At 49.9% G+C, this 121098-nt stretch overlaps 1 long non-coding RNA gene across 14 annotated transcripts; it reads left to right on the forward strand.

The window, feature by feature from the left end:
* Positions 1-57426: 57426 nt before the first annotated feature.
* On the forward strand, positions 57427-120320 carry LOC307113046. Of its 14 annotated transcripts, XR_013814784.1 has the most exons (10): positions 61231-61702; positions 72141-73361; positions 75581-75632; positions 77073-77234; positions 78255-78443; positions 86286-91244; positions 97852-98029; positions 103127-103333; positions 119638-119758; positions 119916-120320. It is a non-coding gene; the product is annotated as an uncharacterized lncRNA (long non-coding RNA). The 14 variants fall into 14 exon arrangements; XR_013814785.1 differs by lacking the exon at positions 119638-119758; XR_013814786.1 differs by lacking the exons at positions 119638-119758; positions 119916-120320 and adding an exon at positions 111527-115891.
* Positions 120321-121098: the final 778 nt, after the last annotated feature.

Genomic DNA, 121098 nt, shown 5'->3' on the forward strand with positions numbered 1-121098 from the left:
GGGGCTGGGGCCTGGATCCAGGACCCTCAGCATGGTCCTGGGTGGGGGCCGCCAACCTCCCTCCACCTCTCCAGATACCTCAGTGATGAAAACAACTAGTTTTCATTTTTAAATTCTTTAGACTCCATTGAAAGGATTCTGATGCCAACATTTTTCCAAAAAACTGAACAAAAGGATCTTATAGGTTCCACTCTCACCTCCTCCTGCGTTTCTACTCTTGGGTCGTGGTACTTTCCCACCTCTGTCGATATTAACCAGGTCCCTGAGAGACAGTCTCGGGTCCTCCCCCCCTCCTCCCCCTCCTCTCCACTACATTCTATCCAGCCACTTCCTCAGTTTCCCTTTTAGCCCCCTGCCCCCATCCTGACCCTGCACAGTGCCCCGCCTCCTCCTTGGCCTCCCAGCCTTTACCCTCACGCCCTGCACGCTCCACGCCGTGTGCTCAGTGGTTCCCGCTGCCGGGGAGGAGAAAGCCCACGGTGTGAGGGAGGCAGCCCAGGCCGTGGGTCCCGCCCTTCTTGGTCTCCTTTTCCTTCCTCTCCTCCATGGCTCACCCAAGGGACAGTTTCGCCTCTTGTCATCTTGGAGCCATAGGGCTCATCCTGCAAGACTCGGGTCCAATGTCATGTCCTCAGCGATGCCTCCTGCTAGCCCCCGCCCAGCAGATGAGTCACTTCTGTGTCCCCGAGGCTGCTGCGAAGCTCGGTTACATCACCCTTCCCAGGCCCGGGTTGCCCGCTGGAGCCGGGCTTCTCAGGGCCTGGGATTTTACAATTCACCCCAAATCACAGCCTCTCGGCGTCTCTAACAGGTCTGGGGTCAGCAGATGCTTGTTGAGGGAACAAATGTCTTCCCCTAAGCCAGGTACAGGGGGTGGCCCTCGCCATTGTGACACTGTGGACAGGTAGGCCCTCCCATGCTGACCCTTAGAACTCTGTGACTGCAGCTGGAAGAGCACTAGCTCTTTAAAAAAAAAAAAATGTGACTTATACAGAGGCAGAGGCATTTACACCGAGAGATTAGAGCAAACCCCTTCAGGCCAATTTAATGGATTGCTTTTCTATAGAGCATGGTTCAGCAGGTCCTGATTTTCTTCCATTTTCATCAATATCGATTCCTTCCAAGGCAGATTTTACAGTGAAGATTTGCTTCATGGATCAATTCTTTGGCCCCTTTTAACCTTTTGCAACTCGGATGTCGAGTGTGACTCGACACGGTTAGCATCGGTAGCAGCTCGTAGGTCGAATTGTATTGAATGTATCAATAATTTGAAATATAAAAAAAATCCAAATAAATAAGTTTGTATGAAAAGAAACTCCAGTTTTTTATTCTACTGCCGCGCTTCGTAAAATCTGGGGTATTTAAAAAATTAAATCCCGAGTAGAATAAAGGAATCGAGAAAAAAAGCAAGCGAGTGCAAAGGGTTAAAAGTTTTATACGTTTCTGTTGGAGCTTTCTGTTATGGATGTTCTTTCTACCCCATCCAGGTTTTCTGGGACAAATTTAATAAAATTCACTTTTTAGAGCAATTGTAGGTGTATAAGAACAATTGAATGGAAAATAGAGTCTCATACCCCCTCAGCCCCCTTCATGACCTCCCCCACTATGGACATCTCCCACACAGAGGTGCCTTGGTTACAATCGATGAACCTGCGTTGACATGTCATCACCCAAAGTCCATAGTCTACATCAGGGTTCACTCTGCTGCTTGTATTCTATGGGTTTGGACAAATGCTCCTAGGAACATTGACTTCCATGAACTTCTGGCCTGTTCGAGGCCCCCGCCAACAGAGAGCCCTCTGGGGCAGACATGTTGGGTGCTTGCCTTGGGGCACTGCAGGTGTGTGTGGAAAGGCAAGTGCTGAGACTGAGGAAAGGGTGGCCCGAGGCCTCAGGGCATTTGCACTTACGGTCCGATTGCAGCAGCCTTCTCCCCCGCTCTTGGAAGACCCGGCACCCATTCTTCAACTGCCAGCCCAGAATCCCTTCTTCTGACAGCGTTGTATCGTAAATCAGCAAATGCGATACAAGACACCCTAGTAAGCCAATGAATTAGGAGTCGTTTATTGTGCGCAGCCCAGAGGGGGGTGTCTTTTCCAAATCTCTGAGCAACACATGCAGGAAGTTTCCCCGTATTTATACTTTTCGAGCCTCTTTGTTTGCAGATATTACAAAGGGCTCTGTGTGAGTTATTGTTACAGACAGTTGTAACCTTGAATACATAATGAGTTAGTACTTGGCATAAATGGGAATCATTATCAGTATTTGTCTATTACATTGGGTGGCTAGCTTGCAAGGTCAGACAGTTAAGTTTATCTTTTTCTATTATTGGAACTAAGAACAAAGTCATTTTATAGAAAAAGAGACTGTCTTAAAGTGACAGAGTTTATAATGACAGAGTTTACAGGACTAGGGGCTATCTAACAATAGCAGAGAGTTTCAAACAGCAGTTTTTTTTAATACAAGATGGAGGCTACTATGCTTCCACAGACATCTCTAAATTAACCCCCCTCCTCCCCAAAATACTCTCCATCAGCTCATCTTGTTTATTTCTTTCCCAGTGCAGGTTCCAATCAGAAGTTAGCTTATGTATTGGTTTGTTCGCAGGCACTGCGTAGCTCTAGGTCCTCGGAGAAGCACCTGGCTCATAGTTGCACCTCCGTAGCTATTTTCTGTACACACAGGTGCCTTGCCATCTACACCCCGGCTACATGCCCCCCACTATTACCCCCTGCATTCCGGCAGTGCCAGACAGGGGCAGCACAGACTGAGTTTGAATTATGGGAACACGAAGATGCGGCTCAGGCTTCATGTGCACTGGCCGGACGTTGACTCATCAGAAGAGTCTGACATCTGTAGCGGCCTTGTGCTTTGGGGGAAAGGGTTTTGACATCACAGCAGAGTGACTGACATCAATATCGGCTGACATCACTGCCCAATATCGATGGCAAGTTCCCCGGATGATTAGACATGTGTACCTCTGACGTAAAGTGCACCCCCCTCCGGACAGCCCACTTGTAGGTTTTAAGTGGACAAGAGCCCGGTGAATGTCCTTTAAGATTAATTTCATGTCATGTTCTCTGTGAAAAGAGGTTTATTCCATCCCTTCAAAGATCTGTATGGGACCCTGCTTCTTTTTAAAAACTATATTTAGTTTGCTTTGAAGCCGAGCAAAACTGAGATGCTGTTATGTTCCCTTCCTACTTTGCAACATCCAGAAATTCCTTTGCTATTAATACTCCAGAGAAACAGATTTCTTTGATTCTTTTTTTTTCAGTTTAGACGATCAAAAGTTGCCAGAAATTATTTCAAAAGAGAAATAAATCTCTGAGAAGTCAGATTTGAAATTCCGTGGGGCCGGGGCCCGTGTCCACTGTGTTAGGAGCCAGGTAATGAGAGAGTTGCTCTAATTGGTGGGGTTTGGCCTCCTTCCCGCCTCCCCTCCCCTCCTAGGGAAGTCCTGGCGTAGCATCTCCTATCTGCGTTCTTTTGTGAAATCTTAGAACACCAGGCCCAAAATTAAATTTATTGTAAATCTGGACAGGCGGATCATTTCCTGAAGAGGGTGGTTCAAGCACATGTCTGCTGATCCCTGGAAACCTCCACTGTCTCTTGGAGATGAGCACTCAGATTGTAGGAAGTTTTGGATGAAGGATTCAGTTTCCTTTTTGGGTTTCATCATATAGTAAACATCACGCTTATAAATGTCACGTGATTCTACCGTAAAGGAAGTACCTGGACCAATGCCTTATGCTGCCTCTTCTCTCTGCTTCGGCCACCATCTCCCCACACTTTCCGGGATGCTTTGGGACATCTGTGCTCTGGGCTGCCACCAGGACTTGGGGGTCTGGGAATGCTGGTGGACGGAATATTTGGGGGGGGACAGAACATCTCAGAAACTCCATGGAGAGAGGTTGGCCACCTGGTCGGAAGTGGAAATCAAACAAGGGGAGAGGTCTAACATCACCTGAGGGATGCTCTGGGGTAAAACAATAGAGACGGGCTTTCAGGAAGACGGCGATCACGGAATCCCCAGGACCACACCCACCGGAGCTGAATCTTCGAGACGGGTCTTCTTCCCCTGATTCCCAGTTCAGCTTCGTTCTTGGATTACACGTACACGTCAACATGGTAAAAGCTAGAGAGCACACAGTAGAATGGGTTAATGGCAGAAGAATTAGAGAATAAAAACAAAGAAAAAATAAAGGGGGAAATGACACCAGCCTCAATCCCACCCACTCTGGAAAATGAATGCTTACACTTTGGTATCATTTTATCCTTTGGGTACGATGTGAGTATATGTACATATGTAATGTATCTAAATAGGTATATAGACATATGTACATGTTTGAACCATAAATGTATATGAATACATACTTGTTTTGATACGTAGACAGCATTTTACATATGGCTATAAGGCATATATTGTACTGCCTTACCATTATACAGTATTCCTTTTTAAATCTGACAATATTCCTTGTTCCGAGGTCTACTTTGTATGATGTTAATATAGCGACTCTGGTTTATTTGGGTTGGTGTTTGCATGACGTTTTTTCACCTTTGCTCTTTTAACCTACTTATGTCTTTATATGTAAAGTGAGTTTCTTGAAAACAGCATAGAGCTGGGTCTTGCTTTGAAAAAAATGTCACCTGACAGTCTCCATCTTTTAATGTGTGTGTCTAGGCCAGTGATGGGCAACCTTTTGAGCTTGGTGTGTCAAACTTCGCCAAAAAACTGAGCATAACTCGGGTAGTATGTCACTTTGAGGAAAAAACTAACTCCAAGACTCTAGTTGCAAATGTTTCATCCTCAGGAGCAGCAAATGTTTCATCCTCGGCATGCGGCCGTGTGTCATCAGAAATGGCTACGTGTGTCAGTGCTAACACGTGTGTCATAGGTTCGCCATCACTGGTCTAGACGATGCATATTTCATGTAATTAGTGATACGTTTGGATTAAAATCTAGCATCTTGTTTGCTATTTCTACTTGCTCCACCTTAACTGAGTAGGATAAACTACTGGAAACTGGATTGTTGGGGATCCTACAAATTCTTCAGAAGGGTTGTATTAAATGCTGCCAACTTGCCTTCTAGGAAAGCCATGTCCATGAACCCACCCCCTAGCAAAGATGAGTGTGTTCATTACAGCTTTGGGACTCTGGGGAGAGCTGCCTCCATGGCACGAGTTTCTTGCCCTCAACACAGACCTGCCATGTGCTTGGAAAGGCCCGATCCTGACCCAGGATGTCCTGTTTTCCATCTCTGGCCAGCTCTCCCTGCGTGAATCCCTGCCAGCAAGGAGGGCTGAAGTGAGGCTGGAAAAATATTGAGATACCTCAGACCAGTCTGTGTCTACCACGTGCTCTTCCGACGGCTGATGAAGATATTGGAAGAGCATTTGCACATGTCCCGCCTTAGGCGTTCTGAGCCATTTCTAAGCCACCCGCGTCTATGCCACCCTAGCAGCTCCAATCGGACCTGATGGAGCCCACTTTCTGATCAAAGCAACTCCTCATGATTGTCCTGGCAAATAAAGAACGGAAACAATCTTTCAATATTTTTTGGTGGTGGGAGGATGTTGTGGTTTGGACTTTTTAATTCCAATTAAAATATTGAACACGTTATAAAGCAGCTGCTATTTCAGCTGCCAATACTGTTTAACATGAATTTACTCACCATTTCCTACCCACGTCTGTATAATTCATAACACTAAGCTCTTTCAATACTCCAAAATGCCAGATAAACTTTTCTCATTTGCTCTTAATTTGGTCACGCAGGATAATACCAACATCTGAAGGCTCTTTAAAATGCATTCCTGTGCGCACCACCCGGCCCTCTGCTCCTTGTCGTCACTCATAATTATTTCCAATCCAAAGCAGCCCTTAATGCACTTAGTAATCTGGCATTCTCCTCAGTGTGGAGCACAGTCAGCTCTATTAATTTTTTAAAAAAACCCTTTTTTTATAGGGGACTGCAGATGCTTGGCTATTACTGAAAAGCTATTAGAAGTTAACACCTTTCTCTCCCTGGAGACGGGCATCGTCCCAGGCCTCCAAATGCCACCCCGTTTTACATTATCGGCTGCTAAGACGAAGTATTAGAGACTTTTTTTTTGCTTCAGGATGGTAATGCTATTATTAGCTAATGGCAGAGTCCTGCCCGGCCTGCGGAGTGTGGGCTAATGAACACAGAGTTGTAGATTTTCAGAGAGTGTGTGCTTTCAGCTCAGGATGGCCACTCAGGTGAGGGAGACATGACTGGCCTGGAGAGAGAAGAGGGGAGGATTGGTCCTTTCTCCTCCCTTGGGTCCCTTTCCACGTGGGCGACTCCCTAGGGCCATTCCAAGAATCATGCAAACATGGGAAAATGGCTGAGGCGCTTGTGTAACAAAGAAGCAGCTTTTGTTTCCCCAGAAACCACAGCAGGGACACAAGCAATGTGACAGCTCAATGCCTCTGAGTCTCACTGATGCACCGAGGGCCCGGGCGGGGAACAGGAGAGGATGCTAGCAAATGACCTGCCGTGGCCACTTCCAGGTCACCTGCTGGGAAGCAGCAGGGACAGGGACAGGGACACGGAGCTCTCAGAAGTGGCTGCTCTTAGGAGCTGTCACCGCCTGGGAGCCCCCGTGAGGAGGGCGTTGGGGGAGGGCCATCGCAGGAATCCGTCTTCAGCTGAGGTTCCTGGGCTCTGGACTTGACCTCCAACAGACAGGTGTGGCTGCAAACCCACCAGAGTAAAGGATACTCGTGGTCTCTCTCCCTGTCCTCCTCACACTGGCATTTGGGAGGACAGAAGGCCAGGAAACAACCCTGGAGATGCTGAAGGGGAGATGAGGGTATCCCTACGGCAGCTCTCCCAGGACCGTCTCTGCTAGGTGCACCAGGCCATGGCGCCCACCCGCCGAGGCGGGACCTCCAACCAGGAGCCCCACCTCCGCTTTCCTGAAGCTTGGCCATTGGTCTCATCAATCTCCCCTGTAGCTATTTTCCTTAGAGAATGTTCCATGAAAACATTCATATCCACAGTTCTGGGGCAGACATTATTATCCCCAGTTTACAGATGAGGAAACTGAGGCTCGGAAAAGTGAAATCATTTCCCGAGGTTATATTCTGACAGGGACCGGGCTCAGCCCAGGCCTCTGTGCTGCTTCTACTCCAATACCTGCTTCAGAGGCTCTGATGGGTCAGGTGGGGTCTTCCGTCTCCACCAGCACAAATAACCAGGAGACAAACAGCCTGGCTAGTCCCAGTTGCCATTGCTGGTCACTATAAGGTCATCTCAATCATGTCTGATTTCCTAAAGAAAAAAGAAACAATAGTTTAAAAAAAATCGAAGAAGGTGTTAAGATGTGGAATAGGAGCCCAATAATAGAAAGAACTCATGCTGGACACAGACTCGGGGGCGGGGGTGGAGGGAGGAGGGCATGTGCTGGGGGGTGGGGACGGCTCAGGAGAGGTCAATGGGGGAAAAAGGAGACTTATGTAATACTTTTAACAATAAAGAACTAAAAAAAAAAAAAAGAAATGACTCATGGCAGAACTATTCTAATATAAGGCTTCTAAACAATACTATTCTTTATAACATGATAAAGACTGTTTTGCTAGAAGTTCTATTTTTTTTTAAGAGAGATGCCCCAAATAAATACAGTTTGTTTTACCTCAAATTTGTAAACAACCTACAAGATACTGCTTGTAATAAATTACATTCGACTAATTTCAAAGATTACAGATGAACGACAATGATGCTAAAAATCACAATAATATCCTTGACAGTTTCCATGCATTGTGTGCTCATGTACCACTGACGTGTACATATCATTTCCATTTTGGGGGCTCTGAGCAATTCCAGAGCGCAAGTTGGAAGGATCTAGGCCCTTTAGTTCATTTCTGATACACGTTGTATTGTTGCAAACTATTTATTTTTGAAAAAAGGAATTTGACAATAGCTATTAAAAATAGATCTGCGTATACCCTTGACCCTGCAATGCTCCTTGAGGGAATCTAATCTACAGGCAGTTTGGCCTCTGGATTTTCTGCCTCTGGGGAGACATATAAGGACGTTTTCCTCCAGTGTTATTTGTCATGGCAAAAAGAAGTAAACAAAAATAGAAGGAAAACAACCTACAAGTCTATTAACACAAGATTGGATGAATAAAATTAGGGTGTTGATGTGGAGTGGTCTATGATATATTAAATGTCAAAAGCAAACTTGAGGATAACATTTATAGAATGATCCTATTTTAGCAAAAATTCAATCAAACCAAAGGCCACATGTGTATCTGTGGTCCACCTGGCATGTATGTGCCCAGGGGAGATGCCCTCCAGGCTGTTAATATGGGTGGTCAATGAGGTTGGAGGATTATTAACATTTCCTTCTACACCTTTGGATGGATTTACCTGTTATAGCAAGCATATGCTACTCTGGTAATAAAACAAATCGAAGAAAGAAACGAAGAGGAGTGAAGTCACCAGGTGAAGTCAAGGCTGAGGATTTCAGCTCCCACGTTATAATCAGAGACGTTAAAAATTAGCTGTGCTCCTGTTATGGGAAAGGTTATTCCCACGATTACTCATTTTGAATATGTAATGAGATTTTCTCCATTTTTAAATGGTTGGCTCCCAGTGTTGTGCTCTTACACTTGACTTTAGAAAAGAATTTACATGTCAACACAGCTCATCATTAATATAATCACCAGCATGGTGAATATTCTTCAGTTTTCATAGAGTGCTTGTCTCTCAAATAGCTTGATTTTCCCCCCCTCATGATTCAAAGAGCAGATATGGATGGCGGAATAGATAATAGGTAGCAAAGCAGAGGTTTAAATGAGAAAGTTGTGGCTGAACCAGAATGTGCTATCTTTTTAATAAAAAGTAATGCTGATTTAGTGCCTGATAATGTGCTTGATTGAATAAGATTTAATAAAATGCAGCTGAATAGATTGATTTTCTAAAGGACTTTGCTCAGACTCACTCATGCCTTCATTGTCCCTCAAGGAAAGTCCTTGTGTCAAATTACTGAATAACTGAAATGGGTTTTCATGCTGAGAGTAACAGAACCATCAACCTCTGTTGAGAAGAGTGTCTGAGCTCTAGGAGCCCTGGGGTCAGGTAAGAACCATATGTGAAACCCGTGACAGTGTGCAGACTCATTCTTACTCTCCTCCTTCCAGTGACTTCGATTTGGTGGTTATCACAAGACCTGTGGCTCTCTCTCCAGTGACCGTCTTGTATTCTTCAGAGGGTGGCCTTGGACCTCTCATCTCCTAATTTATTACCTGTGTCATTTTGGGGTCTGTTTCTATGGGTTGTTTTTTCTTCTTGTTTTGGATCATATTTTCCTGCTTCTTTGCATGCCTAACAATTTTTGATTGGATGCTAGACATTGTGAATTTGACCTTGTTGGCTGCTTAATATTATTGCATTGCTTCAAGTATTCTTGAGTTTGCTCTGGACACGGATAAATTACTTAGGAACTTTTTGATCCTTTGGGGCTTATTTTTAAGCTTTTTTTTTTTTTTTTTTTGGATGGGAACAGAGCAGTCTTTAATCCAGGGTTAGTTTTTCTCTAGCTCTGAAATAATACCCTTCTAATACTCTACCTGCTGTCCACGTATTATGAGGTACCCCAGTCTGGCTGGTGGGAACACAATTTCTAGTTAAGTGTGAACTCTGGTGATTGTTCTGCTTAGTCCTTTCTGCTATCTCTCTGCCACTCCCCACTTTTCTAGAGTAGTTTTTTCACATGTGCCCACTGATCAATACTCAGTTAAAGACTCAAAGGTAGCAGATGTATGGCTCTTTTTCTGTGCAGCTCTCCTCACAGGCACTCAACCCCTCCCACCCCCCAATTCTTAACTGTGCCTTTTCAACTCAGAGAGGAAGTTGGGCTCTGTTTGAGTTTCTCCACCCTGTACTATGATCTGGAAACCCTCCACAGCAATAAGCTGAGCAAACCATAGGGCTCATCTCATTTATTTCCCTTTATTTAGGGACCCATGACTATGCTGCCTGTTGTCCAATGTCCAAAAAAATGTTTTTTTTCATATCTTCTGCATTTATTGGTTAATGTAAGAGGATAATGGTTCCTATTACTTCATCATGGTTGGAAGCGGAAGTCTTGAAACAGTGACTCTGAACCTCAAAATGCCAGCTGGGTTCCTCGGTCTCAAAGGGCTTTCTCATTATTGTCCTGTAAGCCTACAGTGAGTAGTGTCTGAGGAAGGGACAAGATGTCCTGGGAGGCCTACCCTAGTGACAAGAAGTAAGATCATGCCTGCTAGGTGGTACCCACAAGAGCTTATTTAAATCATAAATCTGTCACCTTCCTGGTCAAGTCTCTACTCATGGCTCTTAGGATGAAAACAGCATCCTGGCCCCTGTCTATATCTGCAACTCACTCCCTGCCCCTGCCCCAAACGTCCTGCCTCCAGCCAGGCTGGCTTTCTTCCAGTTCTTTGACTGTGCCAACCTGCCTCGGGGCCCACTCTTGGGCATTTGGACCCACTCCCCAGCATGTTCTCGCCTCCAGTTTCTAGTCATTTCTCAAGTCTCAGCTGTGGTGTCACTTCCCTAGACTAGCTAAGCCCCCCTAGGGGTTCTCGGAGCTCTCTGTACTCTCCTTTATAGCTTTCCCACCAGTGCGATGACAAGAGGTCTTGTCATCCACAGGTAATCATACCTGGAAAGGCCACCTTAGACCAAGTCCATTTAACATGGGAGCCAATATTTCATGGGAAATGGTGTGGGGGGCGGGGGGTATGTTAAAAAAAAGATTTGATTTAAAAAGTTCAGAAAACCAAAACTAGAAACTCTAAAAATAAATGTATTTTTATCTTATTCTTACCCAATTTTTAAAATTCTAATTACAACCACACACTGAAGTTTTAGAATAAAGAAAGAATAAATTAGGTGTTGATAATTTTGTGGGATGTAATTTTTATGGCCAAATTGAATGGTGGCATGATATACCTTCTTTTGTTTCATGTTTTTTGATATCCTTGCAACACAAACATAGAGAAAGCTATTTATTGCAAAAGGTGTCCAGGGCCTCATGGGTTGTCCCGAGGGCTTTTCTTAACAACCTGATGGTCCAATCATTTTGTTTTGACCATCAGCTCATCACCTCCGTCAACCCCCCTCTTCCTGCTGTTTCCTGATTGAACTGTCAGAGCCTCATCTGTCACTGGCTTGGCCTGGGGTTTAAGTAGTTCTCTCATTGACCTCATAAAACCCTCCAATGTTGGTAAAGTCTTCAATTTCTCTTTGCAATTTGTTTGCATGACAATGTCATCATACTGTCAGATAGATAACCCCAAATGAAGAGAGGTGGACCGAACACGATGACAGCTCTAAGGGCCATGATAGATGCTGATGTTATACAAGTTGTTTGGAAACTGATCTTCCAAGTTGTTGGTTCACTAATGAATATTTTTTAGATTAGTATGATATTTTTTGTTTCCCTATATGTGCTTAAAGTAAGAGGTCCCTGTAAGTACAGACATTCTTATACTTAGTTGTGTGATGTTTCCGCAATTGGACATCAGCTACACCAGAGCGGGACCTCCGGGCCGCAGGTGTCCAGAACAGGCCTGGTCCAGATTCAGGTCTTGCTCAAATGTTAGCTGAAAAAATAAACAAACTAACAAAGAGCCAGGAGGAAAGGGGCCTTGGGAGAGTGGTCTCGGCTCATCCAATCATCCCATCACCAGTCATCGGACCTTCTTAAGATCTGAAACCTACGCTTTGGTGGCAACCATAGTGCTGATGGGTTGAAATTCTTCCCTTGTTCTTTAGTCGTGTTTAGTAAGATGAATGCATGACCCGGGTTAGAAAGGCAAGCCAGTGGTGTTTGTCCCCCCGAGGGCAGGACTTCTACAGGGGGCTCCCACCCAGAATGTAGTATGTGAGTGAGGTGCCGAGCTGCGCTGGGGACTCAGGAGCAGGAGGAGCTCTGGGGGAAGAAAGTGCTGGAAACCCTGTTGAGAGTTCTGCTCTGCTCTCACCTGGGAGGGTGGTGAGTGTGTGTGTGTGTGTGTGTGTGTGTGTGTGTGTGGCAAGTTCCTTGCACGTTTTTTGGGAAACCTGCTTCTCTGGCCCAGGAAGGTATATATAAGCAACCAATGATTTAGCCCCCGACCATCTCTCAGAGAAAGTGCGATGCTTTTGATGATTTTCTTTGCTCGGGGATATTTTCGCCCTTGGGATTGCCTCATATTGGGCTTTCCCCAGCAGTCACATAAGTACCCCTGATGCCAGAGGAGGGTAGACACGTGCTGGGAGAAGGACATTTTATTTAAAAACGAATGTAAATTTTATATTTGATTTCAAGATGGGCCCAAGTGTACTTTTGTATAAAATAATATCTCCCACTAACCTCCCCCCAAACAAACAGCCCTTCAGATGAAAATCATATTCAGCTTGTGGGCCCTGGCTGGTGTACGCTCTGCAGTAACCTGAAGGTTTCCATCATCCAGTTTGTGAAACTCGAGTTAATGACCCTTTCCTGGAAAAGTGTCCATTCCCCTCACCCTCTCGGGCAAACTTATCCCCAGATGCCGAGCAACCTCAGGATCTGGGTCCTCCTGAGCACTGGTTCTGAGTTAGGAAAACAGCATCCCTCCTGACTCATCCCTCCCGGCTCCTCTTTACCACGTGCTCCTCCCCACTCCCCGCCAGTTCCAGGCGCACCGCTTCCTGACATAGGAGTTCTGCTCAGAGGGCATCTAGCTGTTCCTCACGGGCACTTAGGAAAACAAAGAAAACCAGTCCATGTGGCTTGTGTTTCCATTTCTTCACCTGGCAGCGTTCAAAAAGAAAATGGTTGGTCGGATTCCAGATAGGTAAAAATGCCAATTTATTTTGGAGGGGGCTCAAGCAAATACTTAAGAGTCACTAAGATTTTCCCTTCCTGTTCCAATCTGGGGTTTTCTTCCCCGGAAGGCCTCGTCCCAGTGGGTTTTGGAAGCCTTTCTGGGTCCCAGCAGGGAGCTCTTTCTGGATCTAGATGCTGGTGGTAATTTCCTTTCTCTGTAGGCCGGGATTAGTTAGTGTCTTTCTGGTCAGCCTTCCCAACGTCGTATTTCGCCTAGAATCCAACAAGCTCATAAAATGCTGGAGAGTAATTTTATTTTTATGCTCTCATGTCAAGGAACCAGATCTATTGCCTCAAGGTTAAAAAACAAAACAAAACACAAAACTCCAGAGACACAGCTAGACCTCAGTCTGGTTCAGAGAATTTTATTGCACTCGCCAGTATTTGTTAGTAAGATTTAGAATCACAGAACGAGACAGAGCTAGAATGGGGACCTGAATGCTCATTTGAATTGGATCCTTGGATTGACTTCCCCCATTTTCTGGTACAAGAAACCAGATTTAGTGACTTGCCAAAGGCCACACAGTGAATTAGAGGCAGCGTCCCCATCTTCTGCCTCCTTCTGGGTGACCACAGTGAATGGTTAACTTTATCACGCAGGTGAGACTGTAACTGATTGGAGACCCCTTTTTTCTTTGGCTGCTAGGAAGCTCAGGGATAACTGTTTTCTTAACATTTTTAAAAAAGGTAAATATTACCTTTTGGTTTTTAGAAATATAAACAAAATACTAATAATTGAAAAATTTAAATAGTACAGCCACGTACAAAAAAGAAAGTTTAAATATCACTCCAAATATTACCATTAGGTGAAAAATATCTAAAGAATTAGTCAATGTGTGTGTGTGTATACTTATTCATATGTATCAATCTCCATACATCTATGTATTTACTTATCTACTTATCTATCTCTTTCCATTCACGAGAAAGAGAGTATATCAATGATGCATATTAATTTTAACATAAAGCCTTAAAACTGATGTTCCTTTAATTGAAAAAAAAAAAAAGATCAAGAAGCTAAAAAGAAGTGGAAGGAATTGTTGAACTTAAATAAAAGTTTCCACCACAAATATTAATAAATAAATATTCTTTTCCAAAAGATTCTTCTAAGGTTAAGAAAAAATATTATGAAAAAAAAATTGAAGTTCATGTTTTTCTAACTGCAGTTTCAAATTTAGACACGACTGGTTACCTCCCTGCCATGAGAGCTGAGAATATGAGCCTATTCACGCCTCCTCCCCCCCTCCACCCATGACGTGATTGGTATCAGTTTTATCATTAGTCTTTGAGGACTTAGGAAATGCCTGCAGTTTACCCAATGGATTAGTATTAATTCTATATGTTTAAATAGATTCTATCGGTCACCTTGCCTCTTTTACCACACCCCCATGGCTCAATGATAAATGTTGATTTATCTCTGAATTTGGGGTGACTGTAGATAGAGCTTCTCTAAGTATCTGCAAGAAGTGTTTTCTGCGGGTCTTCATATCTTTGCGACATTTTGAGGAATGGCGCTTCATGTCATAGTCACATGTTTTTGTTGAGTGACTCCAATAAGGAGGCGTCTATGGTTGACTCCACCTCTGAAATTTTGCTAAATACCTCCCTTGGGCTCACCATGCCCAGTTGGGGGGAGGTGTATACCATTCCTGGGGGGGAGGGGGGAAGGAGGGTAACTCTTGTCTTTGGATTGTTTCCCCAAATCACATGGAGCCCCGGAACCCTCACTTCCGCCAGAGAGAGTCAGGGTCCTGATCAATTTCCCTATTTCTTCCCAGCAGCGTTTTCTCGTCTCCCCCAGGCCATGGAGAGGAAGCTGTGGCCAGCCCGTTGGTGGGCTTCCCTCCCGGGCTGATGGTATGATGGTATTGGGAAGGACTGCTGGGGTTGGGCTGGCTCCCTGAAGTTAGCCAGGGCTCTCCAGAGAAACAGAACCGATGGGAGACGTTTCCATGTCTACGTATATGAATATTTATTACAAGGTATTGGCTCCCAGGATCGAGGAAGCTCCAAAGTCCCACAGCCTCCAGTCCGCCAGCTGGAGACCCAGGAAGGCGGGGGGTGCAGTTCAAAGGCCCGAGAGCCGGAGAGCCTGTGGCGTCGATGCCAGTTCCAGGCTGAAGGCCCGGGCCCAGGTGCACTGGGCGGGAGAAGATGGATGTCCCGGCCCAACAGCAAGGCGGAGGGGAAGCCAAGCCTCACTGCCTCCGCCTTTTCAAATTCTATTTTAGGCCTCAGAGGACGGGTGATGCCCACCCACCTCGGGAGAGCCTTCCCCTGGACTTGGTCTGTCTCTTCAAATGCTAATTTCTTCTGGAAACACTTTCACAGACACACCCAGAAATAATGTGTAGGCCCACATCAGGGTCTCCCGTGGTCCCGCCAAGCTGACACCTGAAATTAACTGTCAGGACACCCCAAATGGCTTCTGGTGTCGAGATTGGGGCTGGACACCTCGCTGCACTGAATCGTTTTGCTCTGCTCCATAATTTTTTTATTTTTTTATTTCATTCCTTGGTTGACACGTTTGAAGTTCAAGTCTTTGGGCTGAGCCTCTTTCCTTGATCATTGTTTTTCTTTTTTTAAAATAAATTTCTTCAGCTATTAGGGGAGGTCGGTTCCATATGCTTCCATGAGCCATCCTAACTCAAACATCTCTGCTTGCATTTTCCTGTTCTAACTTTTTCTCACCCTCATCCTTCTATTCTAGTCTGGTTTTCCTCCTCTCAGATGTCTTTATCTATTTTTAAATTTTACTGAGCTATATGTGTATTTATACACTGCCTCAAATACTTTTTGCAATGTAATGGGATACAAATAAATCCAAAAGATTAAGGAAATATCGGGATCCGTCAAGGGTTACCTAAGACCCGTCGGATCCGGCAGCTGTTGGTTAGGTCAGCGTTTTGGATCTAGTGGTGACTTCGCTCAACTAACTAGTATTGCTCTCCACAAAGCCGTTTCAGGTTATGGCAGCTGAGACAGTGTTGAGCTGGAGTCACAAACTCCAAGGCCTCTGGGCCCAGGCAGGTTTTATTAATTAGTGAAATGGTGGTAGAAGGCAATAGGGAGTGATGGGGACTGTAGCAAACCGGAGAGCACCTGCCCTGGGTAAAGATGGTGGCTTCTCCTCAACTTCAATGGATAGGCAAGCCTGGGGCTGATCTTGCAAGAACTTTTAGAGGGGCCAGATAGCAGGCAACTGGCTAGGCACTAGTTTTGAACACTCACCCACTCCCTTTGGCCATGAAATCCTACCTTTCGATGAAATTGTAGTGGAAATTCAGTACCTACAAGACGAAAGGTGAGACAGCTCGGTTGGTTTGAGTGTGGCAGCCTGAAGCCATGACCGTCAGGGGCCCCGCCTTAAGGCTTCACGGCTGAGGAACAGTTTGGAAGCCTTCAGACTAGATCACTGGGAAGGTCCTTGGTCCCTGCTCTGAACTGCTCTGTGCCTTCAGTACCCCTGGGGATAGTCAGCAGAGTGTCAGGCCTGGACCAGTGGCTTTGCAAGTTGTATATTGACCCTGAATTAACTTTAGGGCACGTATAGGATTTGCAAGTTATTTTCAAAAATTGTGTTTTTGTCCAGTGGACAAAACCCCAAATCTGTGTGTGTCCGTGTGTGTGAATATGTGTGTCTGTGTGTGAGGGCTCAGGTGTTGAGAGTCCTAACAAGGCCAAGTTGATCTCATAGGGATATCTTGAGTTAGGGCTGTTCTAGGGCCGAGTTGAACCTGCAGCCTGTATTTGTACATAGAGGATGTGAACGAACAATGGTTTTTACATTTTTAAAAGGTTGTAAAAAACAAAAAGAAAGAAAGAAAATATATGCGGCAGAGACTGCATGTAGTCTACGCATAGTCTACAAAGTCTATTTCCTATCTGGCTTGTTACTGAAAAAGTGTACCAAGCCCATATTCTCATTTAGTCTGAACCAGCCAGTCCCAGGCCTCCCAGTTGTGCGTCCTGGGTCGGAGCCATACAACTGGGTGCTTTTCCTGCTCTGAGAAGCCGCTGTGGGCTTGCTCGCTGCTTCTTCCTGACCAGAGGGTCCTCTCAGAGCAGAGGAAGGCAGCCCAGGGCCGAACAGCCTGGAGAGCAGGGGCTGCGAAGCCCGGGGTCAGGTTGAGCCGTTCACAATCTCTCCAGGCCTGGCCCCCTGGGCGCTGGGTCCCCCCAGGCACTGAGCTGCTGCCATGAGCATGTTGGGGATCTGCTGGTCGCCAGCAGGCCGGGTGGCGGCCATATGATCCCTTTGCCTGAGCAGTTTTGCGGGGCTGTGAGCACTTGGCTGAACTTGTGAGCTCAGATGGTCCAGTCTTCCCTGAGCCCAGGTGGGTCTTGCAGCCGCTCTGTGGGGTGAGGAAAGGCCTGGCTGCTGCAGGGACCCCATTGCTGTTTGGTCCACTTCTCAAGCTCTGGGAGGGGCTCTCGGATGCCAGCCGTCAGCCCATGGGCCCCTCTGTGCCTGTGGGATGCTGGTGCCAGCTGTTGTTCACGGTGTCTGGAGGGCGCACCCCCCCCCCCCCCCCCTCTGCTCTAGAGGAACCATTTACACTACAGTCAGTGGCTCCAGCTAATGGCCATCCCTCTGGGATCCAGTGGGCAAAATTCCACTCTGGTCAGCTGGTCTTGTGGGCCCACTTTTTTTTTTTTAAACAAATGTTTACTGATTTCAGAGAGGAAGGGAGAGGGAGAGAGAGAGAGAAACATCAATGATGAGAGATAGTTATTGATTGGCTGCCTCCCGCATGCCCCACACTGGGGATCGAGCCTGTAACCTGGGCATGTGCCCTGACCAAGAATGGAACCTTGTTCATAGGTCGATGCTCAACCACTGAGCCACACCGGCCGGGCCGCGCGTCCACTCTTGAGCTGAAAAGGAGAACCCTACAGGGAGAGTCAGCATATATCCCACCCACATCTGGCTTCAGCCCCAGCCCTCACCGTGATCCTGACAAGTCGTGGTCCTTGGGTGAGACTCAGTTTCCCTATTTGGGAAAGGCGAAGGGGAGGCTAGATCTCTGCTTTTCAAGCTGTGATTCCAAACCAGTGGACAGATCCTCTAAGAGAAATTTTAAACTCTCCTATTTTTATTTTACCGAGAATTCAAATACTCTCAGTAAATGTGTTTATTATGTAAATACATGTAAAGATAGCACTGTTTTATTTAATATGTAAGTATTTTCGGGCTCTGCTCCCTGGGCATGGCCATAAGACTGTAGCGGCTGAGCTTTCATTGTGTGGCAGAGGCCATGAGGTCAAGCAGGGGGGCATGCTTTAATTCTCAGGGGCGAGTGGGAGAGAGCACAGATGTGGCTGAGGGTTTGTATCCACCGAAGGCCCATGACGTCACGGCTCTCTGTGTGAGGGAAAGTGTCTGCGGTAGTTAGAAGAGAAAAACTCAGCGGGAGAAGTGAGTCATCACGTCTCCCTCTTTTCATACGGGCCCTGCCAAACGCAAACAAATGTGCGCCCAGCAGCCCGGCCACGCCGTGCCCAGCGGGCTCCACAGCAAGGACAGCGGCGGGGGCATTATTCTCACGCTGTTCTGGTAACTTTACTGTTTTTGTCATTCTGTGGGTTTTTTGCCTAAGAATGTTCTTGGGTTTTCTAGTTGTGTGAGAGCTCAACACCTACCAGGTTTATGCCTCACCATGTACATGTGTGTGTGTATTGAAGTCATACTATAATAAAAAGAACTGAAGCCAAAGTCGGGGCCCTGTGGTCATTTCCCCCCCTTTTCTAAGTGACATCCATGTTACGGGACGGTCAATGATCTAACACAGGGCTGCACACTGTGTCTGTAAAGGGAGTCATGTCATCGGTGCTTCAACTATTCAGCTCGGAAGTTGTAATGCACCAGCAGCCATAGATAATAGGTAAACAAATGGGCAGGGCTGTGTTCCAATAAAACTTTATTTACACAAACAGGTAGTGGGCCTGATTTAGCCCTCAGGCCAGAGTTTGCCAAGCCCTGGTCTACAAGATGGCTGAAGGATCTTCCTTCTCAGACATCTTGGCCACATACTTAGATCCTCACTGAGAAGAGGGGTTTTCTCCTCTGCCTTCTCAAAGACCTTCCTGCTTTCTGCTGCCTAAACTCCCCGGGGCACTCAAAGGTCAGCTCCGACTGCCCGAGTGAGGGGGTGAGGTCCCCCTCAATGCTGGAAGGCTCCTTGCTCGTGCCCTGGGTTCCTGCTGCCGCTCAGGACCGCAGAGTCAGCCGAGATCCCCTTGTCTGTCCCGATGGCCGCCTCTGCACCTTTGTGGGGAGTGATCCTCACTCCCCTGGCGCACACACCTTGCCAACATTTGGAGGCTGTTATCGAAATAATCCTGCAGCCCAGCCTTATGAAGCTGGGCCCTTTTATCTTTCTTTATAAATCACCCTCTCCCTCCACTTAATCCTGCCTGGCCCGCTCCTCTGAACTCCCTCCAATTTGTCTCTGGTGAGCGGGTTCTGAGCTCTGCTGGCTGCAGGCAGCCAGGTGCGGCCTTGCTGGGGCTTCTGGGAAAGGGAGGGGTCCCCTTCCATCTGCCGGGGATGGGGCTTGGCCTGCGAAGTCCCACACCTTTTCTCTGCTCTTGCCGAACGGAGCCCGAGTAGGTTATTTATTCAGCATGCGCCTAACATTTATTTAAGGAGTTCCCCACCGAGGGCACAGCGTGAGCACAATGGCAGGGACACACCACCTTGGGGCTGACATGCGATGGACGAGCAAACGCACAAAATCCTTACAGATTTTGGACGGCAATGGAAGAAACTCACGAGAGTGGAATCGGAACAATGGGGAATAGAGATTCCAGCGACATCTGTCCAGATCGAGTGGCTGAGGAGGGCCTTGAAGGAATTGACATCTATGACGAGGCCGCCTTCCCTGAGAACAGTGTAGGGAGGAACACCCCCCACAGAGGAAGGGCATGTGCAAAGGTCCTGGGGTGGGAAGGGCCCCTGGGCTTGATGGTGTGAGGAGCAGAAAGGAGAGTGTCGGCTCAGAGACTCCTGCCTAGGGGACTTCCGGGCTGGTAAGAAAGATGGCGTGGCAGTGCCTTGGTCAGGGCAGGAAAGCACCTGCACACGTAGATGTCAATTGCATGCGCCATTATTCACACAGTTGCCTAGTAACCACATCATAAGCTTAATCATCATCATCATACTAGCTTCTACTTAATGGCAAGGACCATATGCTCAGCACTTCATTATATTTATTGCACTTAATATGCAGGGCAGCCCTTTAAAGGAGTGTGCCTTCCCTGGCATTTTACAGACGAAGAAGCTGAGGCTCAGAGAGGGTAAGTAGTTTGCCCAATATCACACAGCTCAGCAGTGATGGAGCGGGGATTCTAATCCAGAGCAGCTGGCATCAAAGCCCCCGTTTCATTGCCACTTTAATTCAGAAGTCTTCTGTTACATTTGGACATAACATAAAATCTCATGCTCATTCATTCACTTCCTATGCAACGTGCAGGTAATACAGAGATAATACATACTATTTACTCTTGAGAGCTCATACTTTAATGGAGGGGACAGATGAAGAGGCAACTGTAATGGGATGTAGTGGGTGCTATGCTGGGGTCAGCAGAGGGGTCTGGCAGAGTAGGGTTGGGAGGTCAAGGAAGACTTCCCAGAACTGAGTCCTGAAGGTGGAAAATGGGAGTAGGAAAGGTGTTTGGAGCAGAGGGAACAGCAAGCACAAAGGCTCAGAGGCATAAGAGCAACTGCTCTGTTCAGCCTTGATGTCCCTGGGCCTGGCTGGAGCCTTGATTGTGGGGAGAGTGATGAGAGCATTGACGAGGACCCAGCAGTGTCCTTGAGGTGAGAAGCAGACGTCCCAGGCTCTCACCCGGGCCTGAGTGTGGTCCCCATCCTGCTCCCTACCACTGAGAAGGGGGAGCCACAGCAGAAAGGAAGGCAATTTGGCAGCTCCCCCTCCCAGGGGCCCCTCCAAATCGCTGAGCTAGAAGGGCCATTCACAGGGAGGCGGGGAAGTGGGACTAGAACTGCAGGGACCTCAATGGGGTGGGCGAGGGAGTGAGCACCCAGGGGATTTGACTCTCTGGTTCCTTGGGCTCTGAGGGTGGTTCTTAACAGGTTGGACCTTGGAGTCTCAAGGAATCAGAGCCACCGAGTCCCAAGTCCTCCCCTTTTCCCTTGACAGGCTCCAAACGCCTCTGGAGCAGTCCAAGATCATGATGGTGGCTGAGGACAGTCAGAGGGAAGGGGATGGGGAAAGAGCAGCCATTTATTATACCTTCCATGTGCCAAGCACTGTACTCTGCGCTTTACACACACCCTCTCATTTGCTGTAAGGTAGCTGCCGTTATGGCTGCTTACATATAAAGAAACAGAAGCTCAGAGAGGTTAGGTAACTGGCCTAAGGACACACAGCTAATCCGCAGTAAGAAGGTGGCCTCTCTGACTTGCAAGCCTGTTCTTTTGCCAATGTACTCTTTTGGCTTTTCCACTTCATCCACTGCTTCCCCCAATGGCTAACTCTCCCCGCCACACCCCTGTGACGTCCAGGGCTTGCCTGCACATATATAACCCTGTCTTTTGTTTGCTGTACACACCTGTGCTTGGGATAGCGGGTGAAAACCGGGGCCTATCACACACTTTTGCCAGGTGCTTGGCTTAGTGGGTGAGACTAGAGTCTATGGATTGGGATTAGTATGAAGTTTGAACTATTTCAATGGGGCTCGACACTTTCAACATCTCCCTCTTCTGAGCCTAAAGGTGGGCAAGAGATGCTCTTCTGCGTGCAGGTTTAAGTCCACCGTGAAACGTCCTGCCGGGGGCAGCCCGGAGGGACTGGTCTGTATGTTCTGGGGGCCTTGACTGGGAGTCCTCCCTGCCCAGCCCACCACTCATTTCTCCAGCTCAGCGAGGTGCAAGGCAGCCGGAGTCCCCGGAGGGCTGGGAGCTGAGCTGCAAATGTCCGGCCGGGCCTGGCCTCTCTCAGCACGTGTGATGCATTAGGCCCCAACGGCTCCCCAGGGACTGTGCTCCCATCATCTCCTCCGCAGCAGTTCAGAGGTGGTGGGAAGATCAAAATGAGCCCGTTTGCGGATCACGTGCTGAAGGCTTGTTGGATTGGGGCCGTCCCAGCTGGGGTGCGGGGAAGGAGCGACGTTTGAGGTGCAAGTGAGGAGAGGGGCGAGCCCAGGCAGAGAGGGGTTTGCGGAGGCCAGGCGGCGGGCAGCGACCCAGGGGCAGTCAGTAGCCTGTCAGCCGCGTATCCACACTCCTGGGCCTGCGTGAGGCCTGGAGGTGGCTCTCCTCAGCTATGACCTGTTCCTTGGAGGAGGAAGGAGGGTGGGCCGGGGCAGCCAAAGCAAGCCCACTGGGGCTCAGGAACAAGCCCTGTGGCATCCCTGACATGGGGGCGATCCTGGGGTGCAGCCAGGCCTTCTCTGGGGATGGGGACCCCAGGGTCCTGGGAGACATCATGGCTGAGGGATCTCACTCATGCCTGACCCCAGGCTGGATGCTGGGCAGGGTTTTTTTGTGGATGAATAATTATTTTATTCATTCATTAAAAAATGTATGGACCATCCATTCCATGCTGTGCAGAGGAAACAGCCAAATAAATTTCAATTCCCGCCCTCGAGAGAAGATAGAAACATATCCTATATAATAAAAGGCTAATATGCAAATAGACTGAGCAGCGGAACAAGCGAACAACCGAACAACCGGTCACTATGACGTGCACTGACCACCGGGAGGCATGTACAGAACATGGAGGGTGTTGGCCATGGTGGGATGGTGGAGCAGGTGAGCAGGGATGCCAGACCAAGGAGGGCGCTGGTCGCTGTCATTGGGGTGAGCCTCTGGTGGTTACTAAAAGTTCTTTGCTCTCACGCACTGCGGTCCCGCCCAGCACTTGCACCTGCTGCCGGCACTGGCCCCGCTCATACATGCAGCTGGTGCTGGAGCAGCCACTCACACCCATTGCCAGTGCTCAGTGCCGGTCCTGATCACTTGGTGCCATCAGCAGGTGCAAGGGGCGGCTGCCAGCCCCGATGGCCCCTGAGGGCTTCTCCACCTCCCCCTGCTCCTGAGGGGTGATCGGGGCAGCAGCCGTCACTCACACCTGCTGACAGCGCCAGCCCTGCTCATACCCTCTATTGGTGCCAGCCCCAATTGCTCTGTGCCTTCAGGAGGTGGGAGCGGGGCCGGCGCTGTCAGCGTGTGGGAGTGGCTGCAGTGGGAGCACAGTGGGAGTGGGGCTGCTGGCAGACAGGGGACCGTGGCAGGAGGGGCCAGGTGGGGGCATGGAGGATGGGTTGAGACCCGCCCCTATATCTACCACAGCCTCACGGCCCATAGTTCCTTTCAAAGTGCACAAATTCATGCACTGGGCCCCTAGTATAGCTAAAAAATACTAGGGCAATTACAGCACACCTTTGTATTAGGCAACTTTTGGTCATCCCCACATTCAAGCACTCTACCCCCATAGTAGACAGTAGCCCTTCCAGAGTACCGTCGAGTCCACTGGACCCCTTCTGGTCCTTAATGAGTCTGTAAGAATGGCGCTCAATGCATCTTGAGTTATGAATCCCTTGGGTCCTGGGTTTCCTCCCGAGGACAGCACAGCATCCCCGCGGTCTCTCCAGCTCCGAGACACACCCCGTTGCACAGAACACTGATGAGGGTGCGGGGCAGCAGGCTAGGAGCACTACCTGTGAAGGCGTAGTTTTCACACTCCAGCCATGAGGCAGGTGGCCAAAGACAAGGAGCTATCTGAGCTTCCTGCTTGCTGACAGGGCCAAAGAGCTGCTGTCGGAGCCCCGGATGTTGGGCTCCATCTGAAGAGGATGGCCTGGTTTTCTGTTGCGTCTCTGCCCACGGGCCTGGGTACACGTGCCAGCTCTAGCATCCTTCTTCACCTCAAGGGCCACACCTTCTCCTGGACCAGGAGGAATGGACATGGGAGGGGAACGGTGTCCGGACAGGTGCTCCTGGGAGAGCCCTCCTCGTGGGCCTTGGCCTCCAGGCTCCTGAGCTTGAGGAGGCGGTGTCTATAGGGGTATCACTGAGTGCAGGTCCCATGATGGCCAAGGGCACGGGCTCTCTCCAAGCAACCCTGACCCTCCACTTGCCCAAGGGGAGGCAGGAGCCGGGAGGACCAGCCTGACCCCCAGAGTCAGGACATGTCCACTTCCTATCAGGTCACCAGGCCCTTCAGCGGTGGTGATCATTCCTGGGTAAACCCAGAGGGACCCCTGTCCTAAAAAAGGGCTGAAGTCATTTCCACAGACGACGAGCGTCATCACCTCCCCCACGCTGGGCCGTCCTCGGAGGAGAAAGCCAGGTCTTCTCTCTGCAGCCCAGCCCCGCACAGACCCGGGGCGCACGCCAGCAGCTGCCCTGCCTGGGACTGTGTGTGCACACCTTCTCCCCAGAGCAATCGCCAGGCTTGTTAGAAGCTCATTTCCATTTCGTTAGGAGCTGTCAGGCGGGGTGTGAAAGATCGGAGCTGTTCCGTCCATCCCGGAATCCAGGCTTTTCCGGGCAGCCCTCAGCCGTCATTCCCCAGCATCCAGCTCCGGGGAGCCCCCTCCCCTTCCCAAATCGGAGCCCAGAACCCCCTGCACCAAAAGGCAGCCTCCATGACCGCGGCCCGCCGCGTGTCCAGTTCAGCGCCAGGCTCTTCGCCCACGTTTTCGCTTATTCTCAGCACAAACCTGAAAACGAGGTCTTGTTATCTCCATTTCACACGAGAGGAAACCAAGGCCCAGAGAGGTTAGGTGACTCGGCGAGGAAATGGCAGAGCTGGTCAGCCCGCCTCCAAAGGTTATGTTTTTTCCGTTTCCCCCTCTACCCGGGGGAAGGGAGCTCAGGTGTGATACTTACCTGCACCGAAGGGTCTTAGTGTGGGCTCTTTAAAATGAAATGCAAGAGTGAGAGGGAGAGAGAGAGAGACTCGTGTGTGTGTGTGTGTGTGTGTGTGTGTGTGTGTGTGTGTGTAGAACTCCCCACAGCTTTCATCAATTTCTTTTTTTTAAATAATATTTTTTTATTGATTTCAGAGAGGAAGGGAGAGGGAGAGAGAGATAGAAACATCAATGATGACAGAGAATCATCGATTGCCTGCCTCCTGCACACCCCACACTGGGGATCGAGCCTGCAACCCTGGCATGTGCCCTGACCAGGAATCGAACCGTGACCTCCTGGTTCATCGGTCCACGCTCAACCACTGAGGCCCGCTGGTTGGGCTTCCAACAACTTCTTAATGTCCCAGAAATGACAGAGCCCAGTGTGGTGTTTCACGGTCCATTATTGAGGCACCATGGGAAATTCTCAAGGTGTCCTCAGCTGTATGCACTACTCTGCCAGAACACAGGCAAAGGCATCCTTCTGTAGGCACAGAGCCCTCGGGCACAGGTCTTCTGGAAGGAAAACGTCACAGGGCCGGTCTTCTAGCCTGGCACCTAGGCCGTGAGGAGTTTGAATCCTGTGGAGCAGACACTGCCGGAGGCTTTTTCTCAAGGACAGGGAGCCATGGGGCCGGAGAAGAGTGGGAGAATGCGTTGGTTTCTCTTTCCTCCCGGGCACACCACGGATGACGGAGCAGTGGGCTGGCCGGGAAGAACAGTGGCCTGCCTCCCCCGCCCATCCTCCAAGTCCGTTCCTCCTCAGGATCGTAACAATTTGTGTTTTATCACATTTCCACATGCCAAATGTGTTTTGGCATTTTTCATTAGATTTTTAAGGCTCAGATTGATGAGGGGGAGGTGAGAGCCAGACTCGGGGTGGGAGAGACAAAGGTTCAGTAATGAGTTCGAAATTTACAAAACACAGAAGCCAATGTGGCTTCAATACACGATGTGACCCTTTAGGAGGCTGGAAATTACTCTTCAGAACTCAGCCTGGCCTGACTTCAGAGTCGGGGGGATGCTGGGATACCACAGATTGACTTTGAGAAGTGGGTTGGTATTGCAGGAATTTTTTAATTTCCTGTAACTCACAACAATTTTCTCCCAGCGAGACTTTAGAATCACTGGGAGCGCGTTTGCCGAGCGATCCGCTGCGTGAACCAGCTCGTGCAGAAAAAAGAAACCCCGAGAAAGGAAGGACGCAAATGGGATTACCTTCGCAAAGCCACGCAACGTGGAAAAAAAAACATTTCCAGGTAAACGAAGGACCTGCCGCTGAAGCTCACGTGTGTTCGAAAACGCCAAGTAAGAATGGCCTCACTTACACTTTGGAACTGAAAAGAATTTGGGAAGCGCGGATGATTATTAATTATTTTTAATAGCGTCTTAATTAGCCCTTCAAACAAGTTTTTCAAAACCCCCAAAGGTGTCTAATTTGCATGACATGTTTTTACTTTTCGATGCATTTCATTAGCAGCACTTCCTTTTAAAAAAAAAACCACACACACACACACACACACACACACACACACAAAACAAAAAAAACAACAACTGAAGGCAAGACAGTATTACAAAGCGTTCAAAAAAAGGACTCAAATGACTCCTCCAGAAAAGTCTGGTTTCTTCGCCCAGTGCAGGGGTGCCTCGCCTGTACCTCAGGACACTCGTTAGAAATCACTAAACAAACCGCCAGAGTGAAAACCGCGCGGAGAACTTGATCCAAGGGGCCAGGGATTTATGGGGCTGATGACCCCGGCTTCTCCCCAACAGCAAATCCATTACAATAATGGGCTTCGGAGCCATCAGCGGGCGGACAGCGGGTCAGAAGGAGCCCCATGTGCGGACACTGAGCCATCCGCACGCGGCTGCGTTTTACAATGTGTGAAGCCAGGCGGAAAAGCGGCACATTCGGCCGAGAACAGAGGGGAGCGGCCCAGAGGAGCCAGCCGGCCCTTTGCTCCAGCTTCCGGGGGGACTCAGGGCTGGGGAGCCGGAGGTGACACTTGGCAGCCGAGGGCGTGGGGCTAAACGGAGGGCCTGGGAGCCGGAAAGAGAGGAAGGGGAGCTAATTGATGCTTTGCCCTGCCTGTCCTTCACTCCCCCGTCTCCCCCTACTCCGGCGGCCAACACACAGCCACCATAGAGGAAGCAGCGACTTTCTCTAGTGCTTGGCGTGTGCCAGGCCTTGTGCTGAGCGCTTTCCTGGATTTGTCTCCTCTTTGTCCTGGTAGCAAAATAAGCCCTACTATTGGCCCCAGTGAACAGATAACCATAACGTAATAGCTACCTTTTATGGAGTACTTACTATGTGGCAGGGCCTGTACCTGATGTGTTTTCACTCAGTGGACTCATCACAACACCCAATGGAATTGGTGCTGTTTTTGTGCTCATCCTGTATAATAAAAGCCTAATAGGCAATTGTCCCCTCTGGTGGTCCTTCGACCGCTCGCTATGATGTCCACTGACCACCAGGGGGCAGCGCGGAACATGGTGGGCAGCGGTGGCGCGGCACTGGCAGCAGATGGCAGTGGAGGCCCTGCTGGCCCCAATGGGCCCTGATGAAAGTGGGACCGCGGCGGGATGGTGGAGCAGGTGAACGGGCGGCGCCAGGCCAAGGCAGGTGCAAACAGAGGCCCAATTGGCTCCACTGATCACCCCACAGCCAGCGACCAGCGGTGGTGGTGGGGGGGCAGGGCCACTGCCCAGCTCCCAGGTGCTGAGGGAGCCGGGAGGGGGGCCCCAGCCCAGATCAATTGCCCTGCAGGCAAGGATGGTGGAGCAGGTGAGGGGGTGGTGCCAGGCAAAGGCGGGATGCCAGGCGAGGCTGTGGGGGGCTGTGAGGCTGGGGGTGTGAGCTGGGGCTCGATCTCTGCAGGCCACCCCGAGGGACCCCAACCGTGCATGAATTCATGCTCTGGGCCTCTAGACTATATATATAAAAGCCCAAGCTACTGTTTGACTGTTCAACTGTTCCACCGGTAGCTATGATGTGCACTGACCACCATGAGGCAGATGTTCAATGCACAGGCATGGAAAGACTGAACAGACTGATGAATCTCAGAGGGAAGGGAGAAGGGGGAGGGCGGGAAGAGATTAACCAAAGATCTTATATGCATACTAGAGGCCCGGTGTATGGATTCATGCACTAGTGGGGTCCCTCGGCCTGGCCTGCAGGGATTGGGCCAAATCCATGCACCTGGCCTCCGACATTCCCTGAGGGGTCCTGGATTGCCAGAGGGCACAGGCCAGGCCGAGGGACCCCACCGGTGCACGAATCCTTGTACCAGGCCTCTAGTTTTACATATAAGGAAAGGGAGGTGGAGAAGTTAAGTAACTTGCCTTGGTCACACGGCTGGTGAATGGCAGAGATGGGGTTTGAACCCAGCCAAGGGGACTCCATCCATTATCATTCTTCAAGGCCCAGCCTAGTTTCCTCTTTCCTCCCAGGAGCCTTCCCACAGATCTGCATTCTTCTTCTCCTTTGGCCATATTTTTATGTGCTGTCTTCTGAGATTATAAGCCCCAGGAGAGCAGGGGCCCTGTCCGTTCCCCCTACATTCTCTGCATTACCCAGCCCAATGCCTGACATGTAGTAGATGCTCAAGAAACGTTTGTTGCATGAAGCGTGTCATCAAAAAGTGGCTGAAGTTTTGAACTTGAACATTGTGTAGAACTGTAGTTCAGCACAGGGGGCCTTGTTAGGTGATAAGGGACTGTCACGGTTGATTTTATGTGTCAACTTGACTGGGCTAGCAGATGTCCAGATAGCTGGTAGAACTTTACTTTTGGATGTGTCCATGAAGGTGTTTCCAGAGAGAATAGTCTTTGAATGGGTAGACTAAGTAAAGGAGATTGCCTTCACCCATGTCGGGTGGGCATCATCTCATTGGGTGAGGATCTGATGAGAACAAAAAGGCAGAGAAAGAGAGAATTTGCTGCCTTGCTTGAGCTGGGACCCATCTTCTCCTGTCCTCCTCTTGCTCCTGAGTCTCGGGCCTTTAGACCTGAATTGGGACTTAGACCATTGGCTTCCCCTAGTTCTCAGGCCTTTGAGTTTGTACTGGATCTACCCACCAGCTTCCCTGGGCCGCCAGCTTGTAGACCACAGATCATGGACTTTTCAGTGTCTGTAATCATGTCAATTCCTAGAATAAATCTGCTACCTACAGCTCTACACATATCCTGTTGGTTCCGTTTCTCTGAAGAACCGACTAATACAGGGCCCAAGATTTCTTATTAAATTTCAAGATGATTCAGTTTTGTTTTGTTTTTTACCTACTAATGGAAAATTCTCTTCCGAAGTCACACTCATTAGCACTCAGAGGCTGTTGTGGCAAAATCTTTCCAAAATAGCCCAAGTATAGTTGTGAAAGGGAGAGAAGCTAAGCCCTGGTCAGAAGTACTAAGGCTTGGCATGCAGGGAAAGTTTGAAGTATGTGGTCTGGCAGTCCCTGGCCTCCAACCTGGGGTAAGGATGGGGAATTGCCAGATCCCAGGGCGGTGGGTGGGTTTAGTGTTTAGTGGGAGAGCAGCAAGGAAAACCAAAAGGAATATGCATGCCAAAGCCACGTGGAAATTCTGTAGTGTTGGTTTATCTTTTCGACATGCCTGGTTCCCAGCAACACGCAACTAATCAATGGTAGTAAAAGTCATCTAATTGGCATCTCTTATTACTAGACACGTAAATCAAGAGAGAGCCTCTCTCCAGTTGGAACGGGGCTCAATCAAATTGGTGCAGGGCTCTGTTAGGACAAGTCATCTGTTTTCCTCTGGGCTCCCTCTTGGTTCATTTTATTTCACTGCCTGTACTTCCTCTTCATTCTCCCACTTTACGTCTTCCAACCACCTTTGAGGTAGACCTTATTCCCATTTCACAGATGAATAAACCGAGACTTAGAAAGCCTCATTTAAGAGAACCGAAGTCCTCCATAAGCTGGGATTTGAATCCAGGACTCCCTGATGATGCAGGAACCCAAGGACCGAATGCCCTGGCTCTTGTCTTCAGCCAGCCTGTCCGACCTTTTCTTCAGGAACAGGAAGGGATTGCTGGAAGCTTTTGGGTGGATCAGAAAGATGTCACGAGGCTCCCAACTAGCCTGCCCACCTAGTACCTATCGTGGGTCTGACATTTTATTTACCGAGGAGATGCCATTGGGTTAAAACGTTGTCCAAATGAGTTTCTTGCTAAAGGACCCAACAGAAGTGTTCTGGATTCTACTGAGAGATGATAGCTGGAGGCCTGAAAAGGGGAAAATACAATCTACCTCTCAGGATTATTGTGACAGTAAGATGAAATACTGAATGTAAAACTCTCTAACACTGCCGCCATCATCATCATCATCATCATCATCATCACCACCATCATCATCACCATCATCACCACCATCATCATCATCATCACCACCATCATCATCACCACCACCACCACCATCATCATCACCATCATCATCATCATCATCACCATCATCATCATCATCATCATCACCATCATCACCACCATCATCATCATCATCACCACCATCATCATCATCATCATCACCATCATCATCATCATCATCATCATCACCATCATCACCACCATCATCATCATCATCACCACCATCATCATCACCATCATCATCATCATCACCATCATCACCACCATCATCATCATCATCGTTTATAGTTCTACAAGGTTATTGCGGAGATCAAACACCCATTTTTGTTTCCATTTCCTTTCAGCCAGGATGAGTGAGGGCTTGCTCTGTGCTGGAAGCGGCTCTCCTGCACGCTCCTTCTTCCAGTCCTCCCAGGAGAAATGGTGGAAGTCCAGGCATAGCGTAGGTGCTCCCTGGTTGTTCCCTCCTCCTGAACTTGGAAGGCCTGCATTCTGCGGACAGCCAAGGAAAGCCCAGGGGGCTGGGCTCCCAGAGCTGCTAAGGATGAGGGGTGGGAGCGCCCAGTCTAAGCGTCTCTGGGATGGCAGGCTGGCTGGGAGAAGAGCCAGTGGCCTCGATGTTTGGCTCCTGCCAGGGACGCTGATCTAGGTGTGCCCCAAACACTGTGAGGTGGCCCTTTGGGACTTGCAAGAGTGGCCCGTGCTGAGGGGAGGGGCTGCAAGCCCTCGTTGATTTAGGATGAGCAGAGACTTCGAATGTTCACCTCTGTTTGGCTCTTCTCTCCAGAGCACATGAGAGGGCTACACTTCCCAGGCCTCTGCTGGCTGATGGGCTGTCTTATAGGGTAGCCAATGGATTGTGGATGGAAGTGATGCCTGAGTGTCCTCCCAGCTGAAGCACATAAGGAAATCCTGTACTGAAGGAATTTCAGAGGTCAGCATGAAACATAGCTCTGTTCTCGCCCTGTGGCAGCAACCTCTCCGGACATCGCCAGGGGACAGTGGCCTCATAAGATGCAGAGAATGATTACGGAACATTCTGTAATGCAAAAGGACTCTCCTCCTTCCCCACTGACCGCATTGGGCTTGTAGTATGAGCAGTAAATAAGCTTTTAGTATTTTGCATCATTAAGATTTGTAAGTTGTTTTAAGTTGTTTGTTACAGCATCCTAACTTAGGCAATACTGACTCATACATTTCCTCATGTGGCAAGTCACCCCATTCTGCCCTTCCATCCCCAAGAGTCATGGCTGGCCCTTCCTCTTCCTCACGTCAGCTTAAAACGTCACCTTCCGCAGCCAGATCTCCGACCACTCCATAAACTGAGCCCCTTCCTTTTGCTCTTGATGTCACCCTGCTGGTTCCTTCCGCTTGTCTATTTGTTTACCATCTGTCTCTCAGGTCCGACTGTAAATTCCATGAGGGCAGCCGCCATGCTATCTTGCTCACTGCCTGATGCCCAGCACTTAGCGCCATGTCTGAAAGGGTGTTGGACAATGTCTGGGACATTTCTGGTTGTCACGACTCCAGGGTGAGGGTGTTACCTGCATCTAGAGGGTAGAGGCCAGGCATGCTGCTAACCATCCCACAATGCCCAGGACAGCCCCCAGGACAAAGACAATCCTATCCCAAATGTCATCAGAGCTGAAGCTGAGAAACCCTGTACTGGAGGAATTTCAGAGATCAGAGGGGGGAATTTGGGGGCCCAGGGCCAACCATTCTACTTCCAACCAAATGAGGCCACAGAATAATAACAGCAACCCCCAAGGACATCTTTTTTACAAAGGCCAAGTGCTTTCACAGCATCAGGGTACTTAAACCTCACAAGAACCACAGAAGGTAGCTGTGACTATCCCATCTTACAGATAACAAAACAGGCCCTAAGAGAAGGTGCAACCTGCCCAAGGCCACATAGAAGCCAGACCTTCTGAGGACAAGGCCCTTTCCTCCCATGACACCCCAGGTCCTCCCCATCCTAGAGCCAGGTCCCGAAGAGACAGAGCAGCTAACGTCTTGGGATGAAGGTCCCACGACCCTTTAGAAGACAGACAACTTCCCAGCTCCCTAAAGTAGACGAGGCAGTAAATTCCACTTCACTGAGTCTCGCTGATCAAAGACAAGGGTCATCAGGAAAAACAAATCCCGGGTCTTGGGAACCACTTCAGGATGAGTGTGAAATTTTAACCAAAAGTGTTCCGCTGGGGAGATGTGCAGCAGGAAGCGAGGGCATCCACACGCCACTGACACCCGCCAACGGGCCTGTGGACTCGGGGGAGACACGGTGTCTAGTTGGAATGGAGACAATATTGAGTTTCTTTTCAAGGAGTAAACAGTTTTCTTGCTTCCTGGTCCCAGGCACCTGCAGGGTGGCGTGTCACCTCCCCTCGCTGATCTGTGAGGATCTCCAGGGTGGGGACCATTTCTGTTTTGCATCCCCCGAGATACCTGGCGTTTGTTGGATAAATGAATAATATGTAGACTCTGTTGTTTCGAGTTGTCCCTCTCCCTTCTCCCTAAGAAACCATTCGATATATTCTTAGATTCCTCTTGCTCTTAACCCCCCTCAACATTCCTACAGGATGATTTATTTGAATAGCCCCAACCTTCAGATGAGGAAACCAAGGTGGGGCACTTCGGGCTGATGACAGGACGTCCCTCTAGTCCATAGGTTCTGTGCTTGGGCTGTTCATAAGAATCGCCTGAGGACCTTCGAGAAATGCTGATGTCCAGGGCACAGCCTGAGATTCGGATTCAGTTATGGGGGTGGACATCAGTATCAGCGTCATCAAAATGCTCTCAGTCCAGGCAGAGGGCACAGCTCTAGTTAGAGCCAGAGGGCTGGGCCCCACTGATGCCCATGAGGCACCAGAAGCTCAGAGAGGGACAGATCTCACTGAAGGTCACACAGCAAGTGGAAGGCTCTGTCTGGACCTGAACTCTAGAGGCACCTGAGGCTGTTTGCCTGTGCAGGGGCACCTTCCCTTGGAAACCCTCAACCCACCCACCCCATGGCTGGGTGACTTTTCAGAAAGAGGGAAGGTGGCCACGCAGGCTGAGCCTCAGAGCCCCTGAATCCAGAATGAGGAAGGGGCAGCCAGGGCTTCCCCTGGGCTCACAACAATGCCCTGTCTCCCTTCCCACCTGTGCCCCCCCTTTGCTGGAGCGGGCAGCATCACACGTGGCCCCCAACCGGGCTGGGACTGCTTGGGGACCAGAGGTGATCCCTAAGTCTGGGGCCTGTTCAGGCAGCCTCTCCAGGACCGGAGTTTCTGGAGTTTTGTGGGGGAAAGGCCACATTCTGCAGCCCGTGAAAGCCAGGAGTGGGCTGGGCGGAAGTGTGGCCTCAGTCGTCTGCCTCGCATACCCATTCCTGGCAGAGGACTGGCACGCTCCCACCCAAACGGACTCCATGATGGATGTGGAGAAGCAACCAAATGTCCCTCATTAATCACCAGCTCCGTCTGGCTCCCCGCCTGATGGTTTTCAGCTGACTTGAAAAAGACCCAATTAGATCAAAACATTTTGACAATTTATCTTGTGGCATAAGCAGGTCCAGATCGAGGCTATGATTTCATCATCCGGGAAGGAGGAAGGAATCGGGGCGTGGGTCACGCACAGAGCTCATGGAGACGTGGGGGTCTCCCCCAGGAGCCTTCCTGTGAAAGCAGAGTGCAGCCCACTTCCCGTTGGCCGCTGACCCTGTCAATCTTAGGGCGGCGGGAACTTTAGGGTGATGAGTGTCCTTTGGCTTGGGGGGAAAGGGCTTGGGGTGGGGGAGCACAGAGTGGGCCAGAGAAGATGGACAACCAGAAAGGACCAAATGTTTCGGCCAGCTTGACATGTAGGTGTTGGCCATGAACCAGAATTAGAAGTTGAGATGTGACCAAGGCCAGGTCTGTTCTAAATTGTGCACCAGCAAGATGCCTGGGGACCCAGCTCCTCAGCCCAGAAATAAGTGACCTTGAGTTTCTGGTGGTTCCAGCCCCTTGTAGACGGGCCCTGCAGATCCCAGAGATTCCCACTCTTCTTGCAGAGTTGGGCCCATGCCAGGGTCTCCGGTGTGGCCCATCCTTGCCGGGTAGAGTCGTTTCAATGAGCCCACAGCTCTTGGTTCTTAAACACCATGGATTCGGTTGCTCCCTTGAAGGTCCTCGTGGGAGGTCACCAGAGCGAGCGCCAGCAGACAGATCGCCACCCCTTAGGTTTGCTCCCCTTCCCTCACCCATGCTTCCAGAAGCTGCCTTAGGACTGGAAAAGCAAATTAGGGTGTCTTTCCCAGCAAGTTCATTTCCCCAGCCTCCAGGCCAACCATGAGGTGTGCTGGCACACTGTGGTGAGAAACCAGTCTTGCTTCTCTGGGTAGGACTTCCAAGGCAGGCAGCCTGCCAGGCTGGGGAAGGCGCGGCTGCACCAGCCTGGTTTTGTGGGTACAGGTTCTGGGAGGAGGTGGTCTGAGTTGGGGACCTGCCCACCGCCTCCTCTGGAAGGAGACCCTCACTCACACCCCCCCACCTCATAGACACACACCCCACCCACTTCACTTCCGCAGTCAAGTCGGACTCTCGTTTGCATGGCCTGTTTTGTCATGTGTAGGCCCGTGCGCACATGCGCATGCACACACAGTATTCGCACATACAATCACCACCCTTTACCCCACTTCCTTCAAGTACTTCTCACTCACATCCCCTCCTCTACCCCGTTCACAGGCACGCATGCTTACTCACCCACATGCATTCACCGTATTTATAAACGTCCTACACCCCTCCTACCTCGTCCCTGGCACAGACACAGAGTAGCAGGTCATCCAGGTACCCCCCTACCCCTTAGCTGCCCCTCGTTCCCATGCACGCATGTCTTCACATTTGCACATGCATGTGTGTGCACACATACACGTGTGCATACATGTACTCTTCATCCAGACACTTAGCTGGTGGGGGGCCGAGCCTAGCAGGTGACCAGGCACCTGGAGAGAGCCCATGTGTGTAGGGCAGGGTCCCCAATGTCTGTCCCGAAGAGATCTGGCTCCTAAATAGATCTGCCACCAGGCTCCCTGGGGGTCTGAGCTTCCTCTGCTCGACCTGTCTTCTGGGTCCCTGAGCGATGCTTCTTTCCCTTCCATTTCCATCTTGTTCTTTCCTGCCTCGTTGGCTGGAATCTGTTTCCCTCCCGAGGATTCAGCTCCTCTCCAGGCTCATGCACATCCTCAGGAACCCCAGTACGTGCTGGCCCTCAGGGAGACTCCCATCCTGCACGCCGGTGGGAGTGCAGGGCCATCGCCCAGCGCAGAGCAGGCTGGTTCTTGCTTTGGGTCGAACAAGCCTCCCATCTTTGATAAATGATGATGGTCTTTGAGGAGCACGGGCTTACACGCTCATTAAGGACCCTTCTGGAACCCCTGGTCTACGAGCTGTAGGTGTCGCTGACATGTTGCTCACGCCCACTTAAACCATACCCAGCTGCAGCACTGCCGTCTCAGATTTGGTTGATGTATTACTCAGAACTCTTTTATTTGCAAATGACAGAAACCCAACGCTAATAGGCTTAAGCAACAAATAAATCAATTGGCTTAGGTAACTGGGAGGATGAGGAGGAGTGCTTCAGGGATTTGGACAGACGCCAGGTTCTCTCTCCACCTCTCCATGGATGTTTCTGTGTTGGCCTTGTGCTCTCAGATGCCTCCGTGGCTGCCAGCAGCTCTGGGGTTTGTTATGATAGGAAGAAAAGCTATAACCCCTCTCCTCCTCGTTCAGAAAAAAAAAAAAAAGGAAAGACATCTCTGATTGGCTCGTTTTGAATCATGTGACATCCCCAGGCCTAATCACCGTTTCTGGGCGAGGCTCTCCTGTGATTGGTCCACCCCTGCTAGGATCCCACTTTCATAGCCAGGGTGGGAGGTTCCTGTCTCATGGATACCCCTGGAGGAGGAGCAGTAGGGAAGGAAGCATAGATGCTCCTTATAATTGGCCTCCACGTCCTACCCCACTAGCCTTCCCCTCCAGGATGTGGGCAGTAACAGTGGTAGTACTAGGGAAACTTTTCTCGGCACAACTGTCTCGATTTGCCAACTCCTTGGCAAGCCTCTGCCCTAGGACCCCCTGCTTCACGCCCCTAAAAGTAGCACCCCTCCTTACCCAAGGTGCCCTCCGCTGGGCTCTTCTCCGGGAACACCCAAGAGGGAGCTAAACAGAACCCAGTTTACAAAACTCAGCTCAAGGCCAACCTCAGCCTCTGAGCCTCTCATACCATTTTTTCCCTGAAATACTGTGAGATGTGGGTTTTTGTCCACCAGGACTCCCCGTAACCACGGCCACTGAGTTAGGAGCTGGGCTTGTTAAGTATCATGCATGAATCATGTCCTGCTCAGGGATTGGCTGGCCTTAGAACCCTGGTTCTCCTTACTTTTTATTTCTTTGTCACTCATGGGCTGCGTCTCCCGGGGATGCTGGCATTTTTGTGTAGGGCAGGTTGGGTGGAGGTCCCCGTTAAACGTATCATGTAAGATGAGCCTCCGCAGCCTTCCTGGGTCCTGATGTGGAGCTAGGTAAGGTCAGGAAAGTGTGTCAAGTCTTTGGATGTGAGCTACTCCATCATTTGACCCACTCTCCCTGGAGGATTGTGATGGACTTCCAGGTGAATTGGCTCAGGCAGACTGCTGGCTGATTGGGTTAATAACAATAATACCAATACAAATTCTACCCCTACAAACAATCATCATGGCATGTTATAATGATGCCCAGTAATAATAGCAATAGCAAACTCGGCCACTTTTAAACCCTTCCTATGTGCCAGGCACTGCATTCATCCCTTTTTACACACCGCCAGGGAAAACTTAAACACTGGTCCTGTGAGGTGCCCATTTGACAGATCGGAACCCAAGGCTCAGAGAGGCTGAGAAACTCCTCCGAGGTCACACAGTCCAACATCCTAATCCAGGTCCGTGTGACTCCAAAGCCTCCGCTTTTGGCCACTGCACCACCTGTTTCCATGAGTCCCAGGGAAACGACCCAAGTGTCCATCAATAGGGGGTGATGAGATCCAAACCGCGGCACGGCTTGAAAGAGGATGGGTAAGTGAGAAAAAGCAAGGTGCAGAAGATCAGCACAGAACCGCTCTCCAACCACACCACAGGACTGCGTTCAAGTGCGTGCAGACAAAAAGGCTGGGCCGCATGCACCGACTGGGGAGTGTGCATCGCTCTGGGGAGGGGAGTGGACTTGGGTGAGGGCCCAGGGTTCTCTGGCTCGATCTGTAGTGATGGGACTTTTTCGATGAACTTGGTTTCCCGCATTCCCTGCATGATCAGAGGGAACTGTGTCCTGGCGACGAGCGACTGCCTGGGTTTACCTCTTGGCCCTGCCGTTACGAGCCGTGTGACCCCAGACAAGTGTCTGCTTCCGCATCTGTAACATGCAGATGAGCACCAGCACCCTCGCCATCACAACCATGACCAACACGGCTGCCATGACAACAATGATACATGTCTCCTAGGGTGAAGGCAGGGTTTCCAAGCATGTGGCACTGTGGACATTGTATTCGGGATCATTCTTTGTTGAGTGGGCTGTTCTGTCTGTGGTTGAATGTCTAGTAGCATCCCTGGCATCTACTTCACTCTGTTCATGACAATAGGAAGTGTCCCCTGGTGGGGCGGGATCACCCTAGGGGACCCCTGGGTTAATGAGGGGACAAATGAGCTCACCCATGCAAAGGGCTAGGACAGCGCCGGGCACAGAGGAAGTCCTGGAAACATTCCCTCCAACCAATCTGGGAGCAGAAGGCGAATGGAATGACCTTCTCCCCCAGCTAAGCCCGGGTGTAGAGTTTGGTGCAGGGTGAGAATTCAGGGCAGGAAGTCGGGGTGCCCTGCCCCTCAGTGTTGGGGAACTTTGGGTTCACTTCTCAGGGCCTTCTTTTTTTATTTTATTTATTTTTTATTGATTTCAGAGAGGAAGGGAGAGGGAGAGAGAGATGGAAACATCAATGATGAGAGAGAATCATCGATCGGCTGTCTCCTGCACCCCCACACTGCGGATCAAGACTGCAACCCAGGCATGTGCCCTGACTGGGAATCGAACCATGACCTCCCGGTTCATGGGTTGACGCTCAACCACTGAGCCATGCCGGCCGGCCGGGCCTTAGTTCTCTTATCTGTGATAAATGTGGGTATCTGATCAGGACCTGCATGCCTACACTCGGGGCCCCTAGGGAGCCCTCCTCCGTCTCTTAGAGCTTCGGGGGGAGGGGGGGAGGTGGAGGGAGAACACCCCCTCCTAGCTCCCTCCCTGGCAGCCTAGGCTGCTGGCTGGCCCCGCTGGGAATCCTTCTCAGATGCGCCCACCCCCCCACAACTGGGGAGCAGATGCGGCCGTGAGGCTGTTGCCCAGACACAGGTGGTACCACCTGCCACAAGTTCCTGGATTCTTGATCATCCTACAATCACTTTTGGCCCCGAAACAATTTGCTGGGTGAAGGGAGAGGAGGGCCTGGAGGGAAAGGAGGAAGAAAGGGAGGGAGGTGGGGGGTGTTTCGGGGTTAAGAGTGGCCTTTGAAGTTTGCAACCATCTTATATAAAACATCCTCAGTCATTCCCCATTTGGATGATGTCAGGAGAGCACATTACCATCCCGAGATCAAATGCAACAGCAAGAATCACTTGTTGCTCACCAGGCTACAGTCATATATCAAGTATTCCAGGCACATGCAATTCGTAACTTTCCCCGAAACAGATTGATATTTTCCTCTTCCACTTTCTGGGAAGGAGACATCTGACTTTGCTTCCAGTGCAGTTGGGGAGGCTGCGGGGAAATTAAACCAGGGCCCATTGTCTCTGCACGGCGCTGGCCACGCAGCAGGCAGCGGGGGCCTGTTTCGCCTCCTCTTTGTGCTCACTTGGAGACAGGCGGTTTGCGATCGGCCACGCAATGAACAAAACATCCAGATTATTCTTTTAGGCTCCCCAGAATTTGGCCCAAATGATACATAGAGTGGCAGGGTGTGTGTGTGTGTGTGTGTGTGTGTGTGTGTGTAATGCTTCTTCGTAAATGTTCTTGTCTTTGTCTTTCACGTTGTGGTTATTTTGAACCCATGGTGTCTTCCTAATGGAGAGGTACGGAAGTCATTAACTCCTTCCAGAAAAAAAACAGTAAAATGGGGAGACGGGAATTTTGGCCCCCTCTCCCACGAAAACTGCAGGTTGTCAGAGCTGGAAGATCCCGGATAGATCATCAAGGTCAACGCTTCTGTTTACAGATGAGGAAATTCAAGCCCCGAGAGGGAAAGTGACCAGCTGAGGTCACACAGCCTTGACTTTGGGCGATTCGTGTAGCCTCTCTGGGCGCTGCTTTCCTTGTGTGTAAACACTCGCCAGCTGAGTGTCCGGAAGCCACAAGAGGGTAGCAGTCCTGTGAACAATGGTGATGTGAATCCAAAACCCAGTTCCTCTGGTCTCCCGGACAGTACTGTTGGGCGCTGGGACGAGGCCCTGGAATGAACAGGATTGGCCCACGTTTCGCTTCTGCTGTTTCTCTTCCTTATTTTACAAATCTGGGAAAACGGCACAGAGCCGAGCTCGGAGCAAATCTGGCAGATCTCTGAGAGCCCTTTGCGAGCTGGGTCACTTTTGACCATTTAACGAGGGTTAGGGTTAGGGTTAGGGTTAGGGTTAGGGTTAGGGTTAGGGTTAGGGAGAAAGCACAGGGTTTGCTCAAATGCATGACCTGGGAACGCACCTTTACCTGTCACCCCAAAGCCGCCCCCTACCCTCACTGTCTGGGTAAAAGAACTGCTTTGCTTTTCAAAGCCAAGAATTTCTTGGGATAGTCCGAGCACAGGACTTTTCTTCAGGATGTACACCCCACAGAACTCCCCTCCCGCCGTGGGCTCAGCGTGCTGGACTCCAGCAGATGGAAGTCTGTGTTGCTGTTGTTGTTTAAGTGGCGGCCAATGCTCTTCCCTCCTCTCCATCTTTGCTGTTGGCAGCCAGACGCCCAGGGAAGCATGCAAACACAGTTATCCACGGCTTGTCGTCAAAGACACTTATCACTCTCAGCGCTGTGCGTGGCTCCTACACGAGACACCCAAATGCACCTACATGGGCGTTTTTTGAAATGGACATTTCCAAGCAGCTCTGAAGTCAGGATAGGGGTGATTCAGATTCTCAGACATTCACGCCACATGTGCAAATCGCTAAGATGATGCTATGTGACATGTGAGACCAGTTCTGACCCTGGCAGGATGCTTGCCTTGGGGCACCACCCACGTCCTTGTGGCACAGGGGTCCCCAGGTCTCACTGAAGAGCCACCCCAGTGAGGAGCAGTGGCAGGGACCCCAACCGGAACGGGAGACCTCAGACCACCCCAGGGGTGCTGACACGCAGCTGGAAACCCCAGGCACGGCTCCTCACCTCCGCACTGCGGTCTGGTCATTTGAAAATAATCATCGGCTTTCAAACATGGAAAACAAAGAACCTTCGGTTAGACAAAATCTGCAGGGGAGCCTCAGGATAGGACGGACGGAAGCCTAGCGGGTTTGCTGGAGGCTGAGTTGGAGGCACAGATTTCCACTTGCTTTTCCCTCCCAACCACGGGAGCTCCAAAGGCCCCTTTAGGAGCCACAGTGGCCAGGGCACACAGTTTGAAAACCAACAAACTAGATGCACCTGAGGCCTTTACCACTGACGGTCTGCCGAGCGATGGTGAGATGGCTGAGCTGGGGATGTGGAGTGTTATGGGCAGAATTGTGTCTCTCCAGAATTCATATGTGGAAGTCCTGAGGGCTCCCAGTGGCTAACTGGGCAAAAAAAAAAAAAAAAAAAAAAAGGCTAGTAGCCATTTCTGCTCAGGGGCCTCTCATGCAAACTGCACTTGGTGGAGAAACCTCTGAGCTGACCTGCCTGCCTTTGTGCAGAGCTGCCTGCCTGCCCTGTGCTTCTGCCATCTGACCTTGCCCTAATAAAGGGCTTCCTGAGGTCCTATTTCAACCAATAGGACTGAGGCTTTCCCCATCCAAACACAGATAAGACCAATCAGAGTGTCTCTATTTGGACCAATCAGGGACCATGGGCGGGGGCTTCTGTCTATATAAGCCAGCTCCTCTATGGCTCGGAGAGCACACTTTTCAGCTCCTGGCTGAGTACTGTGTACCCTGGCTGGGGCTAAAACACCGGGCCAGAACCCAGAACCCAGAACCCAGAACCACGTGGCCCAGCGTTAAGTGGAGTTGCCATGCTGTGATCTTTTCACAGCCTCACTGTGGCTCTAGCGAGCTGTTCCACAGCCACGCTGTATTATCATCAAACTGTTTGCACTAAATAAAGTTTCCTTCACTGCCCCCCCACATTGGGGATTCCTGTTGGCTTTTGAGTTGGTGCCAACGACCATCAGTTGACAGTTCCTTAAAATGGGCCTGTGCTCGGGGCTCGGGTCTGAAAGAGATGACGGAGTTAAAACGAGGTCACCAGGGTGGGCTCTAATCCAATAGGACTGGTGTCCTTATAAGAAGAGGAGATCGGGACACAGACACTCACAGAGGGAAGACCCTGGAAGAAGACAGGCGCCTGTGAGCCGAAGAGAGAGGCCTCGGAAGAACTAACCCCGCTGACGCCCTGATCTTGGGCTTCTAGCCTCCTTGACTGGGAGAAAATAAGTTTCTGTTTTTTAAGCCACTTTGTCATGGCAGCCTGTGAACTAATAAAAGAGGGGGTGGGTAGCTTCCCATATAGGTCACCATTTTAAGGAATGCTATTTCTCCCACTTTAAAATAAGTAGGAAACATTGTGTGCCTCCTCTCAGAGGGTGTGAGCCCATGCTCTTTACAGGGAGGTGTACATTCCTGTCTGAGCTTGGTCGTGTCCGGTAGGGGCTGGGCTCAGAGGGCATCCGCGGGGATGGTGATGTTGGGCGTGGGGATATGTGTTGGGCATGGTGACTCGAGCCGCGGGAGGGTCTTGCTCTGGCTCTTGGTCTGTGAAAGTCTGGCCACCGGGACAGGTCAGGCCTGCTGGAAATATGACCCAGGTTTGATTTCTTTCTTGGTCACATTGTGCTCATCTAGTGCCCATCATAATAATAACCATCAGTGGTAGAGCTGTGTGAAACTAGCAATTTTCACTTCACAGGAATTTTTTCTGGGAAAATAACAGTTTTTCACCTTTGGAAACTGTCATTTGGTTTCACAAAAAAATTCAAGGTGAAAAGAAATGTAGGAGAACATTTTCACTTTTTCATGAACTGCATTTTGGCCAAGGCGGCAGCTCTGTGGTGTGGGACTGGGAAAGAAGTGGAGGTTGGTGGACGAGGAAAGGGCGTGTGGAGAGCCCAAACGGTGCCATCCGTGTCCTTCCAAGGGCTTCTCTGAGAACGGAGTGACACTGGGGTGGCACTAAGCTTTGGCAAACTAAGAGGGACATCATCGTCTTCTTGGACATCTTGTCTTGGGTAGTCTGGGAAAGGGTTAAGTTTCTTCACCACCTGGTTCATGAAGGTCCCTTCATTCAAGTCTCAGGGATTGGCCATGCGTATCTGGATCAGGTCTTCTTGGGGTTTTAAATATGTGGGGTTTGTTTGCTCAGCCACTTACCCAGTATCCTTTGTACATCACATGTGTGCTGTCACCACAGATACTGCACAGGTGTGTGTCTGTGTGTGAGTGTGTGTATCAGGGGGTAGGGAGATGGCAACACTGAGGGCAAGGCGTACAAATCATAGAATAAGATGTCACATCTTTACCTTGAGAAATTGGAACTCATAGGAGAGACAGAATTCCTGTTCAGGAAACATCTGGAAAACAGCAATGGGGCAAGCAAAAGTAGGTCAAAGTGCAGGGCCTGGCTCCAGAAAAAATTGATGTCTACTGAATTTGTCAACGTGACTCAGGAGCCTTAAAATTGTAATTCTTCTTCTTCTGAGAAACTCTCCCAAGGAAATAATCAGAAATGTAGGCAAGGACATCAGCACCAACATCTTTCTCTGCAGACTTATTTACAGTAGCTCCAAATTGGGTACCAGCCTAAGATCTAATAACAAGAGGGATTGGTTCAAAAAGTGACGATCTAGCTCAGGGGCCAGCAAACTATGGCCCTTGGTCCAACCCAGCTCTCCATCAGTTTTTGTAAATAAAGTTTTATTGGCACACTACCATGGCCATTCCTTTATGTATTGTCTAGGCTACTTTGGCACCACATGATAGTAGAACAGTTGTCACAGGGACCTTGCAGTTCACAAAGCCTAAGATATTACTATCTGGCCCTTTAATAAAAAGTTTTCTGATTCCTGGTCAGGCCATATGAAAAAAATACCAGGTAAGCATTAAAAATGATAATAAATATATTTTATTATCATGGAAGAACGCATGTAGCATAATGTTAAGTAAAAAAAGTAGTGTATGAAATTGACATAAATATGAAAAAACACTAAGGACTAACATTTGTTAAGTGCACATGAAGGTCTATTAAAATGGTGTTTATAAGGACTTCTTAATAGCAAGGGAAAATGCATATTGTGTAATACCATGCAAAAAAAGGCAGAATATAAAATTGATATTTGTAATAATAATACTTCTTAAGCACATATTAAGCTTTACACTCTGTGCTCCTCACGTTATGTATCATTCCATTGAGACTTCAAAACACTCCATGCAGAAGTTACTATTATTATCTTTCATTTACAGATCAAGAAAGGAGGCAAGACGAGGCCAATTTATTCGCTTTAGGGAACTACCTGGTTAGTGAAGGAGCCAGAATTCAAAGACAGGGCTTCTGCCTCTACCCAGAGAAAAGCCTAGAAGGAAATGGGGCAAGATATTAGCAATGGTGTGTGCGGGTGGTGGGAGGAGAGCTGTGTCCATTAGGCTTGTCATGGCTGGGAGTAACCGAGCATGTGGAAGATGTCAGCTTAAGCAAGTGAGGTGTCGATTTCTTCACATACCAAGGAGTCTGGGGGCTGGATTGGAGGCTCTTTGACCCCACAGGGGACCGTGGCTCCTTTAGAATTGTGTTCCTCCCCACAATATGTTCAAGTCTTACCCTCTCCCCCCAGTACCTACTGGGAAATAGGGTCTTTGCAGATGTGACCAAGTTGAGATGAGGTCATCCTGGATGAGTATCCTTCTGGTGTCCTTCTAAGGAGAGGGAAATGTGGACACAGACAGAAAAGACACGGGGAGGAATGCCATGGAGAGGGAGCCGGAGGGGTAGTGATTCATCTGCAAGTCAAGGGACGCCAAGGATGGCCAGCAACCTCCAGAGACAAGGAGTCGGGCTCCCTCAGAGAACCAACCGTGAGGTATCTTGAGTTTGAACTTCCGGCCTCCAGAACTCTGAAAGAACAAACTTCTGTTGTTCTCAGTCACCCAGTGTGTGGTCATTTGCCATGGCAGCCCCCGGGGCAGGTCTGGTCCTCTGCGTGTCCTGACACAGAAGGTCACCTGCAACTTGTGCCCTGCCCACTGGGCCACAAGGGAAAAGGAGGCCGCCTGGCTGGCCTCTCGGCCTCCACAGAGGCCAGCACCCAGGCCTGAGGCATGCACCCTTCTTTGCTCAGGGTTAGAGCACTTTCGTGGCCTCTCTTTCTTCAAGCTTGCTGCAGCTTCTCCGTCATCTCCATCAGCACCACCTTCAAAACCCCTCCCAAACGAAACACCATCTGCATCCAAGCAGCAAGGGAGGTCTCAAGCTTGGCTGATGCAATTTGAGGAAGGAACACAGAAATACAAATGCAAAACCAAGTCCAGGGCCTTGGAATGAATGGGATCGGTGAGGGGTCCTCCAGTGGGAGTTTCTGTATATGACTCAACTCAGAATGCTTGTTTCTCACAAGGCAGCATCTCACCCCGCTTCCTACCAGGTCTCAGCCACCTCTGCCCCAGGGACACTCCTGCCCTGGAGAGTGATGGCTGCTCTCACACCTTTTCTTGGGAGCAGGCGCTGGGTATGGGGAGGGGGAGCCCAGGGGTTGCTGGCTCTCTGAGGGGGTGAGAAGCCTGGCTCTGGCATTGGCTGGCCGTGTGGCTTAGGATTCTCATCTGCCCAATGGCGATCTGGTTAAAAAGAGACCAAGAGGAGAAAACACACAGCCTGGCACTGTAGGTGTTGAATGAGCATCCATTTTCTTCCACTTCCCTTTCCTGGAGGGAGAAGGGAGGGTCTGAACATCAAGATCAAGGCCACCAATCACAGTCAACCGAGTTCCCGAGGGTTGACTTCACCTATGTGCCCAGAGTTTCTCTTCTCCTCCGAAGCACCAGGTAATCAGGGTTCTTCGCTCACTTCGATTTGGCCCTGAGACCTTGTTTGTCAGGATCCGTGCTCAGGAGGGGGAGGGAGTTTCACATTTTCTGCTGAATTGCTGAGTAACCACTTGGAAAGCCCTGCTCTTCTCCTGTGTGACAGGCGACGGCAGGTGAGCGAGGCTCCGTGTGCTGTAAACAAAAACTCAGGATTTCTTCCCATTGGCTTAGTCTCATTCATGCAGAAAATGAGACATGATATCAAAAGCACATGGGCTCAGCAGTATTAGGCAGCCTTTATGGGCCTGTCAAGCCCGGCTCTGAGGGGCGGGACTTCCTTTACCTGATATCTTTCAGATGATTTCGGTTCCTGGGGCCCCGGCCCTGACAGCTTTTCCTGGACACAGTAACAATGCTCTCTCTGGACGGGGCTCGGAAGCTGTTCTCTTCTCTGGGGCTACTGGGTCTGGAGACCTAATAGTCTAGGCCAGTGGTCGGCAAACTCATTAGTCAACAGAGCCAAATATCAACAGTACAATGATTGAAATTTCTTTTGAGAGCCACATTTTTTAAACTTAAACTTCTTCTAACGCCACTTCTTCAAAATAGACTCGCCCAGGCCGTGGTGTTTTGTGGAAGAGCCACACTAAAGGGGCCAAAGAGCTGCATGTGGCTCATGAGCTGCAGTTTGCTGACCATGGGTCTAGGCATCTAGTCCTCACCCCATAGTAGGTCATCATCCAAGTGCATATGCAAAGCCCTCCAAAGCCTGGATACACGGAGAGTGTCCACCCTGCCTCTGAGTGGGGTCGTCCCCCTCCAGTCCTGCTTCTGGGCACAGACCCCAAATGTGCCCCCTGGAGACGGACGTGTTGATATAAACAGGCCTCGGGCTGCATTTCATGCAGCCTCTCCACGTAGCACACACGGGCCGGATGCTCCCATCCTCTGGCCTCTGGGAGTTAGAAGGCAGGGCCATGAGGGATGGTTTCCATCAGAGCCTCACTACCCTTACCCACACAGGGGCTGGACTTGGACTTGTGGCTCAGTGAATGGCCATGTTCATTTATGGGATCTGCCTGCAAGCTTCTCTGGGCTGGGCTCAGACCTGCTTTCTCCTCTTAATCACGCTTGGTTCAAAAGAGAGGACTTCACAGACCCCTAAACGGCTAACGAGGAGACGTCCGCGCCGGGGCATCAGGGCTGCCGTGCATTCACTCCCAGAGGGGGTGCATTTTCCTAATTCACAATTCACACAGGAGCGACCTCAGGGCCAGCTGTGGTCCAGGGCAGCACCCTGGGATGCGGCAGGAAGGATGCTAACAGAGGCCACCCCAGTAGATAAGTCTGAGTGGGCACTGCTCGTCGTAAAGCTGTGTCTGTCCGTGCCATGTAGAACTACAAGCCCCTACTACCTTTGCTTCCACTTGGAACTCAGCTACTGTCCGTTGCGCTTCTATCAATGTGCTATGACTATGTGTGTGTTTTTTATAAGGGGCTTTTTGGTTCTCATACAGGGGTTTTCACCCCCATTTTACAGATAAAGAAGTCGAGGCTCAGAGAGGTCGTGTAACTTGCCTAAGCTCCGGGTTTGCCATTGACGTCATCAGGATTTGAACCCATGATTTCCTGGCTCCAGGGTCAAGTTGTTGGAAGCCTTAGGCTGGCAGTTGTCCAGGGGCCCTTGAACATGAATGGCTCACCGATGATGGGTCCATATTTTTAAGCTGCGAAACATGACGCATATAGGAAAGTACACAAAGCATACATGTACACGTTAATGAGTGCTTGTAAGTCAGCAGTGATGTAACGTCCCCTTAGGTTCCATTATGAGCACCCCAGAAGCCCTCCCCGTCGCCACCGCAGCCCTCAGGTGCAGAGGTGAACCCCACTGCGAACTCTTACAGAACCCCTCCCCTGCTTCTCCTTTTTGGTTTATTACTTAAGCAGATGTACCTAATCAGCATAGTTTCATTTGGCCTGCTTTTTGAACTTTGCATAACTGGGATCGTACAGTATAGATTCAGCTGTGTCTGGTTTCTTTCATTCAACAACGCATTTTTGAAATTCATCCCGATTATCAGTAGTTTATTTTCATTGCTGTGCACTATTTTATCACATGACGATTCCACAATTTATTTATCCATTCTTCTATTGATGGACCTTTGGGCTGTTTCCAGTTTAGGGCTATTATGAATAATACTGCTGCTATCAATATTCCTATGCCTCTTCCCACATCTTAGAATGGAAACCTCAGCCCGGCTGGCGTGGCTCGGTAGTTGAGCATCGACCTAGGAACCAGGAGGTCATGGTTGGATTCCCAGTCAGGGTACATGCCTGGGCTGTGGGCTTGATCCCCAGGGTGGGGGAAGGGGAACATGCAGAAGGCAGCCAATCAATGATTCTCTCTCATCATTGATGTGTTTTTTTCTCTCTCTCTCTCCCTCTCCCTTCCTCTCTGAAATCAATAAAAATATGTTTAAAAAAAAGAATGGGAACCTCAGTCTCGTAGGACATGCATTTGTTAACTTTAGTAGACAGTAGACGCTGTCAAAATGTTTGCTGAAGTTGTACCGATTCACGCTCTCCCCAGCAGTGTGAGTTTCAGTGGCTCCGTAGCTTCACCGTGCTTTGGTGGGTGTGGAGTGAGATTACATTGCGAGTTCAGATTTTATGACTAAACTTGCTCTGGTGGAGCCCAGATTCCTTTTCTCCAAGCAGATAGGACTTCACCCTTTCGAGCGAGGCTTATACAAAAGTTACCGGTTGGCCAACATCTGGGCACTTCGTGCCATTCCCATTTACGCACAGAAGCAGACGGCTATTGCGAATTCCCCAGGCGGAGCTCTCTGCCACTTGCCAAAGGAAATGGTCTTGAGAAGCTGGCTTGTGGGGAATCCCGGTGGGTGTCTGGGCTCCAAGATCAACAAGCAGAGCGAGCCTGGGCAGAGATGGCAGCCCTGCTTCTCGGTGGCCCTCTGCCGCTCTCCACCCTCATCCCCGCCCTTCTGCTTTCTTCTTGTCCTGGTGCTGTCTTCTCGATCACCCAAGATTTCTGGGAGCTGCTAGCAGTCATAGCTGACACTTTCTGGGCATCTCTCCTGGCCTCAGTTTCTTCAATGGGAAGAGGGGCTGTTGGGAAGATTGAATGTGATGGTGCATGAAGCCCAGGGCAGGAGACCTGGCCCGGAATGGGTACTTTGTCACAGGGTTGAGACTAGGGTATGGCAAGTGAAGGGCTTAGGATGAAAGATTTAAGGAGGCACGCACTCTCAGGTGCTGACTGCACACTGGCTGAATCCCGAGTGCGAGTGCCTCCTTAAATGACACACGTTAGGCATCTCGGTTGCCTCATCCTGGTCCAGGGCCTGCTCAGCTGTGATGACGCTGCCTCGCTGCCCTCCGCCTGCCACAGAGCTCGCTGTGCAGAGTGCTTTTCAAATTACTCACTACGAAACTTCAGGGGATTCCAAAGCAGTTTGCTGGATGTTTTACACGGCACTGACAAAACATGAAATAGAATAGAAAATATGGAAGGTCAGCCTATATAATGGGCTAAGTGCTGAATGAGGAAACTAAGGTCTCAGTTATACATACATGTTGTTATATGCTTGTACATGTTGTTAGCCGTGGGTCAGAGTAAAAAGGAGTTTTGAAAACTGCTGCTCTATCAACTCTGCACCATCGACCATGCCCAGAACACCCCCTGCCACCCACTTTCCCTTTGGTCCCCTTCACCTGCCAAGTGACTCCTGGCTCTCAGGCCTCTCCGCTTGAGCAACCCCTCCCCCCTGAAGCCTGCCCTGACTTCCCCAAGCAGAAGCCATTTCCTGTTGCTTTGTGTCCCTGCCCTGCCTGTACACAGCAAGGCAGGGCAACAGTCCGACGGTGGAGTCAGACTCCCTGGGTTCAAATCCCAGCCTGATTCTTACGAGGCGGGGGACCAGGAGCAAGCCACTTGTGCTCTCCATGCCTCCGTTTCCCCATTTGTAAAATGGGGATGATATAATCATACCTACCTCCTGAGACTCATGTAAGGACCGAATGAGCTGATATACGAGGAGCACCTAGACCCACCCCGAGGGCACACTCACCAAACGCTAGCAGTGTTTCTTTATAGCTCCGACCCTGACGTGGTGATTATTTTTTTTGCCTTTTGATTTGGCTCCCTGTCTGCCTGCCTCCTGAACTGTAACTCACCTCCCGAGCAGGACATTCTCTTGAGTGTGACAGGGAGCGAGGCAAAGTGTGGACTTGTGATCCTCCTGTACAGGCAAAACCCTGGGATTCTTGCTTCTATTACATAGATAGACATTAAAGCTTAGATGAGTAAATGAGTGAATAAATACTGTTACAGAGGTCTTAGAACCCAACAGACAGGGGTTCTGTATTTGCATGAACTTGGGCAAGTCATTTACTCTTTAGGAACCTAAGTTCCTCTGTAAAATGGACATGACACTGCACTATCTAAAGATGAAACTATAGTAATAAAACAAAAGATGCCAAAACACAGTGGCTCAAAATAGATGTCTCTTTCCCTCTCATGTGTCATCCTGGGTGAACAGCTGAGGTTGATAGGCAGTTGTGTTCACGGGGTCATTCCAGGACTAGACCCCTTCCACCTTGTTGCTCTACCTCCCCTGGGCCATTGTTCTCACCCACAGGGTCAAAACCAACATGCAGAAATGGGAAAGAGAGAGAAATCATAGTAACGGACTTGCTTTGGAGTTAAAATGATCCCTAAATTGCCCACATAACTTGCAATAACATCCCACTGATCTAAATGTAGTCACATGACCAGACTAGCTGCAAAGGAGCCTGGGCAATGTAGTCTTTAGATGGACGACTACCAGTTCGGCTACAATCCTCTTTCTATGAAAGAAGGGGAGATTGCTCTTTGGTGGATTACTAGCTGTCTTATCATAAATGGCTACATCAGAGGACTGTGGTCAGAACTAAGTCAGATTGTGTGTATAACCCACAAAGCACAGGGCTTGACATACAGCCTGTACTTGAGCAATGGAGCTATTACTTAATTTCAAAGGAATTCTTTTAAGATAATGTCATAATAATGTAATCGGGGTACACATTTTCTTGGTCCTTTGGTGGGGCAGGATGGTATGGGAAAAAAAGGAGCCCAGCCTCAAATGTTAGACAGGACTCAGGAAGTGGATAGCCTAGAACCATGGTCTGCAAACTGCGGCTCGCGAGCCACATGTGGCTCTTTGGCCCCTTGAGTGTGGCTCTTCCACAAAAGACCACGGCCTGGGCGAGTCTATCTTGAAGAAGTGGCGTTAGAAGAAGTTTAAGTTTAAAAAATTTGGCTCTCAAAAGAAATTTCAATCGTTGTCCTGTTGGTATTCGGCTCTGTTGACTAAGGAGTTTGCCGACCACTGGCCTAGAAGGCCAAAGCCCCTTGTAGGGTGTGGCACCTGCTCCAGGTTTGTCTCCAGGTGAAATGTTGGAGGAGGCGTAGGCACCCTAGAGGGGTCCCTCAGGTTTAAGGATTTGGCAGGGACAGGAAGCTGTTGTGAAGAATGTCAGGCAACCTGTGACTTTGTCCTCAGGATACCCAAATCGCCCACACAACCTGCAGTAACAGCCCTGGTGAGTTCTGCTTGTCATGATCAGGGAGTACATTTTCAGGAGGGTGAGGGAAGGCATGGTGTTCATGGGGAAAGCCCCATGATGCAGTGGGATGGATACCTGCCTTCTAGTAGTCTCATCCCTGGGCCGGTCACCTCACCTTTCCAAGCTTCGTTTTCTCCCGTGCACAAAATGGGGACCCAAACAACTCTCCCCCTGAGGGGTGGGTATGAGTCTAAAGCAAGAGGATGGGTGTGCTGTGAACTCTGAAGGGCTCTCCAGATGTGAGGAATTAGGGTAATTAAAGACAAGTGGGGGAATCCATCACCAGCAGTCAGGTGTGTCCCCAGACCGGCCCGGGCTCATGTGCTGGGTGGGTGGAGCCCGCCTCCCTGTCCCAGAGCGATGCCTGCCCGTCCCGGCCCGGGAGTGGCGCAGAGCTGTCCGTCTTAATCAGAGCTTCCTTTCTGGGAGCGGCTTCCTTCGTGTCACAAACTTGGCACAGTTCGAACCTCCGCCTCAAGAGTTATTTTCTTTGGGTTTTGCAAATCTTCTTTTCCCCGGAGGAGACAGAGAGCGCCACATTTCTTTCCACCTGGAAAGCACCAGGGTTCGAAGGCTGCCCGCGCGTTCCTGCAAGAGGCGTGGTTGCGTGTCTCCACCCCGCAGTTTCCCCAGGTAACTTGCATGAAAGGTAATTGGCGTCACACGCTTAAGGCGGGCAGCAAGACACCAAGGAGTCGGTGCCAAGCAGGGCCTGGCCGGGGTGCCGGGGGAGTGGCAGGCTCCCCTGGGGACAACACCAAGGGGGGAGTCCCAGGCTCCCATCAGGGTCTTCTGCAGCAGGGGCTGTGGAGGTGCATTGTGGGCAGAGCCCCAGCCCAGGGTTCTTGTGTCAGGTTAGGACTGGAGGCGCCTTCTCCATGTTTAATCACTACGTTGTATACCTGAGACTAAGATAGAAAGGTGCTTTCACCTCTTTCTCTCCGCTGATGAAAGCTGGCGAGAGTGACTCACGTCACATCACTGGGTGTGTCCTGGGCTCATCCCTGGGTTGGGGCTGCATTTGCACTGGGCTCATTCTCACAGCAGCTCTAGGAAAGGCAGGGGTATCTGCATTCTACAGACGAGCACGCCGAGGCTCAGAGAGGGTCCCTGATTTGCCTCAACGCCTCCAAGGAGCCAGGAGAACTGGTGGTCAAGCCCTGTCGCCTTCCCGCCTTAGATGGCCCTTCGCGGATGCCGCATCGCTAGGGTGAGACCCTCCCAGGTAACATGCCTGTGGGGTGGCTGGGTGGCTGGGACCCTCCTGGGCGGGGCTGATGTTTGCAGGATCTGTGGCAGCCGGTGTGGGCAGGCCGGGAGCTCCAGGGAACGGGGGTCAGCCCCTCTGTCTTCTGCAGCGGTGGGGGTGGGGGGAGGGCTCTCCGGAGCCCACAGTCCACAGAATCCCCTGGTTCTTACCCCATTTGTGTACAAGGACCCATTTGTCATGAAAACATTCAAAGTAGTTTCAGTATTTGTTCATTGGAAGACAAATGGAGGAGGACAGCGAAAAAGGGAGCTGACCCTTCTCTGCCCCAGGTGTCTCTTTGCTTCTGAAGCCGGGATGTGCCCGACAGGAGCGATGCCAGCCGTCCTGAAGAAGGCTGGTTCCCCACACCGCTGCCCAGCTGGGGGGCTGTGCACCCCCTCACTAGTCCACCCTGCATCACACCTCGTGAGAATGGCTGTGGCACAGACAGTTGGTTTTCTCAAGGGTTTAGAACTGTCATTCATCATTAAGTCAACCAATAAATAGCACAGCTTAAGACTCTGGTTCCAGAGTCCAACAAAATGGAATGTTTAATTAATCTGTGCATAATGGAAGGACTGAACCAGAAATCAGGGAATGAATAATTATGGGATGCGCAGAAGCAATCCCTTAAAATGCCAAGGGACCCCAGATAAGCCAACTCTTCCTATATTATCAATTGATCTCAGTTTCCCTTACCAACTAATTCTTCCTAAACCCACTCCTGGTCTGTCAAATGGGTATTAGACTGATTGGGGCGATTGCTTTGTAAGTTATGTAAATGTTTAATCACTATGTTATATACCTGAGACTAATATAGTATCACTAGAGGCCTGGTGCATGAAATTCATGTACTCGAGGGGGGGCGTCCCTCAGCCCGGCCTGCCCCCTCTCACAGTCCGGGAGCCCTCAGGGGCGGGATGCGACCCGGTGATCAGGTGACAGCGATGCCCCCATCACACCTCTGGTGCTGCCACTGCTGGCAGCGCAAGCCTCAGCCGGCCCTGGCCTGAGCCTCGGGTGGCCCTGGGCAGCTGGGAAGCCGCCATCCGAGGCTTGCCTGTGCCTCGGGCCCACCCTGGGCAGCTGGGGGGCTGAGGGCATGTCCGGCCGCGCCCTGTGCCTGCCGCCCCCCTGACTGAGCTGAAAGGACTGGGGGACTCTGACGAGGCTGAGGGGACTGGGCGCTGCCATCTTGTGGCTTTGGGCGCCGCCATCTTTGTGACGGTGTGATGGTCAATTTGCATATTCCCTCTTTATTAGATAGGATATGTCAACTGCTATTAAAAAACTTGGGTTAAATTATTTTAAAAATTAAAATAAAACGAAAAAAAAACAAAACACACACACGAAGTGATAAAAAGATACTCTTCATTTAGTAATAGTTGGAAATAGGTCTGTATTTTATCCATCACGACATCTGTGTAAATGAATCATAAGGATACTAGAGACCCGATGCATGAAATTCACCCAAGGGCCTCCGCCACTCCCCACCCCTCTCCTCCCCCCTGCTGCAACCTCTGCCGCCTCGGCCTCGGCCTCGGCCTTCACCTGCCACGGCTTTGTCCGATAGGAAGGATGTCCGGTCTAATTAACATATTACACTTTTATTATTATAGATGGATATAGGCAATTCGCAGAGGAAATGCACATGGCCAATAAATATATGAAAAAATGATCAATCTTACTCGTAATCAGGGAAATGCAAATTAAAACAACAATGAGACATCATTTCACTCATCAGATAGGCAAAATGAAGTGTTTGATGTTATCTTGGCTTGGCTGGGGTGTGGGGAAATGGTTACTTTTATCACTTCTGTTCATGGGAATATAAATTGATGCAGCCAGTTTGGAGGGAAATGTGGCAGTGATTATTAAAATGTAGTGCGTGCACACACACACACAAACACACACACACACACTGGGGTTTAGCAACTTTATTTGGTGACTTTGTATACATAATGCAGTAAATATTGAAGATTGTGTGACATAGCAAACACACTGGAAATAACTTAAATGTCTGGGAATGCAGGGATGCTTACACCAACAGTAGAATATGATGCAGCCATTAAATTGAATTAGCAGATCACCCTGGCCAAGTGGATCAGTTGGCTGGAGCATCCCAGTTGGTATACACACCAAAAGGTTACTGGTTCAATTCTTGGTCAGGGCACATACCTAGGTTATGGGTTTGATCCCCAGTGGGGCGCATACAGGAAGCAACCAATCGATGTCTCTCTCTCTCTCTCTCTCTCTCTCTCTCTCTCTCTCTCTCTCTTCCTCTCTCTATCTCTCCCTTCCTCTCTCTCAAATCATTAAACACATCCTCAGGCGAGGATTAAAAAAATGAGGTAGCACAGTGGTCGGCAAACTGCGGCTCGAGAGCCACATGCAGCTCGTGAGCCGCGGTTTGTTGCTCTGTTGACTAATGAGTTTGCTGACCCAGTTGAGTTAGCAGATCAATATGTATGGAAGGGGAAAGACTTCTAAGACCTGTTGTTGAGTCAAATAAACAAGCATATTGTGTGGTGGCCACGAGAATGCGCTCCACGTGCCTCCAGGTAGCATCACCGAGTGATTGAGGAGCCTCACTGTTGCACTTTGAAGTCTATTGCTGTGTCTGAGTCAAGGCCAAGTTTCCAGGGGCTGCTCCTGTCCAATGACTGGGTGTGGTAAGACTAGTAAAACCAACCCACTCCTCGCCAACTTTGACCTCGTGAATTCCCCAATGGCAGTCTAGGCAGCTTTCCCCTAACCTCTCCCCTTCTCTTCCTCTGGGTCAGACTTGCATGGTGGTCTGATGGTTTTCCCAGAATCCCTCCTATTTCCTCTCTGTTCCCTTCCTGCATAGCTCCTGCCCTGTAACCCGTCATACAGAAAGTTCCCTTAATGAGATTCTTACACACTTAATCCTATTTGGGGGTCTATTTCTTGGCATACCATTGCACACCATTAATACAGTGGTTCTCAAACCTCCGCCTGCATTTGAATCACCCGGAAGGCCTGTTAAAACACAGATTGCTGGGCCCCGGGCCTAGAATTTCTGACCACACTTTGAGAACCATCCTGTGAATGTACAACACACTTAACTTATAAGTATTGTGTAGGTTTGCATGGGTATGTAAACATGTAGAAAAATATCCGGGGAGTATCACAGCAGAGTGACAGCAGCAGCTTTCTCTGGGGAGGCCAGTGGGATTGCAATCAGCATGTCGTGGTGTTACAACACGCTAGCTGTGTAATCTCAGGCAAGCTCTTACCTTCCCTGTACTCCAGGTTTCTTGTGTGTAAAATGTTGATAATAAAAGCATTCCCTAGGGTTGTCTGGAGGAGAATGTAAGTTAATACATATAAGGTACTTAGAACAGTGTCTGGGACATAGTAAGTACGCAATAAGCATTATTTTATTCTTTTTTAATGACATGAATGATGAGGTGTCTTTCACTCTGAACTTTTTGGAACAAGAATTAGGCGTATTACTTGTATAATTAACAATTTTAAACACAAAGAGGGAAAATAGTTGTGCATGTATCTGTGTTTGTCACATGTTCTGTATTTAATCTGCATGCAATGCTTGGTGAACAAATGAAGGCAGAGATTTCTTGCAAGATTTTTGTCCACCCCCTCCCTCTGAGGGCCCCAAACCCATAACGTATGAACCTTTAAAAAGGGCAACTACCATTGCCTTGTTGGTCAGGTTTTTAAGAATTAGTGTAACCCAAATATAAGTCAACCCCTATGTGACCCCGTCTATGTAGGGGCACATTCAAAGAAGCATGACCCATCCGCCAAAACTAATGGTAAAGGAATTCCAAGTTTGGCTTACGTCATCACAGAAACATTAGGCAGATCCACTGAGTAACCTCAGCAGCAGTTCTTCCAATGCCCTTTTCTCTGTCTCCCCCGGGAACGCCTGGAGCACATGCGTGTTAACAGTGCTGGTCCCTGTCACACTAGATTCATCAAGGAACCCGTTTAATTAAGCCTGAGTGTTAACAGGCCTCCTGTTTTTAAAGCGAGCCACTGCCACTACTAGTATAAAAGGTTCCCTTCCCCTGCACACATAATCCTATTTGAGCACTGAGCTACTGGCCACGAGGCCTTCCTGCATGAGGCAGATTACCTAGTAGGTCATGTCCCCCTCAGCCAAAGAAGGGGGCTGTCAGGGAGTGAAAAGTTAGGACATCCTTCCTTTTTGTTTGTTTGTTTTTCTAAATTTCATCATACATTTATTTAACACTTATTTTAGATATATTCTGGATCTGAAGCTAGATGACATACATATGTTATTCAATTCTTACTACTCCACCTATGAACTAAAATTCTTTCCATTTTTCAACTGAATAGCGTGAGGCTTAGGGTAGTCAAATCAAAACTCACTTAAAGTCACTCAATTTATCAGTGGCTGAGCTTTGGTGATCTTTTCACTGTAGTGTCTCTTTTGTGGACAAGCCAAGCAAAGCTCAGCAACGCCATTTCCTATCTGTGTAATACAGGGTGGGCAAAAATAGGTTTACAATTGTTCATATGGAAAATAATACAATCTACACTAATAAAAGAGTAACATGCAAATTGACCATACCTTTGCAACACCCACTAGCCAATCAGGAGTAAGTATGCAAATAAACCCAACAAAGATGGCAGGTTAATTTGCATATGCAGGCACCGAGCGGCCAGGGCCAGGACGCTTGCCCAGCCGCCCCAGCCACTCTGGGCCTCTGGGCAGCATGGGAAGGCGGAAAGGCGGCTCCGGCCAGAGAGAAGGCGGTGCCGGCAGCCAGGGTAAGGAAGGACCATTTTCGCATGAATCTTTGTGCATCGGGCCTCTAGTAATTAATAAATGATAACATAAGAATAAACTCTGTGTTTCAAGTACTACTTTTCCCCACCTTGCATTGAAAAAAGTTTTTGAATGTGTCTAAGCCTCAGTGTTCTCATCTGTAGATAAGATCACAGATATGTACTGAGGGGATTTTTGTGGAAATTACATTAGATTAGAGGTGTGAAAGTACTATCTCACCACCTACAGTGGGTAGGTATTTTGTGAGCCTCACAGTGTATGGGTTTGTTTTTCAAAAAGAAAAACCATGACCAGCATTCCTATGACTATTTTGTAGATTAGCTCACTTATTACTCATCACAACTTCCTTCTAGGGTATCTTTTTGGGAGCTAAAGAGCAAAAACAAAACTGTATTTCCCAGATTCCCTTGCAGCTAGGATTCCACATAGGATCTGAATTCTGCCCCATGCAAGTCTCGGCAAGTCTCGGCTATAAAGTGAGCAATAGAAGTTGGTAGACATGCTCAGGAAGACCAGATGTGCTGGTGAGTGGGGTGTAGCATCTGTGTTTGGTGCTGGCTACGGTGGAGTTTGTGGAGTCCATTGTTCTATGTCATAGATTCTGATCAGTGAGTTTTATGGTATAGCAGTCCCATGGTGTGGGCTGGTATTTCTTCTGGCAAAGTGGCCCCTTGGTTACAGTGTTTCTTGCAGCATCCAAGTCTGGTTCTCTAGCCCTCCCAGAGATTCTGTGAGCTATTTAATAAATCCATTTTTGCTTAAACTAATTAGAGTAGCTCCTATTGTTTAGAAATCGTGTTTAAAGACTGACATTGTATCAAACAAGAATAGGGATTTGAAAATATCAACACTGAGTGTTCAAGTAGTCCATGGGCATGTGGCCAGTGCTCTGAACTAATATATTTTAAATACACAATATGTTTCTAGGTTGCCCTATCATGGCAAAGAATACAAGACTGATGGGGAACAGAGGCAGAATTTTCTCTTGAATTATTTTAACTGTCTGTAGTAACTTCAGACTAATAGTGCTGATGAACCAGGAGGTGCTGACGGCAAAGATAACATGGTTATTTTAAAATTTGAAAACCAAGTTATAATTCTGCAAAAGAGAGAAGGAAATTTCTGTCCTCAAACAACAAACCGTCTACATGGTCAACCATGGGTGTTGTTCTAATTGCTGGTTTTATTTTTATTTATTTATTTATTTATTTATTTATTTATTTATTTATTTATTTTAAAGTATATTTTATTGATTTTTTACAGAGAGGAAGGTAGAGGGATAGAGAGTTAGAAACATCAATGAGAGAGAAACATCGATCAGCTGTCTCCTGCACACTCCCTACTGGGGATGTGTCCGCAACCAAGGGACATGCCCTTGACCGGAATCGAACCTGGGACCCTTGAGTCCGCAGGCCGATGCTCCATCCACTGAGCCAAACCGGTTCGGCTAATTGCTGGTTTTAAATGGAAAACCAAAATAAGACATTCGGATGAGATTAACAGAGACCCTGCCTGACAAATGGAGACATCTCACAGCAAGCCAGAGCAGAGAGAGAGAGAGAGAGAGAGAGAGAGAGAGAGAGAGAGAGAGAGTGGGTGACCCAGTCAGACGGCACCAGAACAACCCGGCCACACCCTGGGAGCCCCTGGGCAAGATAAGCACAGCATATCCACAGGGTCTGCTTTACCGTGTGGTGGGAGTCAAAGAAGAGAGTGTATGGGAACGGGCCCAACATAAAATAAATACCCAACTCGTGATGGGTCCCTGTCTCCTCTTCCCTTACCTATTCCAGTAAATAGGTATGACACCCCAGTTGCTACACTTCTGAAATACTGCATGTAAATTAAAGTTTGGAATAATAGAGCATCTTGGCACAAGTCAGGGAGGCTCTGTAGAGACCTACTATGTGTGTGTTTAGATATCTGTGTACGCGCACGCGCACACACGTAGTTGTGGAGTGTTTTTTTGTTTTGTTTTGTTTTTTGTTTGTTTGTTTTTGGCTTCAAGGAAGTTCGATAACTACAGCATATGATAAGCAAGGACCCTTCTGCCTCTCCTCCCTGGAACGGGTCCTTATCGCTGAGTTAGTCCCTGTCCTTAAAGCTTCAGGTCGACTCCTAACTGACACCTTCCTGGCAGCCTAAGCCAGGAGGCCACTGAGTGGATGGATTACACATGCGGAGTGACCCCTTGAATAAGATCCCCCACTTTGGGCCTGGGGTGCAGGAGGAAGGACGAGAGGACCTCGGCCCCGCTGCGGCCGGCTCAATCTTCCTCCCTCAGATAAATAGAGCTGTCTTTCCCTCCTCGTCCCTACAAGGCGTTTTCCACGGCCCCGCTGTCACGTGAACACTGGAGGGAAATAAAGGGAAGAGGAAGAAGGAGGAAAGGTCAAGGGAAAATGACGCAGATGGCCACATCTTGTCGCGTAGAGGTCGCCCAGATTTCGCAAAATGCCGTCTCCCTCGTGCAGTTAGCTGTTTCTACGCTGGAACAAACAGATCGTTTCAAAAAAATAAAAATAAAATAAAAGCTAAGTAAGAAGCTTGGCCTCACCCAAGTTTTCCATGGGTGAGGCTAGCTATAAATTAACCAGTCCACGAAATATATAAATAAGTGGATCGCTTTGTTCCCAGCTCTCTCCAGCAGGGCCTGGCCGCTCCCTCTGAAGCCTGGTGGCCGGTCCACTGCCCAGCGCTTGTGTAAATACTAATGAGTGACATATTGAGAAAAAACTGTACCTCCAAAAGCAAAGGCTTCTTCCATGCAAATCAGGCCCCGATTCCCCACAGATAAGGATCTTTTTGATGGAACTCATGCAAAATCTCCGGCTCTTAATGCTTTCATTAGTATTCCAGGCAGATGGCTGCCAAATAACGGAGAAAACTGTCTGAAACGCGGTGTCTGAAACCTAATATTGATTTGTTTAATGGTGTCAGGAAGTCAAAATTCACAAATCTCCTGCCGATTGTTTATGAGGCAGTTAGCAGAGAATTGGTTGCCCCTGCTTAATTAATAACTCATTACTGAAATTTGATTATATGCTTGAATGCCTTAAGTGGGCTCTGACACGGCGAGTGCAGAAGTGGTGCGGCGATGGGGCGGGCAGGCTCCCGCAGTGAGCATTTCCCCCACCGCCCTGCCTCCGCCTTCCCGCCCCCGGTGGGTCCACCTCCCCGGCGCTAATGGATTGGTTTAAGGGGTGTTCTGGGTCACATGGACTGGAGAGAGGGTGGGTCTGGCCTTTGGGGTGGAGTCGTTTCTAAGAAGCACACGCAATGCTGACGTGGGCCTGGCCTATTGGTCGCTGATCAGAGGGAACAAGACGTGCCATGGTCTGCGAGGGCACGTGTTCTGAAGGAGGCGCTCCGAGGGGGCGGGTTAACCGCTGGGAAGATCGAAATCGCTCTATTCCCTTAAGGTGGTTGTTTCAAAAAACAGCGTTAGCCGGTTTGGCTCAGTGGATAGAACGTCGGCCTGGGGACCGAAGAGTCCCGGTTCCATCCCAGTCAAGGGCAGGTTCCTCGGATGCAGGCTCCTCCCTGGCCCTGGTCAGGGCGTGTATCGGAGGCAACCAATCGATGTGTTTCTCTCACATCGATATTTCTCTCTGTCTTTCCCTCTCTCTTCTACTCTCTCTAAAAAAAAATCAATGGAAAAATATCCTCGGGTGAGGATTTAAAACACACACACACACACACACACACACACACACACACACACACAGAACTAGAAATTCAGGTGACATGAGACCAGCAGGATGGAGCCCAGGGGGTCCCAGCACTCTCTGACCTTGTGCTCTGAGGCTGGGGGTGTGGAGGGAAGCGCCCCTCTCCCTGGCCCCGTGCCGGGGACAGGAGGGGTGAGTCAGAGCCCAAGTTAAGGCGATGTGGGGGCACACAGTCTCTGCTGTTTCTCCTGATTCAGGTGATGCCTTTAGGAGATGCCACCTCCGAGGGCTGGGCTTGGGCGTGCGTGGCCGGGCAGCTGTCCACAGACCTGGGATGTCGGCACTGCCCATGTTCCCTAAACTTGTATCCCCAGCCCCACCCTTGTTGCCCCCATCGGCAGGCAGCTGGCCACCCGGGGTTCCCTAAGGCCTATATATATATATATATATATATATATATATATATATATATATATATTGATTTCAGAAAGGAAGGAGAGGGAGAGAGAGAAACATCAATGATGAGAATCACTGGTTGGCTACCTCCTGCATGCCACTCCCCCAACCCTGGGGATCAAGCCTGAAACCCAGGCATGTGCCCTGACCGGGAATTGAACCATGATCTCCTGGTTCATAGGTTGACCCTCAACCCCTGAGCCACACTGGCCGGGCCCCTCTTTTTTTTTAGGTGCTTCCCACCAAAGCATTTCCCTTCTGTGGGGAGGGGGTCAAGCCCCCGGGGCTGGCCCTTAAAACACCCCTGAGCTCTCAGTGGGCGGACACTGTGGAGTGGGACTGCAGTTACGTTAGGGGCGAAATAGGACTCTGCGGGCCGGCCTGTGACGTGGCCGCCACGGAGCCTCATTGCATCATCTTCGAACACCGTTGTTCTGGGAGAAATGGAAGAGCACATTCGAGACGCCGAACGGCTGACTCCCACGTGAACTTCTGGAAGCCAACCCTTTGTGACCAGGGCGGCCTGTCCGCAGACTCACACGGGGGTGAGAAAGCCCCCCCCCTCCCTGAGTCGTGGTCGGGCGTGGGTGCTGCGGGCCCCGTCCTGGGGGCTTGCAGGCTGATTGCACCGAAAGTGACGGGCGCTGGAGGGGGACCACGGCCAAGTCCCCCGTGAAGGGACCCACTCTGTGGCTGCAGGATTCGGAGGGAGGCGAGCAGTGGCGGCTGGCCCGGCAGGCAGGGAAGGCTTCTGGGAGGAGGCGGGCGCCGATGGGGCCGGGAAGGTGGTCAGGTTTCACCGCGGGTGGCGGGGCGCTGGGGCAAGTCCAGGAGCGGGCCGGTCAGAGGTAGGTTTTGGGGACGGCGACTGGCCGGGCCGGCGGGAGAGGCGGGTAATCTGACCAGCCTGTCTCCCGCCTGTGATCTTAATTGAACCAGTCAAGCTTTCAAAATGAATAGTTGATCATTTGATTAAGAAGGGCCTTTGACTCTTTCAAGACCCACGGAGACTGATTTTTATCAGAGTGGATCGGGACGGCTTGTAGGGAGGAATGCTGGCCAGCCTCGGGGCCAACCTGAAAGGCTCCTGCTCAGGGGCCCGTCCCTCGCTGGGGTGGGCGTGGGGGGCGAAGGCCGGGGACTGCCACCCTGAGCAGGGTGCCCGGGTCCCACGGGGGTCCCACAGCAACATTCAGTCCTGCCAGCGGCAGGAACTCCATCCAGCCCAGGCCTGCGGTCGAACCTGGGTTTCTCCCAACAGCCTCAGGTGGGGCCTGTCTCCCCAAGGTTCGGGGTGGCTTAACCAGCTGCAGTGCAAGCCAAGTGCCCTGGTGCCGGCCACGGAGCCGATTTGTCAAAGGGCTATTAAGGGTTTTTCGGTCATACAAAAAAAAAAAAAAAAAAAAAAAATGGAGTCAACTTTTTTTTTTTTTTAACTCTAATTTATTATGCTTGATTACGCAGCTGGAATGGGAAGGTAGCTGCTGTTTGTAGTTAAATAACTCCTCACAATTTCTTAAAGAAATGATCTTCAAAGCTTTCACGGGTCAGTGGCTCAAGTACAAAGGAAAGATTGATTTTCATCCTCCCAGCCTTTGTTCCCAGAGTTTAAAACAGACACGTTTGGGTAAATTAGTTTGTCTATGTTATTAATGGAAGGAGTTATTAAACTCCCATAAATATACGGGGTATCTCGCTTAAGATGCCAAGTGTGCTTTAAGGGGGAAAAATGCGCAAAGAGAAAATGGGGAAGAGCCCAGAAGAGTTCTTGGTGTTTTCAACTCTCGTCTCTAGACAGGAGTTTGGATCGGGGAGCTGGGGAAGGGGCCCGGCCCCAGATAGCCCCCAAGTGGTGGGACAAATGCTCCAAGAAGGGGACCCCCGCACATTAAAAAAAAAAAAATCCCGGAACTTAATGGAAAACAGTCAGAAGCTGGATTGGGGTAGGGGTGGGGGTGCGTGTGGGTCAAGGGTGCAGGAAAGATATTCTTCCCGTCACGAAGGGGATGATGTAGGACCCTCCAGCTTTTAAACCTGAGGGGCTGGTGAGCATGTGATGGGTGTGGGGAGAGGTGTGTTTCCTGCTCCAGGGCCTCAGAGGGGACTCCCCTGAGAGAGGGACGCAGCCCCCCCGGGGCCGGAGTGTGAGGGAGACGCAGCCGCGGGTCCCCCCCCCCAGGGGGACTGGCCCAAAGCGCTGCGGGTTCGAGGGTCTGTGTGGCTGTGCAGGTGATTCCCAGCGGGGTACAGCGCTTTCTGGGTGATAAGCCCCCGAGCTCACTGGCTCCCTTGGACCTCACGGTGACCCGGGGAGGTATGTTGAACAAAGCTCGTGTTTCCGATATTGCAGATAATGAAAGTCAAACGCAGAGCATTTTTTTTTTCCCTCCCTGAGTAGAAAAGTAAAATAAAGAAAAGCATTGGAAAAGTCAAGAAAATCATAAAGAAGCAAATGCAAATCACCATCAGATGACATTTAGTGTTTTGGATTTTTTCCTTCTGGACTTTTCCTCAATGGCCACACACGTGCATGCGTACACACACACACACACACGCACGCACGCACACACGCGCACATACACACACTAAATGCTCAGGGTGCCAGGTACATTATAAGTGCCTTTTACATATTAATTCACTACTCCTCACAACTGCACCAATAAGGTGGGTACTCTTATTGCCTGCATTGTACAGGCGAGGAAAGAGTCGAAGAGAGGTTATGACTTGCCCAAGGCCACACAGATAAGCCACTGTGGGAGGTCTGATTTGAACCCAGACAGAAGGGCACCTGTCCTAGGTTCCTAAGCACCCTGGTTTTGGCCTTTGTATTCATCTGTAGACCTCATTTTTTTTTTTTTAATCCTCACTTGAGGGTATTTTTCCATTGATTTCTAGAGAGCCTGGAAGAGAGAGGGAAAGAAAGATAAATATCCATGTGAGAGAAACGCATCAATTGGTTTTCTCCTGCACATGTCCCAACCAGGGCCCCGGGTCAGGGAGGAGCCTGTAACCGAGGTACTTGCCCTTGACTGGAATCGAACCTGGGACCTTTCGGTATGCAGGCCAGTCCTCTATCCACTGAGCCAAACCGGCTAGGGCTTCATCTGTAGCTTCTTTAATACAGAGGAAATCAGGCCATGTCTACAATATTGCATCCTGCCTTTTTCCCATCCAGTGTTGCTTTGGGAGCATTTCTGATGTGATTATAATTCTAAAATGATTTTGAGCCGCTGCCCCGTCCGATGAAGAAGTGATGCCAAGAGTCGTTGGTCTTGCCAGGGGTCACACAACCCGGGACTGGGATTGGTTAGCACTCTTCCTGCTGTGCACACTGCAGAACTAGTCCAATATGAAAGAGAGGACACATGGATCCCAAAGTATCCAGCTTGCACTGTCAGATTCAGAAGTGGCCCTGGGATCTGCAGGATCACTGAGGGAGGGTGTGCAGCCCTTGTCACTTAGTGACCCTATTTTAAACCTTGTGTGAGAAATTGATTTTTTAAAAAAATTCAAGACTAGAATTTTCAGCTCCTGGTCTCCTTGAGAAGCTGAAAAATGCTTTTTTAAATTTCCTCCTTCACGACAGACATGTTCCCTTTTCCCTTTTGCTACCAGGAAGCTCAGCATTAAATCTGCAGCTAAAGTAGGCCAACTATGTGATCCGTTATCACCTGCACACTCTCCTTTTGTTCTCCCTAGTCTTGATGGTCTTGTTTTCATTTTCTCTGTTTTATGTTTACATGTTGCTATGACACACGTTACAAGGTTTCCTTGGACAACACCTCCCGTGTGCTACCTCCCTCTGCTCAGGACTGGCAGCCGCACACTGTGGGGAGAGCTGGGAAAATAATCTTGAGTGATTAATTTTGGGCTGTGTCCCTGATTGTAAAGCTCACGAGTGGCCACAATCCCAATTAATTGTCCTTCCGAGTACCCTAGGACCGTGGTCGGCAAACTGAGGCTCGTGAGCCACATGTGGCTCTTTGGCCCTTTGAGTGTGGCTCTTCCACAAAATACCATGGCCTGGGCCAGTCTATTTTGAAGAATTGGCGTTAGAAGAAGTTTAAGTTTAAAAAATTTGGCTCTCAAAAGAAATTTCAATCGTTGTGCTGTTGATATTTGGCTCTGTGGACTAATGAGTTTGCCGACCACTGGCCTGGGAGGAAAGGATAACCACGCTCAGACTCACTGCAGAGCTGAAGAAACTGAGGCCATGTCCAGGCCTCCCTCCGCCCCCTGGGAGCTCTCTGCAAAGCACTGCGCAGCCTCAGTGCAAAGATGGGCATTCCTTTCCCTCCCCTCTCCCAGCCCCCCCCCCCCCTCTTCCCTTGGGTGTGTGTCTCCCACTGAGTGTCATGCTGAGCTGATTGGAGTTACTACTACGAGGAACATTTTTATAATTTGAAAGTTACCTATTGGTTTTGAGAGAAACTGGTTTTCCCTTTCCAATAGTAATGTGATGTGTTCTTTCATAATACACGTATTAAAGTTATTTTAAAAAAGGAAATCAACTGAAAGTATCATTTTGAGTAAAAAGAAAAGACCCAGGTTTGAGATGACCTTATTCTCGGCTCACGTTTGCAAAGAAGGGCACTAGTTTCACGGATGAGACGCGAGAGAACCAAGTTGTCCTCAGACCCAAAGGAATGAATGCCTAATACAAGGATTTCAGGCCAGCGAGCAAGTGAGATTCCTTAAGTCTGAACGGCAATTCACCCCTCAAAGGAAATATCCAAGGACCCGGTGAGGCCAAGGAGTCCAGGTTAGGGTCCCCTTTGCCACCATGGCAAGCCGGTTCATCTCTCTGCACCTCTATTTGTTTGTCTGAAAAGTGGGTGCTCTCTATCTGGTAGGTTAAAGTTGAGATTCCTATCCCCAAGGCTCAGACTGGCTTCACCCAACATTGCAAGGTTCCTCTCCTTCCTTCAGGCGATGCACTGTCGGGGAGCATGTGGTTGCAAACGGCCAGCAAATGTGAGCGTGAAATACTTCTTGCTCCGCAAACACGCTGCGTGCCATGGGAGGACTTCGTCTGGGCCTCAGTTTGCTCATCTCTAGGATGAAGGCGGACAGACTGAGGCAGGTCTGGCAAATTAGTAGCTGCATGGAGTGCTACGTATAGATGAATTCTGAGGCCACACCTAGGCTCTGTGAACGTGAGGGGACCAGTGAGTGGCCCTAGCATTTATTTATTTATTTATTTATTTATTTAAAGATATATTTTATTGATTTCAGAGAGGAAGGGAGATGGAGATAGAGAGAGAGAGACAGAGAGAGAGAGAGAGAGAGAGAGAGAGAGAGAGAGAGAGAGAAACATCAATGATGAGAGAGAATCATTGATCGGCTGCCTCCTGCACACCCCACACTGGGGATCGAGCCTGCAACCTGTGCATGTGCCCTGACCAGGTATCGAACTGTGACCTCCTGGTTCATAGGTCAGTGCTCAACCACTGAGCCACGCCGGCTGGGCTGACCCGAGCATTTATAGATGGCATGATTGTTGACCTAGAAATGGCCCCATGAGCCAGGGGTCCTCCGGGCCACTGAGGTCTGGGTGCCTGTGCTCAGGATCTCGAATTCTAGTTGTTTCTAGTTCCCCAAAAGGCAGCTCCCGGCGAAAGCCTGCCCACCTGTCTTCATCCCTGCCTTCCTTCCCTTTTTGTATCTTGTCTCCATGGAGATAACGTGATTCTCCATCTCTTAGGAAGCCGGCTCACGTGAGCCATGTGTGTGGGGACCATGCGATTTGTCATCCATTCTGAGATACTTTAGAGAATGAAGAGGGTACTCTCCATAATTCTCCCGGGGCCACGGTGGTAACCTGGGCCTCTCCCGGGAGCTGGCATCACTTACAGTGGTAGTCCTCAAACATTTCCGTGCCAAGGATTGCCAGAGACAGCCCCGGGCCCTGCATCCGGAGATGCTGACTCAGTAGGTCTGGGCCTGAGAATTTGCATTCTAACGAGTTTCCACGTGATGCTGATGTGGCAGGTCCCTGGACCACGCTTTGAGAAGCCAGCCTGGGAGCTAGGGGCTTAACAGTTCACGGAACTCATTCACTACCTGTTCTGATGGAACCTTCCACCAAGCCCAGGAGGCCTGGGAAATAGTTCTCAATGGTTCCATGCTAAGCTGAGAAACGGAGACTTGGGGAGGTTAAGTGATTCGCCCAGGGACACCCACTACAAAGGGTCAGATTCCGTTTTGCCAACTGCCCGCCTCAGCCTGGCTCACCAGGCACAAGCCTCGCGGCTCAGGAACATGCTCAGAGCTGGGCTGGTCTCTCTGTTCTGCAGTTCCGCCTCCTCCCCAGCAAATGCTCTGACCCAGGCTGAAACGGGCTCATTTTGCTTTATAAACACCACTTCAGGTGTTTCAGCCCCCAGGTCAGGCCTTCGGTGGAAGAAATTACTTTAGCCATGCTTTTGTCTATATTCACATTTAATATTTTAGTGTTTGAATCATTTTGACATATTAATCATTTTTAATGTTGATATAATCAGGTGTACATTCTTGAACATCGGTGCTATTTTCTGTTTCACATTCTTGAAAGGGAGTTTATTTCTAACACATCCGTCTATTATACAACATCCGTACATTTAATCCTCATGTATATTTTCAGGAATGCAGTAGAGGGCTGCCTGTATTATCCAACCTCTCTATGCCTCAGTTTTCCCACCTATAAAATGGGACAGGCTAAATAGTGCCTTCATCACATGATAGGTGTAAGGACCGAATGACTCATGCATGTCAGAGTAATAGGAAGAGTGCTTGCCAAACACGGAGTGTCCACAAATACCAGCTATTCTTTCTTTATTCGCTGCCAGACACCAACTTTTTAAATATATTTTACTAGCGTTCCCGTTGCAGGAAAAATCCTGCAATAGGGTTTCCTGCTGCACTCTACCCCGCCCCGCCTGCTCTCCTCCCTAGTCCCCTGGCCTGCCTTCTCCGCCAGCCTGCCCCGCTCTCCTTCCTTCTCCCCCGGCCCCACCTCCGCTCTTCCCTTGTCCTCCCCCTGGCTTGCTTGCTTCTTCGCAGCTTTGCTCCCTTCAGCATCTCTTGGCTTCTTTCTAAGCTGTCTTGATATGCAAATTAGCCGCCATCTTTGTTGGGGTAATTTGCATACTCGTCCTGATTGGTTGGTGGGCGTGGCTTGGCTGGTGGGCGTGGCTTGGGCATAGCAAAGGTGAGGTCAATTTGCATATTTGTCTATTATTAGGTAGGATTGTTTTTTTACAGAGAGGAAGGGAGAGAGATAGAGAATTAGAAACATCGATGAGAGAGAAACATCGATCAGCTGCCTCCTGCACACCTCCTACTGGGGATGTGTCTGCAACCCGGGTACATGCCCTTGACCGGAATCGAACCTGGGACCTCTCAGCCCGCAGGCCGACGCTCTATCCACTGAGCCAAACGGGTTAGGGCCCGGACACCAATTTTATTCTCCCCTTCAACGTCTTCCGTCATTTTGATACCTGTCCACCGGTGAGCTCTTTCCACGCCCAGGCCTCTTTTCCTCCCCTCCCTGCATCCCTTCAAGTCTTGCTTGCACACAGTAGGTGACTAAGACCTGCTTATTGAATAAATGCAGAGGGTAACATGCTCAGGAATGCTCATCTAGAGAGCAAAACCATAAGAGCCAAAGCATGAGTGATGGGACATTTCACCGAGGCTCTGGGGGTTGCTGGAACGGCCCAGCTTGGCCACGGCCCAGCTGCTAGCGTCTCACTTCCAGCTGTGTGAAACGTGGAAGGGGCTCTCCAGCGCGAGGCCTTGCAGGAGTTCCAATGTGAGCCCACTCCAGGCTTGGGGAGTCCTGGGATGCATGGAGCCAAAGGGGAAACTGAAGCTGGGTTGGGTGAGTGTCCGTCAGCCCCGCTGGCTGCCGGTGGATTTGGGAGGGCTGAGCATTTTCCTCTGGGTGCCTGGCTGGGGAAGGAAAGAAAATAAAAGCAAGCATCTCAGTGGATGTGGGAAGTTTTGTGGTTTGGTCCAAAATCAGAACCAAAAGTGGGAATGAATCTCATGTCCGATGGCCAAAAAGTTAGACTTTTTAAAATAAAAGCTCTCATTTGTCAGTTGCTTGGTGAGCAAAGAATTTCCTGGTGCTGAGGGACTGGGGAGAGGAGCGCTTTTGCATCTCGCCAGGTGGCGGGATTTCAGGGTCTCTAGCAGGAGCACTCAGGCCCTAAAGATAACCAGGCAATTAAAGAGGGAGAGGGCGCAGCGGGAGACAGCCGAGACCCTAAGAAAAACCGTCTGGCCTGGGGAGTGCGGTGCCTTTAGGGCCCGCGGCGAAACACAGGGCCCGCAAACAGTGAGCAACCACCGTTTCTTTCGGATTCTGTGGGTCAGCAAATTGAACTGGGCTCCGTGGGCAGATCTTTCCTCAGGATGGTTCTCTATGCGCATGTCTGTGGTCAGGGTCCGGTTGGCTGGAGGTTGGCTGGTGAGTAGCTGGGTAGTGGGGACAGTTGGGCATTTATTTGTCTGCATTATCTAGCAGACTAGCCTAGGATCATTCAGGTCGTGATGGGAGGATTCTGAGAGCGAGAGCGAGAGCGAGAGCGAGAGCGAGAGCGAGAGAGAGAGAGAGAGAGAGAGAGAGAGAACTGGAATACAGTTGCTTCTGCCACGTTTTACTGGCTAAAGCAACTCACACTCAGCAAAACTCATTCCACTCGTGAGGAAAGGGGCTGCCTGGTCCCACTGCGAAGGAGGCGTGGCTCTGGGGACGAGTGAAAAGTGGGGGCCCTTTTACAGACCAGCACAGAGGGGGAGGGCCGGCCCACCAGCGGCGTCGGGGAGTGAGGCAGACCAGGAACTTGCGTGCTGAGAATGAGCAGGCCCAGGCCTCCAGCGCGGGGCCTTCGTTTCCGGGCTGCTGTGGGGAGCAGAGGCAGCTCGGAGGAGGCTGGGTGGTAGGTCTGTGTGTGTGGAGTGGAGAAGGGGGTGAGGTTTGGATCCTGACCGGCTGCTGACTAGCCATGGGGCCTTGCGGGGGAGGGGCCCTCGGTGAGTCCATCTTAGCCTCAGCTTTCCCATCTGTAAAGTGGGATCCCAGTTTCTCCCTCAGAGGGTTCAAAGAGGATGGAAGAGGCAATTGGCCTGGCATGGGGGAGGCATTTTTGGAAAAGCAGCTGCAGTCCTATATAACATCCAGCAGGTAGCCAATGACAGCACCTGTGAGGAAAGGTAATGACTAATAATGAACAGTGAAAATCTCTCCCTGGCAACCGGGCCTGGACTGCCTTACCCTGGAGGCAGAGTGGCACCCCAGGCTGAGACCTGGAAAGGCTGCCACCCCCGTGACCCAAGGTGGCCAGCAGATCCGGCCACTGGCCACGCCAGGCCTCCAGCCCCCGATGTCTCCCAGGGCTCTGCGGGGTCTGGAGCTTTTGTTCCTCATCAGGCATCCCAGCGAGTGCCCACTGAGGTCTGGGCAGCACACTCGGCCCTGGGCCTGACCTTGGCCTTGCAGGCGAGGGCCAGCGAGGAGAGGTCTGGCCGAGGAAGGCAAGGCAGCCTCCTCATGGGCTCAGGGCATCCTCTCTGGCTTTGCCCTTCGACGCCCTCCCCCACCTGCCCCGTGCTCCTGGGCAGGGAAAGAGCAGGGCAGAGAGCAGAAAAATCTGTACGGTTCTAGACCAAGGACCTTGAACGTATTCCATAGCGGTGCTGTCCAACATGGCAGCCACTAGCCACGTGGGGCTACTGAGCACCTGAAAGGTAGCTAGAGTGTAACCAGGAAACGGAGACTTTTGTTGTGGTTCGTTATTTCTAGAGCTGCCTGTGGCTAGAGGTGACCCTGCTGGGCACTGAGGATGCTGAGCCACACGGCCATCGGGCCTGGGTGGGTTGGGGACATTGTCTTGGAGTTTCTGGGGGCCAGGTGAGGGTCTGCGTGTGGGTCGGCGGAGCAGCCGGGCCTTGGTAGAGCTTCCATGGTTGTGGTCTGATCTCTTCTATTTCCAGGTAGGGCTGGGAGAAGAGGAAAGCGTATGACTCTGAGAAAGTCCAGAATCCAGCAGAGATTTAGCCTCTGCCGCCTTGCTCTGTTCTCATAGCTTCAGAAAGGCCATGGCTCTGTGTACCCCCTCATCCTTTGGGGCGTCAATGAAGGCCAGGGCACCACTGTCCAGTTTGGGAGGAACGGGGGGGGGCCTCACAAGGAGGGGGGAAGGGGACTCCCCCATTTGGGTGGTTGCTTTAGAACCGAAGGGGTCACGTGGTCCAATGTGGCTTTTGAGGACACACCCACAAACACACCCATGCACACACATGAACAGATGTGTACACACATGTACACACACAGTTTTCTCGTGAAGCAGGTTACTTTTGGAAACTTGGGGCAAGATGCAGATGGCGCTCCTGTTTGAATTGGGTCCCAAAAGATGACACCCCTCTGCCTCAGGGTCTGCTCTGGGCCTCACCCTGGGGTTTATCTCAGGGCCTTCCCCAAGGCGCAGCAGAATGCTGCTTGTGGCACTGATGCTGGGTTTGGCCTAGAGATTTTTTTTCTCATTACCTTTCACCTCCGGCCACAATAAATGGCCCACACCAATCCCAGTGTTTGTATGAAAGCGGCCGAGAGAGGCTGCTCTCTGCCCACCTCCCCCGTCTCTCCATCCCCACCTATTTCCTAACGTCGGGACGACCGGAGGCAAACGTTCCTGTCCTTTAAAGCATACCCTCTTTCTGGACCCTTCGATTGATTGACCGCGGTGTATCCCGGCGGCTCCTGCACGGGCTCTCTGCAGCGGCAGGGGCGAGATTAGCTTTCCGCTCTTTGCCGTAATTTACAAGGCTCACATAACCATGTAACGACTTGGTGATTACATGGCCAATATCGTATAAATACATAGTAATTACAAGTTCATGCAGATTACTTGCTATATACATTTGAAGTTACCAAGTAGTTCAAAGATTAATTATCCTGTAACTGGCAGTATTTAAATCACTTTTTTTTTTCTCGTACAGGAATACGTCGAGGCCGACTTCAAGGCTGGAGACGACGGGGATGTGATGAGTAAGATCTGAAAAGAAAAAATGAAACCTGACAGGCATGGATTATTTAAAGCGCGCATATGTGAGCCCAGCAGCCACTGCACTTTGATGCAAATCGTAGGGGAACGAGCCGGGGGGTGGTGTGTAGGGAAAGGTGCTGAACAAAGTAAGGATTTCCTGCTGGCGACTTGAAATTTAAACAAATAATCATTTAAATGGCGGCCCGGCATTACGTTCCGAGTTGTGTGCATTAATGTCAACATCTGGTACCAACATTTTGACAATTCTATTAAAATGCCCCAGCATTCCCTATCTAACACCTGTTAGCTCTAATTTTCTTTCCTGAGAAGCACACCACTAGACAGGGTAGATTCCAAATCATTTATCACTTTTAAAGTGCTTCCATATGCCTGTTGGACCCGGCCTGGCCCTAGGCAAACGTTTTCTGAATGCATTAAAATTCAGGACTTTTTTTTTTTAAGTGTAGATACCAATGTTACATTGAATTCATGTCTGGTAATTATTAGCTTAAATTATGGCTCACACAGGACTTGACAAAGTGGACCATGAATTAAAACACACAGACACACACACACACACACACACACACACACACACACACACACCAACTCTTCAATAGATGCACCCATCTCCTCCTTATTGAGATATCAGTCAGTACTCATTAGGCAAACGCTCTTCATGGAGGCAACTGCTAAGAGGCCCAGGAGTCCCAAGAGAGGATCTAAAAATGTCAAAAATGCTACAGTATAAATGAATGACACCAACAAGAGAACATGTGTTAGAGATGCAAGCAATTAGTTAATATATTACAACCTCAACCCTGAGCAAAACAGGCAACAAAATTCTCCTCTTGACAAAAAGCAATACAGATAAGATCAGCTTCATTCCCACACAATGCCAGGGCCCTGCCTTGGAGCAGCCCTGCAGGAGCCTGGGAGGGAGGGAGGGGAAGGGAGGGAGGGTCGGGGACTCAGGGGTCTGCAGGGTGTGCGCCCCAGGGGTAGGTGACTGCTGGGCTCCGGAGTGAAGAAGTGGAGTCTGAAATGAAAGAAGCGCCCCATGGATCCTGGTCGTGAAGCTTGCTGCCTGCGCCTCGCTGGGCCTTTCTAATGAAACTGAAGGGAAAATGAAATCTCATTGCTGTTTTCCAAGGAAAGAAGGTGCCTGCAAAAGGTGACGGGGGTGGGGGTATTATATGGACAAATGCTTGCTCATTGCTTTTCAGAGGAGATTTTTAAAGCTAAATATTGTATATTGTATAGTTCTCTCTCTCTCTCTCTCTCTCTCTCTCTCTCTCTCTCTCTCTCTCTTTCTCTTTACACACACACACACACACACACACAGAAAAGATGTTTTAAGAAAAAAGAATCCTCCTACATATATATATATATATATATATATATATATATATATATATATATGTAAAATATGTTTTAAGCAAAAATACACATGATGTGCACTCGGGCTAAGGGTTTGAGTAGGTCCTTAGAAGTTACAAGGAAACACTGAGAATGGGAGAAAGAAGGAATGAAAACCCGAGTGCACCAACTCCAAGTGTATCGAAATTTGTAGACAGTTACAAATGTCCACCCCATGTACACAGGCACACCTACACTTTCACACTTCCTCTGTTTACTAAATAACATTTCAGCACAGTTTTCATCTTATAAGGAACGTGTTTGAAACTTGGAATAAGTGCACTTAATTAAAGGAAGGCTGTGAAAATGTGCACTAATCTGATATGACTAATAGCAAAGTGCATGAAATTGCTAATTAGAATTTCATTAAAGGTGCTGCTTTATCAGACTGTGAATATCACAACCTTTAAAATTCTTTCAGGAGAGCTTAATTCCTTTTCAAACAGAAATATTCTTTAAAGACATTTGATTTGTTCTGAAGGAATTCATGGCTTAGGCTGCAACTTAAAAGGTTGCGGGTATTTCGGGAAGTGACACCAGAATAGGAATATAGATCAGGGACATTGTTTCATTTGCCCGATGAGTCCCTTTCTCTATGGACTATTGTTCAAAACACCAGTCGTGAAAATAGAGTTGAGTCCTTGGTTTTGTTCCACATGGAATTGGTTTTCTGCTAAAGTTAAATGTTTATTCTCTCCCAGAAGAAAAGAGGAAAAATTTACCTAAAAAATTTAAAGTCACTGAACATAAAATGAAGCATTTTGCTTTTCACACGCATTACCAAAATTAAAAGGGAGCAGACAATACAAATTATTTTAAAGGAAAAGGCCATTTATTTAAAAAACAACAACACACCACACGAAACAGCTGGCAGCCTATGCATGCTTTCTTTAAAAAAATAAATAAACCTCTTAAAGTACTAATAACATTTCAATCATGACTGCACTTTTTAAAAATAGGAAAGTCCACTGTTCACAGCAAGAAATGAATTTTTACTTCTTCTCTGACTTGCTTTCCTGGATAACAGGGTTTTCTTATTCCACACTTAATTATTCCCTGCACTAAATCTGCATTTCAGCTTGCCTTCTACCACTCAGGTTTTTAAAATTCTACTTTTCTCCCCCACGCCCCCGCCCCATCTTTTCTATTTTCAGTCATTTCTGTTTATTGTCAGATGAACGAAGTCGCTCTAACTTGTTCCTGTCCCTACACACAGCTCTCAATGTTACCAATTGTATTTTTTTATTTGTTGTTTTTTTTCTTGTTGTTCAGGTTCTTACAATTAGTAACTTAAAAAAAAAAAATCCCAGCTTGTTTGAACAGCCCCATTTTGTTATTGAAAAACCATTCATGTTAATGGAAAGTACAGCTCACCCAAAGCAGCAGTTTGCTTTTACAGAACTTGTTAAAAAACCAGCCTGGCTTCAAACTTGCTGAGCACACGGGTGCGCGGTGAGGTAATTTTGCAGAACTGAAATTTTAAATACACTTTAAAAACCTTGGTTGAAGAGCTAATCAGTCATATTTACCTGATGACCATATCTAAAAGGGGAGAAAATGAGAACAGAAGTAACCGTATTTGAGAAACAGTGTGATTTCTTTGGTCATTTAAAGACATCCCCAGTGGCTTAATTGCAGTTTGCGCTGATTTTTGTTCCTGCCAGAGGAATTTTCATGGCATTTAGATAATTTATCAACTGGCCTAGTAACAGATAAAAGATTATGTTTTCCTTTCAAACATGGGGGGGGTGTCTATTTCTACAATAAATGCAACGATTTTAAAAGATCGGTCTAGACTTAAATGAGTGAAAATTATTCTCGTTAACCATAATGTCTGGAGCCCGAGGTGGGGTGTCAGGCTTGCCTATGGGGGGGCCCACCGCAGTCAAACAAAGCTGCTAATTCGAATGTTTTAAGTTTCAAGTGGAGAAATATTGTTCTAATGTGGCCACAATGGGGCTGTTGTCCTTTCAGGCGCGGGCGATGGCAGACTCCTCACGGTCGTTTTATGCAAAACGAATGGCAGGTAATTGTGATTTAATTCTTTTCGAGTCAATTACAGTGCGTGGGTGACACAAAGCCGCCGCGCGGACCCTCCTTTCTCTGTCAATAGCTGAATGAATGATGGCAGGAGCGAAAACAGCAATTGTGCGCAACAGCCCTCCCCGGGGTCCCCTCCGCGGCCAAGGGGGGCCCTGCCAATCAGGCCGCGCCACCAGGAGGCTGGGACCCTCGGGTCTCCGAGGTTTGGGGATGGAACGTGGGCGGGGGATGGGGGGTGGTGGAGAGGGGTGTCTCTGCTCCAAGCTCACGGAGCCCGCGCCCGCCGGGAGCCCAGGTGCCCGCAGGGGTCAGAGTCTGCGCGCTGCGGATCGGGTGGCTCCCGCGTGGTCATCGTGGGCTCGATGGGCGCCAGGGGTTTGCCTGCAGGGTTCCCGGGGCTGTTGGTGCCCGGCGATCTGATAACAGGTTAACCTGGCCGCGCTCGCCTCCCCAAGACACAGTCCCGAGGGGCCCGGAGGAGGAGGAGGCGGAGGCGCGCGCGGCGCGGCTGATGGAGCGGGAGGAGGGCTCTGTGAGTCCCTTCTGGGCGCGGCACGCCCGGGGTCCCAGGAACCCCAAGACCAGAGCCTCTTCGCGCCCAGAAAGCCAGTTCAAGCCCCGGCCGAAAGGGAGAGGCTCGGGGAGGTCCAAAGTGGTCGCCTGAGAGGGGCGCACGGCTGGTGTTCCGGACCCCAGGCTCACTCACTGCAGGCAGCCTGGCACGCAGTAAGGACTTTGGGGTGGGGCTTGGCATCTGGCACACAGTAGGTGCTCAATAACCATTGAACTGGCCGCTCACGGACCGGGGGACCTGAATACTTCCTATTGTCCTTCAACACAATCGCAACTCCTTCCACAGAGGCTGTGTCCGCCCGCTTTGGCCCTGGATCTGCTGGGCTGGGGGTTCTGGAGTTGGAATCCGGAGCTGGAATCCCGCCGGCCTTATTCTCTTTGGGGAACTTGGGGGAAGGGGAAGGGGAAGGGGGGTTATTTAACCTGTCTGGACTCAGTTTCCACAACTGTAAGTGGTATTAATAACGGAACCCTCCCTGCAAGGGACCTTACAGGTATTTAAAAATCTATTCGTCAATACAATGCTTAGAATGGAGGCGGGCACAAAGCAAAGTGCTCAGCCGTCTCTCCCTTTTCCCTTTTCCTGGACCCCCCTCCTCCACAATGAGTCCTGGCCCCAGGGCCTTTGCACTTGCAGCAAGAGCCCTCCCTCCCCCCCATGGCCTCTGCTTCAGGCCTAGCTCGGCTGTCACCGCTGAGGGATCTGCATGACCACCCGCGGTCCCACTGGTCACTATCACAACGCCCTTAGTTTCCTTCCTGATACCTATCCTGACCTGGACGTCCTTCCTTAGCATTTATTGTCTGGCTTTCATGGGAATGGGGACCTCCTCTGCCTTGCTCTCTGCAGGTCCCCAGTGCCTGGACCAGTGCCTGCCACGCAGTAGGTGCGCAGTAAATACCGTAGGATGGATGAGCGTAGGATGGATGAGCGGAGTCGCTTCCTCTGACGTGTCCATCCAAGTAGTAGAACCGGATCATCTCTAAGCGCCTGCTTCTGTGGGTCAAGATAGTAAGTGACATTGTCACTGTGGAAATAATACTTTCAAAATAAACACACACACACACAATTTTCTGAAGAGATGTAGGTTCTCAAGAAGGGTGCAGACAGTTACTAGTAAAGACTTTTGTCGGGTGCCATCTCTCTCTCCTGACCAGGAGTCCAGAGCCAACCTCTCTGAGCTTTCCCGATGGCTCCCTGGGAGCTGATGGAAGACCCCCTGGATTTTCTCCCTAATTGAGGCCTGTGCTGGCTCTGGGCCCAGGACCCCCATAGACATCCACACGGCAGCACAGCAACGCGCACCTTTATGCCCTTCCGTGTCCCCACACCCTCAGTGACTACAGCCTGTGACAGTGGCCTTTTGTCCTCAGTTTCCCAGGCCAGAGCTTTCCTGCTCCTTTGACTTCCCTTCTTGGGCATTAATCACAGGTTCGCACCTGCTTTTCATTCTCCTCAGAGCCAGCTGCTTTCCACTGGCTCCCGCTGGGCTCGCCAGACCATCCGATGGAGCCGGAGAGGCTGGGCAGGGCTGCCTCCGCGGCTCAGCTCCTTGGGGGGGGGGGGGGGGGGAGGGGAGATATGAGTCAACTGGTGAGGGGCGCGGTGTCTCCCTGCCCCCGTGGAGCCAGGGACGGGTATTTTTGGAAGGCCTGGCCTGGCTGCCCGTCGCACACTCTTTATTTACTCAGTGAGGTCACTAGCAACAATGGGTCGCAGGGACACGGTGACCATCCTTGGTGGCCCACTCCTGTTCTGGGGTCCTATCTTTAGGAGAGCGTTTGGAGAAGACCTCTGGCCACCAGGAGAACATGCAATAAAAATACGCAGGTCGTTCCTGGATCCCAAACCGGTTGCTTAGCACCCCTGGGTGAGGCACAGTGATGGGTGCCCAGGACGGCCCTACAATAAGAGCTGACATTGTTCAGTGCTTCCCGCGCGCCAGCAACCGCTCTTGGTGTTTCATGTGTATTACATCACTTCAGGACATACTCTAGGAAATAGGTTCCATCATCATGTCCTTTTATGCAGGAAATGGGCTCAGAGAAGGCACGGAGCTTGCCAAGGTTCCACAGCCAGGAAGTGACAGGGTCTGGACTTGGACCCAGAGCCTACACATTCTAACCGCCGCTCAGCACTGTTCCTCTGTCTTAGTCTCCAAGATGGAAACGATGCTGCCTCGGCCACCCGGGCGCGCAGCAGCCGAAGCCAACAGAGAAGGTAGGTGCGTGGGTGTGGGTGTGGTTCCCTGCACAAGGCATCGGTCGGTAGTGACATATAGCGGTTCTTACTGTACACCAGGCCCTGTTCTAATTGCTTTACCCATTCATTAGCTCGTTAGATCCTCACGGCCCCCTAGGAGGTCGGAAGTAATGCCATCTCCATCTAATAGATAAGACACGGGTCCAGCTGGTCCAGGGTCTCAGGGCTAGTAAGTGGCAGAGCTGGGATTGGAACCCACAGAGCTTCACTCCAGGGCCCAGGCTCGTACCCTGAGCCTGTGTAAGGCCTCTGCCTGATAGTCCTGGTGCCCATGTCCAGTCCTCAGGCACCCAAGAGTGCTGAGCCCCTTTGGTGTGACCCACACACCCTGTGCTTGGAGCCTCAGAGCTGCTGCTCATGCACTGAAACCCTGGGGGAGTCTCCATTTCCTTGTCTCTAAAATGGGCATAATGAGGCCAGCTCTCCCTGCCTCCCAGGAAGACCATGTGAACTGCTGACGTCAGAAACACTCTTTGTGGCTTTTACCGGGTGCTGGTCTGTGCTGGGCACCATGGGGGACAGGTGACTGACCCACCTTAAAGATCGGGGTGCACGGCCCATGAAAAATGAAGAGGTGATTATTTTCATTGCAAAACCAACAGCTATAAATGAAGTGTCTTATTTGATGATGCAGACGATGAGAGAATTAAGTCTTCCTTTAAGAGGATTGTATGCCAAGGCCGCTGGGCCCACACTCAGTTGGTTGCGTGCCAGGCCTGGTGCTTGGAGTCCTGTGTGCTCCACCCCAACGGGCAGCCCTGGAGGTGAGACAGACATGCACCCATTTTACAGGCTGAGAAACTGAGAGGCTAATGAATGGGGGAGTTGGGCTCCGAAGCAAGTGCAGCTGACTCTAGTCCTGGCATCTTGGCTGCGGCTCTGGAGGGGCCTGATGCACACCTGGCACGTGGGGCTGCCTCCTCTCTTCCGGTTCTGACTGCGTGGCTTTAACTGCACTTTTGTCTGAGTGTCCCCCTCCCTTGACCTTGGCACTTTTACATCCTTCACCCCGCCTCCATCTTGGGCACAGGATACTTGTGTGTTGAGTGACTGAGGGCGATTCTGCACCCCCCTCCACCCACCCACTCACCCACCAGCTTGCTGCTTTTAAGAGCTTGAACACCTTGGCCTTGTGTAAGGCGCAGGGCAAGGAGACATGCTCCCCCCTCCCCCCTCCCATTCCCTCATCCAGGTGAAGCAGCACTTACACAAGCCAGGGTGGCATGAGCACAGACCATGTGGTGTTGGTTCCCCTTAATGGCAGCTACTGGGGCCAGGCCTGCTTCTGGCCCCAGTAGCTGCGTTTATTTTGTCTTCAATGACAGAGTGGTCAGAGAGAGTAAACATCGCCTTCATGAAGCCATCAGGTCATTGAATGGGGCTCTGAAGGGGCTGTCAGATGCCATGGGCTTGTAGTGCCCAGCCTCATGGGCTGGTGGGCTCTGCCACGGTGGCCCCAGGTTACAAGTGGCTGGTGACTCTATGGTATGCCTACAAGCCTTTGGAAGGAGTCCTGCCCTCAGACCATGACTCCTGAGCAGGAGGGTCAGCTGAGGCTGCACGTGGGGGCATGAAGATGAGGGACACACGTTCCCTCTTTGCATTGAACTTGGGGTAGCTGAGGGACAGCTTCATGCTGAATGCAGGCATGCATGGGAGGGAGTGGATGCCTCTGAACTGGCACAGCCCCTGGGATGGAGTCCCTGTCCTCCACCTACTAGCTGTGGGGCCTTGGGCAGATCACGTACCTTCTCTGTGCTTCCATTCGTCATCCATAAAGCCGAGCTAATGGCCGGATGTAGCTCATGGGGCTATCAGGAGGAGTTAATTCTTCAGCACATGGAAAAGCATTTTGGATGGTGTCTGGCACAGAGTAAGCATTCAATAAACGTTCGCTGACCCCCAAAATACAAGTTCACAATGATCTTCTCCATCACATTCGCCTTCCTAATCAAAATATGTAATACGCAAAAGTTGCACTTGGAGTACCTTCAAAGCTGCCTCTGAGACAATCCTGACATGTATTCCGGGCCATTCTCTACCGTGTGATCCTCCTCCATGAACTGGATGTGAAATAAAAAAATCTATTACCCATAGTGAGGATTAAGTGAATAATGTCCATAAAGCAAGTGATAGCTAGCATTCCTCTTCGTCCTCTGCCCTTTCCCCCTCTGTAAAAGTCCTTTTTGAAAGGCTGTTAGATGTGTTCTCCAAGCCAGTTTTCTTTCTCTCCTGGGTACATGGGAAGACTTCATTTCCCAACCTTCTTTTCAGTCATGGGCCCCATGTGACTGAGTTCTGACCAGTGGAATGTGGCAGGAGTAATGTACGCTACTTGGCCTGGCCCCTAAAATTTCTTGTAAGATCTTTACTCATTTTCTCCTCCACTTGCCAACTGAATGTCAATGCTCGCAGGCGTCCTCAAACTACGGCGGGTGTTTTTGCCGTTTTGTTTTTTTACTTTAAAATAAGATATGTGCAGTGTGCATAGGAATTTGTTCATAGTTTTTTTTAAACTATAGTCCGGCCCTCCAATGGTCTGAGGGACAGTGAACTGGCCCCGTTTAAAAAGTTTGAGGACCCCTGGCTCAGGGTGTTGAAGGTGTGGAGCCCCTGCCAGCAGAACCCTGTTCTTTGTTGACTATTCCCTATTGACCTGCTTTGGGCTTATTTGTTACTGCAGCTAGTAGCTAGCCTATCAGACTAATAGAACAGCTAGTCTGCTCTGTTTCAGGCCCTTCTGTTATTTTATTAAATTCTTCTTCCTAATGCTACGAGGTAGTTTTTAGATAGCCCATGTTCCAGGTGAGGAAGTGGAAGGGTAGAGATGTCCGGCCCAGGGGGCCAGAGCCACATGAGATGGCTTGGAGAGGCCAACTGGGGGGTCAGTTCAATGGTAATAACAGCTAACTCTTCCTGAGCCCTCCGTGTGCGTTAGAGACCATGTCTCCGAAGTGTTGGGATGAATTAATTATGTCATTTAATTTTGATAATTTCCCTATTCAGTGGAGATGACTATTGTTTCCATTTTACAGATGAGAAAACTAAGGGTCAGCGAGGTGAGCTAACTCCTTTCCCCAAGGTTTCATGGGTAAAAGAGGTGGTGCCTGGATTCGTACCGAAGTCTCTTCCTTTAGACCTTGTGTTTGCAGGGCCCCCTCCCACCCCTCAGAAGGTGCAATAGGGACCAGCTAATTCCTCGTGCAGGGGCCTGGCTTTTGGTGGGCCCACTGGGTTGACAGCCTTCTTGGCTCAACACCTACTATGTGCAAAGTCTGACCCTACGCCCTGCTCTGAGGCTCAGAATATTCCAAGGCGTTGGCATGCTGGCAGAGAAGAGAGCCGTGTGGCTACCCCTGCAGCCTGAATGAGTCGGGGCTGTGGTCCCGGGGATGCTGCAAACCTCAGAGGAGATAGAGGGCAGCCAGGTAAGGGCAGGACCAGCTTTCCCCAGGAAGAGGAATTGACATGAACCTTGTCTACCTGGATTGGAATCCCAGCCAGCTGAGTGGCCTTGGGGAAGTTACCTAACCTCTCTGAACCTCAGCTTAGCCATGTGTAAAATGGAGATAGTAAAGGTACATAGCTTATAGGATTATCATGAGGATGAAATAACTTGTAAAATGCTTGGGGCATCAGAAGCTCTATATTATATACTTACTTCCTCTTTTCATTACCAAGGACGGGTGGGCTTTAGATGGAAGAGAAGGGAGACATAATGGATTGAGTGAATGCCATGAGCAAAGCTTGGGAGTTGAGAACACAGAGGGTGTTTTTCGAGGACAATAAGTAGCTCCGTGTGGCTGGTTTGTAGGCGAGCAATGGAAGATGAGGCTAGAAAGAGAGGCGGGGACCAGGTTGATGAGTAGATACTTAACAGGCAATGGGGAGCCATTGAGGGCTTTTGAGCAGGGCAGTGTCGGATTTTAGCAAGAGTGGGATTTTAGAAAGATCCCTTTGGCCACCGTGCAGGATGGACTGGAACGGGAGTTATGGGAAATGCCCAGTGGAAAGCTGTTGTCATTGGCCAGGGGAGAAGGTGGTGGCAGCGGACAGGCGGCAGGCATGAATTGGCATTCACGGCAGGGGAGGTCCTGTGGGGCTTGGCGGTCTGTTAACTTTGGGCTGCGTGGGGCGTGCGCTACATGCACCCTTGGCCAAGGGCAGGCGTGGCAGTGGTGCCCACGCAGCTCCAAGTGCGTGGCTGGGAACCCAGAGCAGGGCTTCCCTTTGCGGGCCCAGGCTTGGGATGTGGTACCTCTGGGCATCACACCATTGGTGGTATGTTAGTGCCAAGAAAGAGACAAAAGACGGGCAGAGGAATGAGGGTCCAGCCTCCCTGGTCCTGAGAACTCAGGGCACCTGGTGTCTTCAGGCTAAGCTCTTTGATGGTCCGAAAGCAGGTTCCAGAAGGCTCACTTGGGAGGGAAAAGGGAGGCTGCCTTTAATCGGGGGGATGTGTGTGTGTGTGTGTGTGGGGGTGGGTGGGGGGGTAGGGACGGGTTCATCTAGGTTTTTGCAAAGCAAAGTGGACTGGCGAGAGCGGCCTGTCTGAGGCGTGTTTCATCTTAACCTTTCCATGTAATCCTGAAAGCCCACCTAATCAATTGAAGATCATAAAATATTAGACTTAATGCTGCAAAGTGCTGCTTTTTAATTCACATAACAAGCTCCTAAATAATTCAAACAGCAAACAGACCCGGCAAGTCAATGGTGGGAGGCTGCTTGGATCAGCGGGAGAGTGTCAACACATGCCACATTTCCCGGATCGACTCATTTCAAGAACCCTATTAAGTTAATTGCCGGTTTCTGACAGCAGAGAGCATGCTGGGAGCACAGCAAGCTTTATTAGCCTCCGTGGCATCTGCAGACATCAGCCATTTTGCCCCTACTTGCAGGCACTGGGAGCAGCACGGAGAAAAGCAAATCAAATTACGAGACAATAAATGCTTTTGGCAACACGTGGGCGTCACATTCATCGGCGAATCCAAAAGGGTTCGAGTGTCCATTGTGGGCCCATTAAATTTTTTAATAGCAGCACCATCTACGTGTTGCAAAAGTCTCCCAGGATGCCACCGAGCAGTTACTTCATTTGACACTGCATGGCTGATGCAGGTAAACGTTAGTGCAAAGGAGAGTACCCTCATCTCCTAAAGGAACTACTGGGCGGAGTCTTTAATGGAACGGGCGTTGGGATGGACATTTAGAGAGGCCCCAAATAGTCCAAGTACCCCAAATAGCCCAATGTTACACAGTCAGGTGTGTAAGCAGACCTCTCTGGATTTGAAAACTCAATGGAGACACTCCATATGGTTCTGAAGATGTTCGGAGATGGGCAGGGAAGGGAAGAGGTGAAGTCAAGGTCCCCAACCTTCTATCCATCTAGAGGTTCCCAAACAGGGCATTGTTTCCATGGCTACCTGCTCTTCCCTTGGTCACCCTGGTATCCTATCTAATAAAGAGGGAATATGCAAATTGACCGTCACACCATCACAAAGATGGCGGCGCCCATAGCCACAAGATGGCGGTGCCCAGTCCCCTCAGCCCCGCCGGAGTCCCACAGTCCTTTCAGCCCAGCAGAGGGTGGGTAGGCGCATGGTGCAGCCGGACCCACCCTCAGCCCAGGGACAGCCCGAGGTGCAGGCAAGTCTCAGATGGCAGCTGCCCAGCCGCCCAGGGCCACCCGAAGCTTAGGTAACCAGGGCCAGCAGAGGCTTGTGCTGCCGGCAGTGGCAGCAGCAGAGGTGTGATGGGGTTGTTGCTTTCCCCTGATCGCCGGGTCGCCTTCACCCCTGAGGGCTCCTGGACTGTGAGAGGGGGCAGGCCGGGCTGAGGTTCCCCCCCCCCTACTCCAGTGCATGAATTTTCATGCACTGGGTCTCTAGTATCTTAAATATGGGGCCAGGCAGGGTCATCCTGGCAGCTTGGAGATCTACCAACGGGTACCATTCTGCAGAATGGGGTTCTGATCTACCCAATGCCCACCTTGGACACACAGGAAACACACGCCGAGGGAGGTTCTGTGGCCGCTCCCAGGCCACCCAGCCAGCCAGTGGCGGTTGTTTCTCGGACAAAGTTCTGTTCTGTTGCCTGGCACCCCCCCCCCCCCCCCCACTCTCTCTCGTAGCCTGTCTCAGGCTTCAGGATTATGGTGTGGTGGTGACAACCTAGATTAGATCTAGATTATAATTCTGGCTCAACCATTATCGCTTGTGTGGTCTTCATTTAAACAACATATATAACTCTACTATCGCTCTTCCCTGTTGAAAAAGTGAGGATGGGAGGTTTACCTGATGGGTTTCTTAGGGAGAGGATTGAATTAACGATGTATGTTCAGTTCAATGTGGGGGTAGGGCCTCAAGCGCCGTAGCCAAGCGCTCAACATAATTTCTTTACCATCATCTATGTGGGGGATGCATGTGAGCAAGCCTCAGATGAGCAAGGCTGTGTTTCTAGATGATACTCGGACTCAGCAATACTTTGGAATTTGTTTTGGCACATCTGAATTCTTGCACCAGGTTTGTGTGAAGTGAGGCGAACTCCTCTCTCAAAGCCCTCCTCGCCCGGTCCTCCGAGCTAGCCTCATTGCCTGCAGAAACGAGGCGCTCCCTGCATCCGCCCCTGCTGTGATGGGAATACGGGGGTAAAGAGGGGTGACTGGTGAGGAGGCTGGGGCGAATGCCTGCAGGTGCAAGCAGAGCAGGCGGACTGGCCCTGGGGTGCCCCTGGCCTGGGGTAGGCACCACTGTGCTTTCTGGGGCTGTTTGTTCTGAGGATGGCAACCATGATGAAATCAACAGTAAATCCCTCTGTCAGCAACTCTCATCCCACGTGGTCCCCCTTTCAAAATAAGTTCTATTTCTGTCGGTTTCTTCTGTTCATGAAAAACTTCCCTGTGGGTCTTCCGAGGTTGATTGGAGGATCGGATCCGTGTCCTGTTCTGGAGGATTCGGATGACTATTGGGCTGTAAAAACACACCCAGATACCACTGAGCCAGCACCACCCATGCCCCAGGCACTGGACATGGCAGGTCCCACTGTCCTCACAATAGGCAGGCAGGCAGAGGGCCTGTGATCCATCTTATAGATGAAAAGTGGCAGCTCAAAGAGGCGAGTCAACGTGTCCAAGTCATACAGCTGGTGCTATAGACTCAATGTGTGTGTCCCCCTAAATTCAGAGCTGCAGCCCTCACCCCCGCGTGATGGTATTTGGAGGTGGGAGGTGATTAGGTTTTGGGTGAGGTCATGAGGGTGGAGCCCCCATGCTGGGATCGGTGCCCTCGTAAGGAGACGAATGGCAGAGCTCGCTCTCCTGCCGTGCGAGGGCACAGAGAGAAGCCAGGAGGAGCTCTCACTAGACACCAACCTGCTGGCACCTTGACCTTGGGCCTCCAGCCTCCAGACGGAGAGAAACAAATGTCTGCTGTTTAGTCCCCTCAGTCTGCGGTGTTTTTATGGCAGCCTGGGCTGACTAGGTCAGCTGGTTAAGTTCAGTTCAAGAGCAGGATGGAGGTCGCACTTTGCGTCAGACCACGAGGCCCCTTGGCGCGGTCCCGGTCTTCACCCTCACTCCCTGTTGTGGACCAGGGCTCCTTGTGCCAACGGGGCACCAATGAGACCTCCAAGCATATGCTGACTCGCTGATTTCTAGAGTCCTTATCTCCACCTCCTCCTCCTTTCTGCTCCACTCAAGACCCTCCTCTGATCTTGGAAAGACCTGCAGAGTTGCCTCCTGACTCCAGCCCCATCACCTGTCCCCATCACCTGTCCCCATCACCTGTCCCCATCACCTGTCCCCAGGTGGACTCAGGCCGGTCACACCTCCTTCCTGGGCCCCAGCTGGCTCAGGCTCTCAATCCAGCCCTCCTTCTCGCATCTCAACTCACACACTGAGTGTGGAGTCTCCAGGGACATGGCGCTGCTCATCCAGGTAGGACTCACATGGTCTGCTGGCTGGGCCCAGGGTCTGCCAATAGGACCAAGCACAGGCTGTCCCTGTCCCCGGCACCATCCTGATCTCGATGAATGAAGCCATTGCATTCGAGGACGAACCGCCCAGCCCCTCTTCTCGCAGCCCCAAGAGGCAGGCCGGGCTGTGTGCCGCCTCCCGGCACCTCGCAGGTTTTCATATACAGAATCTAAATATATACTCTGAAAATTGAAAAGTGCTCACATATAGGACGCGGCTGCGGGGAGGGAGCGCTCTCTTTGAACGCGTCTCTTTCCAGACAGAATCTGCCAAGTGTTTTCCTGCCCTGAAGGAGACACTTGAACGTGGCAGCAGATGTAAAATGGAAATTGAAGTGTCTCTCCCAGGCCACCGTACACGTCTAAAACAGGCACGGTCTATTCTGAGCACTCATTAATCGCTGGTCTCCGAGGGCCCCGGCAGCAGCCAGAGGATTTTACTCATTAAAAAGGTGGCGAGGGAGAGTTTTGTGCCTTCCCCGCTTGTCGCTGCGCGATCCGCGCGTTCACATGTCGCCAGCAGTCCCCGAACGCGCGCCCCCAGATTGCTGGTGTGGGTGACTCTTTTCTGAAGGGCTTGAAAGCGTCGCCCACTCGCTGATGGGGCGAGAAGCCCGTGCGGTTGATCGAGTGGGTTCGTCTCTCTTCCGAGGCATTATCTCAAGACAGATGCAGATGGGGAAGAGCGTTCGCCTGTCAGCTAATGAAGGATCATCTGTGACCCTCAGCATCTCAGCACCGGGGTCCTCTAGGTGGCACCTGAATGACACCGCCCCGAGGCGTGGTCTCTGGGGAGGCCTCAGAGCTCAGGCTGTTGACGGACAGCTCCCTCGGTTTCACATCGGCATTGCGTGAAGGCCACGGGTTTATGTTAGAAAAAGAGGGTCTTGGGGCTCATTTTTGACCCCCCACTCTTTGTTCTCTGTTTTGGTTCTCCCGCTGTTAGGACCCGTGTTTTGTCTCCTTGTCCCCCTCTCACGGGAGGGGAGTGACATTGTCTTGTCCTCATTTCCAGGCATCCTGAGGGCTGCTCTCCACCCTAAAACCTCCGGTGGAGGCAGGGAGCCTCACGAGCCTCTTCCCTCCTGGTCTTCCACGGCCTTGTTGTTTCTGGCCCTGGACGTTGGCTGTTGCGTCTCTCGACTTCTGCTTCCCCTGCCCTTGTGGTGGCCAGCTCAGATGCCACCTCCTCCGAGAGGCCTTCCTTGATTTGTCTGCCTCCCACTGCCCCTCTGCTCCTGTTACATTAGCCCAGTTTGGAGCCTTGTCTGCTCGGTAGTTGCCTTGTTTATGGTGGTCCCCTCACTGCGAGGTTAGGTGCAGGCACAAACTTTCCTTGGCTTGTTCACCTGTTTCCCTGGAGCTCAGCCCTGTGCCTGACCCCAAAAGTAACGGATTGATTGAATGGGCCAACAAAGGAATGAACGAGGGGTTCTCTGATCCCAAAGCCTGGCTCGTAGTCACTCCACTAAGAGCGATCCTTTGGGGATTTTTGTCCTTCGTGACCCTTTGTAGCTTCTGGGCTGTGGCCCCCTCTCTCCATGTGTTCCACGCAGAAGTGTGACTGGGCCACAGAGGCCTTGGAATCCAAAACTATCCTGACAGCAGGAACAAAGGCTCCCCCTTCCCTGGGAGCTCTGCTTGTTCATCTTTGTGTTGTCAGCGCCTGATTCGACACTCAGCAGAAGTCCCCCAACTGAGTGAATGAATGATGGAGAAAGTCCCCCAACTGAGTGAATTAATGATGGAACAGGTGAGTGCCCTGATTACCATGGCCCAAATTCCATTCTTCCTTCAGCTGCTAGTCAGGGCCACTTCCTCCAGGAAGCCCTCCTTGAATTCCCCTGCCCTCCCTTTTCAGGATTCTTGCAGTGCTGGTTGGGCAACCAACATGCAAATGCTTCTGTAGGTGCTAAGAATAGGTGGGTGTTTCTCATGTTTTCTGTTGTTCCTCATTCCAGCGGAACAAACTCATAGCTTCAACACACACTGTTCGGTTCTCCTCATAGGCCCCACACTGTGCTAGATCCGAGGAATCCAGGAGTAAAAGAGACAGGCATGGAGCTGCCAATGGGCCCAATCCAACCCCCTGGATGTTATTTACTGCTTTTGTAAATAAAGCTTTATTGGAACACAGCCACGCCCATTTGTTTCCCTACTGTTTATGGCTGCTTCTGAGCTGTAATACAGAGTTGAGTTGTTGTGACAGAGACCATATGGCCAACAAAACCTAAAGTAGTTGCTCTGCGGCTCTTAAGAGGAAACTTTGCTGATGCCAGTCTGGTGGGGAAGGCAACCTGGAGAAGGATCGTTACAGGGGCGACGTGTGCCCTGGGGGGTGAGAAAGGTGACATGGTTGAGACTGGCGGGGTGGGCCTGTGTGTGCCACTGTAGATCAGGTGCCAGGGAAAGCTGCTCTCATGGAAATGTTATGGGAGCTGAGACACAAAGGATGGAAAGGCTGCCGTGTGGCCAGCTGGGGAAGAGCAACCCTGGTGGAAGGAACAGCATGTGCAAAGGCCCTTTGATGTGTCGGAAGGATGGAGAAAAGCTGTGTGGCCAGGAACGCAGTGAATGAGGGGAGAGTAGGACAAGACCAGTGTTGGAGAGGTAGGCAGGGGCTAGATCAGAGGTTCCCCAGGGGGACCATATTGCTCCCAAGAGCTTTCTTGGGATTTTTATGGGGGTAGTGGAAGGACATAAATTCAGTGAGTAGGCGCCAAGGATCCAAGACTTCGAGCAGTGCATGAAACAGTCCTATACAAAGAGGGGCGCTCCTGGGTCCTGCATGAATTTGGGGTGTCCTAATAGATACTCATGTACATGAAAAGGCAATTTCTAATGATCTGAGCCTGGACATAACTCTATTATTTATATAAACAGAAGGTATTTGTATTTTTTAATATCATTTTTAAAAAATTATTTCAGAGAGGAAGGGAGAGGGAGATAGAGATAGAAACATCAATGATGAGAATCATTGGCTGGCTGCCTCCCACATGCCCCCACTGGGGATCAAGCCAGCAACCTGGGCATGTGCCCTGATCAGGAAGTGAACTGTGACCTCCTGGTTCATAGGTCGGTGCTCAACTACTGAGCCACAGCAACTGGGCCAGAAGGTAGTTTTAGCACAGCCTCCATTATCCATGGAATCGTCTGGGAATGGAACTACTGTAGATTAAGGGAAGATTGCACGGTGCTCTGTCAGGAATACTGCCAAGCAGTGTTCACCGTGTTGGGAAAAATCATGTCACCCATGGCAACATCACTCATGGTGTTTGAGTCTCCAAAACAACACCCCTGTTGTTGTCTTCAGTCTGTGTTTGTAGCTGTGGCCTTCACCCTGGTTTCGTGCACAAACGCAAGTCTTTGTGTTGATTAGCGAGGTCGTGTCAGAGAATATACATAGTGAAATGCAAATGGTTTTATTACAAATTACTTCGCTTTCTTTCTTTTTAAAAAATATATTTTTTATTGATTTCAAAGAGGGAGGGAGCGGGAGAGGGAGATAGAAACATTAATAATGAGAGAGAATCATTGATTGGCTGCTTCCTGCATGCCACCTACTGGGGATTGAGCCCACAACCTGGGCATGTGCCTTGACGGGGAATCGAACCGTGACCTTCTGGTTCATAGGTCGGTGCTCAGCCACTGAGCCACACTGGCCGGGCTCTTTCCCCCTTTATATGAAAGTTAAGGCATTCTACTGATTCAAACATCTTGTGTGTAGATGAATTCTATTACCTCTGAATTTTGTTTTAAGAGCAACACAGGAGCATTACACACAGTGCCTGATAGAAGCGCGGGGCTGGGTCCCAATGTTTTGTAGGACCCGACACACAGTCAGGATTTTCTGCTGAGAAAAATGAGGCGTCATGGCAAGACTTGAAGAAGAATGATGGCTCTTTCAGGCAAGAGGGATGATTTCATCTCCTCTTTTTTCTCTTTGATCCTCCGTCCCTCTCCCCCAGCACCTGGCACGATGCTGGTGCCCAGCAGGCACTCTGTAAATTAAAGTGCTACCAGCCAGGACCGCCTCAGCCCGTGAGCTAAGCAGGTCTGGACTCCTCCCTTACCAAGGAGATCGCTGAGGCCCGGCGGGGTTCAGTTGCTTGCGGGGGCCAGGGAATATCTGTAATACCTGATCAATAAGGGTGTAGGTATGTGTCTGGGTTGGGGGTGCCTGCCTCCGTTCCTTGCCCCCGACATCAGTCCTAGTTCTCTGTGGCTTCTCTGCTTGCTGATCTGCCCGCTAATCTTGGTCACCTGCCCAGGCCCAGCCCTGCTCAGAGGCCCTCCTGTCTCCCTCTTGTCACCCGACCGATACTGCAGGCACTGCTGTGTCCCAGGGGCCAGCTTTGCCACCTGCAGACCCCAGGCTGTGACCTAAGAATATCTCCGAGCCTCTTCCCCAGCACCTGTAGCAGATGTGCCCGCAAGTCACCTGGTCCCCGTGGTGGGGGGAGCAGGGCGGAAAGGGCCCCGTTTTCCTAAAAGCGTTACACATTTAATTTGCAAAGTTACATCACACATTCGTGCACAGGCCCACGTTCGGGGAGCTTATTTCAAAGCCAGAGGCAGGTCAGGGATCCCCACTATGCTCTCCACGGAGAAGGGGACGGGGCAGAGGACCGTGAGTGACAGGCACTTTCCCAGGTGCAAGGTCAGCGGGGGAGAGATGGATCGTCAAGGGGCTTCCTTTCTGCAGGAGCCAGGTGCCTCCGCAGACGTCATCTCACGTCTCTCCAGGACCGGCCCGGCCAAGTGCGTGTTCACCGCAGCCTCGTCTCACAGGTGTGCAAACTGCGGCCCAACGAGGTTACGCGTGTTCTTACCCCTTACGTGCTGTGTGACGTGGGCAAAGCCTGAACTTGACCCCAGGTTCCAGGCTCTTAACCCCACATTTTGCTTACCCTCCAGGGCAGTGAGACATGTGAATGGGGTGTGTGTGTGTGCATAGAGCACATCACATGGGTGTAGAGCGTAGATGCACATACACATTGAGCTGTACTTTTTATTAGTGGATGGCCTGGGTTCTTTATTTTATCAGAGTCACAGAAAAAGCTATGAGGTGACAGCCAGGAGGGAATAAAAATATTGTCCATAGGGCAAGGTTAGTAAGAATGGGTAAAAATAAATAAGGTTGAGTTCTCTCTACAGTTTCATCAAATCCAGCTCATTCAGTTGACAAGATAATTGTCTTGAATTGTTGTTGGCAATTTAAGGGTTTTCCGAAGTTAACTTGAGGATAGTTTTGTGTGCAGACAAGGCCATTTAGAAGTTGTTGGGGTTTTTTTTGTTTGTTTCTAAAATTAATATGATATGTATTACAGTTATAAAGGTAAAACCTTAGATTTTTTTAGACTTTAAATTCTGCTTATAACTTGCATTGTTCTATTTACTCCCCTGATAATATAACAACATTTATTGTTTTAATAATTTTCAACTGTACAATAACGTGGCATTAGGCACAGCCATTTTGTTGTGTACGCTGAGTGGCCAGATTATTATGATCTCTGAACGCTTAATAATCTGGCCACTCAGTGTGTGTGTGTGTGTGTGTATTAGAGGCCCGGTGCATGAATTCATGCATGGGTGGGGTCTGGCCAACCTGGCCAGGGGGAGGGGACATGGGTGGTTGGCCGGCCTGCCTGCTGGTCGAACTCCTGGTTGAGGGGACAATTTGCATGCCTTTTTCAAACATCTGAGAAATCTCACAAAAATTTCAGCACAGGAGACACGGACCGAAGGCTTCTAGGAGCACAAGCAGCCCAGCGCCCTATGCCCACCCCCCAGGGCCCGGGCGCTGTGCGTGTCCACCAGGGCTTATCAGCCGCCGGGAAGTCATCGCCTGCTACCTCGGCTCCAACCCCAGCTGCCTCTCCCTCCCTCTGTTTTTCAGAGCGCTGTTCTCCCACCCAGATTTACATTTTCAAAAACCCTTCAGATGATCACGCACCTAAGAAACTTGCACTCCTCTGAGGTTTAATTAGGAGAAGCTGTCTTTCTGGTATTTCTGAGAGCCTCGCTCCAAATTTCTCCGCCACAAGGGAAGGGCTGGGGTGGATGAGTGAGAGCGAGCCTCCCCCACCCCCCCCCCCCCCCATCCCCAATCTCGACTTCCGTCTCCCCTGCAAACAGGGAGAGCTGTGTGGCAGGTCACCGAGACCACACTGCGACGGTGCCTGTATCATTAGGACCCAGAGAACGGGGACGATCGGGACGCACGATAACACATTAGCGATAGATAATAGAGTCTAAATAAACATAATCAGCTTTCCTCTCCGTCTGCAGACCAAAGCTTATCTATAAATACCCTAATGACGCCCAGCCAGCCAATTACTCGGTTCTTGGAAGAGCCCCTTATTAATGGCGTGGCAGTGAGGGAAAAACATTAATTATTGGACACAGTGGGATCTTTTACGTTCTGTCTGGTCCGGACAGCACCAATTAATGCAACAATTATTATCAGCGACCGTGGCAGCATACGGAGTGCGCCACCCAGGGCTGGCGTGGTGGGGTGGGAAGAACGTGTGTGCTGGGGGAACATCACTCACACTCTGTTTTATGGAGCCTGCTTCTTCGTCGCTGCAGAAGCTGCTGGAACAGAGCAGAGGGGGGCCAGAGTGTGTCCGGTTTATTTTAAGCCTCAGGACAGCGCTCCTGGGGTGCTAGGTGGGGGAGGGGGAGGAGTCAGGCACTGGTCTGTTGTAATGAGTTGCTAAGTGAAGCCAGAGAGAAGACTGGTTGGTGAAGGCAGGACACCTTCGGAGCATGGAGCACTTGGCCTTCAGCCCTTTCCCTGTCACTCATCACACTGCAGCCCCACTGGTTCTCTCTCAGCTTCTCCAGTGATGCTGTGCTCCCTCCTGCCCCAGGACATTTGCACAAGCTATGCCTCATGCCTGATATACCTTTCTCTGCCCTTTGGAAGTGGCTCCTTTTTAAATGAAGCATCAAGATTCCCTTTGTAGCAAGATCCTTTTGGGGCCTGAACCCAAAACATACCTTTCCCTAAAATTAGTCTCTGCTTGTTTCTGGTTTTTTTGTTGTTTTTGTTTTCACAGAATCTTTCACAAATTGGACTATACTAGGATGTAACAGGTGTATCTTATTATTTCATATGTCTGTCTCCTCCACAAGAATACATGCTCCCTGAGGGCAGGGACTTTGTCAGTTTTCTCAGCTTCTATATGAGTGAGTGTCTTGCATTTAGCAGGTGCTCAGTAAGGACTTGGTGAATGAATGAATAAACCCATGCATTGCACAGAAACAGATTGTGCTAAAGGGACGCTGTACCAGGTGCCACAGAGACTAAACGAGCTATTCTCGTTCAGAAATTCCACAGGAAAACCCCCCAAACTGTTCTATTCATAGCAACGCCTCCTGCAAACGCCATGGCCACTCGACTTCTGCATTTGAAAAGTGATGAGCCTGCTTGACCGGCCTTTTGACAGGCTGTCCTGTGGAATACGGGCTCTATCGTTACCCGCATCGGCTAACAAGGAGTCTGCGCTGCCCACGGTGTAAACCAGTCGCAGGAACGCTTTTATTTTTCTCTTCCCCGCGACACGGAGAGGATCTCTTTGGGGAGGCGTGAATTACAGAGCACTTTGGAAAATCGGTTCAGTGGAGGCTGGGAGAACACCCCAGAGCCTTGGTCCGGGCTCTGAAAAGTGGGCGTGTCCGTGTGGCCCTCGGGAGGAAGATCTGGCTATTTCCACTAGATGTTACCCTTTGCAGTGCTCAAGCCGCTCATATGTGTTCATCACAGTCAGAGCCAAGTTCAAGGAGCTTATTCGACCTCACAGACCCTCAGCAATCCCCCAGCCACTGACCCGGGCTCAGCCTTGTACACCCTTGGCTCAGATGATGTTCTCCTGAGGTTTCTCTAACCGAAGGGGAACCGTGGAGGCTCCCAGGCAGTCACGGGAGCCCTCGGCGAGGACTGCTGTACAGATGTGGCCACGGCAAGCGCTGCCATCCAATTCTCCTACAGAACCGTCTCCAGAGAAATGCTTAAGGATGACGGGGACACGCGGGGCATCTGCCAGGACCGATTCCGCTTTCATCTCCCGGAGAGTGGCAATGACCTCAGCTCGCAATGATCTCACCCCCTCTGCACGCCTCTCACACATTTGGTGTCGACCCTGCATCCGGGCTCCAGTGTGGACTGCCCAGCTTCTGAGCTGTTTGGGGGCAGACGAGGGCAGGGTCTGCACCTTCTCCACACCCTGTTCAGGGCCTAGCGAGGCGATGCCAGCTTGGCGGTGTTTGGTAGAAGCCTGTTTCTGTTTTTAAAATGTATATATACATATATATTTATTAATTGCAGAGAGAGGAAGGGAGAGGGGGAGAGAGAGATAGAAACATCAATGATGAGAATCATTGATTGGCTGCCTCCTCCACGCCCCACACTGGGGATCGAGCCCACAACCTGGGCATATGCCCCGATCAGGAATCAAACCGTGATCTCCTGGTTCATAGGTCGCTGCTCAACCACTGAACCACACCGGCTGGGCAGAAGTCTGTGTCAGTGCCATGTTGTATTGACATCGTCCGTCTCCTCATCTGCGCCCCAGACCAGCCTGCGAGTCCTGGAGAGCAGGAACCACAGGCTGTTCATCCTTCTATCCACAGCGCCTGGCCCGGGGCCCAGGTTCCCAAATGACTTTCAAACTGCGGACGGAGCGGACCCGTAAGCTCTCCGATGGAGCTGCGGCAGGGGCGTCTCCACAGTGGCAGCTCCTGTGCGGAACGACCTGCCCCTCCTTCCCCTCGAGGAGCACTGTGGGCTACCCTGAGCCTCTGGTGCCCACAGTGAATATGAGAATGAAGCATCAGGGGGAAGTGGCTCCAGCAAGGAGGCCGGCGACCAGGGGTCGCATCCTGGTCCTGCCACCTGCTGGCAGGGGCACTGGACGTGTGACTGAATCGTTGGCACCGTGGCTTCCTTTTGTGGAAGAGAGAAACGAGGGTCCCGATGTCACCTTGCTGGGTGGGTGTTCAGGGGCCGATGCCAGGAGAGCGGTTAGTGTTGGTGTTTGGGACAAAAGGAGCCGCCGGTGAGTGTCACCTGCCGTGATCCCTCCCGCGCCAAAGGAAGAGGTGAGAACATGAGACTGAGGTCTCCGAGGACGGGCAGTTGGCAAATTTATACCGAGTGCCCGCGGCGAGCTGAGCATTGCCCGGGCCCTGAGGATGCAATGGTGACCGCGATTGGGTCTGTCCCAAAGGGTCTGTTGCATAGAAACCAGTGCAGTTTCCTGCCACCTGGAGCCTCACGCTGGAGGCCGTGGCCTGGTCTGCAGGAGGACACCCAGCGTGGACGCCGAGTGTTGGAGGGAGGAAAGGAGCGCCGGTGACCGTGGAGTGGGGCTTCCGAGGCATCGGCGCGGGTGTGTGGGGTCATTTCACACCCAGCTGTGGCGCGTTGGCCGATCATGAACCGTCTTTCAATCCACCAGCGCCTGCAGCCACGTGGAAATGCCCAGGTCAGAAGGATCTAGATCCTAAGTCACGGCTGCCAGTCAGATGGTCTGCTGTTAGGATTTTAGATTTGTTTTCTCAATTTGGGGCTTCTTGATGTGTCTGATATTTATCAACTGATATAAAAAAGGTGTCTGGTGACTCAGGCGGATGGCTGTGAATTCTTCTGGGATCCCTTGAAACCTCCCCCAGGTGAATGTTGTGTGTTCCACGTAGTCACTACCTTACGTCTGGCCACCCCAACACACGTTCTAAACGTGGAGAAAATCAATGCAGGCATTTCATGTGATGTGGAAGCCAACGGACGCAGAGGTATTTTATTCGTGTAGATTTGACGTTAGGGCCTCGGGCAGGTGCCACTTGGTTCCCATGGATTCTAATTCGCCTCCTTCCATACCTCCCCCTCTCTCACTTCCATGCCCCACCCCCTCAAACACACAGTGATTCCTGGCTTCCTGGGAAGTTGAAGAATAGGATAGTCCTTTAAAAGCATCAACTTCTCTACCAAAGAGTGCAGCGTCTCTCCCAACGATTGCCATTATTACTCAGGACAAATGACTTTCCTTTGGAATGGAGACTATGGTTCGTTCCTGGGACAACAGATTGAGTTCCATATCGATGCTCGGCCCTCTCCCGTGGGGCCGGCAAGGCCAGGCCCTTGGTGGAAAGACAGATGGAAAACAACGTTCTTGCAGTTTTCTGGGGGCAGACACGGGACGGTTAGGGGGTAACCCCCCTGCACAGCGCGCTTCTCTCTTGCCTGTTCTCCCATCGGATCACACTGCCATCATGCTACCTCGTGGCATTTCGTGGCAGGTTCAGTGTCCTCCCTATGGGGGTACCTCTCCGTGAACTTGTGTAATTGGGGTCTCTCATTATGTCTACCTACATAATTGCTCCAGCCACGTAATGTATCTAATTGGAAACCAGGGACGTGGGAGCGGTCGAATGACATCAGATGCCTTGTATCACTTCCTGCCTATTTGCTTAGACGCCAGTTTCTAAACGGGTCCCAATCCTTGATGGGGAAAGGACGTGCTGAGGGCCGACACACCTCCCTTTACTAGGAAGGCGGGAAGGCCTCCGGGGGTCCAGTGGCCTCGGGGCCCGGTGGAGGTGGGGCAGCCGGCAGGAGGTACCAGAGGCCCTGGAGGAGTGAGTGGCCTCCATTTGCTATGAAAAAAATAAAAATAAAAAAATAAAAGGAGCCAAACTGAGCCATAGGGCAGTGCTGGGCTTCAGTGGACATTTATACGATACACTTAGCACGGTGCCCGGCTCCTGGGGGCTCAGTGAAGGACGATGGGTAAATGCTTTTCCAACCATTAGAACCCGTTGAAGAAGGCATGAGCCTCCTTGGGGATGGGTAGTGAGTCCCCTGCCACTGGAAGGATTTAAGAGGAGGCATCAGGCTTCTCAGAGTTTTTTTGTTCAAATGAATCACCTGGGCGGGGGCGGGGGAGGGATGTTAAAATTCAGATTCTGATTTGAATAGGTCCTGGGTGGGGCCTGAGAGTCTGCATTTCCAGGAGCCCCAGGTGACACTGATAAGCCAGTGACCTCGCTTGAGTAACAGGGAGCTGGCTGATCCCTGGGGGGCGGGAGGGGGATGCTGAAGAAGGTTCTGGATAATCCAGACGGAGCAATGACCTAGACCTCTGTGGTCGTGTAGGGTGGCCCCGGGCCACATGCGGCTGCTGAGCCTTTGAAATGTGGCTGAGTCGAAATTCAGACGTACTATGAGTGTGAAATGCACCAAAACTTAGTATATCCAAAAGGATGTAAACATCTCAATCTCATTGATTCCATGTCGAGGGGATAACATTTTGGTTATATTAAGTTAGGCAATGTATTAAATTCATTTCACCTGTTCCTTTTCACTTACTTTTTTTTTTTAAACTATGGTTATTAGAAAATTTAAGATGCCCTCACGTTCCATCTCCACCAGGCAGCGCTGAGCAGATTGCCCCTCAGGTCCCCGGGGAGATGGGCCCCCAGGAGTCCACGGCTTTTCACCAGGACTCGAAGCTGACGTCCACGCGCGTGTCCCTGGGAACCTGTGTGGCGTGCTTCTCCCACTGCTGGAGACGGTGAGCTTGCCTGGGGCAGGGATGGAGGGTGAGGAAGGAGCCGTAATCTCCCCCATAATCTCTCTCAGAACTAAAGACAGACAAAACGCTGTCACTACAGGGATGATTACTTTCTGCCCGGGAAATGTGATTTCTTCAAACTGCCTCTCTGCCCAGAGCTCCTCACTGAACGTACACATCACCACCCCAAATAGAAGGGGCTGCCTGGAGGAGGCGTTTCCTTCGAGAGTTGGGCGGTTGGGAGCCCAGGGGGCAGAGGCCCTGGCAATGCCCAGGGTGCAGCGCCGTCTCCTGGGCAGTCTTCTGGTAGACCTGGCTCAAAGTCACCTGAGGTTTGGGGAGCTGAGGCCAGCTGTCCTGCACATGACCGGGCAATCAGAACTAGGGGGTTGACACGTCACAGGAAGAGGCTAATTCAGGCCCCCAAATGGAAGACTTTTAACATCTCTGATCTCTGCTACCATATCCAGCCCCTCTCCCCTGCCTCCCCCCCACTCCCCCCACACACACTTTTATTTTTTACTAGAGGCCCGGTGCACGAAATTAGTGCACGGGGGTCCCTCAGCCCAACCTGCACTCTCTACAATCCAGGAGCTCTCAGGGGATGTCCTACTGATGGCTTAGGCCCACTCCCCATGGTTCTCTGCTCTCTGCGGGGCCTGGAGGTTTCGCTGCAGCCATGGAGATGAAGCCCCCATGCCCTGCTCTCCGCTCTCTGCCTGCCTCCGCCATGCGCCATGCAAAGGAAGCCCCAATGCCCTGCAGTGTGCTCTGTCTGCCAGGCCTGGGGGTGTTCCTGCCGCCACCTTGCTAAGGAAGCCCCCAAGCCCTGCTGTCTGGGCTCTGTCTGCCATGTCTGGGGACTTCCCCGCCACTGCAGCACTAAGGAAGCCCCCAAGCCCTGCTGTCTGGGCTCTGTCTGCCAGGCCTGGGCCTTCCCCCACCATCACCCTGCGAATGAAGCCTCCAAGCCCTGCTGTCTGGGCTCTGTTTGCTGGGCCTGTGTCTTCCCCTCTGCCGCCGCACTGAGGAAGCCCCCAAGCCCTGCTATCCGGGCTCTGTCTGCCATGTCTGGGGGCGGATCCAGCCTCGCTGCTTGGTCCCCCCCAACCCCGGCAGGGCTGACAGGCCCAGACACTGCAGCAGCGGTGGAGCGGGGAGGCTGGATCTGCCCCCTCCGGTGGATCCAGCCTCGCTGCTCCTGTGGATAGGCCGGACACTCCAGCAGCGGGGCTGAGGGGACTGGGTGCCGCCATCTTGTGGCTATGGGGGCCGCCATTTTGTCGCGGAGTGATGGTTAATTTGCATATTACTCTATTATTAGATAGGATTTTTGTAGGGCATGGCTCTTGCATGTGACCAAAGTGAAACTGGAATCTGAAAACCGCCCGCAAGGTCATCTCTGCCATTTCCATCTTTCCTTGTGTGTCTGCAATGGCAGCTGGGTAGGAGGGTCTGATTGAGTAACATCATGAACTCTTAGGCCTTTGCAAAGCTGTTTCATTGCACGAGACCCAGCAGAGTGAGCAGCGAGGAGCTTAAATGCAGGCCCTGCTCCCTTCTGGCTGGGACCGCAGACAGGTGGTGCCCCCTCTCTGGGCCTTGGCTTCCTTACCTGCAAACCGGGGGGTCCTTAGCACCCGCCTCCCGCCGGCCGAGCTGCTGGGAGAAGGACTGAGTTCATGTGAGTGAAGCGCTGAGAATAGGCCCAGCGCCCGGCACACGCGCTGGCTGTTATTCCGGGCTAATCGGGGCTCCCTGAAAGGCAGCCTCTTTGTCAGCTGGCAAGCTACTTCGAAAACTCCCCCCAGTTGCACACCTGGCTGAGGGAGAGTCAGGTCCTGTGTGGCCATGATGTAACGTACCTATTTCTGGCAGACTTGGCAGTCAGGGAGTGACCCATTTTCCTGCATTTCAGGGAGGTCATTGCAATGGGTTTCATCAACCCGTGGGCTGGGAAGTGAGCCAGGGGGTTAGAAAGAGCCTTTGCTGCCACCCTGGCCCGCTCTCTGGGCTGCGCAGCGCAAGTCAGGGCTGGGCGGGGTGAGGGACGCTGCCCTGCCGTGATGACATCCGTGCACAGAATGATGGCAGGGGAGGCGGGGGAGGGCAGAGCTCACGGCCCCCACTAGACTCTCAGGAGGCCTTTGCTCCTCACCAGACCACACGGGAGGGTTTTGGTCGGTTCGCTTGGTGTTTGGCCTGGTAAAGGGAGGCCTGAGCTTCCAGGTGTCTGTAGAACCTTTGCCGACCGAACGACGGCACCCTGGCGAATAGCCAACAGAGGTGAGAGGGTTTCTAAGCATCTCCTTGGACGTCTTGTCTGTGAGAGTTTCTTAAAAAGTCGGAGCCTGCACCGGAGAAGATACCCTCGTGGGATCTCTGTGTCACCAGTCCGAGCAAATACAGAGAATCAGGTGCTTCGAGCCCTCTTTGGAATGAGGCTGAGTATGAATAAAAGTGTGTAAATAGACAACTAACTAGGTAACTCACTGACCTGGTGTAAATGGAGTTGCCAGTGGTGGTAGCTGATAAATCAAACGAGGTCAATGCTAAGAGTGGAAGTTTGGACCCGATGTTCTTGGATTAACATTTGCTCCACTGCTATTGGCTGTGTGGTGTTGATCAAATCGCTTAACCTCTCTGAGCCCCAATGTGTGTGTGTGTGTGGGGGGGGGGGGGCGGGGGGGGGATGGCAGAGGATGCCAACGTTGTAGGGCTCTCAGAGCGGCCGGACAGGAGGTGGTCCGAGGTCTCTGCAACTGCCTGGTGTGAATCCAGCCCCTGCTGGGTCCACCCAGCCCTTGGCTCACTGGCTGCTTCTCATCCTCCGGGTTCAGCTGAATTGTCACCTCCTCCAAGAGGCCTTCCTGATCACCCACCGGAAGCACCACGCCGGCTCCTCTCACTCCTAATTGCCTCCCGTAGCTTCTCTCGGCTTGTTCTCTTCCCAGCTTATGACACAGTCTGTGATTTTCTGGTTTGTTTTTGGTTGGTTTTTGTCTGTTGAACGTTAACTGTCTCTGTTCACCAGACTGAGGCCACCGAAGGTTGGGGCTTGGTCTGTATTACTCGGGGACGTGGAGTGCCTCGCTCCGCAGGTGGCTGACGTGTTTATTTAACCAAAGACCCTGTAACAGGGCAAGCTCTGAGCCCCGGTAGCTCTTGGCTTGTCTGTATTTGTGAGGCCAGGAGCCGCTTTAAAGGGCTGTGGTGTGGATCTCACTGAGCACGCATGTGAGGGAGAGTAGGAAGCCACAGGGTCATGCATCCTCATGAGATGGCACATGGGATACTCTGTGCCCCGAAGCACAGACATGTCCATTCTCCTTCCCTCGGCTCTTGGCTTCTCTCTGTGGAGTTTGCACTTCTTACTTGCAGGCACACGTCGCACAGAATGCAAAGCTTGGGATAATCGATGTGACCCCGAAGAATGACAAAAGCAAAACTAAGAGGTTTAGTTTCTCAATTTACAAAACAAACGATTTCATGTGCGATGTCAGTGGAGGGGGCCGGTGGGTGAGCTCACACAGTAAATGTGAACTGACTGAATGAGTCGGTGTCAATGGGAAAGTTAGTCTCTGGATTTATTGGTATAATCCACCAGAAATAATCTCCCTTAAAAAGGATCGATGTCTCCTCATCCAGAAGAACTGTGGATCATAGTGGGTTTCTCTTTTGACCTTGCATTAATTTCAACATCCTATATAATAAAGAGGTAATATGCAAATTAACCCTCATAAGATGGCTGCCTACAACCAAGATGGCAGGGGGGTTAGTGAGGGATGACCAAACGACTGAACAAGCAGGCTGTGTGGGGTGACCAGGCCGGCAGGGGGGTTAGAGAGGTACGACCAAACGACTGAACAAGCAGGCTGTGTGGGGTGACCAGGCCGGCAGGGGGGTTAGTGAGGTATGACCAAATGACTGAACAAGCAGGCTGCATGGGTGACCAGGCCGGCAGGGGGGTTAGTGAGGGACGACCAAATGACTGAACAAGCAGGCTGCATGGGGTGACCAGGCTGGCAGGGGGGTTAGTGAGGGATGACCAAATGACTGAACAGCAGGCTGTGTGGGGCGACCAGGCCAGCAGGAGGGGGGAAGTTGGGGGCAACTAGGCTGGTGGGGGGGGCAGTAAAAGGTGACCAGGCTGACGGCGGGGGGCAGTTAGGGGCGATTAGGCTGGCAGGGGGAAAAGTGGGGGGCAACTAGGCTGGCGAGGGGGGCATTTGGGGGCGACCAGGCCAGCGGGGGGTGGGGGGCGCTGTTAGGGGTGATCAGGCCAGCATGCGGAGGCAATGAGGGGTAATCAGGCCAGCAGGGGTGGGGTGGGTGTGGGTAGTTAGGGGTGACCAGGCAGGCAGGCAGGTGAGCGATTAGGAGCCAGCGGTCTAGGATTGTGAGAGGGATGTCCGACTGCTGGTTTAGGCCTGATCCCTGGGCAGTTGGAAATCCCTCGAGGGGTCCCAGATTGGAGAGGGTGCAGGCTGGGCTGAGGGGACCCCACCCCCTCTGTACATGAATTTCATGCACCAGGCCTCTAGTTCAATAATAATATTAGCTGTCAGGTTGCTATCCCTACTTCTTTCTGTGTTTTGAACAGAAACAGGACTGAACTAAATCAATGCATTTTGGAAATGTGATTTGCTTACTGGAATGCCGTGGCCGAGTTTTGTGGGATGGAGTAGCTACCGTGACACTTCCCAGGTGTTGCGGTGGCACTTGCTGAGACATGGCCGTGACCCTGAGCTCGCGCTTTCCCTTGCTCTGCTCGGCAATTTCTTCCGTTATTAAGAAGAGGAGTCTGGACCAAGGAGGGTGGTCCTGGGCACTTGTAGATTGAAAATGCTTTGACTCTTCCAATGTTCTGATGAGCAGTGAGCCCTCGCCTGCCATCCCACCATCAATGAGTAAAGCAGGGGATCTTTTCGAACTTTTAAAAAGCCACTTTGATCCAAAATTAAACTTACAGGGAACCCAAGTACATGAAACAGAGCCAGCAGAGCCACTGTGGTTGAAGTGAGGGGTGGGGCGGGGTGGAGTGAGGTGGGGTGGGGGGAGAAGAGTCCTCAATGCTCCCTCCTCTCCCTTTCACAGCCTCCTGGGCACCTCTGAGGCGTCCCTAGAGTTCCAGGGAGCACCATTTGAAATGACACTTTTCCAGGATCAATGGACGGAAGCAGAATGAAATTCACTTCCTAAAATCTACCCCCTCCTAAGCCATGCCTGGATGGTAAGCGGCTCAAGGGCCAGCAGTGTCTGGTGCCCATGGAAACCACCGTGTCTGGGGAGTGACTAGACGAGGTAAGAAGTTTGTTTTGATCTCAGAGCTCTGGCCTGGCCTCTCCGTTCCTAGAACGCCTCTCCCTGCAATCCATCCTCATCCTCCAAGGCAACAGGGTCCCGGGCTTGATCCCAGACTGCAGAGCTGGCCTTTGGCTGCCTCTGTACCGGAATGATTTGTGCCGTCTCAGGTGGAGCTGGTGGGGACGCAAGCAACGCTTCAAAACTTAGTAACCACCAATTTAATTTCTTTTGAACAATTAGGGGTGTTTAGATGGTAGCTAGAGTATTAAGTCAGCACTTGATGGGAGTTGGGGACAGGGGACAGGGGGGACAGGAGGAGAGAATTTCCCAAAACCATATGAAAGGAGGATGAAACACATTGCTGAGCTTTTTCTAGGAAAACCGTTGTTCTCCCTTCAATTGAAATGTCGCTTTAAAGCATTGGCAGGCTTACAGAAGGGAATGAAAAACAAATCCCACAAAAATCGCGAGTACCATAACAGCAATGAACAAAGTGGGGTAAAATGCTTTGATTTCAGTAACATTTTACTAATGCGGGCACATTCCGAACAGATTGTATTTATCCAGAAGGAGGCCCTGCTGCATGGGGCGTAAGGGTTTGTAACAACGTTTTGGTGGTCTTGGTTGTGATATGATAATAAAAAGTATTCATGTAGTAGGAAGGGCTTGGGCTCTGAAAGTGGGCGGGCCTGGGTCCGCATCCCTTCTCCCCTTGATAAGACCTGGGCCTCTCTGAGCGAGGGTCTATCCTGTCTGGGCCAGTGTCCTCACCTATAAAAATCGGAAGAGTCATGCCCCCCTCAGCGGGTGCTGTGGAGTGTATGTGAGAGAATGCAATGTAAGGGCGGCTGGTAGGGAGTGGAGGCCCTGGGGCCGAGCTTGTGTTTGGGGAGAGAGGGAGATTCTGTTTGTTTCTGGTTCTGTGTTCAATGGTCCAATAGCACAGAAAACTATGGCTGTTTCCTTTTTGCTTTCCTAATTATAAAATTAATACATATTTAGTGGAGAAAGCTTGGAAGCTAAAGATGGATGTTCAGAAGGAAAAGAAATCACCCACAATTTCAATACAACATTGGTGCACTTTTTTAATGTATATAAATGTATAATTTTTCTTTGGTCAATTTCGTTCTTGCCAAGAAAATATCTTTATCCACTGAAATTTCATTTTCAGATGCATTAGAATATGGTGGTAAGTACTATTCTCCTCTTGCAATTTCTTCAAATGCTATTTTTTATTAGTACTGGAGTCACCTGTGCACATTGTTCAACATTTTGAAAAAGTGAAGGCACAAGAAGAAGGAATGAAAATATCTGCCACGATCTCAATACACAGGAGTGGTCACTGCTGACATTTAGTTACATATACTTTTAATCTTTTTTTCTCAATATGTATTTCAATGTATAAATTTAAAAATGTAAATTAGAAACTTCTTGAGTGACCAATGTTTAGACATAATTTTCTTTTGCTGAATATTACATTGAGAATATTTTTCTATATCGTAACTTTTCTATGTCATAAGTTCTAGTGGTTGATTATTTCATTGTTACATATTATAGTTTATTTTATCTAAGTAGATTTCATTATTACTAAGTAGATTTCATAATTTTGTTATCATAGACAATTTTGCAGTAAATACACTTATGGCTAAATCAATGCTATATTCATGATAGATTCTTTAAAAGAAATTTCTGGAAGTGACTTGTATGCACATTTTTAGGTCTTTTGCCAACTTGTCCTCTAGTACAGTTATACCAATTTATATTTCCACTACTAGTAGTAAAAGTTCATGCTTTCTTGTGTCCTTATGGTTATTATACTAATAATAATCAAAAGAGAAAAATTTTGCTAATTTGACACAAATTATTGTACTTTATGATCATTTACATTTTTATTAGTAGTAGATTTCTCCTCTTTTGAATGATCTACCATATCTTTTACATAATTTTCTTTTTTATATTTGTTTGTGGTGGCAAAACAAACATAGGTGAAATGAATGAAGTGAATTAAGAGTAGATTTAAATTAGTTTTGACAATTGTACACAATTGTGTAAACATTCATATCCTACCTAATAATAGAGCAATATGCAAATTGACCATACCTTCACTACACCCATAAGCCACGCCCACCAGGAAACCATCCTGCCGGAGGCTTTTCCGGCCTTGGGCACCAGCGGGGAGCCTGTGACGGATCGCAGACAACTGGGGGTCTGCTCCTGCGAGGGCGTCTGCTCCTGTGGTGGATTGCAGGGAGCTGGGGTCCCCTGCCCAATGGGTGGTGTCTGCAATCACAGGGATCTGGAGATCCCCTTCCCAGGCCTAAAGCTTTGGCCAGAGGCTTTAGGCCTGGGCAGGGCACAGACGGTGATTGGTGTGAACTATAGAGGAAACACCTTTTCTGACTGCACATTGGCTAAGCTTCCTGTATGCCACTGGTAATATTCTTAGTAACTTGGGTAATAAGAATCCAAAAAGGTGATCTAGGGTTTTTCCACCACACTTCTGGAGGAAAAAACAAAGGTCCGCTGCTGGAGGGCTAAGAAATGTCATATCCTGCCCTAGCCGGTTTGACTCAGTGGATAGAGCCTCGGCCTACCCATAGCAGGGTCTGGGTTGATTCTGATCAAGGGCATGTACCTAGGTTGCAGGCTCCTCCCTGGCTGGGGCCCAGATCAGGGCTCATGCAGGAGGCAACCAATCAAAGTGTTCCTCTCACTTAGATGTTTCTCTCTGTCTTTCCCTTTCTCTTCCACATTCTCTAAAAGTCAATAGAAACATATCCTTAGACGAGGATAAAAAAAAAAGAAAGAAAGAAATGCATATCCTATGAAAGACCCATCTTGAAAATGCCTAAAGAAAGTTGTCATTTTTTCTTGGTGAAGGGACTGGAATCCGTGTTGATGAAAATACCTTGGTGGCTGTGGTGACTAGCAGTGGCTGCAGCAGTGGGGTGATGGGGCTGGTGCCTTCCCCTGACCAGCCCGGTTGCCTCCCACAAAGGGAGGCCAGACTGTGGCTTAGGCCCGCTTCCCGTGGGGATCGGGCCTAAGCCATCAATAGGATATCCCCTGAGGGCTCCCAGTATGTGAGAGGGGGCATGTTGGGCTGAGGGACCCCCCCTCCCCCAGTGCACGAATTTCGTGCACTGGGCCCCTAGTTAAGATATAAAACATTTCTCCTTTGATCTATTTGTTTATCTTTGTGGTAATTTAAAAAAACAGACCATATACCCAGGAATGAATCTAATAAAAGGTATACAAGACCTCTACTCTGAAACCCACAATACTTTATTGAAAAAAATTAAAGGAGACCTAAGTAAATAGAAAGATATACTATGTTCATGGATTGAAAGAAATTTATATTGTAACAATGTTGATTATCCCAAAATCGATCTATTGATTAAATGCCATCTCAAACAAATTCTAGCAAGCTTTTTCTCCCCCTGTGGAGTAAAAAAACTGATTCTAAAATTTATATGGAAATTCAAGGGCCAAGAAAAGCTAAAGCAATCTTAAAGAAGAAATACAAATGAAGGACTTATACTACCAGATATCAAGATGTTATTTTAAAAAATAGTAATTAAGATAAAAGAGTATTATGAGTGAAAAATTTGAATGGACACTTCAAAAAGAGGATATTCAAATTGCTGATAAGCATATAAAAAGCATTAGTCATCAGAGAAATACAAATTAAAACCACATTGTGATACCACTACACACTTGCCAGAATGACTAAAATTAAAGACAGACATACCAAATGTTGGAAGGAAGTGGAGCAACTGGAACCCTCATATAAGAATGCAGATTGGTACAATCACTTTAAAAATTGGTTTGGCAGTATCCATTACATGTAAACATATGTCTACCCATGATGCAGCATTTCCGCTTGTAAATATGCACCCAGCAGAAATGCATACATATGTTCATCAAAAGGCAGTTAATGTTCATCAATGAAATGCCCACCAGCAGTAGAATAGAATGGGTGCAGTATATTTATACAACAGAATACTATATGGTAATGAGAATGAACAAACCACAACTACATGCAAAATACACAATGTTCAACAAAAGAAGCCAGACATAAACGATGAATGGTTTCATCTATATAAAGCTCTAAAATAGGCTAAACCAGTGGTCGGCAAACTCATTAGTCAACAGAGCCAAATATCAACAGTACAACTATTGAAATTTCTTTTGAGAGCCAAATTTTTTAAACTTAAACTTCTTCTAACGCCACTTCTTCAAAATAGACTTGCCCAGGCCGTGGTAGCCACACTCAAGGGACCAAAGAGCCCCATGTGGCTCGCAAGCCGCAGTTTGCCGACCACGGGGCTAAACTAATCTATGGTGTTAGAAGTCAGGATAGTGGTTCCTGTTTGGGGTACAGAGTAGCTGTCCAGGCATGACAAGGGTTCTGGTTCTTTATGAAGTGCTGATTATATGGGTGTTTTCTTTTTGAAAATTAATTTAGGGTGTATACTTAGGATTATTTGTGTACTTTAAGTTTTATATATTATTGCTTGCAATTTTTTCATGGGGTGGGGGGCTCCAACAATGGCCAGTGCTATGCCATCTTTTTGCTTTGTGTTGCTGAGGAGACTTCTGAGGCCAGACAGGTCTTCCTTTCTTGGGTAGAATTACAGAATTTCCCATTACCTAAAATTAAAACACAATTACCAGATTATTTCTATATATTGGCCATTTTAATTAATATTGTACAATCTTCGGGGATCCCTTTAGATTGCAAGACTTCCTTCCTTCTTTCCTTCCTCTCCTCCTGCCTTCTTTCTCTCTTTTTTAGTTTTACAAAGATTTTATTACTTGTTAGATTATTTTATCTTCCATCCTTTTTTATTACTTACATTTGTAACAAATAATAATTTAATCTATTTAATCCTCTTAAAAATCTTTACTTTCAACATATTCATTTCTTTATTCTGGGAAAATGTCTTGGACCGTATTTTGTATTTCATTGATTTACAGTTTTAAAAGTTTTCAAGCTACTATTAGTTGCTGTCAACTTAGCAATTGACAGCAACAAATAGTACAAAGTGATGAGAAGTACAATTGAGTACTTCTCATCACTTTGTAGAATTTCCTGATCTCAGATGTTCTTTTTAAGTGATCACTTGCTCTTATATCAGGTGTTGAGAATACAAATGAAACAAATTCCTAAAAATTTCCCTGCTTCCTGCACTACCAGTTTCTCAGGGAAGTATTTTTCTCTTATTTCTCAGATTGATCCTCTTTTGTTTTTGTACATCAGGACCTTTCCTCTATTTTCTTTTCTGCATTTGCACCTCCTTGTAGAGATGCTCAGACATGGAAGCTAAGCTGAGTTCATTCTCTTTTACTGAGTACATACTATTTGCCAGTCATTACCCTAGGCCCGTGGTCGGTAAACTGCGGCTCGCGAGCCACATGCGGCTCTTTGGCCCCTTGAGTGTGGCTCTTCCACAAAATACCACGTCCTTGGACGATTTTATTTTGAAGAAGTGGCGTTAGAAGAAGTTTAAGTTTAAAAAATTTGGCTCTCAAAAGAAATTTCAATAGTTGTACTGTTGATATTTGGCTCTGTTGACTAATGAGTTTACCGACCACTGCCCTAGAGGCCCTAAAATTAGAGCAGGGAATTCTCCAGAAACCATCCCTGTTTCCATGGTTCTTATACCTTAACAGGGAAGGCTGACGTTGACCGAGAGGTTGCAGGTGTGGGCAATGTTGTGCAGGTGAAGAGCAGGATCTTACAAGAGAGGAATGACACCTAAACTTGGTGGTGTTGTGGATCGGATGTGAGTGAATGACCACTGGAGCCCAGACCAAATTAAAATTTAGGGAGCCTTTATTAGCCGGGCGGCCGGGCGACCCAGCGACTGCTCTGCCATTCTCCACGCAGGGAGACCAGAGAGCAGCAGCGACCCTTTGTGTAGGACCGCTTTTAAGCACATTAACCACATCCGGTTTTTGCAGAACCAGTAACCCAAGACAAAACAGTTTTTCCCAAGCAACGTCAGGATCATGCCAATGACGACCATGTTATTCACAGGGTCATCCTGTTCTTCAGAAAGCTGACAGTGTTCTATGAAAGAAGGCTACGTGCTGGAAAGGTGCCATGAGACCATATCTCAAGGCCTGGCCTGGTGTCAGCACTGACAATTCTATCTGGGGCATAGTCCACGGCCTCTCTGGAAGCATGCTCAAAAATTCCCACTCTCCAACAGGTGGGTGGTACAGGGCATACTCTGGAAAGGCTGCCTAAAGTGATGTTTGAGGCTGAAATCCAAACATGAAGGGCAATTAAGGAATGGGTAAAGTGGAGGGACTCCAGTGTACTCTGCTTGAATCCCAGCTCTGCCTATTAGGTTGACTCCACAACTAGTTGGCCTTGGCGAGCTTTCCAGGAAGTTCCATGGCCCAAACATCGATGGGAGGTGGGGGCATCACTGAGATATGATTATGACCAAGGTGGGACTCAGTTCCATGGGCTTTGGGAGACTTCTCAGCCAAGATGAGTAGACATGTCGGATGGTAGGTTTGTTAGAACCTCCATTGCCTATCAGTCTGGGTGTCAGCCCAGAACCAAAGTGACATCCTCATAGGCTTGGAGTCAGGCCCAAATCCCCACCAACCCACAGACTCTCTGGGTCAGATTATACTGCTTGAATCAGAAGCAAAGAGCTAACAGAAAATTCTTTGGGATTCTGAGTTACTTCTTGCCTGGCCAAGGGAGGGCTCCTACCTCTTTGTCCTTCCATGCTTCCAACCACTTCTGACCGTAATTTACAGCAGAAGCTTGGCCTTTATAAAAGATTCATCCGGCGTTGGCTCTTATAATTATTACTTGTTACACCTTGTCTGTTTTGATGACTGTCTTAGGAGAGGCCATGGTAGGGCTTGCAGACTTTTACTTCCAAGAGGCCAGTATGTGGGTGCCACCAACAATGCGTGAGACGACACTATGAACGTCTAGCCCAGTGGTCGGCCAACTCATTAGTCCACAGAGCCAAATATCAACAGCACAAAGATTGAAATTTCTGTTGAGAGCCAAATTTTTTAAACTTAAACTTCTTCTAACGCCACTTCTTCAAAATAGACTCGCCCCGGCCGTGGTATTTTGTGGAAGAGCCACACTCAAGGGGCCAAAGAGCTGTATGTGGCTCATGAGCCGCAGTTTGCAAGACTTTTCCATTTCTTTCCAGATTCTCTAATAGTTCCTGCCTCCCGGTCAAAATAGAAACTGTTTGGAAAAATCAGGCCACAATTACCCCAGAGAGAAAATATGTTTTGAGTCAAGTGAAGGCCTTTGCTAAGTGACATTAATTATACTCATTTGGGTTTGACATTATTAATTAACCTTCTCAGCTGTCTGTAGGGTAGCCTCTTATTAAAACAATATGATTAAAACAAATAAAGAATATTACTACCACCTAAATGCGAACACCATTTTAAGCTTATAATCTCATTTGATAACACGCTTTGATTCCATTGTCTATTATGGTAAACTATTCCTAACATAAAATTTACCATCTTTACAATTTTGAAGTGTACAATTCAGTGGCATTAAGTGCATTCACAACACTACCAGCATCGTCACTATCCATTTCCAGAACGATTTCATCATCCCAAACAAAAACTCTACTGTAGGGAGCCGGCACAGCCATGGCATACTCAGCCCCAGGGCGCCTTATGTGCCACGCCAGCTCAGCCAGGTTCGGTGACCCTGAGAGGGGGCGGTGAAGGATTGAGAAAAGACAGACAAGAGAATGAAAGCTGGGACTCGGAGGGACGCTGCTTCCCTGACGGGGAGCCAGCAGCGCCACGGACTACAAGCTGTGTCTTTATTTTATAGCTGATGCCACGAGGCAAAGTAAGGGCGTGGTCAAGATGTTTACAGCATTCTCGTGGGTTTCGATCCTCCTCAATTACATGCACCTGATCAAGCTTTGTTTACTTGCAGCCTATATCACTTAGGCATGTGGGGCCACGTGTTCGGACCATAGGTTCAAGCTCACAACTACAGCTGTTGGGTATCATTGTGCTGGCAGGGCTCTGCCCTCCACGCTGGGACTTGCACGTGGCCACGAGAGGACTGTGCCCTCTCATCAGTCCAAGGCTTGAACCTGTCCAAACACTGTAGCTGCGCCCCACACTCTACACCCATTAAAAATAACCCACAATCTTTTTTCTCCACAGACCCCTGTAAATTCGAATCTGCTTTCTGTCTCTATGAATTTGTTCTACGTTCCTCGTGTAAATGGAATCATACGGCATTTGTCCTTTTGATCCTGGCTTCTTTAACTTAAGCATACTGTCTTCAAGGTTCATCTACGTTGTAACGTGCATCAGAATTTCATTCCTTTTCAAGACTGAATAATATTCCTTTGTGTGTGGACACTGCATTTTGTGTATTCATTCATTTGTCGACGGACATTAGGATTGTTTCCCCTTTGGGGCTATTGTGACTAGACTGTCTCCATTGGCCAGTCTTATTCTTATTTGACAAATGTGGGTAAGTGATCCACCTCGTCTCAGGGGGAGGTGGAGCCCTATTTTCAGCCCTGACTACAGGTCAGCATGGTCTGGAGAGTTAAAAAGAAAAAGAAAAAAAAAACCCACTCCAGACCGTCGGAATGTTAGATTTCCTGGATGGAGCAGTTCATTTTATTTTATTTTTAAAAATATATATTTTATTGATTTTTTACAGAGAGGAAGGGAGAGGGATAGAGAGTTAGAAACATTGATCAGCTGCCTCCTGCACATTCCCTGTTGGGGATGTGCCTGCAACCAAGGTACATGCCCTTGACCAGAATCAAACCTGGGACGCTTCAGTCCGCAGGCCGACGCTCTATCCACTGAACCAAACCGGTTAGGGCTGGATGGAGCAGTTTAAAGAACCTCCAGGTGACTCTCCCCTGCAGCCAGAACCCAGGGCCTGGAGCCCATACGGTAGCTTCTCGGGCTGGGCCCCTCTGACCACTTGCAGGCTCCCTCCCTCCTCTCTCTTTATTAAAGCCACCATCAGAGTAAGCAGACCAAAATGAATATCCCCTTTATATCCTCTTAGCCCACAGTTTGAAGCAGGAAAAATAAAATAAAGATTTTTAAATTCAAGCTAAAAAAAAAAAAAAAAAGCCTCCCTCAGTACCACGAAGCCCAGTGCTGTTGTGTTGGCTAAATACATGGACCCATTTGTTTCTTGCATTTTAATCATCTCGTCTTAATAACATGCCACAATACAAGCAATTGTGCGGGCTAATTCAGCTCCATTTCGGAAGTCTTGTTCTGTCCCCCAAAGCTCGCTGTTCTGTCTAGTTCAATGCGCATGCATTAAAATGCTAATAATTAAACTGTTACCATTGACTAATGAACTCTGCCAGCGATAAATGATGGTCTTGTTAGATTCGCCGCCCAGCAAGCCTCCTTTTGTACTGAGAAAGTTAAAGGTTAAAGCGCTCTTGAAGCCAGTGAGTGGGTCTAGAAGCAATTACAATTTTCCCTTGAAACTAATAGTTAGGACAATAATGTTTCAATTCCAACCCAGTAAGAGTAAAAAGAAAAAATGGTGGTGGGAGGGAGAGGGGGGCCGTACACGAAGGATAACTCTGAGCTCTATGGAGAAGGCTGTGGAGCTTTCTGTAGCCCCCAAGGCAGGTGATGTGATTATTCAGACTAAAGCCTCCTTCGTCTATACACCCTTCTTACAACCTCTCTCACAAGAGTGCAGACAGAAATGGTGATTTTTCAGGACACTATTTGGAGCGGAATGGTTACACGAGGTGGGAAACGTTGCTCCAAACGTCTGCGTGTTTTGGGGAGAGTTGCTTCATCTCTCTGGACCCCCATTTTCTCACTTTTAAGAGCAGGGCAATATATAACGGCTCCTGTGGTGAACGGAGAAAGTCTTAAGGTTCCAGGCAGAAGCCTGGCTCCCAGGTTCTCAGTTCACGTGGTTGATGGGAGTGGATTCCAACCCCCAAGCTCCAGGGTGAGCACATGACCAGGCCTGGCCAATCAACACATCACATTTCTCTGGGGCCCAATCAGAACCAGCCCAGGCAAGGGCTCTGGCCAGAGATCTCTGGAAAGCCGAGCTCCCCTGACAGTGGACTTGACCCAGAAGATGGAAGTCCAGAGCGACCTATGCAGAAGGCCTTCCTGCCACCAACAGCTGAGGAGGGGAGGTAGGCTCCTGAGAGCTGGATCCAGCCTGACTCCAGGATTTTTCAATGACACGGGCTGAGAGTACCCTGTGTTCTCCCCAGAAGCCAGTTTGAGTTGAGTTTCCGTTGCCATCCAGGGTTTATTTTCTCGGGGCTGAGGGAGGACCTTAACACGGAGACCCAGCCCTGCCTCCTTTTGCGACCCCTCTGGTGGCTTCAGAGTGAACTGAGCTCCTCCCTCTGACTCCCCGGTTCACTCAGCAGCTCTGAGCAGGGCCTGGGCCTGGCTTGACTTTATAGGAGCCTCACCTCTCCAACAGGACAGGGAATTCCTCAAGGGCAGGGTTCTCACACCCTCTCTCACGGGTCTTCCTCAGATCCTTGCAGCCACCGGTATGCTAGACTTGGTCAGGTCGGGGGCAAAGACGCAAACCAGACCGAATTCAGCAGCGGAGATCAAACCATAAGGCAGAGCAAACCCTGCCTGAGACCCAGGCCACATAGCTGGGAAGGAGCAGAGCAAGCCTTAACCCAGGGCGCTGACAGCATGAGAGTGCTCTTCCCTCTGCACGGGGATGCACGGAAAGGACCCCAGGGGAAGACGGGGCACTCATTGATCTCTAGGCCCCCCAAAAGCGCTGTTTAAGTTTTGAAAGAAGCCCCTCCCCAGCTGGCACCATTTGGCTGGTTATGTTTTCGACCTTGTTTTGCAGCCCCGCTATGGCCCATCGTATCTGGGACATGGTTGGGAGGATGGGGGAAGCACGAGTCCTGTCTTTCTTCTCTGGGAGTCATGGCCAACAGCTGGCAGCCCACATCCTCCTGGGAAACCTGGGCTCCTGCTCATTACTTCTTCCTGGGGAGAAGCAGGTAGAGAGGGGGAGTGCAGAGCAAAGTTGACACAACTCAAAACCATACAGAGAGGGACCGTTTGTATGTTCCAGTGGATTCCTCCTCACTCCCCGACCTTAGCTCGTGCCACTTCCTCAAAGTGAGGCTCTCTTTCCCATCCGGATCAGGCCAGAGCCTTTTCTTACATTCTTCATCATTCTTTAATTCATAGTCTCCTTCACAAAACTAAAAGCTCATCAAAGGCAAGAACCATATCGTCATCCTTCCTTCCTTCCTTCCTTCCTTCTTTCCTTCCTTCCTTCCTTCCTTCCATCTATCCACCCATCCATTCATTTATCCATCCATCCATCCACCCACCCATCCATTCATTTATTCCTTCCTTCCTTCCTTCCTTCCTTCCTTCCTTCCTTCCTTCCTTCCTTCCATCCATCAATCCATTCATCCAACCACTCATCTATCCATCCATCCTCCAATCTGTCCACCTAAAACCAAATATTTTTGATTGCCAACCATGTGCCAGGCACCAATCTGGCCACAAGGGAAATCCCAATGAACAAAACAAAATCTTTACATGTGTGGAGCTTACATTTTGGTGGGAGAGATGAGAAATGAGAAATGTAGCACATGTAGAACATGTCAAGGATAATAAATGCTACGAAGGAAAAGAAAACAATGTGGCAGGGGTGAGAATGATGAGCAATGGGGGACTCTACCCCCAGGACCTCAAAGAAGCCTACAGACTTGCCTCCCAGAATTTCCTTCCGAGGGACAGAAAGTCCTGGCCGTCACTGGCCACCAGCTGGCAGCCGCTTTCTGCTGAGACCCCTGGGCTCCGGCTTCTGTCCCTTCTTGGGGAAGAAACACGTGAAAAGAGAGATATAGGGAGTGAACTTTCCAGTATCCGGTGTTAGCAGGAACTCAATGAATATTACATGAATGAATGCATGGACGGATGGATGGATGGATGAAAAGGTGTTGTCATGGGGATATTTGGAACGGGATGGAGGCTGAAGGCAGCCCTGTACCCATCTAGAAGAGCAGTGGGCCTTGAGAGTGTGGGTACCTCACCCTGACATTTGCCCACTGCGCACGGGGAATACTTTGGGAAGATGAGGTGGGCTCAGGAGGCACCTAGAGGACTCCTTGAGTCTCCTGAAACGCCCTCTCCTCTCCTCACCTCCCCACTGGCGTGAAGGTTACCAAACCGGATCCCAGGGCCAATGCGTCAATGAAAGCCTTGCAGTCAAGGGCGAGGTCCCAGAGCGAGGCTCAGACCCAGTGACCACAAGAACCCTTCTTCCTGGGTCCACTCAAGTGCAACAAAGGCTCAACTGGAGGCTAAAGTCAAAGTTAATAAGAAAGCCACACTGTGTTCCTAATGAATTTTTAAAATCAATTATGAAACAGTCTCATTGATCATTTGTTAACATCCTGAAACCTTTACAAGTTAATTTTATTTAAAAAAAAAAACCCTCTCTCACAGTCTGTTAACTCCATAAATGTGTTTTAAATTTGTTTTTGAAGGCAACAATAAGCCGTGTGTGTGTGTGTGTGTGTGTGTGTGTGTGAGAGAGAGAGAGAGAGAGAGAGAGAGAGAGAGAGAGAGGGAGGGAGGGAGGGAGGGAGGGAGGGAGAGGGAGAAGGAGAAGGAGAGGGAGAGGGAGAGGGAGAGAGAGAGAGAGAGAGAGAGAGAGAGGACGCGCCTGGCCATTCTGAAACAAGCTGTTTGCATCTGCATGGGGTTCACCGGCCGTCCACAGGAACACTCTGTTTGCCAGGTCAATGTCACTGTCGGGCCTCCTGTCCAGGTGAGCGGCAGCCCTGAGGCAGTTGCCCAGTGACTGTCCTGGGCCAGCAGGGTGGCACCTCCAGAGATACTGCTTCAGAGTGTCATCCAGCTCAGTGGCAGCTCTTCTCACGGCGCTGGGCTAGTGGCCGATGACGGTGGCAAGCCGCCCAGAGTGATAGGGACCATGCGGACACAGCCACCCTGAAGCCCAGGGCAAAGGGAGCCAGGAGTCAGAGCTGTGAGGCCTCGCCGCTCAGGGACACCGCGGGACAGAGAGCCCGGCAGTGGCTTACCCACAGGGAAGTGCTGTTCTCTTTTACACCAAGGACATGGGAGCAAACGGATAGGAGGGACCTTCGCAAGGCCCACGAGGTAGCCTGCTCAGCCCTTTCGGCTTCGGCCAAGTCCGTCCCTGAGTTCTGTTTTGGGCCCCTGGTTGGCAGGATGAGGCGGAGATCCTGGAGAGAGGCCGGGGTGGCCACACCCATGGGGGAATTCGGAGAGGCTCCATTTTCAATCTTGTTTCGTGACCCCACCTTGGCCCATCATATCTGGGACATTATTTGGCCATTCTTCCACGGAAGAGAATTCATTTTTATTTTAGGCTATTAACAAACATCCTTATATGTTTAAATTTACATGCGTATCTTTAGGGAATCGTGCTTTTATTTCTATGGAACAGAATCCCAGAAGTGAGAATTCAGAGACTTGGGGATAATGTAAGGCTTAAAAAGGAAAAGATTAGAGAAGGAAAAAAAAAAAAATGTTGCCTGTGATACGAGCCCCAAGCGTGGAGCTTCTGAGGTTGGGGCGTTGTCTATAATTTGATTTTTCTACTCTCATTCCTAAATGGTTCCAAGTGTTCCTTCTGCCTCCTATGATGGAGCAATGGGGTCCCCCAGCTCCTTACATCCCCCCTGAGGCTAGTACAGGGGGAAACACTGAACTAGGGGCAGGGCCACCTTACTAGCTGTGTGACCTTGGGAATCCACTCAGCCTCTCTGTCCACCCTCCGTCTCCCCGTCTGTAGAGGAACGCCCAGGCCTGGTGCAGAGGCTGGTGGGGATGCCCGCGACGAGGTGAAGGTGGGGGAAGGTGGAGCACCGAGCCCTAGTGAGGGGTGGACGCTGTTAGCACCAGCTTGAACTTGCTCTTGAAGGCCTTGGCAGGCGCTCAGCTACAACCCAGCCTTCCTCTCCTTCCCATCCCTGCGGCTATGGCCTCACCGGGACCTTCAGCTGCACAAAGGGTCCTGTCAGGACACCGCTTCTTTCCTTTCCTGGATGGAAAAATCACTGCAATTCAACAGAACAGCCACCTTCCATTTCAGCACCAGCAAATGAATGAGTCATGATGAGTGAAACGGAAAAGCCACAAATGCTTAGGGTGTTTTAGGAAAAAAATAACTTTGAAACAGGCTGATACAATCTCTGCCCATTCATTTGACCACGTTATTCATTAACCGGGGGCCAGGATGAGCCCGGGGGTAGCGCGGGCTGAGGGCAGGGCAGCGCCCCACACTTGCTCCGCACACGGAACAGTAGCCTGAACAGGAATAATGTGCTGACATCTGGGGCGACGCCTCTCCCTGCGTCCGGGCACTTCTGCTCGGTGCGCCGCTGGTTTCCTCACCCGGGGGAGCGGGTGGAGTGGATGCAGGAGGAGGCACGTTTGCTTTTGAGCCAGTGGAGGAATGCCCCGTTTCAGGGAGAGGTGGGGGGTCCCGTGCATGCGGCCTCATGGAAGGGGTCCTTCCATGTTTATAAAAAATAAAACCTGTGGCATCACAGGCCTTCATGGAAGAACTGGGATAGGTTTGGGGACCTGGTCTCTGCCACCAGATTGGCTTGAGGACCTTCGTGGAGGCACTTCACTTCTCTGGGCCTCAGTTTACCCAACTGTACGAGGGCCATCAGACTAGATAAATTCCAGAGCCACTCTCAGCCATGAAACGCTAAGTACTTTTTTAGCTAAGAAAAGCATTTTTAATATAACAAAAGAAATGGTGTTTTCTGTAGAGAAATCAGAAAACAGGGATGGGCCAAAGAAAGAACATGGAACACCATAGCAAATCTAAAAGTACAGGACTGAGAACAGAAACGGAAGAACAAGTTAAATTTGGTATCATATTACTGAGCAGGAGACACGATAAACCAACTCATGTACATACGCATAGGCTTTTAAAAATGGGCCTACCTATCTTGTAATATATATGAGTAAAATTTGTACTTCTAGTAAACAAGGGATCGCCCTAGACATATATTAGACTTTACCACATGCTCATGTGTAATTAGCATGACACATGAGTGTGTTTTCCTGTACACAACAGCCACATCATTGAGCGAATGGTTGTTCCAAATGTTATTAATGCTGGACACTTCAGATGTTTTGCATCTTTCATTATTATAAACAATGCTATAAAGAATGTCCTAGCAATGATCCCTTTACATACATCTTACAACTGTGTCCTTAAATAGCATGGTTAGAAAGGTATGAGTGGATAGTTAATGGCTGGCGTGTGCTGGGAGCAGAGTAGAGGCCAACCTGAGTCTAACATGGTTTTTGGGTGGACTGCGGTGGTGGCGGGGGCGGGGCAGGAGAGAAGGGATGTTTGAGCCGAAACACTAACCATGATTTTGTAGGAGGGTATCTCCACTGTGTGTCGACAGGCCGTAGAGCAGATGGGGGGTTGTGTGGCTGGGTAGTGAGATGCTTCTAGAGGTCACGCTAGGCTACAGATTAGCGTGTGGTAACGCTGTGGGTCTAGAATGATCCCTTGTTTACTAGAAGTACAAATTATATAGAGAAAAACTAAAAGATATGTACGCCTATTTTTATTTTTTTTTAAATATGTTTTTATGGATTTCAGAGAGGTAGGAAGAGAGAGAGATAGAAACATCAATGATGAGAGAGAATCATGAATCGGCTGCCTCCTGCACGCCCCCCACTGGGGATCGAGGATGTGGCCTGACCAGGAATTGAACTGTGACCTCCTGGTTCATAGGTGGATGCTCAACCACGGCACCATGCGGGCCGGGCAGTGTGCCTATTTTTAAAAGCCCATGTGGTGAAGGGCCTGTGGGATGTGTCTCGACTTCCAGTCCCCTGAGCTGCAAGGCTTTCCGGGGCGAGCACCAAGCACGCAGAGCACGTGGTGAGGGGGAGGTGAGTAATCCCGTGTTGCCAGGAAAGCAGGAGAATGTTCTGTGATAACGATCTCTGCTCAGCTATTCCCCGAGGCAAGAGCGAAGGGGTTCCCCTTCATTGGCTCTTGGAATGTCACTTCACTGCCTTCCTCGTTACGGAAAGGGGAAGAAGAAAAGTTGAGGTCTCAGAAGCGAGCGCTTGCAAGATGACTGAGATCATCTGTCCAGTGCGTTTGAGTTCCTGGGGCCCACAATGGGGCCAGGAGCTCTGAGAACCCAGCAGATGTTGCTGGTGCCAGCTCTTCAGTGTGGACTGTGCTGTGACTCAGAGGGAGCCTCTCTGTGCCCATTTCACAGATGGGTGCCCTCGGAACGCAGAGGCCACCGTGATGGGTCCGACTCTGCGTGCGAGAGCCACGGCGGAGCAGAGACCCCATCCCTGGTTGTGCCAGCTTCGCCGCGGGAAGGTTGGAATGAGGTAACGTCTCAGAACGTCCTCCGTAAACCATAAAACATGATATGTCTATGCGAGACGTGACTATGACGTATCAAGCTCAGTTACAGCACATTTCAAATGAAAATCTCAAGTGGCCAAGCTGTAGAATGCTAACATTCGGGTTCATTTTTCCTTACAGGACAATAAGAATTGAGAACACGCATTGAATTCTGCTGTGGCATCTACGCGCTTCTAGGATGCTAACCTCACAAACACCCTATGATGTGGGCGCCACAATTACCCCCGTCTTACAGATGAGGAAACTGGGGTACAGAAGCTTAAAAATGGCACAACATCTTCCATCTATCTGTCCTAAGTCTGTAGTCTGCGATGCATTCCCAGACCATGTAGAAATGTACTCGTGCCCAGAAAAAGAGGACTTGGGCCCTAACCGGTTTGGCTCAGTGGATAGAGCGTCGGCCTGTGGACTCAAGGGTCCCAGGTTCGATTCCGGTCAAGGGCATGTACCTTGCTTGCGGGCACATACCCAGTAGGGAGTGTGCGGGAGGCAGCTGATCGATGTTTCTCTCTCATTGATGTTTCTAACTCTATCCCTCTCCCTTCCTCTCTAAAAAATTAATAAAATATATTTTTTTAAAAAGAAGGACTTGGGTTTGACCTGGCCATGAATGTGCTGTTGGAAAGTCTGCTGTGCCCGTCTGCTTTGCCAGCACAAGGCTGACCTCCCAGCTGGGGATGCTCAGAGCTCCAAGCAGACCCGGGTCTCTCCTGGGGCAGAGAGGGTTAAGCTGACCCGTGACCCCAGGACCCTGAGACCTGCTCCTTTCGTGCCCCACATGCAGATGGGCTCTGAAGACGGCCACCTCTCCTCATTGGAAATCATGCATTTTTATGAAGCCGGCCCAGAATTCCCAGAATTCCGCCGGGTGCACTTTGCAGACCCTAAAATGCTGTCACCATGGCAGGTTTCATTGCTTGCACCTGCTAAAACATTTGAGGCATTTGAGAGGCAGTGAAACACATTTGCTTTTCATTTTATCTGACTTTGGAAACCTTTGAAGTGTTTAATAGTGGAGCCCAGGAAAGATCCCCGCCTCTTAATCATTGACTCGCAAGGCGCATTCCCGGCTGGTAGCCTGTCAAGCAGAAACTGACCCGAGCCCCGTTTTATTAAGTGTCACATGCCCAGTCACTGTTCATTAAAGGTGTTTTAAGGTTTGAATTATGTAATTTATGAGAAGAAGAAATAAAAATTCCATTGTTTTATTAATATGCAACCCAGGATCCCTCGCGCATAACCGACTTGGGAAGTTGGGCAGAAGGACATACGTGGTGGAAGCTGGAGGGGGCCCTCCCTGCTC

This window comes from Cnephaeus nilssonii, assembly GCF_951640355.1.
Source record: "Cnephaeus nilssonii genome assembly, chromosome: 16".
NCBI classification, from domain to species: domain Eukaryota; kingdom Metazoa; phylum Chordata; class Mammalia; order Chiroptera; family Vespertilionidae; genus Cnephaeus; species Cnephaeus nilssonii.